Raw genomic sequence first — 144,179 nt, forward strand, 5'->3', positions numbered from 1 at the left:
GGATACAACTCAGGAAGAGCCAAATGAGAGATGCATTGGTAGCACACCCTCTTAGCATCTTGATGTGCTCACCAAGCTGGAAGTTCTCCAAACCCTGTAGTCTAGGGGTTTTATGGAGGTTTTATTATATAGGCATGATTGATTAAATCATTTGCCCTTGGTGATTAACTCAGTCTTCCCAGAGGTCCAACCTTCTAATCACAAGATTTGTTCCTCTGCCATTCGGCTATCTAGGAACGAACAAGAGTTACCTCATTAGCATAAACTCAGATTTGGTTGAAAGAGTCTTGTTATGAATAACAAAAAACACTCCTCTCACACCTACCACTCAGAAAATTTCAAAGAATGTGTTATTTAATTTCTTTCCATTTGTAAATGTTCCAAATTTCCTTCTGTTATTGATTTACAATTTCATTCCATTGTGGTCAGAGAACACAAAGGTATATAGGTATTTTTAATGGTGTTCTTTATTTGTGTAGATTAGAGTTACTGTCCAGAGTCCTTTTATTTCAACTTGAGAACCTCCTTGAGCATTTCTTTTTTTTTATAGTAATCTTTTATTCATTTTTTTTAAATATTTATTTTTGGCTGTGTTGGGTCTTCATTTCTGTGCAAGGGCTTTCTCTAGTTGTGGCAAGCGGGGGCCACTCTTCATCGCGGTGCGCGAGCCTCTTCACTATGGCGGCCTCTCTTGTTGCGGAGCACAGGCTCCAGACGCGCAGGCTCAGTAGCTGTGGCCCATGGGCCCAGCTGCTCTGCGGCATGTGGGATCCTCCCAGACTAGGGCTCGAACCCGCGTCCCCCGCATTAGCAGGCAGATTCTCAACCACTGCGCCACCAGGGAAGCCCCTCCTTGAGCATTTCTTGTAATACAGGTTTGCTAACAATTCTCTTACTTAAAAAAATCTGTGAATGTCCTCGTTTCACCTTCATTTTAAAGTATAGCTTTGCTGAGTATAGAATTCTTGGTCGACAGTCCTTTTTCTCCCCCAGGACTTTGAATATGTCACTCCACTGCCATCTGGTCTCCATGGTTTCTGATGAGAAATTGTCTGTTAATCTTACTGATGATTCTTTGAGATGAGCCACTTCTCTCTTGCTATGTTCAAGATTCTTTCTTTGTCTTTAGCTTTCAATTGTTGGATTGTGTGTCTAGGTGTTGACCTCTTTGAGGTATCCCACTTGGAGTTTGCTTAGGTTCTTGGATGTATAGACACCCAAGGGACAGTTTTTATGAACTGCTTTTCCTCCTGTGTATAGGCCATACTTTTCTGTTTCTTTCAAATCATGTAATTTTTTGTCAAAAACTGGACATTTTAAAGAATATAATTAGCAATGCTGGAAATCAGATTCTCCCCTCCAAGGTTTTTGAATTTGTTTTTTCCTCTCTCTTTCTGTTTTGCTATTTGTTTGCTTAGTGACTTTCCTGAACTAATTATGTAGAGTTTGTATTTTTTGGTCATGTGTGGCCGCTGAATTCTTTGTTCATTTAGCTTAGTGGTCAGCTAGTGATTGCATAGATATTTTCTTAAACTCCCTGAACCAGTACATCTCCCAGCTTTGCTGAGCGTTTCTATGTGCATGTTGGGGTCACAATCAATGCTCCAGCCGTTTACAACTCTGCCTCATTTCCTGCTTGCGCAGAGCCTCAAGTTCAGCCAGAGTGAGAGATTAGGGTCTTTTCCGCTGTCTCCTGGGCATGCGCACAGCCCTGCACATGCCTCTGGACTTTTAGATTTTTATTGGTATGTCAGAGCTTTTAAAATCTTCTTATGGACATCTCATTTTACAGCTTTTCCTTTTAAGATTTTGGTCAGCCTTTTGTTTCTTCCAACTGTTATTGCCACTTCAAGCAGCTGTGATATTAAACAATTGCTGTTGATTGCTTTTTTGTTTTTTGGGGTTTCTTTTGGCTGCATTGGGTCTTCCTTGCTGTGTGCAGGTTTTCTCTAGTTGCGGCGAGCGGGGGCTACTCTTCGTTGCGGTGCACAGGCTTCTCATTGTGGTGGCTGCTCTTGTTGCAGAGCACGGGCTCTAGGTACGCAGGCTTCAGTAGTTGGGGCTCACTGGCTCTAGAGCACAGGCTCAGTAGCTGTGGCGCACAGGCTTAGTTGCTCTGCGGCTTGTGGGATCTTCCCAGACCAGGGCTTGAACCCGTGTCCCCTGCATTGGCAGGCGGATTCTTAACCACTGTGCCACCAGGGATGTCCCCTGCTGATTGTTTTTGACAAATGCCCCTGGAAAAATCTGTTCACATTTAGTGAGCTCTGAATTGGTGAACTAAAGACAAGCCCTGAATTTGGTGGTTTCCAGGGAGCTACCAGAGAAGTCAAATAAAGACAATTCTCTGGGAATGGGGATTTAAGAGACCTCTAAACTCCTTGTGCCCCCTCCACTTGCTGTTATGCTGCTGGTTTTCACAACTACAATAGTTACAAAGTTCTTGGTTTTCAAGACTATTACAAAGCTAGAAATAAGGAATGGAAATTGAGCAAGTTAAAAATGCCATAAAGTTCATTGCTCTTACCAATATTCAGTTGTTTTTCTTGAATAAATGCTCTTAGGATTGTTGCAAGATTTTATTTACTTTCCAAACTTGTGACAAAGTTGATTTTGAAAGAATGTTTTTAGTGTTCTTATTGCCTTTATGGAAGAGTGGATTTTCAAAGTCCTTACTCCACCATCCCAAAAGCTGACTGCCACTCTACCACTTTTTATAACCTAGTGTCATAAATCAAGTAGCATCATTTTGTTGAGGCAGTCACAGAGGTGTGCCCAATTTCCAGTGAGAGGCAATAGATTCTATCACTTGATAGGACAGCGTCAAGTCTCTGGAAGAGCATGTGGGAAAAGAAATGGGCCATTTTTGGAAAATATAATCTGCTACATTCACTATTTTGGAAAAATCAAGCCACCGATGGCAGTTCTGCTTGTACTATCCAAGTTACCAGTTCAACAGACTAGAGTCAGTTTACATTTGTGCTATCACATATATGGAGATGATTTTTCTAAGCAACTAGTCAAGTCTTCTGGATTTGTAATGGCCATGAATTTTTATATTAAACTACTGTTCAGGGCTTCCCTGGTGGCACAGTGGTTGAGAGTCCACCTGCCAATGCAGGGGACACGGGTTCATGCCCCGGTCCAGGAAAATCCCACATGCCGCGGAGTGGCTGGGCCCGTGAGCCATGGCCACTGAGCCTGTGCGTCTGGAGTCTGTGCTCCTCAACGGGAGAGACCACAACAGTGAGAGGCCCGTGTACCAAAAAAAGCAAAAGACAAAAAACAAAAACCTACTGTTCATATTTTTCCTTTTATTTATTTTATGTTATAATTAATACATTCTATTATTATTCTGAATTAAGTTGATTATTAAATTTAAAACTTTGTTATTGCGGTATCACTTATATATGGTAAAGTGCACAAATCATCAGTGTACAGCTCAGTAAATTTTTTTAAGCAATGGTACTCACTTATTATTTCTCACAGTTTCTATTAGTCAAGAATTCAGAAAAGTACCAATGGCATTTTTCACAGAAAGAGAGAAAACAATCCTAAAATTTGAATGGAACAATAAAAAAACCCTGAATAGCCAAAGCAATCTTGAGAAAGAAGAACAAACCTGGAGTCATCATGCTCCATGATTTAAAACTATATTACAAAGCTATAGTAATTAAAACAGTATGGTGGGGCTTCCTTGGTGGTGTGCAGTGGTTGAGAATCCGCCTGCCAATGCAGGGGACATGGGTTTGAGCCCTGGTCCGGGAAGATCCCACATGCCGCAGAGCAACTAAGCCCGTGTGCCACAACTACTGAGCCTGCGCTCTACAGCCTGCGAGCCACAACTACTGAGCCCACATGCTGCAACTACTGAAGCCCACGTGCCTAGAGCCTGTGCTCTGCAACAAGAGAAGCCATCACAATGAAAAGCCCGCACACCACAACAAAGAGTAGCCCCCGCTTGCAGCAATTAGAGAAAGTCCATGTGCAGCAACGAAGACCGAACACAGCCAAAAATAAAATACATAAATTTATATAAAAATAAATAAATAAAACAGTATGGTATTGGCATAAAAACAGACATATAGATCAATGGAACAGAATAGAGAGCCCAGAAATAAATCTACACAGGTATGGTCAATTAATTTATGATAAAAGATACAAGAATAGACAATGAGGAAAGGAAGGTCTCTTTAATAACTGGTGTTGGGAAAATTGGACAGCCACATGCAAAAGAATGAAACTAGAGCATTATCTTATACTATACAAAAAATTAACTCAAAATGAATTAAAGACTTGAACATAAAATTTGAAAAAAATCTTAGAGGAAAACATAGACAGTAAGCTCCTTGACATAGGTCTTGGCAATGATTTTTTTAATCTGATGTCCAAAGCAAAAGAAACAAAAGCAAAAATAAGTGGGACTACACCAAACTAAACATTTTCTGCACAGCAAAGGAAACCATCAACAAAATGAAAAGGCAACATACTGAATGAGAGAAAATGTTTGCAAATCATATATCTGATAAGGGGCTAACGTCCAAAATATATAAAGAATTCATACAACTCAATAGCAAAAAATAAACAGTCTGATTTAAAAATGAGCAGAAGACCTGAAAAGACATTTCTCCAAAAAATACATACAGATGGCCAACAGGAACATGAGAAATGCTCTACATCATTAATCATCAGGGAAACATAAATCAAAACCACAATGAGATATCACCTCACACATTTTAGAATGGCTATTACCTAAAAGACTTGAAATAGCAATTGTTGGCTAGGGCGTGGAGAAAAGGGAACCTTTGTGTACCGTTGGTGAGGATGTAAATTGGTGCAGCCACTATGAAAATAATATGGAGTTTCCTCAAAAAAATTAAAACTAGAACTACCATATAATCCAGCAATTCCACTTCTGAGTATGTATCCAAAGAAAATGAAAACACTAACCCTTTCTTTCTCTTCCTTCCTTCCTTCCTTCCTTCTTTCCTTCCTTATTCAGCTTTGTTGAGGTATAATTGGTATACAAAACACTGAACATAATGTATACAGTTTGGTGAGAGGATTCACTTTCACTGTGGCTCATACATTGAGCTAAGATGTGCTGACTGGCAGCTGGGAGCCCCAATTCCTCTCTCTATGGACCTCTCCATGGGGCTGCTTGAGCATCCTGACAACATGGTGGATGGATCTCCCAGAGATCCAGGAGACCAAAGTGGAATCTGCGATACCATTTATGATCTAGCCTTGAAAGCCACATGATGTCATTTTCACCATATTGCACTGGCCCCACAGGACCAGCTGTGATTCACTGTGGGAGGGGACCACATAAGGGCATGAATACCAGGGGACTAGGATTCCTGGGGGATGGCTACCACATTGCTGCATTGATGGGTTCAATTCCTGGTTCCACAACTGTGCCAGTGCCACATCACCTCTTAACTTCCTGAGTCTTGAGTGTTGCATTGGTATTTTTCAACAGTCACCCCTGGCTCCTCAGGGCTGGGCCTTCCTAAGTGTCTTTAAGAGTTCTGAGAACAGTGTTTATTATTAGCAAAGCACTGACCCCCATCACTGAGCTAACTCCAAGGCTCATCTGCTTGCTTCTCTAGAGGTTTTTTAATAGACAGAAATGTGTTAATGGCCTAGTACATCATCTGTCTGCTACAGTTTTGACAGGCAACATGGAAATGTGATTTTTTTTAAAGAAAAAATAATATTTTGATTTTATTCTTAAATAACCACAATTACTTGCTAATGGTATGTGTGTGTCTGTTGGGCACTGCACAGTCTCTCAAACCACGGAACAAATTCAACACTTCCATCCATGTTTCCTGTTCCATGATGACTTTTGCACAGTATTTTTTATTTTTAAAATTTTAGTTATTTATTCATTCATTTATTTATTTTTGGCCACACTGCGCAGCTTGCAAGATCTTAGTTCCCTGACCACAGATTGAACCTGGGCCCACAGCAGTGAAAACGCCAAATCCTAACCACTGGACTGCCAGGGAATTCCCTTTATTTATTTTTAAAATATTTATTTATTTATTTGGCTGTGCCGAGTCTTAGTTGCGGCATGCGGGATCTTCGTTGCAGCACGTGGGATCTTTAGTTGCGGCATGCAAACTCTTAGTTGTGGCATGTGGGATCTAGTTCCTGGACCAGGGGTCGAACCCAGGCCCCCTGCATTGGGAGCTCAGAGTCTTAGCCACTGGACCACCAGGGAAGTCCCTCCCTTTATTTTTAAATAAAAGAAAAAACAGATGAACACTTTGTTTTCAATATTGTACCAGTACTAACAATATCTCAAAGAATGTCTCGTACATATATTCTTATTCATGTGTGAGAGTAGAACTGCTGGCTCCCAGGGCATCTACATTGCCAATCTTAGCAGGTAACACTGAACTGTCCTCCACAGCCATTGTACTAATTTATGCCCCTAGCAGAACTGAAGAATTTCCCTTTTCTCCACATCCTTGATGAAATGAATATTATTAAACTTCTCCATTTCTGCCAATCTGATGGGTGTGAAATGCACCTCGTTTTTTAAAAATTATGGCAAAATACACATTTAAAACTTTACCTGGATCTCGCTTTTAATTTAAATTTTAATAGAGATAATTATAGATTCATATAAATTTGTAAAAAATAATACAGAGAGATCCCTTGTTCAATGAATGTTTATATATGAATACAGTGATGTAACTACCACCCAAATCAGTATATAGAATATTTCCAACAACCCAGAAGTCTCCCTTGTGTCCTCGCCCATCAATACTCCATCAAAGGCAAGTTATAGTGGTTTACATCTTTATTTCATGATAAGAATATAGTGTATTCATTATAAAAAGGGGGAGTTGTATCCGGTGAGGTTGAGAACCATTGTGTCTAGAAGGACTTCCTATAGCTGGTGGGTTAGAGATAGCGGGAGATGCCCCTCCCATCCTTTACTTATTCCCATTGCCTGTCCTAGACTGTTGTCTCTGGCACTGTGCCCGGTAAGCACCATGTTAAAATGCAACGTTGAAGTGTTTTTTGACAATAATTGATGACGGCCTTGGAACCCCACCCTATCCCCACCACGACCACAATGCTGTTCGGCATTCACGCAGCTTTTGTGTTTCTACTGGGAAAGGAGACAGAAGAGGCGCATGGTGGCCTGCAGAGGCCATCTCTGAGCACCAAACAGCAGGCAGGCACCATGTGATAACACAGGGCGGCACACAGGCCGTCTGCGGCCCAGGACCAGCCACCCTGTGTTCTCTATATTGTGGTGTAGCAGTGGTTGGTCACTCTTGGTTAAAGAGAGAAGAGGTAACTACGGCTACAGAGAGAAGACTTTCTGGGAGTGAAAATGTAGAATTATGCACAGGGAGTTCTGCTGGACACCTTGTGTTGATTTTCTCATGTAATTCTCACAACTATAAAGCAGGTGTTACTATTCCCTTTCTCTGGGTAAAAGAAGAGCAGTTATTCTGAAATCAGGCAGACAGGGATTTGCATCCTAGCTCTGCCAGTTAACCAGCCGTGCCTGTGACCTCAGCTGAGCCAGCCACCTTCCCCGAGACATGGCTCGTTCACAGCTCACCGAGTCGTCTCCCATCTCAAACTGGATAACAAATGTGAGGGGTTTTTACTCCATGAAGTGACTATATGTAATGTTATTAATCATTTATAAATATCTAAAACACAGCTTGCTAGAGGCCTAGCAAGGGCATTTTGGGTTCTGGACTCAATATGTGAGCGGAATCCCTGGATCCAGAAAGGAAAGAAAGCCTCCAGAGTTAGAAGCAACATGGGGCAAACCTGTCCTCACCAACACAACCTAAATGTGAAAAGAAACACTCTGTGCCGAGCAGAGCTGCCCCACCGGCAACCCCACCTTGGTGGCCCATCGCCACTGGCTGATGAGAAAGGCTGCCGCTAATTAGCATACTAACACTCCAGGCTTAGCTACACTTGGGGGGCCTGGTGCCCCCTTCCTCTGTGGATTCACCTGTCCAGCCCTGACTAGGTGTCCCTGATGGGGAGAGAGCATGTATGCAGTAGAAATATCTTCAGAGCCAAACAGGACGAAATGGTGAAATGAGCTTCCTCATCTCTGTCCATGACTCCCCTTCCCTTCCACTCTGCCCTCTTCCCCTGCTTGCTCTCTGGTGGCCCCGGGGCTCTCGAGTCAGAGGGGAATGTCCAAACTCACTTTACATGAGAGGATTTTGGTCTCATCCCCTCAAGGACCTGCTCACTCTCCATTGGTTGGTTCATGTCACTCTTCCCTCTGTACCCTCAGAGCCTTCTCTTAATTACAGTGCATTCTTCTCTCCCATGACCTAAAGCAGCTAGCCCTTAACCAGGGCCTCAAACTTTCACGTTAGCCCTTTGAGTTCACTGATAAAGGCACTCCCTCTGGGCACATGTAGCCCATTTGCTGTGGGACGTGCCTAGCGAAGCATCAACTGGATTTCAGCTTAAGCTCCTTCCCTTACTGGCATGTTTGGGCAGTGCACAACTTGTACAACCGTATGGGTAAGGCCTGTCATCAGCTGCTGTGTTTTACTCATCTCTGCATTTCACACTGCCTACCATTCTGCTTGATCTCAGTGAACATTTGTTGACTGAATACGTGCATAAATTGATGACCTACTGAGTACCACTACTAAGCTTTGCCGGTCCACTCACTCTCTTACCCTCACAAGCATGGTTTTGAACCCTCTCTACTCTCCTCAGATTTCTTCACTCAGGAGGCGATCTTGCTCCTACTATACAGAGAAATAGAAAGGGTTGAGACAGCAATTGCCCCCTCTTCTTCCTAATACCAGATGAAAGCCTGCCTTTTCTTCTCTGTGTTCTCTTGTTATGGCAGGGATGCCGTCCCTCCTACAAAAGCAAAGTCCTTCATTCCTGCCTTGAATCTTGGCCAAGAGTCCTTCGGAGGAACATAAAACTGTCCATTATCCCTTCTCTCTCCTGTTCTCAACCTCTGGCTTCTGGATCCTTCCTATTGATTCCATAACATACACAAGTCTTTTCCAACAAGAACAAAGCAAAATACACACACGCACACACACATACACACACCCTTACCATCTTATCTCCGCTCACTGTCTTGTGAATGAGACAGTGAGGTCAAGTACTGTACACTGGCTGCCTGGAGCCCACCCACATACAGCGACAGAAAGTTTGGGACCTGACCTTGGCTCCTAGACTGGGAAGTACCCCCCAAGCATCTGCTCTGCCAGGTAAAATCCAAGTTCCTTAGTTTGGAGTGAGAAACTTAGCACAATCTTATTCTACTCTATTTTCCCAGTTTCTCTCCTGTCTTCCTTCCCCACACACATACCCGCACCTAATAACCAACGTACCAATAGAGCTGGCCTTGCCATGACTACAGGCCTCTACGATGCTAGTCACATTCTAGAATGTTCTTCCTCCTTTCCCACCTGACCAGCCTCAAGAAGCCGACTCAAATGTCATATTCTCATGAGTAAAAAATAAACTGGATTCTAAGTTGCATTTCACTGAGCTTTATCAACTCAGTTGTCATTGTGATAAGATTTTATCATCTCTGATGGGCAGTAATAGATATGTCTCACAAATATGAAATGTGCATAGTAAATTGCTATTAGTCACCACAAATTTCTATGAACCGGCATCCCTAAGCCCTGACAGTGCAATTACCATTGACAGCAATGTAGAAGACACAAAAATTGTTTCTCGAATCCATTAAAAGTAAAGTTAGGTTGTATGAAAAAAAAGAGATGCTTTCTGACCAGACTGGTAGTTGCAACTCATTGCTAGCTGGGCACGCTGCTGCCTAGATAAAGACTACACTTCCCAGCCTTCCTTGCAGCTAGATGTGGCCACATGACTAGGTCCCTGCCCTGGAATGTGAATCAAAGGGTAGGTGCAGCTTCTGTGTTTCCTGCTTAAAAGGAAATTGCCTGCCCTCCTCTTTTTCTCTTCCCCTTTCCCAGGCTGAAGCTTGGATATGGTCATGACCCAGCTTTGACAGTGCAACTAAGGACAACATCCTACGGATGATGACGCACAACGAGATGGGAAGCGGCCAGATCCCCAGCTGACCAGTCTGGACCACTCTGGTTTCTGGTGTGAGAAATAAATAAATTTAATTTTCTTTAAGCCACTGTGTGTGTGTACGTGAGTGTAGATAGATGTCTCTTTAACATAGCAGCTTAGCCCTAAACTGTTTTCCTAGGTGGGGTAGGCAGTGAGCTTCTCCAGAGCAGAGATGAAATCTCTGTTATCTTTTTATTTCCAGGTCCCAGAAAAGCACCTGATAAAAAAACAAGTGTTCAATAAGCCTTTCCTGATTGATTGAATGGGTGCCTGAATTGGTAAGAACTAAAGCCATAAAAAGTGAATTGGATTAAATCTGAAGGGCCTGGGATGTCCTGGATAGGAATTTGGACTTTACACTGCCCACATTAAGGCTCCATGGAAAGTTTTCAAGTAGAATGAACTTTGCGTTTTCTGGCTGCTCAGAATCGTGTTAGCTGGCGACGCCTGCTGGCCATTTGGAACACTGCAGCCTAGCGCAGGCTGTGACTCCAGGGAAGAGGAGATGAAGCAGTTGTTAAATACTGAAAGTTACAAATTAGAGGGCTAACACCTTGTGATAAATAACCTTTTGGAACTACTCTGGACCATTCAGTGTGATGGGTGCTGTAGTGGGGATGGAGCAAACTTTAGACATGGTTCCTGGTGTGGAAATTTTAGGTTTCTTTTTTTAGCGTTTCTGTCCCTTGCTCTTAAGTTTATAAAAAATGCCTCTTCAACAGCTGGCCCAGCTGACACAACAGCTGGCCCAGACAGAGCAACACCTGAACAGTCTGATGGCCCAGCTGGACCCCCTTTTTGAGCGTGTGACTACCCTGGCTGGAGCCCAGCAGGAGTTTCTGCACATTGAAGCTGCAGAACGTGCACCAGCTGCTACAAGAGAGCAAGACAAAACAAGGGTGTGGAAGTTCTGGAACCAGAGGCCAGCATACTCTTTCCTAAGGTCTTATGTATAGAGGAGGGAGAGGAAGGGGCTGGTGACAGTCAGACCCCAGAGGACCCCCTAACCTGGAGCACAGGGACAAGAAACCTAGCAACACCCAGGGAAATGGTGCGGGGGACTAAGGAGCAAATGCAGGAAGGCAGCAGCAAGGGCCCCGTCACAGCCCCCAACTGGGAAGGAGGGACAACAGCTGACGGTTTAGTAAAACAATCTGTTCTTATGAAAAAAAAAAAAAAGCCTCTTGCACCCTCTGCTTCCTTCTGTAATTCTTTCTTGTCCATTTGCATCGACTTACGCTTTTCTCATTTCTACCAAAGGAGTAAGTTATTTGATTTAAAAAAAAAAAAAAAGAACCACAACCAAACCAAAAACCGCACACTGTGTGCACCACAACGAAGAGCAGCCCCTCTCACCGCAACTAGAGGAAGCCCGCGCGCAGCGGCGGAGACCCAACGCGGCCAAAACAAACAAGCAAGCAAACAAGACCCCCCACTGTCGTAAGAGATGAGCCATTTTCTCGGATGAGACGGTACACCGAGGTCTTTGGCTTGACCCGCTGGGGAGATTTTTCTCCGTTCTCAGTGTTGAGAGAATATGTTCTATTCCTAAAAACCAGTTAGATTGCACCTAAAGACGCTGTGCAGTCCCTGCAATGATCCTTTGCCCTTTAACTTCGGCCTCCGGAAAGAGACTTAGAGAAACTTTCTGGCCCCCTTTTAGCAACTGGATAAGACTGTGCTTTTCTCTGTGCCAATATCATACCTGAGTTTTAAAAATCTTCTTTACGTTTTTGTAAGCCACTACAGATCTCTAACACAACACATGACTAACCATTGGAATGACTGGCCCAGATAAAAAGTGTCTAGGAAACCACAGGACTGGAGAGGTGAAGGAGGAGGGCCTTAGGAGAGGGTCTGTACCTGGAGGGGTGGGGGGAGGAGGGCAAGGTTAAGCCTTGAAGGGAAGATGGTACATGGTAGGCTCTCCCCATTCCTAGCAATTCTCTCACACTTTCCTTATAACTCTTGTCCTGGCTACTGCAGATGACAAAAGAGCCGGTGTCTGAGATGATTTTTAAAATACTTGATGAACTGGTAACTAGCCACTCCCATCCTCCGCCCCGAGTGGGCAGGTCTAACCGGGGCACCTGCGTCCTCCCCAGGTTGCCGTCGGGACGCCCAGCAGTACTGGAGGCAAGAGGGTGGCCTTCCCTGAGCGGACTGTGCAGAGCTGCTTTTTGTGGGTTGGTTGTTGTTTGTTTGCGTCGGGGGAGCTCATGTAGGAGTTAAGTGAATTAAGCTACAAAGAGCTGGCGGTTCCAGCAGAAAGGGGCCTTAGTTTTCTGCCAGCAAAGTGTTGCAATCTGTTTTGACGGCCGTGCATCTCTGTGCACGGAAAAGGTGCTTTTCCTTGCTTCCAGCTGCTAGAAAAAGGAGGGGAAGGAGCTGTCGGCCCTCGTTCCCGAGGCCAGGCTTTCAGACCTGGGCGGGAAGCAAGGCCAGGATAAGTCCTCCAGGTCTATGTCCCGCTCCTTTTGCGTCCTCCCAGACCGTTCCTGGGCCGGGCTCGCTGGGGTCCGAGGCTGCCCCACCGGCTCGGCCAGGCCTTCAGCTCATCACTGGCTCTGTGACCCCAACACCGGGCCACATCCCTCACCTCCCTCCCCACGGCGGCGAGAGGCTCCCCACTTCGGGCTGGCAGACCCCTGATGCAGAAGACTGGCAGAATCGACTCTAAAGATTCAGAGTGACCGGTAATGAGGACGATGGACTTCTGCCTAGAGCAAAGTGTCTATCTCTGCCCTGAGGCCCAGCGAGCAGTGGGGCTGGGGGGACAGCTGGGGGCTTGGGGTCGGGGAGGAGGCCCCTTGAGCCTTCCAAGGGCTCAGCGCAATGAGGCTGCAGAGCTGGGAGGGCTGTGGATTTGCATCTGAAGCTAGCATTGCCCCAGGTGGGCCTCCATAGCCCCTAGCTACCTCACCCCATGGACACTCAGAGGGTCGGGAAGGTGTAGGAGAGAATCAGGCCTGAGAGGGGGCTTCTGGGTCCGGGCCTGGCGAGCAACCACTACTCCTCTCCTGAAGTCCTTACCCACATTAACTCCGAGGTAAGAAACGTGCATCGTTGTGTTAAGACAGTTTCGAAGTGACACAGCAGCTGATGACCAACACGTAAAATGAAGCTGGGACCTTCAGAGGACATGAAGGTGCCTCTCGGCAGGTGTGGCCCGCCTTCCTGCGGCGAACCACAGGAACTTTCTCTCCTGCCCACAAACCTCCCTCTCCCTCCGCGTTTTCATTCACAGCAGCCCAGGGAGAGACTGAGATGTATTTCCTCCTGCCATTCTGACCCCATAGTTGTAGGAAAAGTCATCAAACTCCTTCAAGACTCTGCGCTCCAGCACCACCGCTACCCCAGCCCTTCAGGAGGAACTTATTCCTCACCACACACCCACCTCAGGACCTCCTGGCAGCTCCTAGCCCCATAAAGACAGTCACTCCCTGGACCCCTGAGAGGTCCCCAGGTCTGCACATTGAAAAGTTGGTGACAACATCCCGCTCACATTTTCCCCGCCAACCTTGAGCCTCAGCCTCTTATCTGAGGAGAATCTCTCCATCAGCAATCAGTGTTTTATGGCAGATACAACACCACTCTTTTAAAGGAGGTTTTATAAAAATATTTTCTTTATGAGAGTAATATAAGCTCAATTTCGAAAAAGTGGAGAATCCATAGGGCGATCACGGTTAAGGCGTGCGTGTGCTGTCAAACCAAATTCACTATAAATAACGTATAAGCAACGAAGTGCTGAAGTAATTTATCTTGCTGTGGCCAAAGCTTTGAAATGAAACGGTTTGCACCTGGAGCCCTTGTGTATTGATATTTAAGGCATATTCTGGCAGACAGCTACTTACATCTTCTAGAAAAATAATGGATGCAGATATAAGGGAGGAAAGGGATTTCTGTGGGCCTCTTTCTGTCTGACCAGAAAGAAATGGCCATCAGGTGGGGAGGATGGTGGAGAAAGGAAATGACACAAAACACCTGTGTTTCAATTCGAACTTTGCTCAATGCCTGACACCTGTGATCTCTGTGGATCTCTCTCTCTCTCTCCCCCCGCCACCAAATACCTCACTGCCCCTCACAGCGAGAGCCACTGTCCCTTCCCCCTACTCGAGTGCCAGAGCTCTGCCCATACCCGTGGCCCTCTGAGACCACAGCTTCCTGTAATTAGTTTGCAAGCACTGCCGTAACAAACACCAGCACCTGGGTGGTTAAAACAACAGAAATTTACTCTCTTACCGTTGTGGAGACTAGAAGTCCCAAATGAAGGTGTCAGCAGGGTTCGTTCCTTCATGGGGGCTCCGGGGAGCATCTGTCCAGGCCTCTCTCCCAGCGGCTGCCAGCAGTCCCTGGCGTTCCTTGGCTCGTAGACGCATCCCTCCAATCTGTCTCCGCCCTCTCGTGGCATTCTCCTCTCTGTGTATCTCTTTGTCTTCACGTGGCTTTCTTACAAGGACGACAGTGATTGGATTTAGGGCACACCTGATTCTAGTATGACCTCATCTTACCGAATTGCATCTGCAAAGACCCTGCTTTGAAATGAGGTCTTGTTCTGGGGTTCCAGGTGGGTCTGAATTTGGGAGGGATGCTCTTCAATCCCGTACATTAATGCCCAAACAGTCCACATTATAGTCATCAGCCATGACAGTGCCTGGGTTATCCCCAGTGGATTATAAATTGTGAGAAATAAAGGCAAAAGAAGAGATTGTGAAAAAGAAAGTCTTGAAACCCGAACTCTGCTGAAACATGTTGGACTAAACAAGTTTTCTGAAGGTCCCAGGAGAGTCTGGATGAAGATTTTGCTGTCTTCCTTGTTGCTTGGAGAAAGCAGGGAGCAGTTCTTTGCACGAGGAAACTCTAAAACATGGGTAATGAAAGCAAATCTCCTGGAAACATAAGGGCTGGATCACAGCTACCTTAGGCAAGAAAACAGTGCAATGAATGTCACACAACCTATAAAATTGTCTTTAAGAAGAGTTCTTAAGGACATGGGAAAATGCTCATGCTGTAACGCTAAACAACAAAGCCAGGATCCAGAACTGCACTGCGGCGTGAGCTCGACTGTGCAATAAAGAGGAAGTACTTCCAGAAAATAAGGCTGGTGCCAACCGTGAGGTGAGGAGATGGAAGCAGGGAGCTATTGCCTTTTGTTTTACACACTTCCATGTTGTCTGAATTTTTTTTCCCAAAACATGGATGAAAATGATCAAAAGGCACAGACTTCCAGCTATATGATAAATAAGTACTAGGGATGTAATGTAGTATATGATTAATATAATTAACCCTGCTGTATGTTATATATGGAAGTTGTTCTATACGAACATTGTTAGGAGAGTACATCCTGAGTTCTCATCACAAGGAAAAAACATTTTCTTTTTCTTTTGTATCTATATGAGTTGATGGATGTTCACTAAACTTACTGTGATAATTATTTCATGACATATGTAAGTCAAATCATTATGCTGTACACCTTAAACTTTTATAGTGCTGAATGTCAATTATATCTCAGTAAAACTGGAAGAAAAAAAATAAACTTTAAGTTTGAAAATAGGTTCAGATTTACAGAAAAGCTACAAAGATAATGCAGAGAGTTCCCATATGTCAAGTACCCAGTTTCCTCTATTATTAACTTATTTGTCACAATTAACCATTTTTATTAATGAGCGTCCATTCCTTTATGGGATTTTTAAAGTTTTTAATCTAATGTCATTTTCCTTTTCCAGGAGCCCATCCAGGACACCGCATTACGTTTAATGATCATGTCTCCCTAGGCTCCTCTAGACTGTTAGGCTAGGCTTTCCTTGTTTTTGATGATCTTGACGGTTTTGAGGAGTCCCGGTCAGATATTCTGTAGAGTGTCCCTCAGTTTGGGTTTGTCTGAAGTCTACCCTCATGACTAGACTGAGGTTATGAATTTTGGGGGAAAAGACCACAAAAGTTAAGTGCCATTCTCATCACATCATATCAAGAGATATATTACTTTAAAAAAAAGTATTTTTTTATTTATATAAAAATAAAATATTTATTTATTTATTTTATTTTTATATATTTTTAAATTTATATAAAAATGAAATAAAATATTTTTATTTTATTTTTTAATTTATTATTTGTTGCTTGGTTTTTATTTTGGCTGTCCCACACGGCTTGCAGGATCTTCGTTCCCTGACCAAGGACTGAACCTGGGCCACGGCAGTGAGAGTGCCCAATCCTAACCACTAGACTGCCAGGGAACTCCCTGTATTACTTTCTGAATGAAACATAGAATAAAATATATTTTAAATAAGGATTATGCTAGAAAAATAGCGGTGTCTGACTCTGAGCGTAGATCATGAGGGTTTTCTTAATATCTTTCTTTATAGTTCTCTATAAGAAGCATAAAATATATTTTATAATTAGAAAAAGGACAACAACAACAACAAATCCAACTGTAAATACACAGGAAGGGCGGCAGAGGTGCTTGGCTGTGAGGACAGGGTTAGAGAGCAGGAGTCGGGCCCGGGTCTGGTGCGGGAACAGTGTCAGCGTGATGGGGAACACGCCAGGCCTGGCTGCTGGGAGCAGTCAAGATTACTAATGGCAGGACAGACAGTAACAGCAACAAAAGGAGAGCGAGGTCCAGGGCTGGGAAGACAGCGCTAATGAGAACACTGAGAAACATTCCAGGCAAAAGGGTCACCCAAAAATGTAAGCAAGCCTAGAGCCAAGATTAGTTATAGCCAAATAAGTCTCGCAGGATTCAGGGGGTGCCGGCAGCTGGGTGAACGCTCGGGCACCTCTGCGTCTCTGAATCCGGCAACGCAACACTTTGTGTAAATACTGACTTTTTAGGGAAGACAGAGAGGAGCCTCTTTCTTTTTCCACTGCAGGGATTAAGAAAAGTTTATTGATTTTTAAACAGGCTGTTTCTAATCTGGGCTTATTTTAGATCTAATAAGACTGTTATCATTATTTTTTAATTGGGTACAGGGAAGGGAATTCAACGTCAATCTGTGGGTAAAGTATTTTTAATTGCTTTGGAAGAGTTACATTAAAACTGAGATTGTAGGTCACACGCGAGTCCCAGGGCACTGGTCCCACAAGGATATTCTACTGGAAGCAGTACGTCGCCCCTGCTCTCAGCCCAGCATTAAAATGGCTGGGCAGACGAGCTGGCAACCTTCGAAAGAAGCAACCTTTCAGTTATGCTGGGCAAACTTCTATTCCTCCTTCCAAGACCCAAGTCAAGTGTTGTATGACATCTTCTCAAATTCTCTCAGGCATCAAAATCTCTCTGAGGTGATAAAAATCACCTCCCTTTCTACCTCACAGGTTATTCTAAGGAATGAGTGAGCCCAGTTTTTATGGAAGTGCTTTGGAGTCTGCAAGGCACCATGTAAATGATGGATGATGTTATTATAAAATATCTGCAGGGAATGCCCTGGCGGTCCAGTGGTTAGGACTCTGCGCTCTCACTGCCGAGGGCCCGGGTTCAATCCCTGGTTGGGGAACTAAGATCCCACAAGCTGTGAGGTACAGCCAAACTAAATAAATAAAAATTTTTTTAATTAAAAAAATAAATAAATAAAAATATCTGCAAGTTAATGGTATGTGCCTGTCAGCGGGCTAGGTAACTGTACCTTGGTACAAAGACGCTTCTGGGTGGAAAAAAGTCGACCAACATTGACGATGGATAATTCAACCTATTTGAGTTCGGCAGGACATGTGGCTTGCATCCCATATTCCTGACTCTTTCTCCACCAGCTGCTCAGAGCTGGGACCGCTGGCTTCACTGATGCTCACCCCTCAGTGCAGGTTCCTTTGGCGCTCAGGCAGGAAAGGATTACAGAGTTTAAGCACCACCCCCCATACCTGTGGGTTTAGGGACCCTGGACCCCCAGCTGACCCCTGGGCTCACATCGTGGTCCCAGCTGTGCTTGGCGGCCAATCCCATGGGGTGTCCAGAGCCTCAGAGAAGCCCAGGGCTTCATCACCACTGGACAGGGCATCTGTGTGGCTCCAGTTGTAATTCTGGACAGGGCATCTAAGATCCAGACTCAGGACTGCCTGATCCCTGGATTTCCTGGGCTGCTTCCCCCTCTCCAGGTGGGAACTTGCTGCCACCAGGGACCTAAATGAGGTTTGAGACCCGAGACTCTGTCAGTGGCCGGACATGCCTTCCCTGTCCTTTTCCACGTGGCGGGCCGAGCTGGACCCCCCTCCTCCCCACCTGCCCTGTTTTGCCAAGGAAGCACCCTGCTTAGTGCCGATCTTAGGTTTTAACAAGTTTCTTAACTAATTTGTTGTTTGTCTCTACATATATTCAGGTGTGATCTCTCCCATTATACCTCTCCAAACTGCCAAACCTCTACCAATATTTGAATAGTGTCCTGCTCTAATTTAGAATCCCTGCTCTCATTTCAAATATACTGAGGACCCACATAACAATAACAACCACAACAATCAAATAGCGACTGTTTATAGAGCACATCCTATGTGCCTGGCACCGAGCTGAGTGCTGGACCCTCCCTGTGAGGTGTGTCATCGTCTCTTTACAGGTGAGGACCCTGAGCCCCAGGGTGGAGAGCTGGTGGGTGACAGAACTGGGATTCCGCCCAGAGCTGTGTGGTCCCAAAGCCTGTGCTCGTGGCCGTGATGTGACACAGGTGAGCAGACGACTCAGGTGCATAAACTGCGTGGAATGGATAGAAACACAGCCGAGTTCCTGCAATGGACATAGGTTGTGGTACGTACTTTTGAAGGTTTTATTACATTTCCAAGTTACACGTTATTTTTTTCCTCTGGCAAATCCAAAGGGCCCACGTCCATCCTATCCTGTCTTCTCCTCCAGTGCTTTGCCATTCATATCCAAAGCATCCTGCTAGGAGCTGTGGGAAACAGGAAGAGTAATCAGATGTAGCTTCCGCGTTCAAAAGGTTTTAATGTAGGAGATGAATAGGAAACGACGTGAGAGCTGAATGAAGCTTTAAGTCAGTCTCTTTTCTGTTTCCTTTCGGCTACCTAGAAATGGCTCAATTTCTTCTGTGGAATATCTCAAATTGGGGAAAGGCCTTGAATTCAACAGCGAATGGCTGAGTTTTAGGAGTCCAATTTTTTTTTTTTTTTTTTTTTTTCCGGCACGTGGGCCTCTCACTGCTGCGGCCTCTCCCGTCGCGGAGCACAGGCTCCGGACGCGCAGGCTCAGCGGCCACGGCCCACAGGCCCAGCCGCTCCGCGGCACGCGGGATCTTCCCGGACTGGGGCACGAACCCGTGTCCCCTGCAACGGTAGGCGGACTCTCAACCACTGCGCCACCAGGGAAGCCCAAGGAGTCCAATTTTTATGTGTGCTTTAAGGGGCAAGGATAAGACTTGAAGGGTGAGGGTATGTGATACTGTCCATTGCTGTGAAAGGTTGCAGTCTGCCCAGGGATTCGGAGAGGGGAATCAATTTTACATTCGGTCACCCTGGAAGCCATTCCGTTTCCCAGTCCCTCCAGCCTGCCTTGAATTATGGTTGGGTTCAGTTAGCAAAGCTTTATTGACGGCCCACTCTGAACCAGATAGAGCGTGGGGAAAGCAGGGTGCTAAAGTTGCGAAGGACATGGTCTTTGACCCGGAAGGGTTTATCATCGAGATAGGAGGACAGATTTGTCAGTAAAAGCTGGTCAGTTCAGTGACAGAGGTTGGGTGCTAGGAGAGCCCGGGGAAGGGATTTAGCCCAGTCTTACAGTATGGTGCAGTATGGGCTGTGTGTGTGTGTCTCTGTGTGTGTCTATATGTGTGTCTGAGAGTGTCTATATGTGTGTCTGAGTGTGTCTGTGTGTGTCGATGTTGTAAAAATTAATAAACAGAAACCTCAATTTCTTTTATTTCCTTTTTTTTTGGCGGCACTGTGTGCCATGTGGGATCATAGTTCCCGGACCAGGGAGCTAACCCGTGCCCCCTGCAGTGGAAGCTTGGAGTCTTAACCACTGAACCGCCAGGGAAGTCCCCCTCAATTTATTTTAAATGGAGTTGGGAGACCAGAAAGGGGAGATCTCAGGGCCTGTGATGACAGCAGAGCCCACCAGGAAGAAGAAAGACTCCTTTCCTGGTTAGCACTCAGCCAATGAAAAGCCATAGACTCTTTGTTTACTGTAGCTCCCCAACTTCTCTCCTCCCTGCCCCATAAAAGCAATCTCCTTCCCTTGCCCCTGGCTCACCATGGCTGCAGACCCCAAACTGCAATTGCTGGGGAGTAAGAAATTTTCCTCTGCCCCTCTAGGTTCTTCTGGCTAAGAATTAAATGCACATGAGACAGATTAACAAGAGAAAATCAAACAGAAGTCCAGTAACATGTATACATGGGAGAGACCCAGGAAAACTGAGTAACTCATGAAAATGACCCAAGCCCTCACCTTAAGTACCATCTTCAGCTAAAGCCAAAAAAGGATGTTAGGGGTAGTGGTTTGGGACTTCAAAGGGGAGGAAGGCAATGCACATGGAGATGGAAAAGCAAATGTTTAGTAAATAAATGTTTGCTGGGCCTGCAGAGACAGTGGGACCCAGCGTGGACTCGGGTCTCTAGGCATTTCCCCCACCACTCGAGCCCATACTCTCTGCTGATGTCTCTGGTGACAGCTCTGTTCCCGGAACAGGCCCGCTATGCAAACTCCTTTAGGCAGTTAGGGAGAAGGTCAAAGGTTCTGAGCTTTGGGGCCCTTGACTGTTCTCAGCTTGAAATAATCTGCCTGACAAAGAGGCATTTTGGGGTGGCGTCTTGCTCCCCTCCACAATTCTTTGCTGATCCCAAATAAACCCATCTTTGTTGGAGAAATATCTGGCACTCTATTTGTTTTAGGTCAACAGTGTATATACATCTTCCTTGAAGACAAGACACATGACCTAAATCTTGAAAAGGAGATTCCAAGCAAAGAGAAGGGCAGAGCCAGTCAGTACACAGAGGCAACAGTTGACTTGCCGAGACCCATCAACAGGGTTGGGAGGTGAAGAGGGGCAGGGATTATGGCTGGGAAGCACGTGGGTTAATCCTGTAATAGCAGAGGGCCCTGGGAAGCAAGGGAGAGACAAGGTTACATTAGCCCCTTGGAGACACTGCTCTGGTGGCAGCCTGGCGACCAGAGTGATGGCGAGCACAGGTGGCGGTGGGACACTGAGCTTAGTCACCAGGGAAAGCAGTCCAGGAGAGAGGCGACCAGAGTGATGGCGAGCACAGGTGGCGGTGGGACACTGAGCTTAGTCACCAGGGAAAGCAGTCCAGGAGAGAGGCAACCAGAGCCCAGATTCCAGCAGGGGAGAAAGCGATGGAGAGAAGGTGCCACATTATCCTGCTGTCCCACAAGCCAAATGACATTTCCGTCTCTTCCTCACTGGCCTCTCTGCCCGCTCCAGCCCTTCCCCAGCCTTCCATGGCCTTCCGTGATCCAGCCTCTGCCAGGCTCCCCTTAAACAGTGGGGAAGCCGGCAGTCGGGGAGGCGGAGAGACCGATCAGAGAGGGGGCAGAGCAGAGTCAGCCCAGCCTGCCCACCCCCAGAGTCCTTATCTGATCATCACGTAGTGTCATTTGCTCTTTGCAGTTTATTAAGTCCATTACTTCTCTATCGGTCTAATAGAATTGTACACCTAGACACATATGAGGAGTTCTTATGCTGTTACGGGGATAGGGGTTCTAACCCTGGAGTTTTTACAGCACCGGTACCTTTTAATGGAAACAAATTTTCCTTCTTCCTCCTTTCATTGCCCTCCCCTGCCATGCTCCGGGTTATCCAGGTAAAGACTGACCCCTCCCGGGGGGCGGCTGATGTCTGTTACCACCCGAACAGGCTTCCATGGTGAGAGTTTCCTCATAAGAGCTTGTTCTTTGCTTCTAGAAATCTCTTCAATAAATATCCAGCAGATTAGATTCTCATGTAAAAAGTATCTGTTGTGAGGACAGGAGAGAATGACAATGTAATGAGACTGTTAGGAAACCGATCTGTGACTCCAGCTTTCTTTTTCTGGTGGAATCAAAGGCAGCGGGCATTTTTGAGCACGTGGCCCGTTGAAGCATCGCACTTGGGAGTCGGGTAGGTAGTGAGTGAGGAGGGGAACAGCCCTGAGCTCCAGGAGGTAGGTCCACGGGCCCATGGAGCTGTTGACTCTGCCCAAGGGACTGGGGGTGCTTGTGATGAACTGGGTTTTTCGATGGTGAGTGGGTGTTTGACAGGCAGAGACAAGAGCATTCCGAGCTGAGGAGACAGTGTGACTGACGGCATGCAGGGGGGTGGGGTGCTGGGGCCGGGAGACACGGGGTGTGGCTGGAGACTGGAAGTCATCGAACATGTGGAGGCGTGGTGGATTCTATGTTTTGGGAAGATGACTAGAGACGGGGGAGTGATGAAAAGCAATCTGGAAGCCGTTACAGGATGAAGGTGATGAAGCCTGCTTCAGGCGGTGGGTGGGACGGAGAGAAAGGGACAGTGTCTCGAAATACTTAGGATTGAGCTGGGCTGGCTGGTGACTGTGTAGGAAGGAATAGCGCATGACAGAAAGTTTGCTAGTTTGGGAGAACAGGTCCTTGAAGCCATGCACTTGGATACCTGAGAAGAGGTAATGCTTCATAAGCTGGTATCATCTCAGGTGACTCTAAGGAGGCAGCTGCCTGGGGATTCGGCAGAAGGTACAAGGAGGACCTACAGGAGGCCCATGAAGAGAGGCTTGCTCTTCGCGCCCAGATGGAATCTGCTAGTTTTCCTAACGTCTGCAATAGTGCCACTGGTGGCAGCCACTGTATAAACTGGGACGGAATCAAGCGGGACTCACTCCAGACCTCCCCCGTGAGGCACCTCTGGGAGGCTGGTCAGGTGGAAGCTCACGTTGAATGCAGGGCTAGGAGGCCATCGGGTGGTGCTCTCTAGAAGACGGCCGGAGCTTGGATATCAGGCGATAGCCAGGTTGGAAATCCGGACCACAATTAGCAGACTGGAGGCAGCTGAAGCCAGGGGCATGGGTGAGATGACTCACGGAGGGCCCCGGACAGAGCAGTCGAGGAGGAGGTGCCAGTGGAAACGGGTATGAAGAGGACGAGGAGAGGGCAGAGGCTGGGAGTCTGCTGTGGGACGGACTGGGCTGGCTAAAGGGCAAGTAAAACCAGTGAAGCCAGTGAGGGGAGGCTGGCAGAGCGGGAGCAAGGGGAATGGGGCGGGCGGGGTGGGGAGGAGGGCAGGGGACGGGGTGTCAGCCCTAGCAACCTGGACTGTCGTGCCCTGACCCGTGTACTAACTTCTCTGCATCCAGGCCCAGCTTAGTTTGCTCTGGGCCCATCCTTCACGGCTCTAAGGGAGGCCACCATCTTGACCTTTGGGGGTTCAAGCCTCTGGGATCAGAGGTAAAACAAGGAGGGTCTTAGAACCTCCCTTCACTCATTTCTTGGATAAGAGCTTCTGGACTACTGGGCCAACGCCACTCTTCCTTGCTTTGCACTGGAAAAAAAAAAAAAAATCAGCGTAGATAGCATGTAGCGATATTTCTGAGCGTGGCTTTGATCTTGGGGTAAGAACATTCCAGGAGAAAAGCAAGAAAAAACTTCTTAAGAATCTGTCGATTGTAAGCTGAGAGATTGGGTGTTGGGCTGATTGATGGAGGTCCCGCCGCTCAGCAGTCAGGGGAAAAAGGCTCTCCCCTCGCTCTCTGAAGACCAGCGTGGCGCGTTCTAATCCTGGCCGCCAGCTGCTGCCCTCATGGTTAAGCACCTCTAACATCTACCATGTGTCAGCTGGAAATTTTACTTAAAGAAACAAACAACAATCCTAATAGTGAAATAGGGTTTGTGTATCTAGGCTCACATCACAGGTGGAATCATGTTCTATAAATGCAAACAAACTTTTTAAAATACATGTATGAAGTTTGATAATCACCTCTGAAGATTTTTAGTGTGGGGATGTGATGGGACAGGGTTGGAGAATTTAACAATGATGTAAAGACTCTACAAGTCAAATTGTTCTTTTACTTTCTCCGCTTTGCATAATCACAGTGTAAACAACACATATATTAGTATTAATGCTTATTCCTTTGGTTAAATAAAAATTCCAATAGACAGGAGGTAGCTTTTAGAGGTTCTTAACTGTGAACGAAGCGAGATAGGGTAGTTTTTCGCCTGAGATAAATCCAGGAAAATTACATTCACCTTGGTGGGTTGGGACCAAATGCAGATTTTCTGAGAAAAAGTAAAGAGACATCGAACCCACAAATTTTCTTTTCAGGAAATTAGTATTTTCAATTTGATTAATGATGGAAATTGACCATGTCTACATTGCCTCCTTTCTCTTATCAATTCAGAAAATAGAATATATTCCATCTGCTGTCCCTCCTCTCACCCCCAATCTTCTTAATCTCATTAAGACAGAATTGCTAAATAATAATAGCTGATGACAGTTTCTGATCAGATGAGGAGAGGTGGATGATCATAGAGATGAAGGGGCATCAGGTAGGTCTGACTGAAGCAGGAGGCTGCCTATGTGGTGAAATCTAGGGGGTCTCATTTTGACAATTTTATTTGACAACTCATTCTCTTTAAATGCCGTGGGGTTGTTTTGTTTTGTTTTTCTGGACTGAACTGGAAACTATTAGGGTCATTTTTGTTTGGATGTTGTTTGGTTCTCATTCATTTACTTACTGAGTGTGCACCAGGCACTGTGCTAGGTACCTGGGGAGAGGTGATGCTTTTATAAACCTCCTTCTGGTATCATCTCAGGTGAAACAGGATGGACTCACCTAAGGATTTGGCAGAAGGCAAAAAGGAAGAGCTATAGGAGAGCATATGAAGAGAGACTTGGCCTTTGTGCCCAGGTGGAATCCGCTAGTTTTCCTAATGTCTGCAATGGTGCCACTGGTGCCAGCCACCGTCTGCTGTATAAAGTGCGACACTCACTCCAGACCCCGACATGAGGCATTTCTGGGAGACTCGCAGGGACTGCACTAGGGCCGTTGGCTATACAAGTTGGTTCTTGAGGGCAGCATCTCAGATCCAGATGACAGATAACAGAAAAATCCTGTTTGGTTCGATTCTGTGTCTCTCTGACCTGCACTAGAAATATTTTTTGAGTGTCTTATTATAGTTGAAACCTTCCATTATATGTGATGGGAACAATGGAAGTTACTCTTTTTTCTTATTTGTCATGGCTATCAAGAATCACAGAGATGTCTTGCAGACCAAAATACTGGGGACCTTATTGCCTCCAAATTTTCCAGTCAGAGATGGAAGAGCTAAACGTATGGGAAAAGGACATTGCTAGTTTAATCTTTTTTTTTTTTTTTTGGCCATGCTGCTTGGCTGGTGGAATCTTAGTTCCCCGGCCAAGGATCAAACTCGTGCTCCCTGCAGGGAAGCATGGAGTTCCAACCACTGGACTGCCAGGGAGTTCCCAATCATTCTTTTTTAATGGCTGAAATGCAAGGCTCAGATGATCCTGAGTTAGAAGAGCGAGCTTGGTGCTGCACTGTACCAGAAGATTCCAATCCAATGGCATCTTGTTCCAAAATTATTTTAAAGCCTTAAAAATGAATGTAGCTGCAACTTCATGAGATGAAATAAAATGGGTATTTGAGAAATGTAATACTGGTTATGAATTATAATAATACTGGCTATGACTTATTAGCCCTTATCACGTTCCAGGTTTCCTGCTAACTGCCTTGTATACTTGCTCTTGAAGCCAAGTCTGACCGGCAGTCACAGTGGTTAGCTAGTTCTCGGGGTTAGGATGTCTGCTTCGCCTCATTTTCCCACTTGCTCTGTTCATGTCTACTTTGTTAATCTTTTTTTTTTTTTTTGGCTACATTGGGTCTTCATTGCTGCACACGGGCTTTCTCTAGTTGTGGCAAGTGGGGGCTACTCTTCGTTGTGGCACGTGGGTGTCTTATTGCGGTGGCTTCTCCTGTTGCGGAGCACGGGCTCTAGGCACGCGGGCTTCAGTAGTTGTGGTACACGGGCTCAGTAGTTGTGGCTTGTGGGCTCTAGAGCACAGGCTCAGTAGTTGTGGCGCACGGGCTTAGTTGCTCCGCGGCATGTGGGATCTTCCTGGACCAGGGCTCGAACCCGTGTCCCCTGTATTGGCAGGCGGATTCTTAACCATTGTGCCACCAGGGAAGTCCCTACTTTGCTAATCTTTTTTTTTTTTTTAAAGAGGGTAACTCTGTGGGTCTCTGTGAGGTTTTTCAAGACAGGGTATTAATTAATTAATTTATTTTTGCTGTGTTGGGTCTTCGTTTCTGTGCGAGGGCTTTCCCTAGTTGTGGCAAGCGGGGGCCACTCTTCATCGTGGTGCGCGGGCCTCTCACTATCGCGGCCTCTCTTGTTGTGGAGCACAGGCTCCAGATGCGCAGGCTCAGTAGTTGTGGCTTACGGGCCTAGTTGCTCCGCGGCATGTGGGATCCTCCCAGACCAGGGCTCGAACCCGTGTCCCCTGCATTAGCAGGCAGATTCTCAACCACTGCGCCACCAGGGAAGCCCCCCTACCTTGTTAATCTTAACGTGTACACATTCTTTACCTTAACCCACTTCAAATTTCTTTTGGAAAAAGGCAGCATTCTGATGAATGAAATACATTTTTGGAATGATTTTTTAGAGAGTGATTGATCGTGAAGGCTTTAGTTTGTCTCAACTTCTAAAGAATCTATGGTTTACCTGAAAGACAACAGCCATTCTTGTTAAACTACTCTGCTCACGTTTACTCTGTAAGACAGCGGTATTTTACGCAAAGTTGGAAAGCCTTGATTTGGGCTCTGCAGGGGCAAAGGCCTTTCCTCTGCTACCAAGTACAGAATATGGTCCCCAGCTTAGTTTGACTTACAATTTTTCGACTTTAGGATGGCGTGAAAGCGATAGGCAGTGAGCAGAAACCGTACTTGGATTTTGAAGTTTAATCTTTTCCTGGGCTGGCGGCATGCTCTCCGGTGACACTGGGCAGTGGCAGCGAGTCTCAGCTTCGGGTCAGCCCTGCGATCGTGAGGGTAAACAGTCAATACACTGACAGTCATTCTGGACCCAGACAACCATCCTGTTTTCCACTTTCAGTACAGTATTCAATAAATGACATGAGATATTCAACACTTTATTATAAAGTAGGCTTTGTGTTAGATGATTTTGCCCAACAGTAAGCTAATGTAAGTGTTCTGAGCATGTTGAATGTAGGCTAGGCAAAGCTATGACGTTCTGAGGGTTAGGTGTATTAAATGCATTTTCAACTTATGGTATTTTCAACTTATGATAGGTGTATCAGGAGGTAACCCCACTGTAAGTTGAAAACGATCTGCACTGTCTGGTGGGGCTCCAGAGGGAGGCCCTATCGTTTCCACACCTGCCCATGGATCATAAGGGACAGGTGGGGTGATTGTCATCTAGAATGAAGTCTGGCTCGCTCTCCTTTATAATATGTTTTCACGTACACATAATCTCTACACTTGTACTTTATGGACAGTCTACGTGTGTGCATATAAATATAGTATAGATGTGATCATTTCTCTAAGCTGTTTCATTTCTCCGTGAGTCACCCTCCGTAATTATGCACAGTAACCTAATTGAAATATAAACTATTCAAAGAGAATTTACAGATTTCCAGAGAGGACAGGTGCCCATTGACAAGGACTCCTGGCCTTGGCAAGCAGTTTTTGAGGGAGCTGTCAGAAGTCTGAGGGGGTCAACGAACACCTTCACTCAAGGGCAGGAAAAGCCACCTCCAGCTGGCAGCTCCCTTCTGGCACTTGGGTGGTGGTAAGTCGGGATGGGCGCTCCCTCTGGGGCTGGGATCCCATTATCACCCCAGGCAGACTGCCTTCGGAAGAGGCTTCGGGGAGGCAGGGAGGGGACATCAGGTCTGGTCAAGGCTCAGAAATCTGTATTGTTGACTTAAAGATCGTCTCAGGAATTTCCAGGTGCCTAACAAGCAAGGTTTAAAGGGAACTGCACATCAAAGCAAGTGGCCCATAGACTCTGACGGGGAAGGCAATTCAGTATCCCCAAATGGAAGCTTTGTTATTAAAAGAGCCCTTATCCGGTAGGCTCTGAGGTAAAACCAGTCAAGTCTTGACTACCTGTTTCTGTGTTTTAACTGTGGCGAGTTCTTGTTTTGACCTAGTGAGGCTAAGGTGGGTGGGAGGCATGGACCTTAAAGTGATGGGAGGATTTTTACTTCTAATTTTCTGATAACCATACTGCCTGCCTTGCCCGGAAAATGCTTCCTTACAGTGTCAAGTAGTACAAAATAAAACCAAATAGTCTTTGCGTATTTACACTGGGGCCTTAGTTATATAAAATATATGGATAGGAAACATTAGTAGAAAATACGATTAAATGGTACCAGTGGTTTTCTCCTTATTTTGGGGTTGTATATGGTTTTTTTCTCCCAAAATTTTATGTACTGAATGAGACATATTTATAATGAAACTGAAATATGGGAAAACAAAACAGAAAAAACAACCCTACCCTTGTTTTGCAATTTATGCCACACATTTTGTCTGAAAATTCCATCAAATGTAACAGTCTTCAAACTTGGGGGCTGTGTGTCACCTGGAAAGCTTTTAAATTTTTCAGAGACTATGAGGTCTGGCCTGGGGGGCTGACGAACAGCCAAGGTAGAGGACCTATGAGCTTGTAAGCAGATAGGTTAGGGGACTTTCCTGACATGAGAAGAAGCCATTTTGGGATCTAAGTCTGGCCACAATGCTCGCCCTTGAACATGTCTCAGTAATTAATGATGCTAAGGGAACAAAGGAATATAGGAACAGAGAAAAGGCAGTCAAACAACAGTGAAACGATAAAGCAGAGTCCTAGTTCTTCCTCAAGGGATATACATAATAATGTCTTTGAGTTCTGCAGGAACGAAGGCTCCCCCGCAGGTAGAGGAGGAATGACCTGACACTCCTGACTTGAATCGACCAAAGCTTGGACTCCGTTGACCTCTGCCCCAATTCTGTGCTGAATTCTCCTCTGCTCGAGCCCCTTCATGAATATGCATGTACACTTAGCTTAAAGCTTCCCCAATTTTGTGGTTCAGAGAGACACTGCTTTGGGAAAGATCCCCAGTGTTCCCCTTACTTGCTGCAAGTAATAATAAACCCTTCCTTCTCTGGATCTGTGGCTTGGTTGTGTCTTTTGGCTCGATGCCCAAAAAGAGGCAAACCCAGTTTTCAGGTAACAAGCTGATGGTTTCCAGACTTCCTCACTAATCGGGGGGGATGATGACCCTCCTGTGAAGTCCATGACAGCAAGACTCTGGCTGGAATCAGAAGCTGAAGGGAGTGTCGGCAGCCACCACTACTGTGAATGGTGGGTAACGGGGTGGGTCTCCTGCGTTCGTCCAATTGAACAGATTCCCCATGGGGGCTTCCACGTCCATTATTAGCCTACTGGGTACTGGAAAATGGTCAAACTTAATTCTCAAAGCAATATTCATTTAAATTCATTAAAAAAAACCATACAAATCTCACAGCACTCTTGGAAACAGGAGAGAGTTTGTGAAATAAAATATATATGCAACACTGCAGGTTGGGATTCACCTCTTCAGATGGTTGATATCAATCAACAGGCCAACCGTGACAACTTTTAAGCTAAATATTCAAGGAGGCATCTGTCTTTTTAGCTAGTGAGTATGTGGGTGTGTGTGGCAGTGGTGGTGATGGTGGCCAGGATCTGAAACTGTAACATGGGAAGTGACACAAATCCCTCAAGGCTTGGTTTGCAATAAAGATAACATAATGGAGATTTTGATCTAAAAGATCAATAAGTTTTCTCTCTTAATTATCATGTCCATAGGAAATGAGAGTATTTCATTTCAGATTCTAGCGACTCATACAAATGAAAAGTTCCTGAAGTTCAGGCATACGACAAGCAAGTTCATGTTCAGTTGAGTGGAGCGGGAGACACAGATGGGGTATCTCTCTGCCTCTGCTCCCCTTTCCAGGGGCAGCGTCACACTTGCTCCACAGGATGCTGCCTTCCTGGCTAGAGCTGATGGGATTAGCAGTGGGACTAACAAGAGTCTCAATCCTGAGAGTTTTGAATTGGGGCTGTGAGGCACTATTTAGTCATTCCTGCAGGGCAGTGAACGGAGGACGCGGAAACTAGGGAGTGAGGGCAGGCACGCCGGGTCAGGGGCACGCATGAGCAGTGGTGGTTGCTTCGCTGAGAGATCAGCAGAGCGGATAATTTGAGAGAACTCGAGCGAGGGAAGCTGGCTGCCGGCTTCCTGGGCCAGTCCTCTGTTGGTCCCAGCCAGGCTGGATGCCCTTGGATTCCATTAGCCACATCGAGAGCCTTCCATAAAGTCTTTTTCCCTTAAACTAGTGTGAAGTGATATCTTTATCTTGTGACCCAGAAAGCCTTGACTAGAAAAAAATGGTAACCAAAGCAAAATGCATAACTTAACCAGTAACTAACATTGAGAAAGAAATGTTAATGGAAGCAGACATTAAGAATGCATTAGTCATTTTTTCCCCAATGAAAATTTTAGAGCAGTCATTCTTAGCTTTTGCGGGGGTGGTAGTGGTTAGAATTCTTTAAGAAATTCACAGAAGTTATGGACCGTGACCATCTTTTTAGGAAAAAACCCATAGTTTGCATATAATCCATGGACCACAAGTTAATTAGTGTTTTGATTTGAGGCTTAATAAATGTGCATATATAGGTGTTATTTTCATTATACCTCCCAATTCGAGTATAAGCTTCATTATACCTCCCAATTCGAGTATAAGCTTCTTTCTGAGGGATAAAACCCGTGTTTCTCTGTAAAATTACTTTAATTCATTACCTGATGGCTCAATTAGTACTGTTCAATGCAGTTATTATTATCTGTTAAATTATTGGATGTATATTTTATCAAAATATTTTATAATGGGACTTCCCTGGTGGTCTGGTGGTTAAGACTCCACACTTCCAATGCTAGGGGCTAGGGTTCAATCCCTGTTTGCAGAACTAAGATCCCACATGTCATGTGGCCCGGCCAAAAAAACCAAATAAACCAAAACAAAAACAAACCACTCTATAATATTGAAAATACTTTTTTCAATTACTAAAATACTTTTTGCATGCAAGCCATGATCTGTGCCCCAAACATCATTAGTCATCAAAGAAATGCAAATCAAAACCATAAGATACCACTACTTCACACCCACTAGGATGGCTAAAATAAAACAGACAAATATTAACAAGTGTTGGTGAGGATGAGGAAAAATTGGAATCCTCATTCATTGCTGGTGGGAAGGTAAAATGGTGCAACCACTTTGGAATACAGTTTGGTAGTTCCTCAAAAAGTTAAACATAGAGTTACCAGCAATTCTTCTCCACTCCCAGGTATGTGTAAGAGAAATAAAAACTTGTCACACAAAAAAACTTGTGCATAAATATTCATACCAGCATTATTCATAATAGCAAAAAAAAAAAAAAAAAAAAACTAGAAGCAACCCAAATGTCCATCAACTGATGAACAGATAAACAAAATAAGGTATACCCATATACTGGAATATTATTCAGCCATCAAAAGGAATGAAGTACTGATACGTGCTATTACTTACACGAACCTTGAAAACATTATGCTAAGTGAAAGAAGCCAGTCACAGAAGACCACATATTACGTGATTCCATTTACATAAAATGTCTAGAACAGGCAAATCCACAGAGACTGCAAGTTGATTAGTGGTGGCCAGAGGTGAGAAGGAAGGAGGAAGGACTGCTAATGGGTGTGGGGTTTTCTTTTTGGAGTGATGAAAATGTTAAAAAAAAAAAAATTAGTCATGATGATTGTATTACTCTGTGAATGTATTAAAGACCACAGAATCATACACTTTTCTCATAAATCGCTCTTTAGTTTTTCCACTTGTCCATACCTTTATTGCTACATCCCAAGCTACCATCATCTCTTGTTAACAAAGTTTCTTTTCTGCCCTGTTTATTCATTCTTGCCCCTCTTCAATCTGCCACCCATGCAGCAGCAGGCAGTGCTGGGTTGCTCAACAGATGAACCAGGCTTGTGCTAACTACACGAGCAAAGCAGGCCACCAAAAAATTGAGGCGGGAAGACTGCCACCATGTCCTGCCTGCTGTCCACAGTACACAGGGGGGTGTTGCTTCAGGAACTTACTTCAGACATAAACTAAGAAACCAAGGCCCCCATCCAGTGGAGGATGTTGACTACATGCTGACCACAAGCATGTAGACCCCAGACTGGTTGGAACCAGAAGACTGATGATTAAGATTTCCAAAATATCACCCTGTTACCTCACCACCAACCAACCAGGAGAATGTCCATGAGCTGATGACCTGTGACCCTCGCTCCTAATGCTGCCTTAAACAAACCCTTGCTCCAAAGCATCAGGGAGTTCAGGTCTTTTGAGCATATGTTGCCCATTCTCCTTGCTTTGTGTCCTGCAAATAAACGCTGTACCTTGCTTCACCACAAAAAAAAAAAAGAAAAAAAAAATTGAGGCAAAATTTCTTGAAAAATTTTGTATTTTCTGCAATAGAAACCCCAGCTAAGACAATGAGAAAATGTCTCCCCTAACAAGTTCCGGGTTAGGTAGGCTCTAAGGTTAGGCTCAGCCATGTCTTGGAGCACCTATCTTTCCATTCTGCTGCCTCCCCTCATGGTGGTAAGGTGGCTGCCAGCAGCAAAGAGGCAGCCTATTCCCCTATACACATCCTGTGGCAGAAGGAAAATCTCCTCCCCAACTCTTAAGTCCTTCCCTGGGCTTGAATTAAGCAAATTTAAGTTACATGTGCAACTGTGGACCAGGGAAAGGGCAAACACGCATTGGCACCGACTGACTGAGGTTTACTTGTGGATTGGGTAGACAATTGAACAAAATTTGAGGATCTACTCAGAAGGATGAAGCGGGGATGGATGCTTGCCCCTGATCTAATACGGCTCTTCTTTTATGCAAAGCTTGAAATATAGGGAAGGGGCCCTTGTATACTGCAGAAAGAGGAAGGTGATTTAAGCAAAATGTCATTTACAGCATGACTTTTCCCCTTTCTTATTTCAATATTCAAAACTCAACTGCACTTGATTTTTTGTCGTCCAGCACAAACACACTTTAATAATTTATTTATAATTCAGTAAAGAGCTTTCTAATTTTTCTTACTGCATTATGATAAAGTTAAAATATAAAGGCTGACAGCGTATGGGATCAGGTGTGGGTTATTCTTTCCCCTATTAAAAAATATATTGAGGGGCTTCCCTGGTGGCGCAGTGGTTGAGAGTCTGCCTGCCGATGCAGGGGACGCAGGTTCATGCCCCGGTCCAGGAAGATCGCACATGCCGCAGAGCGGCTGGGCCAGTGAGCCATGGCCGCTGAGCCTGCGCGTCCAGAGCCTGTGCTCCGCAACAGGAGAGGCCACGACAGTGAGAGGCCCGCGTACTGCAAAAAAAAAAAAGTGGGTGGGCCTTGAGCACCAGTCCTATTTTTCACAGAGAACAGAGACTGGTTCAAAGGTCTGAATCACAGGAAAGTGGAGTTGGTTTAAGAAACAGAACATCTAAATTCAGAGACTTAGCCCTCAAACTCACATGAAGTTAGTGTGGAAGCTCTTTTGTGAGGGATGCTAACAAAGATTTGAGAAACCTTTCTTTGCTAGGTCCCTGGTGGGACCAGCAATGCTTCTCTGAGGGAGATGCCGTGCCCAAACCCCCATTTGGATGTGTGTAGCGTCACTGGTTCTACTCCTGGTAAATTCTCTAAAATGTTAAAATATATCTCCCTTTGAAGGGGGCAGGCGAGGAACTGTTTCTAGATTATGTTTAATAAAATATGTTTAAAGTAGCCTTAATATAGGTTGGATTACTAAGGATAATAAAATTCTCTAGGAGAACCCAATTGCTAGCCAAAAGCAGAAAAAATGATACTGTTTCCCTTCTGTGATAAAACAGCAGGCCTGCAGTGGAATTATAAAGTTCTAAGATTAAATTATCTTCATTTACCTTCATTAGCGGTTGGATTGCACACTAAGAAGTAGACACTAAAATGATAAAAGTGGTGGTGCTTTAGGGTGGGCCATGAAATTAGAAGTATTTCCTCTCTATCCTCTTAATGTCTAAAATGAAATTATATTACTTTTGTAAGTAAAAACAACAATAAAAATACCATCACAATTTACCACCACACTTAATTAGTAATAATAAGCAGAAGTAGTTCAAAGTTTTGGACAGAATGACCTGTAGCCTTATCATGAGAATCCCTCTTTGGGTAATTCTTACTGAATTCAGTGGGAAGACCAAACAATTCTTTTGAAATTTTCCTATTGTTTTGTCTCATGCGGTTTAAAAACTTTAAGAGAAACAAAAACTAAGCAAGACAAATCCACAGCTGTTTTCCTAACTAGTATTTAGGAAGCTCACCAAGCTATGGAATCTCTATCTTAAAAGGTTTAACCAGTCTTCCAAATGGCAGCATTGAAAGGGGTTAAGGTTATGAACTCCGGAGCTGAAATGCCACTTACCAGCTGAGTGACCTTGGATGATTACTAAACCTCTCTGTGCCTCAATTTCCACATCTGCAAAATAATGGTAATAAGATTACCTACCTGATTAAGAGTATTAAGTAAGTTAATGTGTAGTTAATAAGTTATGTGTAAACTGCTTTAAACAGTGCCTGGCATGTAATAGGTTCTATACAAGTTTAACAAATACATGAAAATTTTTAAAATGTCAGTGAGTTTACTAAGTACATACTTTAGCATTTCTGTATGATTTTCAACATTCTCTCATTCAACATCCATATCCTTCAAGATTTTTATTAATAATTTCTATTAAGCCTAGACAAGTTAAACTGATGCTTAATGAAATGTATGCTAAATTTAGGACAAGTAATCTAAATGTCTAAGAAGACAGGGTTTGGGCTTCCCTGGTGGCGCAGTGGTTGAGAGTCCGCCTGCCGATGCAGAGGACACGGGTTTGTGCCCCGGTCCGGGAAGATCCCACATGCCATGGAGCGGCTGGGCCCGTGAGCCATGGCCGCTGAGCCTGCGCGTCCGGAGCCTGTGCTCCGCAACGGGAGAGACCACAACAGTGAGAGGCCCGCGTACTGCAAAAAAAAAAAGACAGGGTTTATAGGTTATGAGATGAAGATCTTGAATGATGTCATGTGTGTGCCCATCAATAAACAGCAGTCCTTCTTAAAGCTTCCCCACAGCATGGGGGCCTCTAAGAGATGCTGATGGTGTACTAGGGAGGAACCCAGGTGGGAATGATGCGTGTGTATGCTGGCAGCTTTAGAACATGAACAGAAGTTCTTGGATGCTCCTCCCTTCAAAAGGTAGCACCTAATCACCCCCCCTTGAGTGTGAGATGGACTTAGGGACCTGCTTCTAACAGATAAAATGCAATGGAAGTGGTGGTGTGCAACATTAGAGACTAGGTCTTTCCTTGCTTGGATCTGGGAGAAGCTGAAGGAAGCTGAGGGAAGCCAGCTGCCCCATCACGAGGACACTCGGTAGCCATGTGGAGAGGCTCAACGTGTGCAGAGCTGAGGCCTCCTGCCGATGGCCATGTGAGGCAGCCACCTTGGAAGTGGACCTTCCAGACCCAGTTGAGCCTTCAGATGACTGCAGTCTGGCTTGAGTGAAACCTGAGGGGCACTGAGCCAGGACCACCAGCTGAGCCGCTCCTAGATTTGACCTGAAGAAACCACGCAAGAAGATAATACACATCTGTTGTTCTAAGCTGCTATATTTTAGGGTAATTTTCTACACTGCATAGATAAACCCCTACAGTGTGTGTTAATGGATGAAGAAGACAGCAGGGTAAAAAGTACCCTTTCTAGACCTGACACTTCACCTGGTGAAAACCCATCATCTTGACCCAAGAACTATCACCAAACTGCGATGATAAAATGGTTTCTTTCTTCTCCCTGCTTAGTTGCTACTTTTTATGTCATCAGCATGTCAGGGTTTGTCCTACCACTTAGCATAATTGCCTAGAATATCTGTGCTGAAGTTTGAGTATTGAATGCGGTCTCAGTGAGACAGAGACTGTCACCAGGAGAAGGCTGGGGGCCTGGCTATGGAGAAGTCCCAAAGAGTAAAGACTGCAATAAACTGTCTGGGCTTTGATTCTCTGTCCTGAAGGATCATAAACTATTTTATTAGAATATTCAAAACTCACAGACTAAACTGACGGACATGGAGGCAGAACTACACAAACTAAATTCACATGATACTGATGTATAAATCAGAAAGCTTCTCTAAGTTTACTATGTGCGGAATGGAATTCTGATGCTCTCATACAGAGCTGCCCCTTTTCCTGAATAACAGCTTAGAGTCCATATCGGCAATCAGAAGGTGGCTCAGTTAAGCTTGCAGTTAGAGGACAAAGTGGCAAGTCTTGAGGTATGCTCTTCCCAAGCCACAGCAAGTCTTCATAAACTGATACTATGGGAAGTAGAGAACACCTCTGGTTACTGAATGGCTCACATCTCTTGGATTCAGCACCTCCCCTCCGTGGGTTAACACTATATTCACACTGTCACTTTTGTTTCTCTAAACTCTTGGTAAATTGACATTTTCTTTCCTCAAATGAGTTAATAGTGATTAAAAGCCACAGTGTACCTGGGAAACGTTGAGGCTCTTCTCACATGATGATTAAACTAGTTTGACTCTCTGGGGATATCTTATTACCAAGTCCTCAGGAGGGATCTCACTGCTGTCCTCACATACTACCTGTATAGTTTGGAGCACAGGGCATTTATTAGCATATCAGAGCCTGTCCAGAGATAATATTTCAGAACTGGTACAGCATTTCAAGGGCAGTTTTGTAATTTCTGATCTTTTATCTAGAAATTTTCATGATCAACAAAATCCTAAGTTGATCACCAGGGGTTGAAAAATGAATAAAGAGCAGTTATCAAAAACAGGACATTTATGTGATGTTCTCATTTTTCAAACCACTATATGTAGTAGTACAGTTTTCTAACTTGAGTCATGAATATTCTTACCAAAATCAAGTCGTTCACAACTGGAACAAAGGCTAATTTGTACCAGTCAGTTTCAGAAATTCAAAAATAGTTTTTTACTATCCACAATTAAAAATTCATCTTGTAATAATTTACAATGGAAAAGAATCTGAAAAAGAATACATATATACGTATGACTGAATCACTTTGCTGTATACCTGAAACTAACATAACATTGTAAATCAACTATACTTCAATGAAAAAAAAAGTTTCAAGAGAAAATATTTTAGCATTTAATGTCTTAGTATTAATCAACATCTACTGATTCAAAAGTTAAAAAGTACGTCCCATTAAATGTATGCACTTGAATTATTAAAAAAACTTGGAATTACAATAAAATCCTCAATATTTTGCCCATTATGTAATTAGGTAAATAGAATTATGACAAGGTCGATAATTAGTGATTAGTAATATGCCAAAATAATTTCATACATTTATAAATATATCAAAATCTCTTCTAGTTTCATTGTTCTCAGAAACCTAAGAATACCACTCAATGGTCATTTTACTTGTCATTTTCATCAGACACCATTCTTTTTGATTTTGTATTCTACTGAATACATCTTTCCCTGATTACTTTTGTTTTACTGAAAAAAAAACCCAAATCTTTTTCTTGGAAACAAAATGAAGTCTAAATTAGTTCAATAGCTGCTGAAATTTCACTGAAATTTTAAACAGCTACAAATCCACATTAGCTTTAATATATAGCTAGTACACAATAAAAATTAAAAGGGCTATTTTGGGAGAGTTGATGCAAGTAGAAAAATTGATTAAAGTATATTCACTAAAAGTCCTGTCATCAACATTTTTATTTAGTTTAGTAAATGTTAGAATATAAATACATAACAATATGTTCTTTCTTATCATGGGTAGTCTTTTATATAACTAAAATTCATGGCCAACATTTTACATAACAAAACAACACAAAATAAGAAATCTGTAAATTATCAGAAATGGGACAAGGACATCAGAAAATAATACATTTTATATAAATTATAGAGGACAGTTACAATGAAAACCCATTTCTTTCCTCTCTAACTCAATTTTACAAGATAAAGTCAACACATATTATTCTGCGGACTGCTAAGAGTGCATAAACACTGTGGCTCTTTCAAAAGACAGTGGTCAAAGACAAATGTTATCTTGATGTCATATATTGTTCTTAGTTCTTAACTGGAGTTGAGCTTCCTTTCATAGTCTTCTTTAGGTGATGGTAGTTTGGCAAGATTTTCATCAGGAAATCCAGCTGTAGTGTCTGGGGCTAAAAAGATAAGAGAATTAAGACCTGACCAGCAGAAAGCAAAGAGTATCAGGTAGAGATGATTATCACCATGTCACGGGATTACAGGTGATTTTCAGACTTTTTTTTTTTTGGCCCTGCCATGCAGCATGCAGGATCTTAGTTCCCCGACCAGGAATCCAGGGATCGAACCTGTGCCCCTGCAGTGGATCCCATTCACTGACTTATTTTTGCTTCTGTTTTTTCAATTTACAATGAACATACGTTAAGTTTGGTAATAAGAAAAAGCCAAAAAATTTTACATATAAAAATGTATGTTAATCAGTTTTCAACCTTGCTTTTGTAGATTTCACCTTGGCCTCTAAGAATTGAAAAAGTTCCAATTATAGTGGACAACACAAGTAAAATACCCCGAGTACACTGCTTTCTACACGACCTTCAGAGCACACAGCTGTGATACTCACCTGATCTTCACTCTTCATATACCAGCTTTGCTCAAACTTCCCTCACTGTAAATCTCACTGGGAGTACTTGTGAAAATTACGGACTTTTAGGCCCTTGCCCTAAGAACTTTGTTTCCAAAAGTCTGGGTAAATCCTCTATAATAAGGACCTCTACATGATCCTTACGATCAGCAAGATAATGGAAAACAGAGCTGCATACACACCATTATGTATTAAACTTCAGATATTCCTGCTCACTTAATTCTAATCTCCCTTAACCCAACTCCAGCTTCATTTCTCCCTCTTCAATTGTTTTGCTGTTATGCAGAAAGATAGTGAAAAAATACTGGAGTTGTTCTTATTTCCTTTTTGGTCTATAGAGGTAATACCTGCTTATAATAATAGTAATAATAATAAAAGCCAAACATTACAGCATTACAATAACCCAGAAAGAACTGGAATTTTAATTTCTGATAAAATATGGCTAAGAAGCAAAAGTGCTAAATGTCTTGAAAAATACTTTCTTTGGGGAAAGGGAAGGAGGGTGGGTAATATACTGAGTGTGCCAAACAGTGAGGCTCCAAACTTCAATCAGAATATCTTCTGTCCAAAGGAAGTCCCAAATGCCCTATCTTACTTATCTCCTACTCTAATGTGAAACTCCCAATACACACTTCCCATTATTCTTGGTTATTAGGAGGGGACAATTTCTCGTAAGACAGGAAAATATCTAAATATACCTGCATGTTCACAAGCTGTGCTTATTTTCAAGGCATCTATGTTAGTAAACTAATAGATGAACCCAAGTTGGCTATTCAGTATAAATTTGGTAGGTTCATTCCTTACCCTCGAAGGTTGGTATTTTTAGGAGCAAATCCATATAGTTTGTAAGGCTTGGTGATGCACCTCCAGTGAAAATACATAAGACTAGGAATAATATCCCTGGATTTTCTTTTCCCATAATCAATGTGTCATTGTCATCTTTGGACATATTTCTGATATTAAGGACTCAATAATTACAAAGAAATTATAGTTTTAGGAACGTTTCTCTCATGTTTTATTTTAATTATTTGCTTTTTAAACAGCTGACTTGCTGCCCCATTAATACAATTATGTGGTATTTTGGGAAAATTAGCAGCCCTGGAAAAGACTCTTTTTAAAAGAGAGGTTCTAGTACCTGTGGTCGCTCAGTCTGCACCCGACGAAGGCAGTCTGCGCCATAAATCACTGTGTTCTCAGGGATGACTTCAAACGTGTTCAGGTTGCAGCAGGCCCCGATGATGCAACCACTTGTCAATATTACGTTTCTGCCTACATACGCTGCAGGAAAGACACAGAGAGAACTACCATGTAAGACATTCAATGACTAGAACACTATTTTTTTTCCTAAGATGATGCAAGTCTAAAAATACAAACTGCCCTTAAAAAAATATTAAGAAATCACTTTAGTCCAGAGTTTGTACAGCGCAGAGGCAGGCACTAGACTAGTATCAAGAGCATTCAAAACAGAGCTCTGCTGCTATCTGTGCAATCTTGGGCAAGTCACTGTAAATTCTCTGAGCAAGTTCATCTATAAAATGGAGACCATCCCACTTCATAGTTTGCTGTAAGGAATAAATGAGATAGTAAACGTAAAGTGTCAAGCACAGGTTTGACACATAGTAAGCATACAATAAATAGAAAATGACAGTGGGAATCATCATCATCATAACTGGTAATCCAAATTAAATAAAAACCATTATGCAGATTAACAAAAAGCCTAATTTTTTTTTTTATAAAGAAAACATTTTCTTTCATGCCAGTCAAGACCAAGAAAGGAAAGGCACTATTCTAAAAAAGTCTTATCACTCCAGTTCTTTCTGGACAAGCTCTTGGAGCTGCTTCCCAGCAGTGATGGTGACTTACACGCCCCATTGCCCCACCTATGATAAAGTAGCTTATGTTTGTTTCTGATGGGCTAGGGGAAAGCAGTCCTGAAATTCAAGAAAGCAAACTGCTAGAGAAACTAATTTTTTTTTAAAGGAAGGAAGGAAGTTTTTTTTGGTTCTAAAAAATCATTTATTTATTTATTTATTTTTGGCTGCGGTCGGTTTTCGTTGCTGCGCGTGGGCTTTCTCTAGTTGTGGCAAGCAGGGGCTACTCTTTGCTGTGTTGCATGGCCTTCTCATTGCAGTGGCTTCTCTTGTTGTGGAGCATGGGCTCTAGGCACGCATGCTTTAGTAGTTGCGGCATGTGGGCTCAGTAGTTGTGGCTCACGGGCTCTAGAGCACAGGCTCAGTAGTTGTGGCGCATGGGCTTAGGTGCTCAGTGGCATGTGGGATCTTCCCGGACCAGGGCTAGAACCTGTGTCCCCTGCACTGGCAGGCAATTCTTAACCATTGAGCCACCAGGGAAGTCAGACACTAGTTTTTAGGAGAAATTTTTTTCAAATCTTTCACCTGAAGTTTATGGTTTAACTCAATCCTGATTTAAATGTACATAGCTAGAATTTTAAATTAATGTATGAAACACATTACTAGATTAGGTTCCTTAAAGGCAAAGAATTCATCTCATAGCTGTGTTAGCCTACTTCCAACCACGCCTTCCTTCCAAGCACACCGCTTTGCCGTGGTCTGTACTTAGGTTGTTTTCTGGAACACCACAAAGAGAAAGGAGGTAATCAGTTTTCACAATAAAGTTCCAAATATAACTTACCTTTTGATTCAATAACATTATTATCTCCTATTTTCATGGCTTGGGAATCTGTAAGCCAGAGTTAAGTAGACATTGTGAATATGTTCATCTTTCTTCCCTACTAATTCATTCTGTCCTTATCCTGCACTGGGGCAGAGACAGAGGCATGGGAGGGGCCACGCAGGCTGGCCTGGCCAGAACTCCTTGCCCAGGGCAGTCTGCAAGTAAAGTTTTAATCTTTATATAGAAATATCTCAAGTATAAATAAATGTCTTCTATATTTTTAAAGGAATGAGCACCTTATACCCCGATTTTATGAGTAACATATTTTCACAATTGTTTTAAGGAAATGAAAACTAACACCCAATCACTTAAGGGTAGCACTGTTAATGGCTTGATATATCTTTATGTAAATATGTATAATTCCCTTTATATAACTGGAAATCAAACTGTACAAAATCAAACCGTATAAACGTCTGTAGCTCGCTTTATTCGGTTCACTTCCATTTGCAAGCCTTATCCCATACCATCAAAAATCTTTAAAAACATAATTATAAATGACTGCTTAATGGTTCTAGTGGTCCATTTTATGCTTGCAGTTTAATTTATTTAAATATTTTGCTATTGTTAAACCTTTAGATTTTCTCCTTCAAGTAGTTTCTATTATAAAATAAGGTTTCGCTGACATCTTGAAAAGATTTTACTATCTTTTTAGAGTATGAAATCAGCAAAGACACTGGTGACACTTGGGGGGAAAAATGCAAAGAATGAAATATTTTCATCTCCATCCACCATTTCCTTGTATCAGACAACATACTGTCAACCTAAAACTATATAGGAATCAAACGGACAGAGTGTGGTTCTTAAACCAGGACCGAAGCCAACATTACTCTATTTCATGTCTGCTGCCGCTCAGTCACTGTACCTACCAACAAGATGTAGCAACAGGAGCAAGATGGCTCCTAAAGGTGTGAGTTTGTGTGTGCATGCATGCACACCTGAAAACAGCATACTTCTTTTACTCGGGTTATTCAATGGAACAGAGAGGATTATACTGTAAATAAGTCCTTTCAAAGAGCTGGATGGCCTAGTCCTAAAAACATAGTTTATATATGTTTATATATATACATAATATAAATTACATAATATATAACATATATTACATACAATTATATTATGTGTTAAAAATAATTATATATATATAATGTAAGTATTTGATAGATAAATTACAACAATTTCTACAGAGGAGATTTAGGTACCAAAAGACAGCTGGAAATGATTTATCTTAAATTATGGCAAAGGATACAACAGCCAACTTCAAACACATTATTGGTGCCAATGACCATAGGTTTGGGCTCTGGATCTTCAGCATCAGGAGTGATATTTTCAGGGTGACTATAAAAAGGAGAGACAAATTATCAACAAGTTAACAGTGCAGTAAGCAATTCTGCTGTTTTGGAATTTGGGTTCATTCTCTCAATTTACCTCCATCAAGCTTAATACATGTAACGATGTAAGTAATTTCTTAATCCAAGTGAATTATTTATCCTCTATGCTGCAGAAGACTTTATTCTGAGTTGAAAAAGAACTACTGAAATGTAAAGAAGTCATAGGTGTGTACAGAAGGTCAGCCTTTCTTTGTTTATTTTTTAAACTCAAAGCCCAGTGTGCCTTTCCCAGGACAAGGTAGAAAAGATGCTGGCTAGGACTTTCGGCTTGTTGAAATGGAATCAAAATCATGCCTAACTTGAAAAATTCCCTTTCTTAATAATCATTCAAGATTGTGAAATGTAAACAGATATTCACATAAAATAATCATTTTATGCTGTTAGGTGGATAGCTGAAACATTTAGAACATAAGATGTTTGTGGTCTAAGAGGAAAAAGCCATTTAAAAACAGTGCTTTATCTCTGACAGCTGAGTTACTGCAGAATATAACTTGTTAATTGACTTACACTAAAAGTGCCAAAATATATTTTAAAAAGAAACTGCTTAATATAGTAAGAAACTCCCAAATCCTAAGTAAGCATTAAGAGAAATCAATCTCTTTATCACAGTTAAGTATTTTCCCAAGGTCTTTATTAAAAATTCCATACAGTGTTGCTATAAATTAGGTATAAGCTTGAATTTCCTGCCAAAATTTTACCTAGAAAGCTTTACAAATGCTTATAAAAATTTCACAGGTATTATAGTCTAGTTCACTAAGATCATGTACATGTTCTAATATTTTATAAAGTTTAAAAATTGCCTCTAGAACCCCCAATTTTTCAAATATAATTCTGAGTGTTATCCCTCAAAGCATATGAAAATATATATCAGATTTAAGTTCACATGTCTGGGTATGAGAAATAACATTGTAGCCAGAACCAAGACATCCAACTGAAAGACTATCTGAGGCAGTGAGCACAGCACTGGGCCACTGGGGGTGTCCTCAGGAAACGTTCGCTTCAGGAACAGAAGAGGCTGTCATACGTAAGGGGAAGATTATCAGACCGAGACTCGGAGATTCTAGTCATCCACCTACGAGCTATCTCACCTTGGACAAGTCTCTTTACCCCTCTGGTCTTTGCTTTCCTCATTTACTAATTACTTGTGTTGAAAAAGATGCTGAAGATGAATGGATAAAGAAGATGTGGCACATATATACAATGGAATATTACTCAGCCATAAAAAGAAACAAAATTGAGTTATTTGTAGTGAGGTGGATGGACATAGTCTGCCATACAGAGTGAAGTAAGTCAGAAAGAGAAAAACAAATACCGTGTGCTAACACATATATATGGAATCTAAAAAAACAAAACAAAAAAGGTTCTGAAGAACCTAGGGGCAAGACAAGAATAAAGACGCAGATGTAGAGAATGGACTTGAGGACACGGGGAGGGGGAAGGGGAAGCTGGGATGAAGTGAGAGAGTGGCATGGACATATATACACTACCAAATGTAAAATAGCTAGCTAGTGGGAAGCAGCTGTATAGCACAGGGAGATCAGGTCGGTGCTTTGCAACGACCTAGAGGGGTAAGATAGGGAGGGTGGGAGGGAGGGAAACGCAAGAGGGAGGAGATATGGGGATATATGTATATGTATAGCTGATTCACTTTGTTATAAAGCAGAAACTAACACACCATTGTAAAGCAATTATACTCCAATAAAGATGCTAAAAATTAATTAATTAATTATTTTAAAAAAGAAAAAGATGCTTAGTGTTTCCCTAGTTCTCAAATAGTGGGCTTTGCAGATGTCAGTTGTAAAAGGTCCCTAGAGATGGGGCTGAAATGAATGGAAACGCTCTCCGTGGCGCCTGATTCGAGCACCTGTAAGAGTCTCACTCACGCATTTATGATGAGCGCCTGTTCTTCTATTAGGTTCCCTTCGCCGATCACTATGGGCCCGGCTTCCGCGATGATGCGTGCTTTAGGGTGGATCACTGTCCTGGGTCCTGTTAAAAGTATGGTGAAAAGAAATTACTTTTGAAGGCTGCGCTTCCAAGGAGGCTGTTGGGAGGAACGTTTCCTAAAGTAGGTGCCAGGCACCACACTAGGCACATTACAAATGTTATCACTGCCGTTCGTGCCAAATCTCAAGCCGAGGTGAGTGGAGACAGCACACGCTTTGGAGCCGGACAGCCCTGGCTCACCCTCTGTTCTGAAGCCTCTGTTATCTCAGCGGTGAAATGGGGGTGGTGATAATAACAGTCTTGCAGGGCTCTTTTAAGAATTAGATGAAATAATGTTTGTAGACATAGTATTCTGACACGTAGCCAGCAATAAAAATTAATTCCTTTCCTTCCTTTCCCTCATAAAGGTAAGGCTCTCTTTGCTTATGGTGGTGCTTTCTTATGCTAGTGCATTACAGAATTAGTCCTTTTAATTAGCTAATTAATTAATTTATTTTAATTAATTAATTTATTTTTGGCTGTGTTGGGTCTTCGTTGCTGCATGCGGGCTTTCTCTAGTTGCAGCGAGCGGGGATTACTCCCTGTTGCGGTGCGCGGGCTTCTCATTGCGGTGGCTTCTCTTGTTGTGCAGCACGGGCTCCAGGCGCACGGGCTTCAGTAGTTGTGGCACGCGGGCTCTAGAGCATAGGCACAGTAGTTGTGGCGCACGGGCTTAGTTGCTCCGCGGCATGTGGCATCTTCCTGGACCAGGGCTCGAACCCGTGTCCCCTTCATTGGCAGGCGGATTCTTAACCACTGCGCCACCACAGAAGCCCAAAATTAGTCCTTTTATTAAGGGATTAAGAGGAAATATGGGCGAGATGAGAGTTAGAAAATATGGAGACTACCTTTGTTAGTCTTTGTTACTTTGTTAACGTTGTTAACTAGCTTTGTTACTCTGTCACCATCCCTACTGGTCTAGGATGTGATTTTAACCAGGTGAAAGGGGTAACGGCAGGCAGAGGAAGGAGCCAAGCATGGTTACTGGAGTCCTACGACTCTGATAAAAGGAGACCTGAGGCAGTGACTCCAACCTCAAGTCGAGGGGCAGGAAGGGCTCTCATCAAGCCCATTGGCGGGTCAGGGTGAAGGAGGCACTGCACTGCCTAAATCCGGTAACATCCCCTCCCTATAGGCCTAGCATTTGGGTGATAATGAAACCACTAGTGAGAAAACAGAATCTCTTGCGGCAGCCGCTCTCTCCAACACCCGCCCACCCATCCATACCAAGGCCATTTTTATCTGTAAAGAAGCGGACAGGAAGTAACTGACTCTGAAAGTAAGAGAGGGTGGGCAGAAGTGCTGACAGTAAGAGGGGAGTCAGATAGATGGCACTGTCCATGAAATTCAGTATTCTATTGTTTTAATAAAGTATATTAATAACTTGTTAATTTATTCAGTAATCATTATCTGCTTGTGACAAGCAGGGCTGTATGTTACAGGGAAACAAAAAGGAATGTGTGCTATATTTGCCCTTTTGAGCTTGTTTATCTTAAAAATTGGGAATACTTAACATGTTTGCTCAAAAATGTATTAAAATAAAGAGGCGTTCCAGGTGCCCAGAAACTGGAAGGAATCTCGGTGCAGTTTATTTTTTTCCCTAACAATGAAGAGCTCAGGATTGATAAAGAGGGTGGGGCCCAAGTCAAAGGATGCACAGAGAGTGGCTTTGTTATTTCTGTCACCTCTGGCTCCCCAAATTCTCAGTTACTAAAGTACAATTTCCCTGGCGAATTCTCCTGTTCAGGATAGGAGGTTTCAGAATAGAAGACGGGATCACTGAGATCCCCGGGAAGCTTCTCAAGGCGACTGTGACTGTGACCACGTGTGCTTTTTTCCTTTGCTAAACACACACACACACACACACACACACACACACACACACACACACACTTATAAAAGGAATACATACTCATTAGAAAAACCTCAATCAAAGCCAAAAGTGAAAGATCCTCTCTCCTCTTGCTAATCCCATTCCCTAGAGATAACTATTCTTAAAAATTTGGAGTATATTATTCCAGACTTAAGTACTACTATATACTTAAAATCTGTAAATATCACTGTATATAAAATATATTTCATTAGAAAGTTAAAAAATAAAGGAGAAAAAATACGAATTACAAGCACATACTTTTTCAAAAAAACAAGGAATAGCACTTACTCTGCAATTTGCTTTTTCACCTAATAAGTCATGGTGATTTTTCCATATAAGTATCTAACTGGCTATTCTTTTTAATGGCTGATTATTATTTCACATCATATGAATATACCATAATTTATTTAACCAATCCCTTAATAAGGGGCATTTAGAAGTTAACACTTTTGGGGAGAGGTGCTAAAACATTTCTGAAACAAACACTGGATTCCTTTGAAATGAGAAATTTCTTACAGGTCTTCCAGCCATGTGAACCAATTTAAATCTGTAGTTTGCACAATACCAGATTTACATTTTACGTCAAAATATTCCATGATAAAGGGACACGATCTTTCTATTTTAGGTTCTTTATAATTAAAGCCCCAGCTAGCACCCCGCCCCTTGTCTAGAAAGTCCAGGCTCTGGCCTTTATCACTTAAAGGCTATGTGCTTAATCTCTCAAATGCCTCAGTTTTCTCATCTATAAAAAGATGAGTATGATAACCTACCTCACTGGGCTGAAGTGTGGATTATATAAAATAATGTTTGAAAAGGAGATCATAGTTCTTCAAAATGGGAAGTTCATCATAACCTGACACTAAGAGCTAAGAACTTTATCACAGTAAACAAAATAACTCCTTCTGGTCTGAGAAACAGAAGAAAAGGGAGTGCTTTACTTCCCTGATACTCAGGTACTGGGGTAAAACCTCTTTTTAACCAGGGAGGAAAATTCTTCACCATACTGTAAGATAGTGAAAAAGATTAATAATTAATAAAATGAATAATTTTCCATTGCTAGCATTAAAAATCTGACAGGAGGAAGAGATCATCATGGCTGTGACAGAAAGCAGATCCTTTGCCACAGCTGGATAAGTAGCCAGAGGCACTAGATATTCTGCTGGTACTCAGGCTGCAGCTTTTGACAACAAGCAGCCTTGCAAGAAGCTACCTGAGAAAGGGCTAATAAGACAAAAGTACCACTGGGACCTGTGCTCCTTTAAAAGTTCCTCTAAAGTCCAGCTTTGAAAACAATTGGTATTTTCATCTTTCCCTTTCAAAAATAATATAATACATGTTAATTATACAAAAGAAACCCAAAGAGATGAGCACAAATTTTTAAAAATTAAATAATCCCAAATCCCATGTCTTCTTACACAATATTTAAAAATAATGCTGGGGCTATTTTAGCCAGGTGTTTATTATTGTTATTGTTTTTATCATTATTAATAAGTTTGTTAGTAAGTAACTGGAAAACTGGTTATAAATCTGATGGCCTTTCCCTGGGATATATATAAAGCATTATATGAGACCTGTGAGCAGCTGCTGTGAGACCTGTGTTTAGGACAACACCTCCACCTGGTGGCCGCACTGCCAAACTACAAGTCTTGGAGTTCAGGGCTGAAATGACTTGAAACGTGAAAACTATCTACTTCAAGTTGTGATGTTAACAACAAGGTCATGGGTGACAATAAACTGAATAGCTTCCCTTAACCTCTTGTAGGTCTTTTTTGGGCAGAGACTAGAGAGGTTAGTATGTGTATATGAACCGCAGACATGTGACTGCTAAGACTTAAACTTGGTGAACTCCTTAAAGGAACCTTCTGACTTAGGTGAGTGAGGCTTTGTCTCTGCGCAGCGCTGGAGGTCGTCACCAGACAGCCCGGCAACCTGAGCACTAGTCCAAGACACTGGAATGTGAGCACAGTCTGCTCCATACTTTTCTGCACGCAAGAAGCATTTTTACCTAGAATGGGTCTGAATTCAAACCAAGCTGAAGGGTCTTGAGGTTAAAATGCTTTAACAATAGAAATCTGTCACCATGGAAAGTTTTTTTTTAAAAGGCTGCTGTGAACTTTCTTGGCGCTCTTTCTGGCGGGGCAGTTTGTATATTTTCTTACCAAATGTGCTGAAACCCTATTTGGCTTATCTCCTTGTTTGGATAAGTGTGTCTAGAGTCGGAGCTGCCTCACTGGCTGATGAATTATTTTTCTAAATGGTTGGCCGGGCTTGACGCAACCCAGCCAGAAAGACATTCCTTGCATCAAATTTCCATTCCCCTCATTTAGTAAAGGGCATTTTTCTTGTCTATCTTTGCCACAGAAAGCAATCTTTGTGGACATTTTCATATGTCAATAAATAGTTCCAAAAGCCACAAGGTCTCTTTTGAAAATGAAAACAATTCCTTTGACCTGTAAGCTGAAGTATCTTTAAGAACTGCTTTATATTCAATGAATTTCTCAAGTCAAAGCCACTGTTCTGCTTTAGTGAAAAAGATTTCCATATAATGTACATATGAAACTTACATAATGTTATAAACCAATGTTACCTCAATTAAAAAAAGATTTCCACAATAAAAGGGAAGCTTATATTAAAAACTCTAATGGAAAGAACGACAGAATAAGTGGGACAAAGTGCTTCCATCACAAAGCTTTGCCACTATACTCAGTTCTGCCTTCACATTACGATGTCCCACCAAGCCCTGTCCTAACCCCAGGAGTCTGCCTTCACCCTGTAACAGGACTACAGGACTGTGCTCAGAGCTACCTTTCTGACATGTTTTTCAGCTTTCAAAAAAAATTTTCAGGAAATAATGCATGGCCCATGAATCAAGGCAAACTAATTAAAAACAGGCTTCATACTATGAAACCTTATTTACCCAAATTATAATTAACGAGAGTGCTGTTATTTTTCCCAAGGTCTGTTTCCTAGCTGCCTCTAACGAAAGGGTCAGGTTCCTGCAGAGCCACAGCCATAGGGGTTTCTGGTTAAGGACAATACTTCAAAGCTTCGGACTAGTTACTTTGATAAACCAAATACCTGATTTTCTAGGAAAACAGAAGATCAGGTTTAAAATTCTACTAACTGAAATATAGCAAAGGAAAAAAATTACTTTCCTCCTCAAATATTTCAGAATGGAATAATTTAGTAAGAGTAAAACTGATAAGGGAATAAGTTATGTAAAACATCCTGAAAAATCTATTAATTAAACTACACTTAAATTCATTGCCACTTAAGCCAGAAAACAGAGCTTATTAAGTGCTCAAATCTCATACTGTAACAGAAGACTTACATTAGTTGTTCTGATAAATTAAGCAAAAACAAAAACAGCCGTAAGTTGAAAAATAGTCCATTGACAGAGGAATGGATAAAGAAGATGTGGTATATATATATACAATGGAATATTACTCAGCCATAAGAAAGAATGAGATAATGCCATTTGCAGCAACATGGAAGGACCTAGAGATTATCATACTAAGTGAAGTAATTCAGACAAAAACAAATATCATATATTGCTTATATGTGGAATCTAAAAAAATGGTACAAATGAACTTACTTACAAAACAGAAATAGAATCACAGATGTAGAAAACAAACAGTTACCAGGGGGAAAAGGGAGGGGGAGGGATAAACTGGGAGATCAGAACTGACATATACATACCACTATATATAAAATAGACAACTAATAAGGACCTACTGTATAGCACAGGGAGCTCTACTCAGTACTCTGTAATGACCTATATGGGAAAGAATCTAAAACAGAGTGGATAGATGTATGTGTATAACTGATTCACTTTGCTGTACAGCAGAAACTAACACAACATTGTAAATCAACTACACTCCAATAAAAATTATTAAAAATAAATAAGAAAATAAAAGTTTCCCTAAGAAGAAAATTCCACCCCCCCAAAAAAAAACACAACACTAAAAATAAAAAAACACAACATGGTAGGGAGAGTGAGGTTTAATCAGATAACTTATCTCTACTCTCAGCTTTGATTTAACTTTATATCTCCCAGGAGCTTTTTTAATCTGATGTATTACATCAGAAAAATGAATTAATAGTATCAAAAGATAAGAGATAATTTTATACCAAATATAACATGATAGAAATGACTAAATACCAATACTGGAAAATTTCGATATTTATATATAAAATTAGAGATAAGAAACAGGCACAATGAAAATGAGATAAGAATTGTGTAACATAGAACACTGGGTAACTATATCACTTCTGAATTTTTTCCTTAATTTTCTTTTTAAATATTTATTTATTTATATTTTTGGGCTGCATCAGGCCTTAGCTGCAGCACATGGGCTTCTCTCTAGTTTGGGCACGGGCTCAAGAGTTGTGGCGCGTGGGCCTAATTGCCGCGAGGCCTGTGGGATCCTAGTTCCCCAACCAGGGATCGAACCCGTGTCCCCAGCTCTGGAAGGCAAACTCCCAACCACTGGAAGCCCCTTTCCTTAATTTCAAAAATTGAGATGTTTCTGTAACGTGAGCAAATTTTCTTGTTCTAAAAAACTGGGTCAAAAATAAACCCAACAAATATTAACTTAGATCCATTCTATGATAAACTTCAAATCCCTAGTTTTAAAAAAATTACCATTTCTTATGCTACAATCCGTCACTGAAAATCTGTGTTGAACAATCATTTTATATTTTAACCATCAAAGTTGTGCATGATCAGATGGTAATGAGCTTACATGGAAAGTAGATTTAAGTACTGTATTTCTTTACATAATTTCAACATTTACAGAAGGCAGGAGGATAAAAGGGATAAACAAAGGGGAGAAGCACAAAGGAACAAAAGACAGAGGGGGAACAGAAAAGCGAGCGCTGATTCCTGAAACCCCCAGGCCCCAGTCCTATGTAGTGGTCTAGCTCTCCTTTTCACAGGATAAAGCCTTTACTGCTATTCTAGGGATGCTTTGCAAGGACAGGACCTGTTATTTCAAATCTGAAACACACACACAAACACACACAAACATATATGTATACCTGTGCGTACATTTATGCCTGTAGAGACACTTACACCATCTATATATCTACTATACAGTAGATACTGAACATTTATTGTTTAAAGTGAGGAAGAAGTAGAAATGAGAGGGAAAGTAAGTATTATAATCTTATTTTCCTTCTAATTACAGAACACCTTGTGGGCTACTATTAGATGTTATTCCTCGAATCATGAAGAAAACCATAAAAATACTAGAATAAAAATGCAGAGGAGGGACTTCCCTGGCGGTCCAGTGGTTAAGACTCCGTGCTCCCAATGCAGGGGGCTCGGGTTCAATCCCTGGCTGGGGAACTAAGAGCCCACATGAGGCCAAAAAAAAAAAGGCAAAATGCAGAGGAACATTTTGATAAACATGTGACCATCATAATTTCTCCTCATAAAAAGTTTGCAAGTGGTTTAAGAGTTAACAGAGTTAATACAGCACTGGAAAGAAAGAGCCATCACCTAAACTTTGAAATTCTGTCAATTTAAAATATTATAATTAAATAAATCCAACCTGGCAAATTCCTAATGATGTTCCATAATACTGGCATGATCTTTTTAGTAATTTAATGCTGTATTTCCTTTATCTATTTATTTGGTTACGCTGGGTCTTAGTTGTGGCAGGTGGGCTCCTTAGTTGTGGTTCACAGGCTCCTTAGTTGCGGCTTGCCGGCTCCTTAGTTGTGGCATGCGAACTCTTAGTTGTGGTATGCATGTGGGGTCTAATTCCCTGACCAGGGATTGAACCCAGGCCTTCTGCATTGGGAGTGCAGAGTCTTAACCACTGGGCCACCAGGGAAGTCCCCAATACAGCCACAATCTTAACTGGTTTTATAAGACATGATGCCTGAAGTGGCTGGAGGCTTAGACTTACTGAAATTAAAAAAAAATTGTTTTTCTTTTACAGATACTGTTAGTATAAGGGACCAAGGCATATCTTCTCTCTGCAAGTGTACTTAATTCCCTGAAAGCTCCACTCCAGCAACACACAGTGGCTAGTAAAGATGGGCTCACGTTAATAAAGCTACCAGGGCACCATGTCCAGTGAAAACAAAAGTAAAAGAACTAGAATGTGCTAAAATGTGCATTTGGGGGAATTTAATCATGTTCATATAAGCAAGTTGCCTCATGTTAAATTGTTCATTTGATTTAAATGTTGGACTTCACCTCTAACAAGGCTACACTGATTTTACACTGTGATTAGCCAACGTTTATTGAGTGCTTACTATCTGTTAGGTATTGGGCAATGACTTTCACAAATATTTATTTATTTATTTGTTTGTTTGTTTGTTTGTTTGCGGTACGTGAGGCCTCTCACTGTTGTGGCCTCTCCCGTTGCGGAGCACAGGCTCCGGACGCACAGGCTCAGCGGCCATGGCTCACGGGCCCAGCCGTTCTGCGACATGTGGGATCTTCCCGGACCGGGGCACGAACCCACGTCCCCTGCATCGACAGGCAGACTCTCAACCACTGTGCCACCAGGGAAGCCCCACAAATATTCTTTTATTTTTAATTATTCAAAAACCTATAAAGTAAAAAGAACAAACCAAAAAAAAACCTCTGAGGGAGGCACTCCTATTTTGCCTGTGACAAAAGCTGCTAACTACCACTGAACATCCATTCTTTCCTTTTGCCTTGTAACAGAACCCAATAAGGGGGCAGCAACGTGTCCAGTTCAGACTACATCTCCCAGCCTTCTCTGTAGCTAAGTGTGTCCATGAGACCGAGACCAAGGCAAAAGACCGTGTGGAACTTTCAGGAAGACTATTTAAGGGGAGCTGATGCACTGGGAGGTACACCCTTTGTCTCCGCTCCTCCCCTTTCTTATCCGAGATCACTCTTCGTGCTCTAGCCATCACATCCTGGCCTGCAAGGCTGGAGTTCCCAGACAATCAACTGACAGGCCCTGAATTGCCTACCCCTGGGCTTTTTACATAAGGGAGTAAACCTTTGAGCGTGTAAGCCACCACTACAAGCAGTTGAACCTAATTCTGATACACACAATTACACAGATGGGGAAAATGAGACAGGTTAAGTGACATGCCAGAGGTAACTCAGTAGGTTAAGAGCGAGGATGCTACCCCAAGTCTGTCAGACTCTGTGGTTTATACTCTTAATAGAATGTAAGCTCTGTGAAGGCAGTACCTTTGTCTGCTGTGTTCACTGCTGGGTCCCTAGTGCTAGCACAGTGCCTGGCACATAGTAGGTACACAGTAGCTGTCTCTCAAATAAATGACTTTATTATATTGCCTTGTTAGTTTATCAGACATGAGTTTAAATATAGACTCCATCACACTAAATTCTTTTAGAAATATTAAACACTTAGAGAAATACACTGTTTCTCAATAAAATTAGGGCATCAGTCAAACATAGAAAATAATACCTAATGAATTGTAAAGCACTGAAATAAATCACAGTTCTTGAGAAACAACACTAATAGGCTATTTTCTTACCTATAGTTACATCACCCTTGATTTCACTCTCTACACACACAACTGCTCCAGGTGCAATCTTCACACTGCAGGAAAAAAAGGTAACATTCATCACGTGTAAAGTTTAAAAATACTGTTATAGAAGCTATCTTGACACTGCAATGAGAAAAAGGTTAAAACAAATTGAGGGAAAAATGAAAAATAAACTGTAAGATTTAACATATTGTAAACTTCTCAGGTGGCACACCATCCTGAGCTAAAATTATTTATCATGCGTTCTTAAAATGCTTGAGAGGAAAAGAGGCTTTGGACTCTTTTAACACCAACATTGTTTCTAAATAGCAAAAAGCTCAAAACAATCTAGATATTCATTAGTAGGGAACTGTTAATAAATTATGGTATACTATGAATATACAGCATAATAAAGAATGAATCATCCTGTATGTAAAGAGTTGGAATGATCTCCAAGCTACATTGTTAAGTCAACAAAATCAAAGCCAGAGATGGACAGTAACATGCTAGTATTTTGGTTAAGAAGAGGAAAAAGAGGGCTTCCCTGGTGGCGCAGAGGTTGAGAGTCCGCCTGCTGATGCAGGGGACACGGGTTCGTGCCCCAGTCCGGGAAGATCCCACATGCCGCGGAGCGGCTGGGCCCGTGAGCCATGGCCGCTGAGCCTGTGCGTCCGGAGCCTGTGCTCCGCGACGGGAGAGGCCACAACAGTGAGAGGCCTGCGTACCGCAAAAAAAAAAAAAAAAAAAGAAGAGGAAAAAGAATGTTCATTCAAAATATTTAACAATGCAGCAATGTAATATTAATATAGAAATCAATGTAGAAATTTAAAATTTATAAATATTCCTATTTATTCTCTATGTATATGATAAAACTGCTGATCAAGTGATATAAATTGTAGTGCAAATTATTCAAAAAATTAATTATTAATGTTTTTGATATTCTGCTGTGATCTTTTGTTGGACACAGCTGAATCTAGCTAAATGCTACCATAGCCGAGCCATGAGCTGACATGAAGAACTGTACCAAATGACTTCCCCATTAAACTGATAATCATTAAGTAACTCATAGTCATTAATAATTTTTCTTAGTAGTAATGATATTATTCATGGTGTTAAATCTGCTCTCAGTTTCTACGAAATAACAATACCATTTTAGATATTTCTATTTTATATCTGTGTGGATTTTTCAAAATTTTGATTTCTAGCTGTTCATTGCAAGTTTATAGGAATACAATAATTTTGTTTATTGACCTTGTATCTCGCAACCTTGCTAAACCCACTTAGTTCAAGTAGTTTTATAGATTCTCTGGGATTTTCCATGTAAACCAGTTTCATGTAAACAATTTTGTTATCTGTGGATAGGGACAGTTTTATTTCTTCTTTTCCAATTTGTATTCATATTATTTCTTTTTCTTCCCTTATTGTCCTGGCTAAGACTTCCAGTATGATATTAAGTAGAAGAGTGTTGAAACCAGACATCCTTGCCATGTTCTAGCTCTACAAGATAAACAAAACCTATCAAAGTTTCTTCTAAGACATGAACTTTGCATTTCAAGTAAATTACTAAAACCTGGTATACAACAGTTGAAGTTTTCTTGACTTGCATGTTACAGCCTTGATTTATAAATTTTTCAAAAAATTGTTTTCTCATTTCAGTAAATATCATATTTATATTTAAATATTTGTATCACCACCAGCAAGGACTAGAAATCTAGAGTGCAATGATTCACTCATATCAATATCATTAAGTTCTATAAATATTCATGTATGAAAATACTTGCTTATTTATTGATTTATTTTTAATTAATTATGTATCTATCTTTGGCTGCGTTGGGTCTCCGCCGCTGAGCGCGGGTTTTCTCTAGTTGCTGTGAGCGGGGGCTACTCTTCACTGCGGTGTGCAGGCTTCTCATAGCAGTGGATTCTCTTGTTGCGGGGCATGGGCTCTCTCTAGGCGTGCGGGCTTCAGTAGTTGTGGCACTCGGGCTCAGTAGTTGTGGCTCGCGGGTTCTAGAGCGCAGGCTCAGTAGTTGTGGCACACGGGCTTAGTTGCTCTGTGGCATGTGGGATCTTCCCGGACCAGGGCTCAAACCCGTGTCCCCTGCATTGGCAGGCGGGTTCTTAACCACTGTGCCACCAGGGAAGTCCCTACTTGCTTATTTTTAACATACAGTAGATACTATAAACAAATTTAATGGTACTTTCTGTTTGTGCTTCATGTCTTTTTTGGATACTTCTTTGATTTTAAAAAATATTATTGCAAAGTTTTATTTTTTCAAATGTTTTACTCTGAAACAGATTCATATGTTTTTAAAATTTGTCCTTGATGACTGAAAATTTTCATTATATGTAACATGAACTTAAACAAGACAACCTTACCATTCTAATAAAATACTTAAGTGTTTAGCACATTCAGCTTTTCTGAACTTTTTTTTTTTTTTTTTTTTTTTTGCGGTACGTGGGCCTCTCACTGTTGTGGCCTTTCCCATTGCAGAGCACAGGCTCCGGGCGCACAGGCTCAGCGGCCATGGCTCACGGGCCCAGCCGCTCCGCGGCATGTGGGATCTTCCCGGACCGGGGCACGAACCCGTGTCCCCTGCATCGGCAGGCGGACTCTCAACCACTGCGCCACCAGGGAAGCCCTGAAATGACTTTTGAGCATCATTTACAACTGGTGCAATGTGTACAGTAGTACTAGTGTGTAACTGCTTAATATTTGTATTTTCTTGAATATTTCCAAACTATCTCTGGAAGAACAGGTAAGAAACAATCAATACTCACTGCCTTCAGAGAGAGGAGCTAGATAGCAGGGACACAAAGGTAGATGGAAGATTTTTTTCATTATATATCATTTTTTAAATTGTTTGCATTTTGAATCACACAAATGCATTACCTATCCAATCAATCAATCAATAGCTGATCAAATTTTCTTAAGGGCAGGTACTAAAGAAGTCCTGGATATGTTTCCATAATCAGGGTGAAACTTTATCCACTTTCCTGAAAAAGTCCCCCTCAAATCATAATCCCTGAAAGTGTCTCCCCCTTTATCTAAAAATACTTTCATGTAACTTGTAAGTATCATTTAATGAATTTTAGACTCCTTAGTTTCCCTTTAAGACCAGTTTTTCTGTTCTTCAAATCATTTCTCACACTGCTTCAGCAACAATCCTCTTTAACCAAGGAAAAAATGATTATTTTTCATTAGCATTACTTCTCATTACTTTCAGTCTCCAAATAAATAAACTGCTATCACAAATATAACCTGATTACACCATATTCACAATGGCATGGGTTAGAATATTTCTAGACCACTGTTCATAACTGTTCTGTGTCATATTACACCCAGGATGCTTGATATCGTACTAGCAGAAACATGACACAAGTCAATGGAGGGAAGAAATGAAAGGCTGTGTTATGAGATAAATGTGAATACTTGGAATATTCAATATGGTTATATTCTGGTCCATTTCTTATCTCATATTAGTTTGTTCAGGGTGATGAGGTGTTTTGTTTTTCCTTTAATGACAGCTACCCAATAATGATGCAGCTGTAATTTAACTGAGACACTAGGACATTTCTGGTGGCAGTATCAGGACACCTCTTTGAAATTACTGTACCAATATACATGAGGAATCATAAAAATATTCATAATGTGTGATCTAGGAAATCTATTTCTGGAGTTCTATCATCAAGAATTCAATAGGAGGAAAATATATGCACAAATTGGTCATTATAATATTATTCAGAACAGTGAAACATTGTTAATAACCTTGATAGCCATAAAAAGGGAGAGGTAATGAAACAGAATATTGCCACCAGCTTACTGGAACACCATGTACTCCTTAACAATAAAAACAAGGTAATACTAGCTTTTTACAGAAAAATTTAGCCCACCCCTGGTCTACATGGATAACTTATCTCTCCTTTCAAAATACCACTAAAACAACAGTAAAGGAATAAAAGAAGTACTATTCCCAAAGAGCAAGGGAGAGGAGGTAACAGCAGATGAAAGATGTCAAGATTTTCAGAAGCCTGTAAGCAGTAGGAAGAGAGTCACTGAGAGGCTTAGCTTGGGGGCACCAGGTACTAGGGAAGGGGAGAAAAGTGAGGCAACCAAGCTGTCAGATGTCTGCCCCCGTCCCCATCCTCAGGGGCACAGCCGGGTGATGACTGGCCCCTCCATGAGGCGCTGCACTTAAGATATCAAGCCAAAGCCAGGTGACAATGACGGGCAGAGCAACAGTGAGACCACCAGCACCCCTTCCCCATGTCCCTTCCTGGCCTCATACAGAATTTCAGGCAGCAAGGAGATAAGAAGATGATTCTTTTCTACAGAAACTACCAGACATCCTGAGTTCTTCAATGAAAAGCTCAGCTTCCTGCCTGACTTGCTCTACCCTGAAACACATCAGAGGACAAGCCTAATGCATATACCTGGAGCTCCCAGCTGTGCTGTTCTCATGCTTAACAATGGACAGAATGGACAGAAGGCCATTATCAGATACATCCAGGAAGCCTCCAACTAGGAAGGAAAAAACCCAAAACAAACAGGAAAAAAAAATAGTTTGAGGAAACACAGTTAATTCAGATAGTAGAAGAAAACATGAAAAACACACAACACTTATAATTGAGAGAAATGAGACACTACTGCATAAATCAAGACAGAAGCCTATGAAAAAGGAACAGAGTCTAAGAAAGAGGTCCTAGAAATAAAAAACATGACTAATATTCAAAATTCACTAGAAGGATGGAGGTTAAAAAAAAGAGCTCTCCCGGAAAGTAGAACAAAATGTAAAAAAAAAAAGGGAAAAGGCAAGACGGTTAGAGGACCAATACATGAAGTATAAAAGTAATCCCAATAAAAGTAATATTGAAAGGAGAAAAGAGAGATATTGGTGGAGAATAAACTATGAAAGAATAACACAAGAAAATTCCCCAGGACAAAGGCTATCAATCTCCACTCAGGAAGGACTCAGTGAATGCAAAACACCCATGGGCAAGTACCATTATCATAAAAATTTTGAACACTATAGAGAAGATCCTCAAAAGTTTCCAGGGGTGGGGGGGTGGGACAGTCACACACGGAGGGGAAGAAATAATCGGAATGGCATCAGATTTCTTAAGAGCAATACTGGATACTACAACACCAGCAAACAAAGCCTACAGAAATCTCAGTGAAAACTACTTTTAACCTAGAGCTGTTTATCCAGCCAAACTAGCAAACAACTAAGGAAGGAAAATAAAGACATTTTTAGACTTGCAAGGACTGAAAAAAAATATCTCCTATGCACTCTTTATTATGAAGCTAATGAAGGATGTACTTAGCTAAATAAAAGTAAACCAGCAGACAAGACAGATTCTAGAAACAGAGGCTCCAGCGTGCAAGGACAGAGGGAAACATCAGGATAACAGCTGTGCATCAGTCTTAGAGAGCAAAGTTGACAGAGGACTTCAAAGGGAAGATTTCTAGGAAAAAAGAAAAAAACCAGAAAGATTATGTGATGAGCATTTGTAAAAAACTTGTAAAAATTTTTAAAAATTAAAAAAAATTTAAATATTTTAAAAAATTTTAAATATTTTTATTATATAGGAACAGCACAGCTGGGAGCTCCAGGTATATGCATAATATTTTTAAATATCACCACTTCCTTACTGATGTGAAAAACTAAAAAAAGACGTGCAAGAATTTTTCTTCTATAAATTTCTGTGAACAAACCTTCCTACCACAAAGTATTTTTAAAGCTCTAAGTAAAAAGAATATCAAACCAAAAACTAATAATCCCTGGGTCTATCTTCAAGAAATGTTGTTGAGATTAGACACAGCTATGTCTGCTCCCATCATTTTAACAGGCACTGACTTTCTACAAGGAACAAGTTAATAAAATTTTAAAATGATCCATCTGGGTTACTACTTGTCTGCTGAAACCACAGAAAATATAAAACCTTTCTACTGAATAGAAGAAAGAAAAAACTTCAGTAACATGAAGTAGAAAACAGAAAATGGTCCAAACCTCTCATTTTCTAGATGAGGAAACTGAAACCCAGAGACTTTAAATGTCTTGAAGCAAAGTTCATTTCCGGGACATCATTATCCTAACACCAGTCATCTCTTTTCTGTTAGCTGAAAGTTTCCCGGAAACATCCTGTCATTTTGGATATTCTTTCTGTGACAGCTGAATGATGCTGCCCTTGAATGTATCAACATTTGTAAATGTTTTTTCAAGTTGGTTTGTGTGTTCAAAAAAGCAATTTTATTAAGCCCTGGACAAATAAATTAACCTCTATAAAACATCTCATTTTAGACATGATTTCCCATCCCAGTTTTCCATTCCCTCACCCTCCCTCTCGCTATGATTTTTTAATGAAAAAAGTATTATCTAACGTTTAACTTATCCTGGGCAAGCGAGAACAGGTGAAACTCAAAAATGCCCTGTCTTCAGTTTTATGCAGAAGGAAGAGGCTCCAGGCAGTGTGTGTTACAATCAGCACACTTTGTGAGGCAGGAATAATTAAACTCACCGCTAGATCAATTAAAACGTGGTCCGAATATCTCCACGTAGACCTCACTGTACCTGGGAGTGATGGGGCGGACGGGGAAACAGGCAGCTGGCAGAAGGCTTAGCCAAAGACCTACCTATTAAAACAACAATCAACACCACCTTCATCTCCACTGCACACTACTATACACTGTGCATAATATTCCTTTCCTCTTTATCTTATGAAAAAGATTACAATTACCTGCCTAAAGAGAAGAAAAACCTAAATGTTAATTTATGGCACCCAAAACAAGGTTTGTCGGTTTTCTTTTTCAGAGAGAATCACCAGAGAGTGTTCAACACTGCTGCTGTGGGCAACAGTTTAACTTAAGCGTGTCCCCATCCCAGCCGCTCCTTTCCACCCAGAGTGCCCAGCCAGTAAGACCACTGGAGAAGCAACCCCAGGGCCTGTCCCCACGCGTCTACAAAGCAGCTAGTTCTGGTCCAGGCGCGGCCCCCCTGGAGCCCGTCTACACAAACACAGCGCCCACGACAGGCACGAAGGGATTGGGGAGGGGCCGGCACTCCCACGTGTGTCGAGGACACAGGGCAGCTACAGGAGCCCCGAAGGCAGCGGAAAGAAAGGGGACAGTTCCTCCGTGTCCGGGGCGGGGGACAACACCCTCCTCCCCTCGCAGCCCCGCCCGAGACCGCTTCCGCGCAGGCGCGTGGCGGCGGACAGCCGGAGACATCGCGGAGGGACCGAGAACCCAGCCCCATTCCATATACCTTCCCGGGCCGCTCTACCGCTACTCCGTCGTCCCCTCCCTCCGCGGACGCCCAGGTCTGGGCCTTAGGAACCGTCTAAGCCGGGCGCCCGGGATCTAAGACACTATCTAAGTCCCCACCACAGGCGACCAGGAACAGGTTCCACCCCTGCGGAGAGGACAGAACAGGCTTTTCTCAGGCAGCGACCCACCTTTTTTGAGTCTTTTCCGCCATGGTTTGGGCCTGACCTCCAGTTGGATCTACACAACCGCCTGGGCAAAGCGACGATCTCTACGAACGATTGCAGAGCCTGGCAGGATCGGGAAGGGGCGGAGCCTGGGGGCTGCTCGCGGGGGCGGAGCGAGGGCGGGGCCGGCTCTGGTGTAAGGTTCCACTTCGCTGGGGTAAGCGGGTTTGTGCCAGGGGGCGGTGCATGGCCACCATCTGGTTTTAGCGCAATCCGGGGATCGATGGACTCGGATTTAAAACAGCCGTTTAGTTTGATCCAACGCACGTCATTGTGACCTCATTATACCCACTGTTCATTCTCAGTCTCCTTTCCTTAAGCATCTTACTGCTAAACGCTGGGCCCTTTTCCCTTTCAGTGTGAGCTCGTTATTCCCGTAAATTAAGTACCCTCTACCTGCTGTCGGTCTCAGGTTAATAGCTCTAATTCTGTCCTCCTTGGCTGATTATTCGATTGCCTACTTCACCTGTCCACTTGGGTGCCTCAAGGTCTTATGAAACCTAAAATGTCCAGAACAGAGCTTTTGATTTACGCCCTTGCCCTCTCTCCAGAGGATCCAAGTTGGTCATTTGATCTCTGTCTAGTAAAGGAGTCCGCCGTTCACCCAGCTGCTCAAGTAAGAGACTCAACAGTCATCCTTGGCAGTCCTCACCTCTCCATACATAATTCACCGGCAAGTTCTGTAGCTCCTATATCTCATTCTTACACTTTGCATCATTTACTCTGCCACCTCTCTAATCTAACCTCCCCCTGTAGCCTGCCCCTCCACCCGTGACCTCTGAAATCACACCCCCATCCAAGCCACTCTCCTGTAGCTAAAATCATCCTTTAAAAACCAAATTCAGTTATTTTACTTCCCATTCCTTTCAAAATCCAGCCCCTGCCCAGTTCTCTCTTCTTTAATTTCATGTTCTCTTTCTCTTTCTCTAATCACACTTTCATTCTCCAGGAAGCCAGGCTGAATCTCAGACCCAAAGAGCTTCCACCTGCCCTCACCACCACCACCCCCGCCCCCGCTTCTGACTCTAGTCTCAGATAGATGTCATATACTGGGCGTATCAGCCAGGGTTCCACCACAGAAGCAGAACCACTAGGAGATAATATATTAAGAGATTTATTGCAGGGAATTGGTCAGCGTGATTGTGGGGCTGGCTAGGCAGGTGAGAAATCTTCAGGGCAGCCTGGAACTCCGACACATGGAGTGAAGCCCTGTCTACAGGTGGACTTTCTTCAGGAAGCTCCAGCTCTGCCCCAAGGCCTTTTAACTGATTGAATCAAGCCCACCCAGATTATCTAGGATAATCTCTATTCCTTAAAATCAGCTGGTTATGGCATTTAATCACATCAACAAAATACTTTCACTACATCACCTAGACTGGCGTTTGATTGAATAACTGAGAACTGTAGCCCAGCTCAGTTGATACAAGAAACTGACCTTCATTCTCAGAGAAGCCTCTCTGACCACTGAGTCAGAAATAGGTCACTCTTATATGTATATATATAACTGAATCACTTTGCTATACACCTGAAACTAGTAAAATATTGTAAATCAACTATAGTCCAATATAAAATAAAATTTTTTAAAAAAATAGGTCACTCTTGCTATACTGTTGGTTATCTCCAAGGGATAAGGATAGCATCCATCACCAGCTGTATTTCTTTTCCCACCTCCCCCAAAGACTAAGTTCCATGAAAGTAAGGCCATATGAGTTTGTCCCTACTCTTTACTCACTGACCACAGTACCTGACACATAGATGATACTCAAAAAAAAATTGTTGACTAAATATATGGATGAATTTAAAACATCCTGTTGTCTCCAAGCATGTAAACACCTATTCATTTTTAAGCAATGTCTGTCTAAATTAATTTGAAAGACTTCCATGGCCCAGTCAGAATGGCCATCATCAAAAAATCTACAAACAGTAAATGCTGGAGAGGGTGTGGAGAAAAGGGAACCCTCTTGCACTGTTGGTGGGAATGTAAATTGATACAGCCACTATACAGAACAGTATGGTGGTTCCTTAAAACACTAAAAATAGAACTACCATATGACCCAGCAATCCCACTACTGGGCATATACCCTGAGAAAAGCATAATTCAAACAGAGTCATGTACCACAATGTTCATTGCAGCTCTACTTACAATAGCCAGGACACGGAAGCAACCTAAGTGTCCATCGACAGATGAATGGATAAAGAAGATGTGGCACATATATACCACGGAATATTACTCAGCCATAAAAAGAAATGGAGTTATTTGTAGTGAGGTGGATGGACCTCGAGTCTGTCATACAGAGTGAAGTAAGTCAGAAAGAGAAAAATAAATACCATATGCTCACACATATATATGGAATCTAAAAAAAAAAAAGTTTCTGAAGAACCTAGGGGCAGGACAGGAATAAGGACACAGACGTAGAGAATGGACTTGAGGACATGGGGAGTGGGAAGGGTAAGCTGGGACGAAGTGAGAGAGTGGCATGGACATATATACACTAAGAAACATAGAGTAGATAACAAGTGGGAAGCAGCTGCATGGCACAGGGAGATCAGCTCCGTGCTTTGTGACCCCCTAGGGGGGTGGGATAGGGAGGGTGGGAGGGAGACGCAAGAGGGAGGGGATATGGGGATATATGTATATGTATAGCTGATTCACTTTGTTATACAGCAGAAACTAACACACCACTGTAAAGCAATTATACTCCAATAAAGATGTTAAAAAAAAAAAAGACCTCCATGGCATGGGTGCTAGTGTTCTCCAGAGAAGCAGAAGCCGTGGGAGACACACATTTATTTTAAGGAACTGGCTCACGTAGTTACGCAGAACCCCAGGCTGGAAGAAGTTGATCTTGCAGTCTCAAATCCAAAATCTACAAGTGGGAAATTCAGGCAGGGTTTCTATGAGGCAGAATTGCTTTCTGCGGGGGGGAAACCTCAGTCTTTGCTCTTAAGGCCTTCAGCTGATTGGATGAGGCCCACCCACATTTTGTTTATTTTATTTATTTATTTTTGGCTGTGTTGGGTCTTCATTGCTGCGCGCGGGCTTTCTCTAGTTGCGGGGAGCGGGGGCTACTCTTCGTTGTGGTGCGCGGGTTTCTCATTGCGGTGTCTTCTCTTGTTGCGGAGCACGGGCTCTAGGCGTGGGGGCTTCAGTAGTGGCAGCATGTGGGCTCAGTTGTTGTGGCTCGCGGGCTCCAGTAGTTGTGGCTCGCGGGCTCTAGAGTGCAGGCTCAGTAGTTGTGGCGCACGGGCTTACTTGCTCCTCGGCACGTGGGATCTTCCCAAACCAGGGCTTGAACCCGTGTCCCCTGCATTGACAGGCAGATTCTTAACCACTGCACCACCAGGGAAGTCACCCCCCATATTTTGGAAGTCACCCCCCACATTTTGGATGGTAATATGTTTTACTAAAAGTCTACTGATTTAAATCTCATTTTAATCTCATCTTAAAAATACCTTCGCTCAGTAGTTAGACTGGTGATGACCAAACAGCTGGGCAGCATAGCCTGAGTTGACACAGAATTAACCCTCATGGCATGCTTGTAAAAAGGACCATTTTATCAATATTAGCTACAGTGTCTAGGGCCTATAAGCCTTTCGGGGAACCTATAAAATGTTTGAGACCTGCAAATAAAATATGCTGATTCCAAAATGCAGAAAGTACATTAATTAATGCAGAAAGTACATTAAATTAATAAATATTTAATTCAATGACAAAAAGCATAACCTTTTCCCTAACAAACTAAGTGCAACTCAATTCTTCTGAACCTAGCAAGTATATTTAATGGGGCTTGTGGTTGCATTTTAATATGTTTACTACGATGTGAGCTTATTCATTGCTTAGGGAGCCCTTTTCTCCCATTAATTGCTCTACTGTTTGTCTAGGTCTTTGTGCCATCTGTGGCCTGGAATAAATTATCCATCTGTTTGGAAACATCCTTCCAGAGCCAATGTAAGCATTCCCCCTTCCCCACTTCCCCTGCATTTTAAAAATTCCTTATCTCTGCTGATGATTGCTTCTTTGTTTGTCCAGTACAGTGTGCCAGTGGTATACTGCACCTATAGTTCTTTAATGCAAGTATTTGTTGCCATTTCCTTCTCCCTAGTAGATTCAGAGCTACTTGAGGGCAGGAACCGTATCTTAGTCATCCTTCTATTCCAAGTGCTTAGCACAGGTCTGTCATAAAATGGTAGCCCAGGGACTTCCCTGGTGGTGCAGTGGTTAAGAATCTGCCTGCCAATGCAGGGGACACGGTTTCGAGCCCTGGTTTGGGACGATCCCACGTGCCGCAGAGCAACTAAGCCCATGCACCACAACTACCGAGCCTGTGCTCTAGAGCCCGCGAGCCACAACTACTGAAGCCCGCACACCTAGAACACGTGCGCCACAACAAGAGAAACCACTGCAATGAGAAGCCTGCGCACCACAAAGAAGAGTAGCCCCCGCTCGCTGCAACTAGAGAAAGCCCGCGAGCAGCAACAACAAAAAAAACCCCAACACAGCCAAAAATAAATAAATTTATTTTAAAAAATAGTAAATAAAATGGTAGCCCAATAATGCTCATCATTTTTATTATTCAATTGTGTTACCTTCAACTACATTCAACCAACCAGCTTTATCCTCCATGCTTTTACATATGTTATCTAATCTTCATAACAGTTCTGTTGAAGACAACACAATTCTGCTGAATGACAGTCATTATTATATAGAATTTTAAGATGAAGATGTTCAGTCTCAGAGAAGTGACTGATTTGCTCAGAGTTCCCTAGCTAATTGGAGGCTCTCTTTCATGTTTTCTCTTCTGTGCAGAGCTGTCTCCCACTAACAGGGGTCCTTGCCCTTAAGATGCTTTTGAATCAGGCTATACTCTCCTGTTCCTTATTTAAGGCTGCTTGCTCTTGCATGTGCCTTCAGAGATGAAAAGTGGTTGGTCTGGGATGGCGTTGTAATGCTCTGGGCTCAGTAGATAGACCTCTACCCGCCAAGAAATGGCCTCTTGTTCTTTTCTTTTTTGCGGTACGCGGGCCCCTCACTGCTGTGGCCTCTCCCGTTGCGGAGCACAGGCTCCGGACGCGCAGGCTCAGCGGCCATACCCGTGTCCCCTGCATTGGCAGGCGGACTCTCAACCACTGCGCCACCAGGGAAGCCCTGGCCTCTTGTTCTTGTCTTGCTTGTAGGCAGTGTCTCTTGGATTTCTTGTCCACACCCTAAAGAAGAGCTTCTCTTTAAATGTTCCTCTCCACACTTTAGCTTCCTTAAAACCTTTCAAATGTTAACAGGTACTTACTGAGTACATCGTACGCATCCAGCACTGTTCTATAGGTAGTGGGGTACAGCAATAAACAAAACAAATTCCTCCCTTGCAGAGCTCAGGGAGCAGGGAGACGGGCAACAAACTAATCGAGAAATAGGTATATAAAGGGTGGTGACTAGGTACCATAAAAAAAAAGAAGAAATAGCATAAGGGAATAGTATAAAGAGCCTAAGGAGGAAAGGGCTGGGAGGGGGAACCGGCCTCCCTTCCTCACAGTTTGTTCCCCCTCCCCAGTCGGGTGAGTTGCCTGTCCACAACTGGAAAATGAGATTTTCCATTTACTTAGTGAGAAGAATATGAAAGTCAGATGACTGGAAAGGCAAATACTGCAGTGTATAAACAAAACCAGAACTTCTGAAAGCAATGCTTTTCATACATATCCTTACTAGGTAATCTAACACCAGATGCGTTTTGGTTTCTATAGTGAGTTCCCTTTATCAGAAAGCCAACTTTTATACTGCTTATCTCCAGTGCTTTTGTTTGCCTTTTGCTCAGCCAGGCCTTCCTAAACCGTATAAAAAGATCAAAGAGAACCTGGTTGAGATTTCCAGGAAAGCATCCGTTAAGGATTCTGGAAAGGACAGTATCTTTTGTTCCAGTTCATGATGGATTGGCTTCAGCTGTTCTTCCTCCATCCTGTATCACTTTATCAAGGGGCTGCTTTTCCTTTTGCGCTTCTCTTTAATTATCTCTGCATTATGGATTCATTTTCCACTCATGCCAGGTAGGTTTGATGGCTAATTTTGCTCTTACGTCTATGAATACTACAGTAGATCAAAAAGCCCAGGTTGGAGTGCAGATGTGAATATTAAATACTAATTACACTGGTTGTTTTTAAGTTATCATCACTGCCACCAATTATTGATTGCTTGATCATGATTATGTCTAATAGAGTGAATCGGAACTGGAAATTGACATCATGTCTGCATTGACTCAGCCAAAGTTTGATAGGGTCACATTAAGTAGGAAAAGGATGAAAATAAATGGGGGACAGAGGGATGTTGGGGTGATATAGGAATTCCCCAAATAGATGCATCTATAAATCAACCATATGCCCCAGATGTTCTTGAACAGTCTTAATTTCATGGTATTCTATCATTTTCAATAAAATTAAATTTTATTAAATATACAACTATGTGATTTTTTTAATGCCTTTGTATGATTTCTCAGAGAAATGAAAAAAGTCAAAATAAATTTTGTTCGATTAGTTTTATCTCTACGTGGGATCCAAAATTATTGTCACTAGAGATTTGATAACTTGATCGAAATGATTTTTTTATTCCTGGTAAATTCAATACATTAGAGACAGCCCCTATTTTTAAAAAAAGGTTCTATGGAATATCCTTTTGTAAAGTGAAAATCCATTGCCGAAGTTCTACCTCTTAATAATTCACTTATTTTGGAAACTAGGATTTTTATATATTGGGGATTAATAAGTAAAATCCAGCTGTTTCTAGCAACCAGGATGGCTGAGCTCGATTAAACTATGGCAGGTTATTACATCGTCACAACTGGTTAATGGCACTTTACCTCTGTTTAGGAGACGAGGGAAGCAGTTGTTAAAAAAAAAAGTTTCCTATTGAGAAAGAATCACAAACAATAAAGCAAAACAAGTGCAAAAATAGGGGCTAATTCCCATAGGTTAAGATTGTTGGCTTTGGGAGTTAGCCTGGTGAGTCCTGGTCCCTCACTTCCTGAGTGTCCTTGTGTATGTGGATAAACTCTCTGAGTTCATCTGTAAAATGGAAATAATAATGCCTACCTCATGGGATTGTTTTAAGGGTTAAATGAAGATATTTCATATAAAAGAATTATTGGGCCAATGCCCAGAATAAAATAAGCACTCCAGAAAATCATGCATCCTGCATTGTACATGTGTAGACATAATAATGTTTACAAATCCCCAGGGCAGTTGCTTTGGGAAAGGGCACTGTTTCATGTTTCACCTCTGCTGTGTAAGGAATAAGTGTTCTCCCCTATTTTCCGATGGCAGGGAGGCGAAGGCTTGGGCGGGTAGAGGAGGAGTCATCCCAAGCATAGTGTGAAGCTCAGGAATGGCCAGGGCCTGTGGAATAGAGCCTCGCACACTGAAGCACCTGCCGTCTCCCTCAAGAAAGAAAGAAATTCTTGCAAAGGCGTGTGCGTCACAGGCCAAGGAGCCATGATCTATACCCTGTGACATAGAGATTCATTCACTTTTCCTGTCCCTGACCACTCAGTCCCTGTTTCAGATTTTTTTTCTGGCCTGTTTGTTCAGATTTCTTAACCACGCACCAGTTAAAAGGAAAAAACAAACAAATCTCCATATACTGTGGAAAGAAGAGCTGAGTCCTCATAATATGGAAACTCTGGTGCCTCTGCAGATCCAGAGGGCATCCGCTGGCTTCCAAAGGAGGCATGCTCCACAAACCACTTCACTGATGTATTTACAACATCATTTACAACATGTATTTACAACATTGCAAAAAGCACCAAGTCATGAGAACTTAAAGTACAGTAGAGAGGATTAAGGGTAGATATAAAGACAAATCTCGTGGTATCACTTACAGGTAGAATCTAAAAAATGATACAAATGAACTTATTTACAAAACAGAGATAGACAATAGACTCACAGACATAGAAAACAAACTATGGTTACCAAAGGGATAGCTGGGGAGGGGGTAGAGATAAATTTGGAGTTCGGGATTAACATATACACACTACTATATATAAAACAGACAACAAGAACCTACTGTATAGCACAGGGAACTACACTCAATATCTTATCATAAACTATGCTAGAAAATAATCTGAAAAGGAGTATACATATGTATAACTGAATCGCTTTGCTGTACACCTGAAACATTGTAAATCAACTATACTTCAATAAATTAAAAAAACAAAATATTATACTAATGATAGGAGCTTTACTCAAATAAGCAAATACTGTATGGTTTTATTCGTATGAATTTGGAGAATAGGCTAAACTATGTATGCAGACGACAAAAAATATTAAATGATACACTTAAAGACTTTGTAATCGAGTTCTCAAACACTTATCAAAGGGAGGCATTGAGGGCCAGGGTGTGCAGCTCTGTGGAAAGGGAAGAGACTCATCTGTATGAGATGATGTCTAGAGTCCTCCTAGATCCTGGATCCTAGATTCCCATCACTTTGGTCGGGCAGCAAGCGCAGGGCTGGGTGTGACCCCACTGGGAAACATTCCAGACCGGTCCCCACAGGATTGTTGGGGGCAGGTGTCTCCCCACTGGTCTGGCAGACATCAAAGAGGGGTGCCCAGGGTCCCAGAGGCAGAAGTCAAGATTTGTCTCCTGCAGAAGTGGTTTACAAATGGACTCTGCCTCTACCCTCCATGTTTCTCTCCTTCAGAACAGGAGGAATACTGCAGAGTGACAACAGTGTGACTTCTGTAGGGGTGAGGGGGCGCCCACCTCCACTGGGTTCCACAGATGGGCTGCCATGGGAAGTGACTCATCTGTCGCACTGCTCCAAGGCGTTCTGTGTTCCAGGTACCTGTTCCTCCTGGTGGTAGGAGGAGCCCTGGCAGTAGCCGCCATGGGTTCCTTCGCTGTGCTGGTCTTCATCCCCGCTCTGTGCACCGTGGTCCTGATCTACTCGCTGGGCCCCCAGGACGTCCACAGGCTGACTTTCCTCTTTCAGATGAGCTGGCAGACGCTGTGCCACCTGGGTCTGCACTATACGGAGTATTATCTGCAAGAAGCTCCTTCCACGAGGTAAAGCAGCCCGTTCCTGTGTTCCTACGGAGCCCACCAGGGTTTGCGTGCACCGGGGTGCTGGTGGGGAGGACCTGGGCGTGGACTTTGAATCCAGTTCTTCCGCATCCCATCAGTGTGATCTTGAGTGAGTCAGTCAACCTCTCTCAGCCTCAATGTCTTTTCCTGAAATAAAGGGTGTGTGTAAGTGTGTGTTGGGGGGATAGCAATACCTATCTCGCAAGCCTCTTAGGTTAGAGTTAATGAATGAATGTAAGTGTCATTGTATGACTAATCTCCTAGTAACTACCATGTGCTGCCTGCATGGCACAGTGCCTGACACTAGCTGTAATTCACATTGTGCCCGAGAAAGGGGGTGAGCCAGGAGTCCCAGGGCCCACAGATGAGGCCGGCCTGCAGGTGACTAAGCAGAGTACACACGCCTCAGTGTAGGTAGTTTAGACACATAGCCGGCAGCTTCCCCGCTGTTTCAGTAGGACAGGAAAGGTATAAATCTACCATAAACCTTTGCTGCCTTCCCACACACCTGCTCTGCAAGAGTTTTACTTTCACTGACACTCAGCTCTTCCATCCCCCAGAAAAAGGGAAGTCACTCAATCCAGGAAGAAAAAAATAGGGCGCTAATTACAGTCTAGGGACATTGTTTTCCTGAGCCAGTGAGATCACCAGGATTAGAGGGAAACAGGCGTCTCTGCCATCCTGAAGCCTGCTGTTCCTGGCTCTCGCCATGATCACCACTGGACTGGCTTCATGGTCGCACGGTGAACTGGAGTGGTGACCTGTCGAGGGGGTCACCCCTCTGATTCTAGTTGCCATGGGTTGCCTTACTCTGCCATCCCTCCCACACCCAGAATCCTAATCTTTATTCTGACTGTTTTCACCAAAGGCTCCAGGGCCTGCTTCTCTGAAGAAGAGGCAAGATGGTGGGTGGATAGGGAGTGGGGAGTACTGACCGCGATGTGGTGACTTAGGATTTCAGGAAGAAGCCCGGACCTGATAGGGGCTGGAGGAGCAAGTTGAAGAATCTGGCTGCACAGGAGGGAGGCTGAACCTGAGCTGAAGCGGGAAGATGTGTTAGTTTGCTCTGGCTCTCATACAAAGTACTGCAGACAGGGTGGCTTCAACAGCAAACATTTACTTCCTCTGGAGGCTGGAAGTCCAAGGTCAAAGTGTTGGCAGGTTCAGCTTCTCCTGAGGCCTCTCTCCTTGGCTTGTAGATACCGTCTTCTCCCTCTGCTTTCACATGGTCTTCCCTCTATGTGTGTCTGTGTCCTTCTCTCTTCTTATATGGAAACCAGTCATCTTGGGTTAGGGCCCACCCTCATGACCTCGTTTTACCTTAATTACCTCTTAAAGATCCATCCCCAAATATACATATTCTGAGGTGCTGGAGGTTAGGACCCCGACATATGAATTTGGGGTGGGGGAGGACACATTCAGCCCTTAACAGAAGAGGACTGACTGAACAGGGGTTAGTGGCATTTGGTGGCTACTTCGCTTACTGTTTGATAGGTCAAGTAAGGAGGTCAGTTGTCCTTAAGTTCTCAGACACAGAAGCAGCAACGGTTGGGAAACAGAGCCATTTTCTCCCCACAGGACAGTGTTCCTGACTGTAGAGTGTGTCACTGTAATTTTCATTGATTTTCTCCATGGTCAGCAGGATCTTCTCTACTGTGTGATGGTGACGCAGGAACAGGTCAGGTGATTGGTTAAGAACACAGCTCAAATTGCTAATGACTCAGGATACACCCTGAACCTCTAGCTTGACTCACCCTTCCTCAGCCCAAATCCCAAAGCCTTCAGAATCTTGCAGTCAGGGACTGGTTCACAGTCCAAATCTCCAACTTCCTATAGTGTCTATAGGAAGAACTAAGACTAAACAGAACTAAGGTCTTGTTTCTTCTGTGACAAATTTCTCCCTGATTCTCGATCCTAATCTTTATAAGGTATTCTTAGAAATACGATAATCAACGTTTCACCATAATATTCCTCATCATTCATTTATTTGCCTCTCTAATGATTCATTTCTCCATTTACCTTTCCATCCTGCTCGGAGGAGCCTGTGGTTCTGGATTAATCCAAGAGTCTTTGTGGGGGAACTGCAGGCCATGAGATTGGTCTTAATTGTTCAGAGCCACCCATTTGCCACTGGGTCTTTTTTTTTTTTTTTTTTTAAATATTTATTTGGCTGGGCTAGGTCTTAGTTGTGGAACGTGCGATCTTTAGTTGCGGCCTGCAGACTCTTAGTGGCAGCATGCATGCAGGATCTAGTTTCCTGACCAGGGATCAAACCCGGGCCCCCTGCATTGGGAGCATGGAGTCTTAGCCACTGGACCGCTAGGGAAGTCCCTGCCATTGGGTCTTGGGTGAGGCACTGCAAGGGGATAAAGTGAACGTGGAGTGTTTTTACATTAAAAAAAAATCTCTTTCAGGTTCTGCGTCACTCTTTCTTCCCTCATGCTCTTGACCCAGAGGGTCACATCCCTGTCTCTGGACATTCGTGAGGGGAAAGTGGCAGCAGCAGCAGCAGGAGGAGGCATCAGGAACAGGAGCTCTTTGTCTGAGCGTCTGTGGGGAGCTCTGCCCTATTTCAGCTACTTGCTTTTTTTCCCTGCTCTCCTAGGAGGCCCCCTGTGTTCCTTCCAGAGATTTCAGGCTCGTGTTCAAGGGCCCAGCAGTTTGTATCCCAGGCACTCTTTCTGGGCTCTGACCCGGAGGGGTCTGCAGATTCTGGGACTAGAGTGTCTGAAGGTCGTGGTGAGGCGGGCGGTGAGCGCAGGGGCAGGACTGACGGACTGCCGGCAACTGCAGTGCGTCTATGTCACGTGGTCCACTGCCGGGCTCCTCAAACTCACCTACTACTCCCACTGGCTCCTGGATGACTCCCTCCTCTACGCAGCGGGCTTTGGATCTGAGTTTGGTCAGAGCCCCGGTGAGGAGGGATACATCCCTGATGCGGACATTTGGACGCTGGAAACAACCCACAGGATAGCTCTGTTCACCAGAAAGTGGAACCAGAGCACAGCTCGGTGGCTCCGACGCCTCGTTTTCCAGCAGGGCAGGACCTGGCCCTTGTTGCAGACGTTCGTCTTCTCGGCTTGGTGGCACGGACTCCACCCGGGACAGGTGTTTGGTTTCCTCTGCTGGGCTGTGATGGTGGAAGCCGACTACCTGATTCACACCTTTGCCAATGTGTTCATCAGATCCGGGCCGATGCGGGTGCTCTACAGAACTCTCACCTGGGCCCACACCCAGCTCATCCTTGCCTACATAATGCTGGCCGTGGAGGTCCGGAGCCTCTCCTCTCTCTGGCTGCTGTGGAATTCTTACAACAGCGTCTTTCCCACGGTGTATTGTATTTTGCTTTTTGTTTTAGCGAAGAGAAAGCATAAATTTAACTGACATCTTTCCTCAACTTTCATCTTATACACCCGTGAAACAGACTTTAGAAAGTATCAGATGGCGCCTTGAAGATGCAGGTGTTTGCACTTTTCCGTGATAAAAGTTATTTTTTTAAGTATTGGATGTATGTACCTGGAGTAGTGTTGACTTACAATGTTGTATTAGTTTCAGGTATACAGCAAAGTGATTCAGTTATACATATATATATTCTTTTTCAGATTCTTTTCCCATATAGGTTATTACAAAATATTGAGTAGACTTCCCAATGCTAGGCAGTAGGTCCTTGTTGTTTATTTTACATGTAATAGTGTGTATATATTACTCCCAAATTCCTATTCACCTTCCTTTTCAATTACTTTGTAGTCTTGGTATCTGGTTCCAAAAGTCTGTGGAATGAATAAATGCTGATGGTGGGCCATGTAACGTTTCAGGTGGGAATGCAAAACATCATATGAGATGTAGAGTATTCGGTATACTTTTCCCTTTCTTCCCATCCATGCAGATAGCAGGTTCTAGGTTCACTGTCTCAGGACAGTATGCCACAGGGAGAGAACACATTGTGGAGAAAGGTTTATCAGTAATAAGATTATTCTACGTGTCTTTGAATCAAATCTATTGTTATAGGAAGAAGAGCCTTGAGGAAAAATAAAGTAGTGTTTTCTCCAAGGTTCGGTCCTGGGGAATCGTAATTGGGTTTGGGTGCAAAAAAAGTAAAATGTTCTGTGACTTGACTCCATCAGCCAGGTTGTGTACAGCACTCGGTGTGACCTTCTAGGCCAGTGGATAGCTCCAGTACTCAAAACTGTAAGCGTGGAGCATCTTTTTTTCTGTCAACTGTTTCCTTGGTGGTAAATTCTGTGAACTTGTTTTCTTCCATTGGGCTCTCCTGAACTGTTCGGTTATTCCTGCCTGGGAGCTCCTCCCCTTTGCTGAGATCCCCTGGGTAGACCACCTGCTGCCCCTGCCTGTGCAGCCCGCCTAAAGGGAGAGGCAGTGCTTTCACTGGCAAAAAAGATGTGCCACTAAGCAGGGTACCTTGATGGCTGGTCTTCTGGACTGGGTATTCTCATTCTTGCTACTGGAGGATACGGGTTTTCCCCACCCTAGAGGGCGTGAGATGGGGATGTGTGTGTATGTGATGCAGGTGGACCTGCTGGCTTGGCTGTTCCCACTACAGCGCCCCATGTAATCCCCCTGTGAGTTGCCCAAGCCCGTCCTGGCCCCAGGTTCCACCACTTGCAGTGGTACGGGGCCTCCCCGGCACGGTGCCTCCCCGGCACGGCTCCCACCTTTTAGGGTAGTGTTCGCTCACGCACCTGCCACCAGTGTTTCAGGCTGCAGCTTCTCTCTTCAATTTGATCCCTGATGTTTTCATTTTCTCAAGGATTTCTTAGTTTCAGATTCACCGTGACTTCCCCTTCTTGTTTTAAGTCTGGCAATATATTGATATTTCTCTGTTCTAGAAAAAAATGTGTACATCTCAGTTCTGAGGCAGAAGTAGGGGGTGGGAGGATCATGTGTCCTTAGTGCACTGGAAGCACGTGTCACAGCACCAGGCAGTGTCTATTGGATAGTCAACAGACCCTCTTGATTACCCTGAAGTACTCAACAGACAGGGAACAAGGTGGTTACAGCATTTCCAAGAGATACTATGAGGCTGACAGTGACTCGTGTCTGTAATATATTCTCTAGAGAGACTGGATTGTTAAAATGTATTTTTAAAAACAGTTTGTCGGGCTTCCCTGGTGGCGCAGTGGTTGAGAGTCCGCCTGCCGATGCGGGGGACACGGGTTCGTGCCCTGGTCCGGGAGGATCCCACATGCCGCGGAGCGGCTGGGCCCGTGAGCCATGGCCGCTGAGCCTGTGCGTCCGGAGCCTGTGCTCCGCAACGGGAGAGGCCACAACAGTGAGAGGCCCGCGTACCGCAAAAAAAAAAAAAAAAAAAAAAAAGAGTTTGTCTACTTGTGTGAGAAGAGGGAACTGCTTAGCAGTACAGAGAACTGGCAAGAGAAACAGTAATAATGGCTAACACTGAACAAGACCATCACTGTGAGCTCTCTCTACGTCACACTTGAACCCCACCACCACCCTGAGGTAGGTACTACTATCATCCTCATTTTACAGGTGTGGAAATGGGACCCAGAAAGGAGAAAGGACTGGCTTGAGGTGACACATCTAGTGTAAGGAAGAGCCTGGAGACCAGGCAGTGTGACTCGAGCCCACAGTGTAACTGCGAGGACGAGATGGTGTGCTACCACGTCGCCCCTCAAGCAGTTTATAAAGCAGATACAGGGCAACAGGTCAGCAGTATTCTCTTGTCTGGTAAAGATTTTAAACATGGCGAATGATATTTCTAGGTAACAAATACATATGACAAACCAGTAGTTTGGAAGTGGTGTCCACCTCAGTTGTCTTTTTCCAACTCTCCCTCGTTACATCTTCTCCCCACGGCCCTGACAGGGACAACTGAAAACTTGCTTGTCACGCTTGACTTCTCCCTTTCTCCCACACAATTCATCAGCGAATCTGCTTGATCAGTTCCTTTTTAAAAATTTTTAATTAATTAATTTGTTGGCTGAGTTGGGTCTTCGTTGCTGCACGCGGGCTTTCTCCAGTTGCAGCGGGGGCTACTCTTTGCTGCAGTGCGTGGGCCTCCCAGCGCAGTGGCTTCTCCCGTTGTGGAGCACGGGCTCCAGGCATGCGGGCTTCAGCAGTTGTGGCTCGTGGGTTCTAGAGTGCAGGCTCAGTAGTTGTGGCACATGGGCCTAATTGCTCCGCGGCATGTGGGATCTTCCCGGACCAGGGGTCGAACCCATGTCCCCTGCATTGGCAGGCGGACTCCCAACCACTGCGCCACCAGGGAAGCCCTGATCAGTTCCTTTGAAATATACCCTAAGTCTCACCACCTCTCCCATCTCCATTGTATCTGGGACCCAGAGATGAGGGTGTCAGAATCAAGAAGCTCCCACGACCACTGCTGGTGCGCTCACCACCTCCCGAGCCCCAGGGAGCTGAAGAACCGCCACCAGGACGTTGCTCTGGACACACCCTCGTGTCCATGACCCTGCCTGCCAGCAGAAGACCGGCCAGAGCAGAACGGGAAACTCCCTCCACCTCACTTTTGCTTCCCAAATCGTTTCCTCCTGTGAACCCACAAACTTCTCCTTTGGCATGTATAGTAATCAGCTTCCTTTGGTCCGTTCTTGTGTCTCGCCTTAGCTCACTAGACTGACAGCTCAGAGAGGGACCACGTGTCCCCATCTTTTTCTGTTCCCCAACAGTACCTAGAATCGGTCCCGCAGTGTATAACTGCGGCTGGGAACAAAGAACTTTTCTAGGTACGGAGTATGGCTCAAACCCAGCTTTTCTTTTCTTTTCTTTTGGCTGTGCCATGTGGCTGTGGGGTCTTAGCTCCCCGACCAGGGACTGAACTTGAACCTGGGCCCTCGGCAGTGAAACCACTGGACCGCCGGGGAATTCCCAAACCCAGCTTTCCTTAATCCTTGGGAGACTAACACCCTCTTCTTCACTACTATACTCATAACTAGGTTTTAGAGCTGATTCTCACCTATGTTTTGGAGCATGACGAAAATAAATAAAAATCCATCCATCTTAGTCCTATCCTAAGAAATTGTTCAATTGTGAACACTTTTAGAAACAATTTTCAAATGTTCTATGTTAAGTATACCTAGCTTTCAGGAAAACATCTGTCCTGTTTTGGAGAGGTTCACAAATCTACACAAGTTCACTGACACTTATTTCACACTATATTTACATAATATTAAACAATAACTGATCTGATAAGAGAAAAAGACACTTCTGATATGAAACGCCAAACTATAAATCAGGAAAACTAAATTATAAAGTAGTAATGCTCTTAATGCTCTTATTATAACACATATGGAAATACTCATGTTTGTTCTATTTTATTCTATTTGATGGTTCCTATGGTTGTAAACTGCAACAAAGTTTCTCTTTCATAGTATTAGCCGTTCTACTGGCTCCTGAAATAAGATTCCTGACTCCCCCTTTTAGTGCTGCCTCTAAATACACAAAAGAAAGCAACTATAATTGAAAAAGGAATGTTTTATGGTCTTAATTTCTCAGCTGTGGAAACACTTTTTGACTCTCTCTGTTTTATTCCTTCCAGCTGGAATTTACAAGATTAAGAGTTAATATCTGAATTGCTGTGACTACAGCATATAGTCCTACAGTCCTAAACCCAGGGGTGAATTCAAATTATCTTCAAGAGATTGGAAGCAAAATATACAGTATGAAGTTTCCTATAAAAATAAACAGCAAAATTGTCTCTATCTAGACTTTCTGCAACTGAAAACAGACGGTGAAGAGAGATGTAAGATCTCAGAAGTCAGACAAAGGTCTGTGAGGAACTTAAGCTCGGAATAACTCCTACATGAAAGCGTGGAAAACTGAACTCTAACACTTCTGCTCAGCACTGTGCCATCTCCCTATCTGGCGCTCCTCCCACCCCCCTTATCTGTATACAGTTAACAGTGACAGTTTTTTAAAGAGCCATTTCCGTCACAAAGCATTTCATTTGTGTAAGAGGTGGGAGACACCCTAGTTAACTCCAGTGATGCTGTATTGTGTACAGAAATGTTATATACTTGATTCAATCAGCTTGGTTACCTCATTTTTTCCCCCGACCACATTCCATTCTTACTAACATATTACTGACTAGAAAATTAGAAATAAAAGAAGTTAAGGAGTGTTAGAACACTCAGTTGTAAGAAAAGCTGGCAAAGACACAATTCCAGAAAAATACAGGTCAGGGGCCATTTAAAATAGGGGAAAATAGCACAGGGAATTCTGCTCAATATTATATAACAACCTAAATGGGAAAAGAACTTGAAAAAGAATAGATACATGTATACGTATAACTAAAATCACTTTGCTGTACACCTAAAACTATCACAACATTGTTAATCAAGTATAATCCAATATAAAATAAAAGTTTAGGGCTTCCCTGGTGGCGCAGTGGTTGAGAGTCCGCCTGCCGATGCAGGGGACACGGGTTCGTGCCCCAGTCCGGGAAGATCCCACATGCCGCGGAGCAGCTGGACCCGTGAGCCACGGCCGCTGAGCCTGTGCGTCCGGAGCCTGTGCTCCGCAACGGGAGAGGCCACAGCAGTGAGAGGCCCACATACCGCCAAAACAAATAAATAAATAAATAAAATAAAATAAATAAAAAGTTAAAAAAAAAAAGCTACAAGGATATACTGTACAAACAGGGAGTACAGCCGATATTTTATAATAACTATAAATGTATAACCTTTAAAAATTGTGAATCACTATATTGTACGCCTGAAACTTATATGATATTGTACATCAACTATCAATAAACAATTATAAAAATAAAAAACGGGAAAAATAATTTATGATAACTCTAAATTACCAAGGAAAAATCAAAATGTTTTAATATATCCTAAGAAAGTATAAAAGTATATGATCCATTTAATACTTAGGTCAAAATAGTTAAAACAAACATAGTTCTTTTTGAGTTAAGCTTTAGTTGTCTGGAATATTTATTTTACAGGATATGTTCTCTTCCCTGGGACTGCATGAAAATTAGGAGTCCTGCAATAAAACAAGAGCTCCCTAATCTTTTCTGACAGAAAAGATAATACAGGCTTATACAGAAGAAATATGAATTTGAAATTCCCACCAATTTATGCATCAAAAAGCCTCCTGAGATCTAAAATGTACATACCACTTAATAGTAATGTTGCATGGCTGCTTGTTAAATTTGATGTGATTTAGTTACCTGACACTTATAAAACTAGTCACATTCAATATAAACATTCTAGAGTTTACTTTTAAAAGTCTGGATTATTTTCACAATGCCCCCAAAATCATATTAAAGCAGACACTAAGAACCTATGATTTGAATTTTTTTTTAAGTATACAATGAGATTATAATTAGGACAACTTGGGACAAGATTCATGTTTGATAAGAGAACAGTACTTTTCTCTGTTCACATTGTACCACACAGATGAATTTTTTTTTTTGCTGTACGTGAGCCTCTCACTGTTGTGGCCTCTCCTGTTTCGGAGCACAGGCTCCGGACGCGCAGGCTCAGCGGCCATGGCTCACGGGCCCAGCCGCTCTGCGGCATGTGGGATCTTCCCGGACCGGGGCACGAACCCGTGTCCCCTGCATCGGCAGGCGGACTCTCAACCACTGCGCCACCAGGGAAGCCCCAGATGATTTTTTTTTACCTTTAACTGTTTGAAATGTCTGCAAAAAGCAAAATGCTCTAATGATGAATAATAATAAATATATAATAAAACGTGCAGTCATAAAAAAAAAGTTCTGAAAATTTAAGAACAAGTACAACCTTGACTTTTGACAGTCAGTAGTCTTTTTATGTCAACAAAACCTTCTATGGCTATTTTTCTAAAAGGTCAGTAAAAATTCTGCTCCCCCAGATTACCAATCCTTTTACTACAGCTCAAAATCATACAGCTTCAGTGTAGTATTTATTACTATGTTTTCACTTTTATTTTGGAAGTGAAACTTCTGCAAGACTAACCTTATAACTAACGTCATCCTTGCTTTATATCACATCGTTAAAATGGATAATGCACTTCAGCAACTGAAGTGTGTTGTATATTTTCATTTCAAAAACACCCACAAACTAAAATAGATATTTAAAATCTTTATTGTTTCATCATCAAAAGTTCTCTTTCCATAGAAGAATGGCAATGCAGGATCAGTGCACATTCTATGGAAAATTCAGACCTCAAGTAACTAGCCTGGAAATCAGAGACAGCACTATGTCAAGCTAGTGTGCAAGGTCAAAGACACAATGCTGCCAGTGCGATCAGTATACAGAAGAAATACGCAGCTCTCAGAAAAAGAGTCTATGGCCAAGTAAATGAAACAGTAGCAGTGCACTGCACTGACATTCTAGAACAGAAAATGGATGGGGGAAGACCAGAGAATGTACTTTTGGCAAAAAAAAAAAAAAAAGAAAAAGAAAAAAAATTGAGTAGATCACAGGCACTGAGTTCCCAACTGTATCACCAGCTGCCTAATCCACGTGTGGCTGCCCCTCCTCCGTCTTTACACCTACCACATCCTAACACTGCAAGTTGCTTTCAGCCTGTGTGTAAATGCGACAGCCACACGCGCGCATTTTTATTCTGCTTCCCATCTCATGGCTCAAAGTAACAACTTGAGTTGGGCGATAAAGCCCGTGGCCTTGAGGCATCTTTAGTAAAAAGCTGAACAAACCCACAATTTGTTCCCATTTTTTGGAGAAATCAACTTTATAAAACAAGACAGTTGTCATGATTACTCCATTTTTGTCTGAAGGCAGAACAGGTTTTATGTAAGTATAGTGAATAAACATATAAACAAATGTCCTTAACAAAATACTGTCAGACCAACTTGAACATTTTCAAAACTAGCTCCTGAAAAAAAGTACTGATAATCGTGAGATGGAATGACCACTACAGTTTGATCACGCCTGGTTACTGGGAACGTTTTGGTCAGCTTTGTGTCTGAAGCTGCGATACAGCTGGATTTGGCTACTTCGCATTAATTCACACAATCAAGGCCATTTTTAAAAGGTAACAGCAAATCTATTACGGTGAAATAAAAATCAAAACAGTTGAGAGGTATACAGGAAACTTGCCTTAAATATTTAAAAATTACATATGATATAACCTTAGGGGATAAGAACTACAATTACCGTGGTCTAAATCTTGAGTTGTTAATACATGAATTACCAGCATAACTAACAAGTCACTTGTTAATCACGTCAAGGCCTTGCGGGGCTGGGGCACTCTGAATGTATGGTGGAGCAATCACTCTCCAGGTGTGTTAAAACCTCTAGTTTAACGTGTTATTAAACCATATTGGAAAAGTGATTTTACTTAATATATACAATGTATAAAATAAGTTATAAGGAGGAGGCAGGAAAACGTTTTCTAGTATGTAGGATGCAAACATACACTTTCCCGTATCAGTAGTAGTTCTGTGTGTGTCCCTTTACCCATGTAAAACATGAAAGTCTGAAAGAAGATTAAAAATTTCACTTATAAATAGAAACAGGATTCAAAAAAATGGAATTTCAATATCGTTTCTTCCCACAATGCAACTCACTCTAATTGTAACATAAATAAAAACCATATCTCAAAAATCTGCTTTTACACTCTTACCTTTAACAATAAGTTCTTCTAACAATTGAGAATAAAAGCACTCCTTTGTAGCAATTCCATAAAATAATTTGCAGTTCACAAAACACCTGCTTTCCAGCAAAACCAGCAATCCTTATGGAGGGCGTGGCATTAATACTTGGCCCCTCTGAGGTATAAATGCAGCTATATTTGCACTGAGTATATCGTCTATAAGGTATGCTAATAGTCTGCATGTTTGCATAAAATTGGGAGTGATGTCATCCTGACTGATTGAAAAACTTATCTTTATAACTTTGTGTAGTAATGGAGGTTAAATAATTTTTAGGAAAAAAAAGTACTTTAGCCCAGTAATAGCCAGCAGAACTCTAGTTCCTAACCAATGCAAATGGTTATTAGATTTAAAAAATATTTAACATTGCATACTGGTTAAAAAAAAAAACTGAACAGGGAAAACACATAAATATTTAAATTCAGCAGGACACCACAAAAAGCATACTAGAGATAAGTGTGAAATCAGTCAAGCTTTTCCAAAGGAGAAAATCCTTTTAATCCTTCAGCAAGTCTCTGTGAAAATAGTATGCTTACAATACAAGAGAGAAGGAGCGCCTAGAACACCCCCAAGAGGCTCGCTCCACTGCTCGGCATCACTGCCCCACCTTCTGTGTGCACGGACAGCTGAGAAATGACAAGAAGTCCATCTGACAAGAGTTCAGTAATCCCTTTCACCACTGCTGCCAGCTGAAGTCATCATTGCTGCCAAAGACCAAGAAAAAGCCCAGGATAGTTGCAAAGATGACAGTGTTTCCGGTGAGGACAAGTGCACAAGCTCCCCACTCGATCTACAGAAGAAGACAGAAACGCTCAGTTAACAGACATGAAAAACAATAATGAAACGAAAAGTGAATCAAGGCTCTAGCTGTAGCCAATCACGATCCAAAACAAATACAACTTGTAATAATAACTTTGACGCTGCTGAACATGTAATGCTGTTCTTATGTATCGCTGGTTCCTTTAAAGAGACAGAAAGTCATGTAAGATGATAATTATTCAAAAGCAAGCCTAACTTCCAGGCTATGAGGAGGCAGCACAGAATTCTACAATTTTCTGTTTACAAAGAAGTTTGCTCCAACTCTTCATTTGTGAACCCAAAAATTTTATCTAGAGAGCAGATTAAATTTAAAATATCAGAGATGCAAACACACTCGTGCACATTCTTTTCAAGAGGTGGGGAGTCATCGCCCTCTCCATGTGGAAGGGCGGCCAGTCCGTCTTCTCTGCCATCTCCACCTGCCCAGAGATGCAGGAGTGAATCTGACTGGTGAGTCTGGGAAGCCTCTTCTACTCTTTGGTACTTTCCCACCTGCAGAGAACACGGATCTCCCCGGGTCTTCCATGTTTAAGCTATACAGGGCAGGCCTGTGGTTGTTCAGCACTGGCCGAGTCCATGTGCCCAATTCTGACAGTGAAGTACTGGCAAGCCAACTATCGCCGCCAATGCTCTCCAGTATTTCCACCAGTTAACAACGACAAAAGTAAGATTTTTATCTCTTATCCTCTAGGCTCCTATGTCTCTCATCTCTTTTTCATGTCATTTAACAAAAACTTTTTTCCTGAGAAAAACTGAACACAATCTAATGTAAAACCATTAGTAGAAGAATGCTTTCACTTACCAGGTGTGCTCTGGCAAATACAATAGGGAGTCCAAAAGCTGAGACCACGATGCCTGTTGTAAGAAATATGGCCAGTTCCTTACAGGCGTTACTCATAGCATCCGTATCATCCACTAATCTTCTTGCTATGCAGTATGGAATAGGTGAAAGGATGTAAAAAAACAGAACAAAGAGAGGCCAGTATTGGCTAGAAAAAGAAAAATAAGTTAATGTAGTTTTTGCTATTTTTGTCATTTTCCTCACACAAGATCCACTCTTTTTAAAAATAAGGACCAAAGCATATTGGAAGGTACAAAATATGACACAGTTTAAAAATAAGCTATAACCTGAACACTGAAAAGAGGGACATTTAGAATCACAGTATTCCTAAAGTTATGATACAATGATTAAATATTTCTCAAATTAAAAGAAAACACTTTATGAATTTTAACAGTTGGAATCAAAGCCCAAAATTAAAAATATATATTTTTTCATTTTAGGTTATAAATAAAAAGGGATTATTGAAAAATGGAATTATTAACAGTAATTTTAAAAATTCAAGATTCATGCCCTTGACTTCTAACATCCTGCCTTAGCATGAAGCTGGAACACTCCCAAACTTTCCACAGGTCACTAGGAACTCCCAAAATACTGAAATCAAAATACAGAAAATGAACTGACAGTAATATTGAAGACTTTCAGTCAGAATATGAACTTTATCACAATGAAAATAGATGGCTTTTAGTCTACAGTCTAGCTATTGTATTGTGCCAATGTCATTTCCTGTTTGTGATCATATAAAACAGTTGTGTAAGATATTAACACTGGGAGAAGATGTGTGAAGGGTATAAGGGACTTCTCTGTACTACTTTTGCAACTTCTTGAGAGCCCATCGTCATTTCAAAATAAAAAGTTAAAAAGAAATAGATGGCTTTTAAAACTGCCATAAAATAAAACACACATCATAATGGAGATTTGCTTGTACTTAGACACTCATGATAAGCAAAGATTTATCTATATGTTTTTCCTAAAAGATCTTTTCCTAAATATTTTGAGAAAAAAAAATTACAAATGGACATAAGTTTAAGGGAAAAAACGTGCAAAAATTATAAAAGCACAAAAAGTGAAAAACCAAGGCTGTCTGTGTCTCCCCACTCCTACTGATCTGGGTCCTTCCATATTCCCATATAGATAAACTTTAAAGATATGAATGAATCACTGCACTTTTAAATTTAACAATATATCTTTTTTGTTTCTTTGCTTTTTTTTTTTTTGCGGTACACGGGCCTCTCACTGCTGTGGCCTCTCCCGTTGCGGAGCACAGGCTCCGGACGCGCAGGCTCAGCGGCCATGGCTCATGGGCCCAGCTGCTCCGCGGCATGTGGGATCCTCCCGGACCGGGGCACGAACCCGTGTCCCCCGCATTGGCAGGCGGACTCTCAACCACTGCGCCACCAGGGAAGCCCTTAACAATATATGTTATTTTACATATTAGCAATCCAGCTCTTATTCTTTTTAAGACTGCCTAGTATTTTCATTGATGGATGTACTATAATTTATCATTTTTCTTTTGACAGACCTTTAGGATGCTTCCAGTTTTTTTTGTGTTGCTGTTGTTATTATAAACAAGTCTGCCATGAACATCCATACTCTCCCCCGACTACACATATCTTTGCAAACATCTGTAAGTGGATTTCTATGAGTAATTCTAAGAAGTGGAAGGCTAGTTCAGAGAATATATACATTTTGAGAGCTACTGGCAAGCTGGCCTCCCAGAGGACTTGCACCTATTTAAACTTCCACCCAGAGTACATAACAATGCTTGTTTGCCATATCTTTTATCTTTGCCAATGGATTTCATTTAATTTTGAGTGAGGTTGAGTATATTTTCATGTTCTTAGTAGCAATCTGCAGTTCTTTTTTCATATTTGTAGTTCATTTTTCTATTGCATTGTCTGTATTTTTTTTTGATTAAAAAAATTTTATTTATTTTGTTTATTTATTTTTTTCCCTTTTTTTTTTTTGGCGGTACACGAGCCTCTCACTGCTGTGGCCTCTCCCGTTGTGGAGCACAGGCTCCGGACGCGCAGGCTCAGCGGCCATGGCTCATGGGCCCAGCCGCTCCGCGGCATGTGGGATCTTCCCGGACCGGGGCACAAACCCGTGTCCCCTGCATCGGCAGGCGGACTCTCAACTACTGCGCCACCAGGGAAGCCCTTGTTTGTTTATTTTTGGCTGTGTTGGGTCTTCGTTGCTGCGTGCGGGCTTTCTGTAGTTATGGTGAGCGGGGGCTACTCTTCATTGAGGTGCGCAGGCTTCTCACTGCGGTGCCTTCTCATGTTGCGGAGCACGGGCTCTAGGTGTGCAGGCTTCAGTAGTTGTGGTACGCAGGTACAGCATTTGTGGCTCGCAGGCTCTAGAGCGCAGGCTCAGTAGTTGTGGTGCATGGGCTTAGTTGCCCGCGGCACGTGGGATCTTCCCGAACCAGGGCTCGAATCTGTGGCCCCGGCATTGGCAGGCGGATTCTTAACCACTGCACCACCAGGGAAGCCCTGTATTTTTCTTACTAATTTATCCTATTAATTAAAAAAAATTCTCTCTGTCCTAAGGAAAGTAATTGTCAAAAGTCATTTACATGACTTCTTTTGTCAGTTGCTCTTGACTCTGCTTACAGGTTTTTGTTTGTTTTTGCTCAAAAGACATTTTACATTTTCTTGCATTTAATTTAATCAATTGGTTCTCAAAATTAAGCAGTAGTGCTGGGCTACTGTGTTGCTATCCTGCCATTAAAGACTTAGCAGTAGTCAAGGACAGCCAAAGTCTTTTTTGCACGCTGCTGTCCTAAAATCTTTTCAAACACATTTTAAGTGAAGATTTAAAGTTTGTCCTTGGTAAACGACCATTTCTCAGGATTACTTCTATTGTAGTAAAAAAAATTTTTTTAAATTTTAAAAGTAGAAAAATTTTACACTTAAACACTCAAAAAGACAAAAATTTTACATACTTGTATATTGGAAGGGCACATCCAAGCATCAAAAACATCAGCCCAATTGCTCCTCCAAAGGACAAACTAATCAAAGCTGCAAAGTAAATAATAAAAAAAAAATAGAAATAGTAATTAAATTAAATTAACACTATTTGTATTAATATTACTATTAGCAGTCTGAACATTACCTGTGATCCCAGAGGCAAAAAGCAAACAAAACACACCAAAAAAAGCAAATGTATTAGTGAATCATCTTCAAAAGCTGAAGTTACCTGGTTTCAGAATAAGTCTTTTGTGGCATCTTCAAAGCAAAATACAGTGATACTGATATTCAAAGCCCTGACCTATCGCCAGCACGTCACCACATTCCCAAATTACTGGTTCCATGTCAAATGAGCATCCCAGTCTGCGAGATCAATGCTCCTCCAGGCATTAGTATGATACTCACTCCTCAGATCATTACCGTTTTGAAAAGTAGTATGTGGAGAAACTCCGCAGTAACTTTACTGGACTTCAGAAGCCTCATCTATGGGAAACCCTCTCCTGAGCAGTTCCTACTTCCTGCACACACACCCCCAACAGGCACAGGTGAAAAGTGTCCCTGGATATCTGTAGTCAGTAATCTCAGTCAGTTAATTCTGCTACAGATATTTAAATCGTTTGCAAAACAATAGCTGGGTTTCTTTCCCTAAGTTCCTACACATTAGAAAATCTGCAGGATAACAGGTACAATCCTTCGGTGGTATCACTGTTTTAAGACATTATCACAAGCAATAGATGCATTCTATAGCTGAAATATAGTTTCTGAAGTCACACACACACACTTATACAAAGCATTATGTTTTATAAAGTGTTTTCACATAGATAAGTGAGTAGAAACAACTTCCTTGAATATACATAGTTAACCAATGGCCTAGAATTAAGCAAAGAAACAAATGAGCAATTTATTTTGAATTCTATACAACCTATATTTCTGCAACTACAGTGGCTAAGAGAATAACTTACTTTTTTTTTTAATGATGCAGTCCACTAACCTTAACAAAAACATTAAAATTCAAAAGAGCTGTCGAAGGTCTACAAATTACCAAGACAAAATCCAACATGTACAAACCAAAATTAACACAAGGGGTTAAATGCTGCTAAGAACTACTGATATACTACTCTGAATTAAGATGGTCATAATCAAGGACACCCAATGACATGGGAGCCGGGCAGATTTAGTTTTCATTCAGATCAGTGATGTAGGTCATGTCAACCGTGAACACATTTACTTAGTCCTTAATGCCATTAGATTTTCAGTTGCACAAAGAAAAAGACACATTTGCACTTTAATCTGCAGCAAAAGAGGAACTTCACATTTATAAGGGAATGCCATGTAAGCAGTGAGGAAAATACCAAGTTCACCGTTTGTTTTGTTCAGTTCAAGACAGGTCCTCATAAGCTGACCCCATTTCCTTGCTCGGACACACATCACCCCAGGCTAGCACCCCTTGGTCTTGGCACTGCAGCTGTACCAGCCCCCTTTCCTCTCCTGGAAATCAGCCGGCTCCCTCACCCACAGGGCCTTTGCACATGCTATCCCTTCTACCTCAGATGCTTTTTCATTCACTTATTTCATTCAAGAAATGTCTACATAGAACCAAATACCTAACGGGTGCTGGGGACATGTTAATGAACAGGCAAGGCCATGTCACTCACGGAGCTTGAATTCTTGTCCCAGTCCTTGCCTCTTTCTGCCAAGCGAACTCCTACTTTTCCTTCAGGTCACAGGCCAGTTCTCTCTTCCTCAGTGAAGTTTTTGCAAAGCCCCTGACTAGACCGATTCCCATTATGTTTATTTATTCACTTATTCCACAAATATCTACTGAGGGCCTACTGTGTGTCACACACTGTTCTTGACACTGGAGACAGCACAATGTAAAGAAATCGAAGCTCTTGCTTTCATGCTTACATTCTGGTGGGAGAATAAAGCAATTTTTTTAAAAAGTAAGCAAATAAATGTCAAATGCTATGGAAAAAAAATCAAGTAAGGGGGTGGGAGCGCTATTCTAGATGCATCAGCTGGGAAAGCGTCTCTGATGAGGAGACATCTAAGCAGAGATCTATATGAAATGAAGAAGTGAATCAATCTCGTGGCTATCTGGGGGGAACATTCCAGGCTGAGGGACGTGCACGTGCAGAGGTCCTCTTTGCTCTGGATGCCTCCCCTGTGCTCATTTATCACAGCTGCAATGTTATACTGATTTGTATTTGTCTTCCCTTGTAAGCTGTTCACACCACAAGAGCAGGGAAAGAGTTCTTCTGTTGCTGATGCTCAGGCCTCAGCTCTTAACACTCAATAATAAACATGTGTAGAATGAACGAAAGGGAGCAAAGGGGAGAGAGGGAGATGAAAAAAGAGAAGAGAGCCCAATGCAGCAGAGCAGAAACAGCCGTAACTGAGAGTCAGGAGGCACTGGGTCCCAGCTCCTACCAGCCACTTACTAGCTGACTAAGTCATCTAAATATCAGTTCTTTCTTCTATAAAATAAGGGTTGGACTAGATCTAAAATGCAAATACTTCTCTGAACACTAAAGATACTTGTTATAAGACATGCTGAAGAAGTAAAACACCATCTCTGCTTTGTGAAATATAACTGCCAAACAGCTAAGTTCATCACTATAATAACACCTTATTTATTCAAAAGCCATTTATGCAGCATAGACCTTAGACTCCTAAAGGAAACAGAGACATAACATAGATACCACAAAGCCCATACACTAAAGCTAACATTCTTTTTTTTTTTTTTTTTTTTTGCGGTATGCGGGCCTCTCACTGCTGTGGCCTCTCCCGTTGCGGAGCACAGGCTCTGGACGCGCAGGCTCAGCAGCCATGGCTCACGGGCCCAGCCGCTCCACAGCATGTGGGATCTTCCCGGACCGGGGCACAAACCCGTGTCCCCTGCATTGGCAGGCGGACTCTCAACCACTGCGCCACCAGGGAAGCCCAAAGCTAACATTCTTTATAAGCAGACACTTAGGCACTTATTCAGAAGTTATTTGTTCATTTTTTGTGACAACTGTGTGTGAATTCCAGCGGAATAAAACCTTTTTATTTTAAAGGATCACCTATGCTCACTTATACATATATATTTCAATAGGCAACTCAGGTACCCAGAAAAAAGTTAAGTGAAAAGTAACTTTTCTTTCCTGGATTACTGTTATCTGTATCTTGTGAAGACAAAATTTTGTAAGCTTATTTTGCTTCCTATATTTAAAGAGATGAGAAATAGGAGGGAGAGCTGCATACAAGCAAGAACTGCCCTCTGATTGGGGGGAAGAGACTAAAAAAAAAAAGGTTAAATCAGGCATAAAAATCTCAAAGAGCATACCAGATTTGCGATAGATAATCTTGGCCAAGAGATAAGTAGCCTTAGGACTTGGTTGCTGAAGTTAACTCTGTTCTATGACAGAGAAAAATTACTTATGTTCCTTTTTTTTTTTTTTAAATTTTATTTATTTTTTGCTGCGTTGGGTCTTTGTTGCTGCGCAGGCTTTCTCTAGTTGCGGCGAGTGGGGGCTACTCTTCATTGCAGTGTGCGGGCTTCTCTTGTTGCGGAGCACAGGCTCTAGGCGTGTGGGCTTCAGCAGTTGTGGCACGTGGGCTCAGTAGTTGTGGCTCGTGGGCTCATGCCGCAGGCTCAGTAGTTGTGGCGCACGGGCTTAGTTGCTCCGCGGCATGTGGGATCTTCCCAGACCAGGGCTCAAAGCCGTGTTCCGTGCATTGGCAGGCAGATTCTTAACCACTGTGCCACCAGGGAAGTCCCTACTTATGTTCTTATCCTCAAAAAAGAGTCTAAAGTCTTTGGGTACACTCTTAAAAAGTTAATGAAGATGATTTCTTAAAAAAAAAAAACAACCCAAGGAACTGAAATAAGATTCAGGTATCAAAAAATAATTTTATGTGACATCTCACCTCCCAGTCACGATGGATAAGATAAATGCCAATGGGGTTAAATAAACTGCTCAAAAGTGTTCTCAAAAGTTGTAAAGTATACAAAACTCCTCATTTGTGTATAAATGGTTGTCCTAGATGACACATCAATGAGGCAAAATTTTATGCTGTAATTGAGTGATTTGACATCCAGAAGGCAAAACTTAGATGAGTCTGGTTTCTACTCCCAAAGCCTCCAGGCTGGGGATGGAACAGCCCGATTTATCTAAACTCTCAAAAGACTGGGTGCTAGTTCGTGATTACGAAGAGACTGCAGTAGGAGAAGGGACCAGTTCCCTAACCTGGGAGTTACCAGAAAAATCCAGTATATAACAAAGTAATAGGCAAATGGCTTAAGAAATAAGTCGTGGATTAAATCATAGCAACATAAAGATAGGCCAACAGGAAGAAAACATCCTGAAACAATCATAGCAATCAGAAAATCTTACTGAAACCAAAAGTGTAAGTACAATCCCATCTGAGACACTTTCTGCTGATTAATATTCACCTAAGTCCACAATCACAAAGTTATTTTCTTGAGAGAGAGACTCCTGCATTTATTGACAGTAAAGAAATGGAGAAGAACTGAGAAACTGGCAAAGAACTGAGAAACTGGCAACATCCTAAAAAAACCAGCATTCTACCATAACTGCCTTTCACACAGGGATTTTAAAAGGTCTGTTAGAGTTCAAAAGGAGACTGGAAAGTAACTCAGCTGGTCAATTGACAAAGTTTTCTATAGGAAATGAAATGTCTTCAGACGTTACAAACAAATAAGAAACAGTAAAAATGTGACTCTGGGGAAGCAGCTCAGCAAAAGCTGTCCTTAAAGCAAATAAAAAACACTGTTATTGAAGTTCTTCACTTCCTGCTTGCCTGCCCCTTCTACAAAGCCTCAGGTCAGGAAATCAATGTAATTCGTTGTCAAGAATTAAGTTGAAAACGTTCGTAATGGTATTTGCTTCTAACCACGTTAACAAAACTACCAAACAGTTGGAAAGCATGCGACATCCCTTATTTCTAAAGGAAACTGACTAATAAACGAGTACTTTTCCACTGAGTTTTAATGAAAAACTCTTTTGCCTTAAAAAAAAAAACCCAACTAAATAAAAACTTTGAAATGTGAAAAAGCCTCAACGTGCAACTGTGGAGAGGGCAGGGGGAAGGAGCCCTTTGGGGTCGCTCACAGGGTCTATCCTGTCAGACCAACACCGCAAATCAAAATGCATCCGTTTTAGGAGCGTAAAGCTCTGAGTACGGGTTCTGAGCGTGGATGTGATCGCCGAGGTTTGGGAAAGAACCATCCCTAAGGCCTTCCAGGGCGTTCCTGGGGGACTCGGTTGGGCTCAGCGCCCGAAGACCGCACTCTTGCCTTTAAATGGGAAATGACACTGATTTACCGTAACTGGCATCTCTAGCGACCCCCTCAAAACCACCCTCTGCCCGCCTCGCTCTCGGACGCAAACTCCTGCAAAACATGTGTGATGGCCCGAGCGGCTGCGGGACTCCGAACACCCCGCGGGCCACTTCGTTCTCCGTACGGGGCGCGACGAGTGGGAGCGAGGCTGCCGAGCTCAGCAGAAAGTGGGGGCTGGCGGACAAGCCGCCGACCCCGCTGTCCTTTCCCCGAGGCCGCCGCGCCCACCTCAGCTCCGAGGACGCAGGCCGGGGGTTGGGGTCGGGGGTCAGGGCTCTGCCGCCAGGCAGCGGCCCCGCGGCGCGCGCCCGGCCCCGGGAGGCGGCGTGCGGGGCCTGCGTGGAACCCCTCCCCCTCTCTCGGGGCGGCCGCGCAGCCCTCTGGTCGCCCAGCGCCCCAAGCCCACCTTTGATGCCGGCCATGGCGGTGACGTCGCTCCTGCCTCTGGGACCCGAGGCGACGGCAGCAGCGGCCGGGAGACCGGAGACGCGCGTCGGCGGCGGCCAGACAACACCCGGAAGTGCGCGACGCAGCACTTCCGCCGGCGGCTCGCGCTCGCGCTGGGGCGCTGGGAGCGCGCCGGGCTGGGGGCCTTCGGGCTGACCGCTTCCTCCCCGGCTCTGCTCCCGTGGCATCGCCGACCTGCGAGGCTTCCCGGCCCCGCCCCGGTTCCCGGGGCGTGGAGACTCCAGCTCCCGTGTTCCCTGCAGTGTCCGGGAAACTCCATCCCGCAGACCCCAACGCGCATCCTGCAACCTCCCCATCCTTCGGGAAGGGAGCGCGAGTCGACGCGGTCCTTTGGGAGGACTGGTGTGAAGCCTTTAGGGGATCCTTTTGCGTCCTTCAAAGCGCACCCATTTCTTTCTCCTCCCTATCTTGTAATAAAGGAGCAGTAAGGCCAGTTGGGTGGTCTGCACTAGGCTTCTCGCTTTCCGACACAGAACTAGGGTCTGGTGAGACCCACCTTCAGAGGGAGGAGCGGCGGGACTCAGTAACAAGTGGATTTAATACAAATCCGAGCTCTTGGGAGTCTGTGAGGTTTTTTTTTAGTAACAGGGCTAGGAAAAAAGTAAGCAGAGGTACAAATACATTTAGTTAAGTAATCCTACAAATTGATTGAACATTTACTGATATTATGTGTGGGGAACACTGAGGTGAGCAAAACCAGGTACGGTTTCTGTCCTCAAGGAACTTACTGTTTAGTGAGAGAGACAGACACGAAAAAGCGTAACATTGCAACAATGATAATTGCAAAGAAAGTGGATAGATACTCCTGTGACAGTCTTTGATTTAGATCAGTCAGGTGAGATTTCCTCGAGGGAGGGACAACAGCAGGATGAACAGGTGTGTAACTAGGAGAGAAAAGGGAAAATCCATTATGGGGAAGGGACAGTGTTTACAGGGGTGGGGGAGGTGAAGATCACACTTAGGAAGCCTTTTGGGGCACAAGCCCTGGTGGCTGAGGGAAGTGCTAGTCCCCTAATTTCCTTTCTTTTTTTAAATTAATTTATTTTTGGCTGTGTTGCATCTTCGTTGAAGGCACTTATTATTTATCTGAACTATATTATTTGTTGGCTGTCTCTCCCACTAGAGTGTAAGTTTGTACAACGTTTTATGTTTGTTCACCACTGTCTAGAACTGTACTGATGGCAACTGATGGGATCTCAAATAACAGAAATTCTCTTTTTAAGGTAATTAGTGAACTCTACCTTTCAAAATCCAAAGGTCACTTTCAGGCTCAGCAGCCATGGCCCACGGGCCCAGCCGCTCTGCAGCATGTGGGATCCTCCCGGACCGGGGCACGAAACCGCATCCCGTACATCGGCAGGCGGACTCTCAACCACTGCGCCACCAGGGAAGCCCCCCAAAGGTCACTTTTTGATCCAAACTTTCAACAACAATGGACACTGGTGACCATTCTTTCAACTACACTGTTCTCCTGTTTGTTTCTTATACCTCATCAGAGATTTCTTTTCAGACTCTTTCTAGGAACTTCTGCTCAAAGTTCAAATGTTAGTGTTCTCTTAATTTGGTCCTGGGCCTCCGTCTTTGCTATATCTAAATTCTCTCCCTATGAATTGTATCTCTTCCTGTGGCATTAAATACTGTCTTCTTTTTGATAGCATAACTACCAAGTTTACCTTGGCTTTGAAATTCAGACTTGTATATCCAAGTGTCTATTTGACATGTCTACCTGGATTCCTAAAAGTCACCTCAAACCTAATATGTGGAGACCAGAATTCTCTATTATCTTTATTCCAGTCCCACTTGGTCCCACTCCAAGCCACCACTGTTATGCCTCCTCTTGTTCCACTCTTCCCCAAACTTACTTTGCTTCAGTTGCCCTGGCTTTGTTTGCCTCTCCCAACCCCTAAGTTTTGTTTTATTCATTGCTGTATCCCCAGTGCCTAGAACAGTGCCTGGCAGGTACTGTTAGGTGCTAAATAGATAAAGGTGTTAATCAAATTAGTGAATGATGTTCCTCAAAACAGAAACTTAGGGCTTTTGCATCCACTGTTCCCCAGGCGGTGAAGGCTCTCCCCCGATCTTTGTATTTTCTCATCATTCAGGTCTCAAAGCTTCAAAATCACTTCCTCAGCAAGGCCTTCCCTGAAGTTGGCTCCTAGTCTCTACTGTATCACCCTGTTTTATTTTCATCAATGCACTTATCACTATTATCTTTGTTTATTAATTTATTATTTAATTTTGTTTATCTTAGTTCTCATCAGTGTAAGCTCCATGAGTACAGGGACCTTGTCTGCATACTCCAAGCTGAAAACAGCGCCAGACACATACTAGGCGTTCAACCTATATTTGTTGAATGAATGAATGAAGGAGAGAAATCCAGAACTGTCAGACCTCAAAGATAATGCCTATGCACTCTTAACTGTTTTCCCTGGCTGGTTCTTTATTTAGGTGGTAGTTTCTCCTCCGGATATCTTGTAAATTCCCACGGTCTCCACGTGGAAGGAAATATGTGAATGTTCTGAGCTTCTGAAACCAGACAATATATTTCCGTGCTGCCTCTCTCAAATCCACTCTGTATTTAGCAAACTAATGGAACACAAATCATGCGCCAGACGCTATGCTAGTTGCTGAAGACGTGAAGTTGAGTAAGGCACAGTAGCGTCCCTCGGGAAGGTTATTAAGGTTTTGTAAATAACGTGACTACACTTAGATTTTGCGTTGTGATGGTTTCAGTCTTCGCGCTGAATCTTTAGGAGGGTGGCCCTAGGCCCCGCCCACAGCCTCTGCGTCCCGCCCTTGGCTCCGCCCTCAACGGCGGCACCCCGCCCTCGACTCCGCCCGCAGCCGCGCTGGGCTCCAGAGGCGGGGACAGCAGCGACCACTCCAGTTCCCCCACGGGCCGCCGCTGTAGTGACGTCAGACTGGCGCACGGACCTTCCCTGCAGCAGGGGTCCTGCGGTAGACCTTCCTTTTTCCGCGGCGGAAGCTGCCGGCGTCGGTGCTTAACGGTGCGCGGCCTTCCGCAGCCAGGGTTCCGACCTGCGAGCTCCCGGCAGCCGCGCGCCATCTTCACCGAGCGCCATGGTTTCGGCCGGCGGGCCGGAAGCGGCTGGACGCTGCGCTCTGTTCAGCCTCCTTTTGCTTCTGTTGATCGCGGGCTCTGCCCGGGGCTGGAACGACCCTGGTGAGTGCTGCCTTCACTCCCCCCTTCCTGCTGCCTTCAAGCAGCGCTAAGAGGCTCCACCATTTCTGTTCGCCGCCCCTTGAGCCCTTCTACCCTAATTCCTCATTTCCATCCTCCTCGCTGTTCATCTGTGCCCTGCCTGGCCTCTTTGCTCTTCCCAGACGTCCTCCTGGATGAGTGTGGACTGTTGGGGAGTGGGCGGGGCGGGACTACTCTAGTGTTGTTAATGTTCCCTTCTCCCTTGCTTGGACTCCCAGAATTTGCCCACCTTCTTCTTTCTCGGGCTACAGCCCTCATCCCCTGGGTCTGGCTGGAAAGCTCGACCCTCACCTGCGCATTTTGCTTTGTTGTCAAGACTGTCTGATGTCATCGTCGCTGACTCTTGTCATGGCTGCCTGTTGCTGTACCCGGCAGTTGCCATGGCACCGGCAGTCCTTGAGTCACACTTCGTGGACAGGGCTGCAAACCTTGGAGGTAGGTTAGTAGAATCATGGACTGTACTATTTATGTGATCACAACTCACGCTGCTTATTCTGACCATTACAGTGACGTTCATTGCGTTACACCAGCTTTTCCTGTTGAATTAAAAAAAATTTTTTTTTGTGATGGTACACGATAAGTGATTTCTAGGAAAAATAGTTCTTTCATATCACTATGTTATTAGAATTGTCTAACGAATTTTTATGGGATCGAGAATATTCCATGTAATACATATGTGTGTGTATATATATGTATACATACATACATACAGTTTTCCATTTAATAAATGATGCATGCTGTTAAGTTGGAGTGATGTAAAAAATGACTTTCAAACAATGAAAACATCATTTTTGTTTTGGGGAGTAAAGATGTTAAAAGCATGGAAAGTGTACCCATATTGCAGTCGTGATTTGGTGATAGGAAATGCCTGTGTTTTTGAACTTAAGCAACAGATTTATTTCTGTAGCTTCTTATTTTTTATTCTTAAATGCTAAAATGAGAGAGAAGGTGCTATTTGTAAGTACTTGATTTTGAGTACTCCTTTGATGTGGATGTTTTATTACTAATTAATAAAAAGCCAAGTTGGATTTAAATGTCTGTACATTTTCCTTATGTATTTCTAGAAAGTTTTTATAGATAGAAGACTTTGATCAGAATTACAATTTAAAAACTGGATTAAAACATTAGTTGAACCCTCAATCAATTCTTGAATAAAAAGAGGAGGTTTTAAAAAAAAATGGTTTACTGATGAAGAGTCGGGAATAAAAAAACGGAGCCAAATTTAAACTAATGATGAACCTTTTCCTGGTAGCTCTTTGTCTACCTACTCTATAAAACTATTGTTCTGGAACAAAAGGCACAAAAATATTTTGCAGAGTAAACACAAACTACTTGAACTTAAATTTCTTTTGAGGAACTATTTTATGAAGGCATTTTATTGAGTTAGTTTTTTCAAGTAGTTTTATCAAGCAGTAGTCAGTCCCTCGTTTGTCTTTTGTTTGACTTTGGTTGTACTCACTTTGTCTTTAGCTAACATAAAGCAAAAATTTGTCCAGAAAAAAAAAATTGTACCAGTTCTAAAGAGATTACCTAAAAATTTTCACAATTCTTTATTGAGCTACTTTGTATTTGTCACTCTTCTGGGTGTTGGGAATATTGCAGTGAACAAAACAGCGTTTTGCCCTGGAGTTTACACCTATTGAGGAGAAATAGAAAATGAACAAATCAGGTAAATAGCATGTCATATTGTGAATAGTGGTTTGGACATTGATAAAAACAGGGTAAGGAGGACAGGGTGTGCAGGCAGAAGCAGGGATTTTCAAAATATATGTTAGTCAGGGAAGAAGTCACTGTTAAGGTGACATTTGATGAGAACCCTGAAGGGATGGGTCTGCTATGACCTGTATTCTATCCCATTCTATTCTGTTCTATATTTTTTTAATATGATCTGTTTTTTTTTTTCCTTTTTCTTTTTTTTTGTGGTACATGGGCCCCTCACTGTTGTGGCCTCTCCGGTTGCGGAGCACAGGCTCCGGACGCGCAGGCTAAGCGGCCATGGCTCACGGGCTTAGCCGCTCCGCATCATGTGGGATCTTCCCTGACCGGGGCCGAACCCGTGTCCCCTGCATCGGCAGGCGGACTCTCAACCACTGCGCCACCAGGGAAGCCCTAATATGATCTGTATTTTAAAGGCACATTCTGTCTGCTCTGTGGAAAACAGACTGTGGGAGTGAGAGTGGGTGGGGGGAAGCTGGGAGGCCAGTGAAGGGACTGCTTGTACAGTAAGTCCCGAGAGTGGTGATGGTTGGCGGCGGCGGGGGTGGGGGGGAAGCAGTGCAGTTGGTGAGAGTGGTGGGCTTCTCAGCGGTTCTGAAGGTGGAGATGACATGATACTCTGAGGGATTAGATATAAGGGTTAGAGGAGGAGAGAAGACAAAGATAACTCCAAGGTTTTGGATCTTGAGTGACTAGAAGGATGGAATTACCCTTTCCTGAGATGTGGGATTGTGGGAGAATCAGGCTTGGGGGAGTTTGGTTTTGTTCATCTTAAGTTTGAGACCTGCAAGTGGGTTTTGATTTGTGAGTCTGGACTTCAGGGAACTGTGTGTCACCCTTGACTGATGTACTAGTGGAGTAAGGTTGTGAGCATTTTGTTCTTAGACCTTGTCTTAGTTCGAGCTGCTATCACAAAATACCACAGACTGGGTGGTAAGCAGCATTTATTCCTTGCATTCTGAGGCTGGGAAGTCTGAGATCAAGGTGCGAGCATGTTTGGTGTCTGGAGAGGGCCCTCTTCCTGCTCTGCAGATGACTGTCTTCTTGTTATGTTCTCACATAACAAGAGTTGGGGTGGGGCGGGGTGGGGGTAGCTGGGAGTGAGTGGGTGGATGGGGGCCCTGGTCTCTTCCTCTTCCTACATGGGCACTAATCCCGTCACTGGCGCTCCATCCTCATGAGCTCATCTAAAATTAATCACCTCCTGAAGGCCCTGCCTCCAAATGCCACCACATTGGGGATTAAGGCTTCAACATATGTATTCTGGTTACAAAACATAGTAACCTTTAGGATCTCTAGGGAGGAAAGATGCTGTAGAGTCATGGTAATGATAACACATAGGTATATGGCTCCTTAAACATTCTCAATAATATTTATCATACTTGATCACCTATTATGTGTCGAGTACTCTGCCAGATAATTTTAGTAAATCATATCTAAACTTCACAGTCAATTTTAAGGTTGATATCGTTTTAACTTTACAGGTCATTTCTATACAGATAAATTGACTTGGCCAAAGTCATATACCAAGTTGGTGGTGGGAATTTAGTTCAGTGTTCTTTGCATTATCTCAGCCCTGCTACAACAAATTCAAGTTGTTATTATTCCCATTATTTAGTTTAATAATATTTTGATTTTTTAAACCATTGAACATTTTCATTGTTATAATTTTTTATTTATTAGGAGGTAGTTTGAGTTTAATATAGCATATTTTATTTTAGTATAGTTCTTGGAAATTTAGATATTTGGATCATGTGGAATTAAATTTTTATATAGCTTTAGGTGGATTTTATTCTAGCTGTGTAGTCAGTTATGACAAAACCATTTATTAAAGAAGACATCCTTTTTCCACTAAATTGAAAAGCCTGCTTTTGCTGGTTGGAGAAGAGTTTCCTTTCATTTAAGGAGTAGTCTCAGAATCACTATTCTGTACAGTATTACCGAGATCCCACTTGAGGCTACTGCAACTCATTGTAACTCAGACCCAATTTACTCTACTTCTTAAATTACTTGTGGGTTTGAGATGCATCATTTGTCTTTCCTCACACAGGCTAAGCAGGGCAGAAAGAGTTGTGCAGGATATTGAGTTTTGTCAACGGTAAAGGATGCCATTGTGCTTTGTTTTATAAATAAAATATGGTGATGCTTGATAAAAAAAATACACCTAGAACACAAAAAACCCACTTTATCTTGTATTGAATTTCCACATATATCTGGATTTATTTCTAGACTTTCTTTTGTTTCACAGTTCACTTGTCTGTTTCTGTTACTATCCCATACTATTTTGATTATTTTAATTTTATTGTAAGCTTTATTATTTGGTAAAACAATGCATTTTTTTTTTTTTTTTTGCGTTACACGGGCCTCTCACTGCCGCGGCCTCTCCCGTTGCAGAGCACAGGCCCCGGACGCGCAGGCCCAGTGGCCATGGCCCACGGGCCCAGCTGCTCCGTGGCACGCGGGATCCTCCCAGACCGGGGCACGAACCCGCGCCCCCTGCATCGGCAGGTGGACTCTCAACCACTGCGCCACCAGGGAAGCCCTTAAATGTTGATATATTTTAATGTAAGTTACAGGCATCATGATAGGCCATAACTAAATCCTTCAGTATAAGCCTTTTTTTAATGAACTTTTCCCCACCTAGTAAAAATAACATTACATCTAACAAAATTGACCCTAATTTCTTAATATCAACTAATTACTCATTCCATAGCCAGATATCACAGTTGTCCCTAAAATGTCTAAACTAGTTTGTTCAAACCAGGGCCCAGTCCAGGACCAGTCATTGCATCTGACTGAATTATCCCTTAAGTCTTTTGAAAATGTAGAATGGTCTCTTTTTTCATGCTCCTGCTTTGCTGAAGGGATTGGGCCAGTTATCCTTTAGAATATCCTACGTTCTGGATTCTGTTTTCTCATGACATTGTTTTAGCATTTTTTTTTCTTCCTTGTATTTCTAGTAAGCTGAATGCTAGGTCCAAAGGATTGATTAGATTCATATTAAATACTTCTGAGGATTACATCATAGGAGATGGTGTAATATCGATCTTTATACCGTTAGCAGTGCTAAGTTTGACTAGTGGATTACAGTGGCTTATTTCTCCCCCGTGAAGTTACATTTTTCCCCTTTTGTGACTAGAGAGCACTCCGTGTAATGTTACTTGGCAGCATACCAATATCCATTCACTTAATGATTTTAAAACTAATTAATCCTTTTCTGAATCTGTTTATTTAGGGGTTGTAAGATGGTGATTTTTCTAATTCTATCACTTCTTCTGCATTTATTGATTGATATTCTTCAGTAAAGTTGAGATTTTCCTTATCAACTGAGGCTATTTCAGATTATGGTTCTGGCTGGAAAGTCAGGATAAACATTTAATTTAAAATCTTTAATTGCTAGTTTTCAAAGTGAGGTAATTGGTAGCCACTTTAAGTATAGACAAGTGAGTTTTTGGCTTTCCCTTTAAGTATTATTATGGATTCTTGGGTTTTCATAGATTGAACATGATTTGCCAAGTATAGTCACTATCTTGCTGGTCAGTCTTGCTTTTGGTGTCTTAAGATCTTTCCCATCCCAGGATCATAAACATATTCTTTCTTTTTGTGTTTTCTTCTAGTACTTTTAATTTGTTGTTTATTTTGTGGTAAGTGTTTAACCATCAGGGATTAAGTTTTATACATTGTGCACATGATCAGTTTTCCTAATCCTGGGTTACTGTTTACATTATTATAGATTTAATTACAGATATGTTTTGATTGCTGTAACCCAGTTTTCCTTTCTTTGTTGTTACTGGTTTTCAGCTGTCTTTTTACCATTTTATATGTTATTATATTACTTTATATTATTATATTTCTAGTTTTATTGTATTTTGGTGAGAGAAGGGTGACCAGTAAGTCTCAGCTTAGTCAAATTTATTAAGCTCTTTTTTTGGTAAATAAATATAAATAAGATCTGTATTTGCTGACGTGAGGGAATATCCTTGATGTCTGATTAAGTGCAAAAGCATGTGAAGAGTAGTGTGTACTGTATGATTCAATTTTATAAAAATAAACTAATAAAAATCAAAACAACCCCTGTATATGTATCTGTGTGAGCAAGAAGAAGGTCCTGACCAGGCTGCTAGTTTTGGTTATCACAGAAATGTGAAATTGGAGGAGGAATGGATTTCTCTTTTTAAAAGGAAAAAGTGTTACTTTTAGATTTTAAAAAATTGTGAAATATGTATATGTATGTATGTGTGTATGTATATATGTGTGTGTATGTGTGTGTATATATATGTATATGAATGAAAAGAGCTTGGGAGACCATCTAGGGATGTAGCTTCTTCTCAAGCAGCTTTCACCTTGTAGTGCTTACTTCAGTCAGCTCCAATTCAAGAGCTGCCACTTCCTGTTGCTTTTAGGGATTCTATTATGTGTGTCAGGTTGGTTCTCAGTTTTCCTACTTGCTGGTCTGGCACTTCACTTATATTTAGGACTAGTCACCTAACTATTGGTCCATCGGCTTTCACCTTCCAAAATTCTGTTACCATCTCCTTTTCTGTTTTGCCTGACCTTGTTTGTTCACATCGGCAAAACAGTTCATTTATTGTACTTTCAGTGCAATTTGAGAGGCAGCAAATTTTGCTAATTTAATAGGGAATTGGGTGCTAACAAAATGGTGGAAAGTGATGTCTGCTACATCTGCAGCAGTGAACACTGGATGGCTCACATCAAGCCTTTTTGCATCCACGACGCTAATTACGGAGCACTGGACAGTGTCAGGAAAACCCTGAGCCCCCATGACTGCCTGCTAGCCTGGGCACAGTCTGAGTTTAAGCTCTGATCTCCGGATCTCGCTTAAGTCCCTCCGGTTGACAGAACCGAAATCACTTTTGGGATTTGTAGCTGCAAGAGGTTTTAGGAGTCTTTTAGCTTTGCAAGAAGTCATACCAGTTTGAGGGCAAAATGTGTGTTGAGTGAACCAATCCGCAGTATCTTCCATCATAATCTGAGGATGATAAGTAGGAAGACTATTCATTTTCCAATAACACTTCAAAATTCACTTATGTATTGATACATCAGTGCCGGCCATAATTTCCTTGTTTTGACTTCTTCTTTTTAAACTGCTTTGTCAATATGATTTTTAATTTGTGAAATAGTTTAACTTTTTAATTTTTAAAATTGTGAAATATTTAAAATATTTAAACCCACAGAAGTACACAATGAAAATCCACGTACTCACCACCCAGTTTTATTGAATCTTTACATTGTACTATAGTTGCAAGCAAACCTCCCCCCTGCAAAGTAATAAAACATTAGGGATAGAGAGCGAAAGTCTCTGCTCTCCCTCTGTCCTCAGTGGTGCTCTGAATTTGATGCTTAGTTATTCCTATGCATGTTTTCATACTACTGGTATATACACGTATAGACCTTAACAATATGTAGTACTGTTTTGCCAGTTTTCGTGGTTTATGTAAAGCCATCCTACTAAACATTCTACAACTTGCATTTTGCTTAAAATGTTTTTACTATTTCTATTCTGATACATGAATTCTAGTTCACTCATTTTAACTGCTGTAGAATATTCCACTTTGTGAATAGGCCAAAATTTTATTAAACCGTTCATCTGTTGACAGACGTTTAAGTCATTAAGTGTGCTTCAGGAACATTCATGTATATGTTTTGCTATTTTAATTAACCATTGATATTATTGTCAATTGTCATACAGTAGTACAACGTTTCAGGTTAATGAACTTTTGGTTCTGATTTTGCAAAAATTATGTGGAACTCACAATATAGAAGCAGTTTAGGGGACATCAATCCTGAAATGAAGGGAGACCTTAAAGGAGTGACTTTCTGACTTTTGTGCAAAAGGCGTGAAGGTTGTTGCGATGGCTTTGGGATTTGGGAAACTGTTCCATCTTCTCTTCCTTAGTCATCCTCAAAAGGCAAGAAAGAGCCTTACTTTTGAAAGTGTTTTCGATGACAAGAGTTTTACTAGAATGAATCTTTCTGTATGACAAGATATTTACCATCTGTTTATCTGTGTTCTTACTGTTTCAGACAGAGTATTGTTGCGGGATATAAAAGCTCTTACCCTCCACTATGACCGCTATACTACTTCCCGTAGGTTGGATCCGATCCCACAGTTGAAATGTGTTGGAGGCACAGCTGGATGTGATTCTTATACCCCCAAAGTCATACAGTGTCAGAACAAAGGCTGGGATGGTTATGATGTACAGGTAATACTCTTTATGTTGATGGAAGTCTAAATGGAATCCTTTTCAGTGAAGTGTTTATTAAGACATTATTCAGTATTTTGGGGAAGTACATATAGAAAATCTCCGGTTACCTAAAATATATAAATATAAATCAGTGATTTGGTCTCTGAAAGGAACATCCTCTGAAAGAAATGAACTGATTTTAAAGCCTGGAAATATTCATTGTAATCTTTATACCAAAACTTTCTCATAAAACATTAGTAAATTTTCAAAACTTTTCATATACTTGGGGGTGGGGGGTAGAGGATTTCTTTTGATTGTCATTTCTCTGTCATTCCTCAAAGAATACCAACCTATCCTTAAAAAATAAAGTTAAGATGATAAGGAATTGTAGATTGTAAGTGGGGGTGGGGTTCCTGTGTCCCTATTGTGCTTCAAATGCTTGATTTTAAAAAGTTGTTTTAGAGCTGAGGGTGGTTACTTACGAGTGAAAGCATTTCAGTGGGCTTTATTGTCTTCAGGTCTTTGGCATTTTGTACTTAGGGTAGACCACCTCCTTGAAGTTCCAAAATTTGTTATCCTTTAGAAATGGAATAGATTTTAAGGGAATTCAGTTTAAATCAATACGAATAGATTTCGACTTCGTATTCTGCCTGCTTTCAGAAGGGATTTAAGATGGTTGGTCATTCGGCCAGAAACTGGCTTTGACAGTTTTCCCTTCCATCAGAGTGATATTCTTGTTTGATACAACCTTTGTGCCTGGTGTATGCAGTTCAGGGAGAGAGTTCATATTTGCTTGGTGATATGTATTTCACAACATTTTTTCCTAGTCTTGCTAACCAAATCACAGAATCTTCAGGTTAAAGCTGAAATTACTTTTACTTTTATATTACTTTTCAGTCTTGATGGAAAAAAGATACTGACGGCAAAGTCATTCATTAAACATACATTAAACAGTATTATACAAAAATGAATGATGGAGTCACAACCCTCAAGAAACTCTCTTCCTAGGAGAATAGATAAGACAAGCACTCACATTACATCTAGGTGCCAACAAAGTATTGTAAAGTCACGTCCAGCTGGGGGGATTGGGAAAGACTTGAAGAAGAAAGTATTATATGTACTGTGTTAGTAAGGAAGGATAACATTTTTAGAGCTGAAGAGATAGAGAAGGGAGTGAATGGCATGAGCAAAGAAGTATAGAGGATGTCATACATTGACTTATGTTTAGTAGCAGGAGAGAGCCTCTTCTAATTCCAAGAGTATAAATATAATAATTAGAAGCCACTTTTAGTATATGCTGTTAAGGAAATGACAATTAATGAGAAATACCAATAGACATTGAGTTTATTTACCTAAATCAACAAGCTTATAAATCTTCCTCCAAATAAAATTATTTAAAAAATGGAATAGTGTAGAACAACAACAACAAAATAGAAAAATTGTATATTATCCAAATTAAAAACTTTTAGGCTTCAACAGACACCATCAAGAAAGCGAAAAGGACACACAATAGGAGAAAGCTTTTGCAGTCATATATCTGATTGGGGACTTGTGTCCAGAGTGTATGAAGAACTATTACAACTCAGTAAGAAAACATATAACCAAATTTAACAGTGGGTAAGGCATCTGACTAGACATTTCTCCAAAGAAGATATGCAGATGGCCAATAAACAGGTGAAAAAATGTTCAGCATCATTAGCTGAAAAAGTGTGCAGCATCAGGGAAATACAAATCAAAACCACAGTAAGACACCAGTTCCTACAACAGGATGCCTGTGATCAGAAAGGCTAGTAGCAGGTGTTGGTGCGGATGTGGAGAGACCCTCATACACTGCCATTAGGGATGTGAAACGGCGCAGCCACCTTGGAAAACGCGCAGTTTCTCAAAGGTTTAAACATAGAGTTACTGAATGCCTAGTCATTCGACTCCTAGGTGTGTACCCAAGAGACTTGAAAATGTGTGTCCACACAGAAACATACTAAACGTTGTAGCAGCGTTATTCATAAAAGGCAAAAAGTAGAAACAACCCAAGCGTCCATCGTTGATGAATGAAGAAACAAAATGTGGTATATCCATACGATGGAATGTTATTTAGCCATAAAAAGGAATGAAGTGCTGATTTATGCTACAACATGTGTGAACCTTGAAAACATTCCGCCAGGTGAAAGAAGCCAGTCACGTAGGACCACGTATTGTATGATTCCGTTTACATGAAATGTCCAGAATAGGGGAATCCTTGCAGACAGATTGGTGGTTGCTTAGAGCTAAGAGACTTGGGGGGAAACAGGAAGTGACTGCTAAAGGAGATGAGATTTCTTTTGGGGGCGATGAAAATATTCTAAAATTGATTGTGATGATGGTTGCACAGCTCTGTGAATACACTAAAAACCATTGAAATGGGTGAGTGTCTAGTATGTGAATTATATCTGAATAAAGCTGATATAGTGTACCTGAAGTTTGAAAGAGGAAGATAATTTGTCCAAAAAAGAGAAAAGCAATAGAACCAATCAGATCTCTTTTGGCTTATATCTTTTTTAATGTTGATAGAGAAGCATATTACCTACTCAGCTCAAAATAGTTATAAAATTCAAACTAGACCTGGGCTTTTTTTTTTATGCTGGAAAATTTTGAGGCTAGCATAGATTCTTTTTGCAGTTTTTCTAAATGTCTTTTTAAAAAAACTTAAGAAAATTACTTAATGGATTGGACCTTGGGGAAGGTAGTCCATGGTTTTTATAGAATTTGTGTAGGAAGTTTTTCTCAGAAGGTTGTATCAACAGCTACCAGATATTCATATATGATGCTGATATTTGAGCCTTAATGTTGAAAATTTTTAAAGAAAGCATTTTTAAAGAAAGCATCTTCAACAGTGGTTAAAAAGTTGACATTTAAAAAATTTGCTTAAAATTAATAAATTAGGGAATGCTTAATATGTACAAAAGAATTCTTTACATCTATATGTAAGGAATAAGGAATAGTAATAAAATGAGCACTCATGTACCCACCACCTAGCTTAAGTAGAATGTTAATATCACCAGTATCTTGGAAGCCCCTGGTTTGCCCTCCCCCAGCACAGAAATACTCGTCCTGAATTATCATTCCCTCGCTTCATTTTGCTGTTTTATGACAGCAGTTTAGCCCAAATAATATATATTAAATGAAAAAAAAATCTTTTGGTTCTAATAACCTGTTTCTACTTTTCTTCACAGTGGGAATGTAAGACCGATTTAGATATCGCGTACAAATTTGGAAAAACTGTGGTGAGCTGTGAAGGCTATGAATCCTCTGAAGACCAGTATGTACTGAGAGGTTCCTGTGGCTTGGAGTATCACTTAGATTACACGGAACTTGGCCTGAAGAAATCGAGAGAGTCTGGAAAAAACCATGGCTTTAACTCTTTCTCTGATTATTATAATAAGTTGTACTCCCGAGAATCTTGTAGCATCAGTGGAGTGCTTACCATCGTGGTACTACTTGCTATTGCCTTTGGAGTTTATAAATTCTTCCTTAGTAATGGTCATGATTCTCCTCCACCATATTCTGAGTATCCTCCATATTCCCATCGTTATCAGAGATTCACCAATCCTGAAGGACCCTCTCCTGCAGGCTTTAAGTCTGAGTTCACAGGTATGTTTTCCTAGGCAATGGCAGTAAGTAGGATAGAAGTCAGGTAGTGAATCCTGTGCTGGTTTCTGATATAGAAAATGGTTGCATTGGGAAACCACAGCAGATTTGTCTTATTTTTTTACTTTCAACTTCTTTTACCTCTTCTGTTCTGTTTCTCTATAAGGTTAATTGTGATTACTATTTTAAGAATGCATGATTAAATTGCAAATCATCTCAGTCAAACTTGATCAGATTTGGTAATAAGCATTTACCTTGAACTCTGTCTCTCAACACACATAAAATTTTATTCACTGAGTATTACAGAGGTCAACATAAAAGTAAAACAATTAAATTTCCAGAAGAAAACATAGGAAAATATTTGTCAGGGCAGGCAAAACTTTCTTAGAATGCAAAAAATACCAGCCAAAAAGAAAAGAGGGATAAATTAGACTTTATTTAAATTAAGAATGTCTAGTCATCAAAGACGACATTAAGAGAGTGAATAGGCGAGCCACAGACTGGGAGAAGGTATTTGTAAAACATATTTTCAACAAAGCACGTGTATCTACAGTAGATAAAGAACTCCCACAAATCTGAGAAAAGACAGACAACCTAATTAAAAAAATGGACAGAGGATTTGAACAGCCATTTTGTAGTAAAAGAAGATATCCAGATGTCCAATAAAAGTTTGAAAAGGTGTTCAGCATCATTAGTCTTCAGGAAAATGCAGATTAAAACCTGAGTTCTTAATTAACCACCATTTAATCATCTTAATGGCTAACATTAAAAAGACAGAGTACCAAGTAATGGCAAGGATGTAGTTAACTGGAACTTGCTGGAAGGAGTTAAAAGGATAAAACACTTTGGAAAACTGTCAGTATCTACTGAAACTAGACATACGCCATCCAATGACCCAGCAATTTCATTCCTAGATGCATACCTAAGAGAAATGCATGCATGTGTGTGCAAAAAGATCTGCACAAGAATGTTCACAGCAGCTGTATTCACAGCAGCCAAAAACTGGATATAGAATGTCTGTAAACATTAGAATGAGACAAATTGTTTTTTTTCACACATTGGACTACTTACTATACATAAATTTAGAAAAAAACAAAAACAAAACTGATATATGCAGTGGTGGAGGTCGACTCTCATGGACATAATGATACACCAGAAGAGTACCTCCATATGATTCTATTTATAAAAAGTTCAAGAATGGGTAAAACCAAAGTGTGGTGAGAAAAGTCAGAGTCGGCTTCTCTCTGACATGGGTGGGTATCTATTGGGAGTTGTCGTGAGGGAGTCTCTGCGTGCTAGAAAGGTTTTACTGATGTGGGTAGTGATTACATGCATGGGTACATACATACAGATTTATTATGCTGTACATGTGGGATTAGCACAGTTCCCTTTATGTATATGATACAGCAATTTAAGAAAAACTTCCTCTGAGCAGAAGGTATTTTTTTTTTTGGTCCCTTGTAAGACCCGACTTCCCAACCAACAAATATCCTCCACCTGGATTCCTCCATTAGACACTCAGGTACAGCTCTCAACCTGGAGCTTCTAGACGTGTCCACACAGTAGAAAGGAAGTAGCTCTGACACGTGGGGTCATCTTCTAGTAGCTGATCTGGAGCAGGGCAGATGTGACCTTACAGGAAGAAACCACCCTCCTCTGCCTTAAAAACATATCCCTCCTTTTCCTTGTGTTTGGGAAAGGCAGGTGCTCCTTAGTTACAAACCAGTATTTTATTTTATTTAATTAATTAATTAATTTATTTATTGCGGTGCACGGGCCTCTCACTGTTGTGGCCTCTCCTGTTGCGAAGCACAGGCTCCGGACACGTAGGCTCAGCAGCCATGGCTCACGGGCCTAGCCGCTCCGTGGTATTTGGGATCTTCCCGGACCGGGGCATGAACCCATGTCTGCTGCATCGGCAGGCAGACTCTCAACCACTGCGCCACCAGGGAAGCCCTAAACCAGTATTTTATAAATACACTTTTTGAATACACTTGTTTATAAGTTGAAGTATTATTATTTTTTATTTTTATTCTTTTTAAAAATTTATTTTTTTATTTTTGGCTGCGTTGGGTCTTTGTTGCAGTGCGCAGGCTTTCTAGTTGCAGGCAGCGGGGGCTACTCTTCGTTGCAGTACGCAGGCTTCTCTTTGTGGTGGCTTCTCTTGTTGCGGAGCACAGGCTCTAGGCGTGTGGGCTTCAGTAGTTGCAGCATGCAGGCTCAGTAGCTGTGGCTCGCGGGCTCAGTAGTTGTGGCTCATGGGCTCAGTATTTGTGGCTTGCGGGCTCTAGAGCATAGGCTCAGCAGTTGTGGTGCACAGGCTTAGTTGCTCCTTGGCACGTGGGATCTTCCTGGACCAGGGCTCGAACCCTGGTCCCCTGCATTGGCAGGCAGATTCTTAACCACTGTGCCACCAGGAAAGTCCCCTGAGTATTATTATTAAAGCATACAGATGAAACAATTGAAATGTCATATTATCTTTAGTTCTGTAGACTATGGTTTAAGAGAGGATACATAATCATTTTTATTTTTAGGACCGCATGGTGCAACTTCTGGTTTTGGCAGTGCTTTCACTGGACAAAAAGGACATGAAAATTCAGGACCAGGGTTCTGGACTGGCTTGGGAACTGGAGGAATATTAGGATATTTGTTTGGCAGCAATAGGTAAGCTTTGCATTTATCTCACCTGCTCTCTAATTCAGCCTTTCTTTAGAGGCTTCTTTGTTTTACTTACAATTTGACTGGATTTGTTTTGTTAAGGAAAATAAATTATGGTGACATTACCCTATTAAATCAGATTCTCTGGGGATGGGAAAGAATGACATCTGTGCTTTGATCAATATTATATGTGTTGTTTTCTTTCACATGTCATGCTTATAGATCTGAGTTAGAAGCAAGACTGTTGACTCGACATCTGAGAAGGCAGGAAAGAACACAACATTTGGGGCACAGTTGGCATTCTGGTTTGGTTGGAGAATGATAGAAGCAAGGGTGGAAAGAGCTTGTGACCAGATTTTGGAATGTCTTCAGTTTAAATAGTAGTTTAAGTTTAGATTGTATTTGAATGTGAATTCAGAAAGAAAGAACCTTTATTCCCTGTCATTTTCTTTCCTCATAGCAATGACCATAAGAATGGCAGAAATATAAAACAGTGTTTATTTTATGTTAATCCTAATATACCAGAACACTGAGGAAAAAACACTTGATAAAAATTGTTTTCTGATGGTTTAGGAATAGGAGGGTATTTAAAAATCATAGTCACAAGAAAAATGCCTGACACACTTTTGTCTTTATAGAGCAGCAACACCCTTTTCTGACTCGTGGTACTACCCATCCTCATACTCCAGCTCGTGGAATAGGCGTGCTTATTCACCACTTCGTGGAGACCCAGGAAGCTATTCAGCATGTTCAAGCTCAGAGCCAAAAACCAGAACAGCGTCAGGTGAGAGCAAAAAATCAAGAAGTTCCTATTCAGTAAAGTACAGAAACAATTTGGAACTTAGATGATTAACTATACATTTAGCAGTCAGGGTTTTATGTGGTATACTCACCAGAAATATTAGTTGCACAATTAACTGAGATTAAAATATAATTCAGATCTATTCTTTCCTCCCACTTCTGTTCTTTAAAACTCAAACAGAAATTTGGTTTAGACTCATGTCTGTCACTAACCAAGGTTTTAACTTAAACCTTCCTGGACGTTGGTTTCCATGTATGTTTAATTCTGGTTAATCTCTAGGAGTCCTTTAAGCTCTAAAATGGGAATTTTCTAGGTAGAAGGTTGAACTTTTCAGTTTGGTAAAACTCAATAAAAATGTATTGAGCCATTATTTAAATCATTGTCAAAAATATGTTTATTGCAATGACTAAGAGGAAATTTTGTAAAGAAGCAGAGATAAAATTGAGTTAATATTCATACAGTGGAATACTGTGCAGCAGTAAGAATAAGTAAATAGTTGTATGCGATAATGTGGATAAATTTATCAGATGTAAAGAAAGAAGCCAGACACACAAGAATATGTACAATATGATTGCAGCATTCATGTTTTATAAATATACATGTTTAAAAACAAGCAAAACTAATCTGTGGTGTTACATGTTAAGATAGTGGTTGCTTTGGGGGAGAAAAAGAGGTGGTAATAATTGAGAAGATATATAAAGATGTAACTACGTAGGACATAATGTGACAAAAGGAACCACATTCTCAGTGGAAACAAGAATTGTAAGAAACTGTATATATCAACTAGAAATGTATGGGACTTAGGTGAAGAAAATCATAAGACATTACCAAATAACCTACAGGAAGATCTGAGAAAAATTGAGTTTCCAGATGGGAACACTGTGGTCTTGTAACCTGTCTGTTAGCATGTTTGCATCTTGGGGGAGCTGGGGGTGCCTAGGTAACCTTTACCATCAAAAGTCCGTGACCCTCCCCCATGTTACTTCTATTTACCGCTGGAGTCGTGAGAGGTAGCAGGGCCTGGCTTAGGCTCCACTGGCCTCTCTGCTGTTTGGCTCAGACTTTGGGTCTTGCCTGTACCACGCTGGCCCCAGCACAGAACACATCTTTGGTTTCCTGACTAAAAGTTATTGCCAGCAAGTGTGTGTGTGTTTAGCAGACTTGATGCTGATTGGATGGCTGGAAGGGCTCTTGTGGGGAGTTGATGCACTGAGTCCTGCAGCCCTGGTCCACAAGCTCATTCTCTCCTTCTTCCCTCGTGTCTCGTATCATTTGCTAACAATAAACGTGTATTACTGTTGTAATTTTATAAGCAATTCTAATGCATTTTAAAAAACTAATATAAAATTTACTCTTCTCATTCTAGGATATGGTGGTACCAGAAGACGATAAGAAAGTAAAAAGTTGGGATCAAACACTGGATGCAAAACTTCTGATTTTTCATCACTTTCTCTTATAAAACGTGCCCCTTGCTAACAACTGGGGAAAGGGAATATGCAAAAGTTCTGTGGTGTTTTGTCCTGTATAGCTTTTTGTGTTCTGTTATTTGAGGCTAGGGGTTGACATATGACAAAATGCTTATCTAGAGAATCATGTTTGTGTAACATGCAGATGTATATTATAGTTTTTGAAAGTGATGACTACTGTAGAATGCTGAGAATGTATTGTGTGATTTCTGACACCTGTGATGCCATAAGAAGCATTAAGAATGAAGGCTTTATACCAATAGACACTGAGTACAGAAATTTTCAGTCTTAGGTGGTTTTAGTTGTTGATTCATTACATCATAGAAGCGATAATAATCTATTTGGTATGTGTTATTGGGTGTTTGCTGTTCTTCAAACATTTAAACCAAACTTTGGACTACTAATTATACTTCCTTGTGTGTTTTGATCACTTCTGAGCTCAGGAGCTTTGAACCTGTCAGTGGTGTGTGGGGTTCTGGTAAGTGAGAACTACCTTTTTAGGAAAAGGTAGAAAATAAGTATCTAGAAGGTTATTGTGAATGGCAGTGTGCTGACAAAAATGCTTGAAGCCTCCGTATTCAGTTTTTTAAGAAGTAAAGTTCAAGTGCTTCAGCAAAGGTTTTCTAGTAACAGAAGCATGTAGTTCTCTGTGGAATCTCAGATGTTGTAGCAGTCTGTGTCAATCTTACATTAAAATGACAGAAAAAATAAAAACAAACAAAGGGTTTTATTCTTTCTTTCTACCAGCCTTGACACAAATTGGTGTTACTTTTTTACCTTTTTTTTTCCCAAAGGAAAGGGGGTTCATGCAGAAGTTCTCTCTCCCTAAACAGTAATTTCCTGTGGTAGTCTTGCCTTAGCTACTGGTCACACAAAAATCCTAAATTCAGGAATTCCCAGTTATACTCATTAAACTTCATTATTTTGCTAGGAAAGACAAGAACAGATTTGTGTTGTTATTATCACTACATATACTACTAATTCTTTTTATTTATTTATTTATTTTCTTTTACTGAAGTATAGTTGCTGTAAATATATGTTACAGATGTACAATATAGTGATTCACAATTTTTTTTTTTTTTTTTTGTGGTACACGGGCCTCTCACAGCTGCGGCCTCTCCCGTTGCGGAGCACAGGCTCCGGATGCGCAGGCCCAGCGGCCACGGCCCACTGGCCCAGCCGCTCCACGGCATGTGGGATCCTCCCGGACCGGGGCACGAACCCGCATCCCCTGCATCGGCAGGCGGACTCTCAACCACTGTGCCACCAGGGAAGCCCAATGATTCGCAATTTTTAAAGGTTATAGTCCACTTATAGGTATTATAAAATATTGGTTTTATTCCCTGTGTTGTACAGTACATCCTTGTAGCTTATTTTGTACCTAATAGTTTGTACCTCTTAATTCTCTACCCCTATATTACCCCTCTATCTCCCCTCTCTCCACTAGTAACCACTATTTTGTTCTCTATATCTGTGTAGATACTAATTCTTACACCTGCAGTAGTCATTGTACCTTAACCAATGGGTTTCAGGATTCTTGCTTGCTTTTCTTTTTGTTTTGGCTGCACTGCCCACTGGACTGCCAGGGAATTCCCCCAGGATTCTTGCTTTCTTGAAAATTAAGGGTAATTTTGGAGAGCAATGCCAGCTTGTATTTTCCCTGACATAGAATTGCTCATGGTGGCATGCGCAAGTATCTGGCTTGGTGACCTTTTGACATCAGAGGGCTGAAAACTCCACCTTCAGATCCTGTTAAGTGCCTGCATTTTTGAAACTAGAGGCCTGCAGCTTAGTTACACCTATGCAGAATGGGATAAATTGCCCAGCAAAGAAAAACCCAAGATACCAGGCAGATTTTTACCACAGTTATCTATGCTGTGTGGCTGACAGAGTCTTGGTGCTCTGGCCGGGTGTCAGGCCTGAGCCTCTGAGGTGTGAGAGCCGGGTTCAGGATATTGGACCACCAGAGACCTCCTGGCCCCATTAATATTGGTGAGAGCTCTCCCAGAGATCTCTGTCTCAATGCTAAGACCCAGCTCCACTCAATGACCAGCAAGCTCCAGTGCTGGACACCCCATGCCAAACAACTGGCAAGACAGGAACACAACCCCACCCATTAGCAGAGAGGCTGCCTAAAATGATAATGAGTTCACAGACACCCCAGAACACACCACCGGACACGGTCCTGCCCACCAGAAAGACAAGATCCAGCCTTACCCACCAGAACACAGGCACCAGTCCCATCCACCAGGAAGCCTACACAACCCACTGAACCAACCTTACCCACTGGGGGCAGACACCAAAAACGATGGGAACTACAAACCTGCAGCCAGAGAAAAGGAGACCCCAAACACAGTAAGTGAAGCAAAATGGGAAGACAGAAATATGCAGCAGATGAAGGAACAAGGTAAAAACCCACCAGACCAAACAAATGAAGAGGAAATAGGCAGTCTACCTGAAAAAAAATTCAGAGTAATGATAATAAAGATGATCCAAAGTCTTGGAAACAGAATGGAGAAAATACAAGAGAATGGAGAAAATACAAGAAATGTTTAACAAAGACCTAGAAGAACTAAAGGGCAAACAAATGATGAACAACACAATAAATGAAATTAAAAATTCTCTAGAAGGAATCAATAGCAGAATAACTGAGGCAGAAAGACAGATAAGTGACCTGGAAGATAAAACAGTGGAAATAACTACCGCAGAGCAGAATAAAGAAAAAAGAATGAAAAGAATTGAGGACACTCTGAGAGACCTCTGGAACAACATTAAACACACCAACATTCAAATTATAGGGGTCCCAGAAGAAGAGAAAAAGAAAGGGACTGAGAAAATATTTGAAGAGATTATAGTTGAAAACTTCCCTAATATGGGAAAGGAAATAATCAAGTCCAGGAAGCACATAGAGTCCCATACAGGATAAATCCAAGGAGAAGCACACCAACACATATTAATCAAACTATCAAAAATTAAATACAAAGAAAAAAATATTAAAAGCAAGGGAAAACCAACAAATAACGTACAAGGGAATCCCCATAAGGTTAACAGCTGATCTTTCAGCAGGAACTCTGCAAGCCAAGGGTTTGGCAGGACATATTTAAAGTGATGAAAGGGAAAACCCAAGATGATCAGCAAGGATCTCATTCAGATTCGACAGAGAAATTAAAACCTTTACAGACAAGCAAAAGCTAAGAGAATTCAGCGCCACCAAACCAGCTCTACAAAAAATGCTAAAGGAACTTCTCTACGCAGGAAACACAAGAGAAGGAAAGACCTACAATAATAAACCCAAAACAATTAAGAAAATGGTAATAGGAACATATCGATAATTACCTTAAATGTAAATGGGTTAAATGCTCCCACCAAAAGACATAAACGGGCTGAAAGGATACAAAACAAGACCCGTATATATATTGCCTACAAGAGACCCACTTCAGACCTAGGGACACATACAGACTGAAAGTGAGGGGATGGAAAAAGATATTCGATGCAAATGGAAATCAAAAGAAAGCTGGAGTGACAATTCTTGTATCAGATGAAATAGACTGTAAAATAAAGGCTATTACAAGAGACAAGGACACTACATATTGATCAAGGCATCAATCCAAGACGAAGATATAACAATTGTAAATATTTATGCACGCAACATAGGAGCACCTCAATACATAAGGCAAATGCTAACAGCCATAAAAGGGGAAATCGACAGTAACACAATCATAGTAGGGAACGTTAACACCCCAGTTTCACCAATGGACAGCTCATCCAAAATGAAAATAAGTAAGGAAACACAAGCTTTTAAAGGATACATTAAACAAGATGGACTTAATTGATATTTATAGGATGTTCCATCCCCAAACAACAATACACTTTCTTCTCAAGTGCTCATGGAACATTCTCCAGGATAGATCATACCTTGGGTCACAAATCAAGCCTTGGTAAATTTAAGAAAATTGAAATTGTATCAAGTATCTTTTCCAACCGCAATGCTATGAGACTAGATATCATTACAGGAAAAAAATCTGTAAAAAATACAAACACATGGAGGCTAAACAATACACTACTTAGTAACCAAGAGATCACTGAAGAAATCTAAAAATACCTAGAAACAAATGACAATGAAAACACGACGACCCAAAACCTATGGGATGCCTCAAAAGCAGTTCTAAGAGGGAAGCTTATAGCAATGCAATCTTACCTGAAGAAACAAGAAACATCTCAAATAAACAACCTAACCTTACACCTAAAGCAATTAGAGAAAGAAGAACAAAAAAACCCCCAAAGTTAGCAGAAGGAAAGAAATCATAAAGATCAGATCAGAAATAAATGAAAAAGAAATGAAGGAAATGATAGCAAAGATCAATAAAATTAAAGCTGGTTCTTTGAGAAGATAAACAAAATTGATAAACCATTAGCCAGACTCATCAAGAAAAAAAGGGAGAAGACTCAAATCAATAGAATTAGAAAGGAAAAAGGAGAAGTAACAACTGACACTGCAGAAATACAGAGGATCATGAGAGATTACTACAAGCAACTCTATGCCAATAAAATGGACAACCTGGAAGAAATGGACAAATTCTTAGAAAAGCACAACCTTCCAAGACTGAACCAGGAAGAAATAGAAAATATAAATAGACCAATCACAAGCACTGACATTGAAACTGTGATTAAAAATCTTCCAACAAACAAAAGCCCAGGACCAGATGGATTCACAGGCGAATTGTATCAAAAATTTGGAGAAGAGCTAACACCTATCCTTCTCAAACTCTTCCAAACTATAGCAGAGGGAGGAACACTCCTAAACTCATTCTATGAGGCCACCATCACCCTGATACCAAAACCAGACAAAGATGTTACAAAAAAGGAAAACTACAGGCCAATATCACTGATGAACGTAGATGTAAAAATCCTCAACAGAATACTAGCAAACAGAATCCAGCAGCACATTAAAAGAATCATACACCATGATCAAGTGGGGTTTATCCCAGGAATGCAAGTTATCTTCAATATATGTAAATCAATCAATGTGATACACCATATTAACAAATTGAAGGATAATAACCATATGATCATCTCAACAGATGAAGAAAAAGCTTTCGACAGAAATCAACACCCATTTATGATAAAAACTCTACAGAAAGTGGGCATAGAGGGAACATACCTCAACATAATAAAGGCCATATATGACAAACCCACAGCCAATATCATTCTCAATGGTGAAAAATTGAAACCATTTCCACTAAGATCAGGAACAAGGCAAGGTTGCCCACTCTCACCACTATTATTCAACATAGTTTTGGAAGTTTTAGCCACAGCAGTCAGAGAAGAAAAAGAAATAAAAGGAATCTAAATCGGAAAAGAAGAAGTAAAACTGACACTTTGCAGATGACATGACACTATACATAGAGAATCCTAAAGATGCTACCAGAAAACTGCTAGAGCTAATCAATGAATTTGGTAAAGTAGCAGGATACAAAATTAATGCACAGAAATCTCTTGCATTCCTATACACTAATGACGAAAAATCTGAAAGAGAAATTAAGGAAACACTCCCATTTACCATTGCAACAAAAAGAATAAAATACCAAGGAATAAACCTAACTAAGGAGATGAAATACCTGTATGGCAGAAAACTATAAGACACTGCTGAAAGAAATTAAAGATGATACAAACAGATAGAGAGATATACCATGTTCTTGGATTGGAAGAATCAACATTGTGAAAAATGACTGTACTACCCAAAGCAATCTACAGGTTCAGTGCAATCCCTATCAAACTACCAATGGCAGTTTTCACAGAACTAGAACAAAAAATTTCACAATTTGTATGGAAACACAAAAGACCCCGAGTAGCCAAAGCAATCTTAAGAAAGAAAAACGGAGCTGGAGGAATCAGGCTCCCTGACTTCAGACCATACTATAAAGCTACAGTAATCAAGACAGTATGGTACTGGCACAAAAACAGAAATATAGATCAATGGAACAGGATAGAAGGCCCAGAGATAAACCCATGCACATATGGTCACCTTATCTTTGATAAAGGAGGCAAGAACATACAATGGAGAAAAGACAGCCTCTTCAATAAGTGGTGCTGAGAAAACTGGACAGCTGCATGTAAAAGAATGATATTAGAACACTCCTAACACCATACACAAAAATAAACTCAAAATGGATTAAAGGCCTAAATGTAAGGCCAGACACTATAAAACTCTTAGAGGAAGACATAGGCAGAACACTCTATGGCATAAATGACAGCAAGATCCCTTTTGACCCACCTCCTAGAGAAATGGAAATAAAAACAAAAATAAACAAATGGGAGCTAATGAAACTTAAAACCTTTTGCACAGCAAAGGAAACCATAAAGAAGACAAAAAGACAACACTCAGAATGGGAGAAAATATTTGCAAATAAAGCAACTGACAAAGGATTAATATCCAAAATATACAAGCAGCTCATGCAGCTCAATACCAAAAAAACAAACAACTGAATCCAAAAATGGGCAGAAGACCTAAACAGACATTTCTCCCAAGAATATATACAGATTGCCAACAAACACATGAAAGGATGCTCAACATCACTATTTATTAGAGAAATGCAAATCAAAACTACAATGAGGTATCACCTCACACCAGTCAGAATGGCCATCATCAAAAAATCTACAAACAATAAATGCTGGAGAGGGTGTGGAGAAAGGGAACACTCTTGCACTGCTGGTGGGAAGGTAAATTGATACAGCCACTATGGAGAACAGTATGGAGGTTCCTTAAAAAACTAAAAACAGGAGTGTCATGCGATGCAGCCAGCAATCCCACTACTGGGCATATACCATGAGAAAACCATAATTGAAAAAGAGTCATGTACCACAATGTTTATTTCAACTCTATTTACAATAGCCAGGACACGGAAGCAACCTAAGTGTCCATCGACAGATGAATGGATAAAGAAGATGTGGCACATATATACAATGGAATATTGCTCAGCCATAGAAACAGACGAGATTGAGTTATTTGTAATGAGGTGGATGGACTTAGAGACTGTCATACAGAGTGAAGTAAGTCAGAAAGAGAAAAACAAATACCGTATGCTAACACATATATATGGAATCTAAAAAAAAAAAAAAAAAAAGTCTCTGAAGAACCTAGGGGCAGCACAGGAATAAAGATGCAGATATAGAGAATGGACTTGAGGATGCGGGGAGGGGGAAGGGTAACCTGAGATGAAGTGAGAGAGTGGCATGGACATATATACACTACCAAATATAAAATCGATAGCTAGTGGGAAGCAGCCACAGAGCACAGGGAGATCAGCTCGGTGCTTTGTGACCACCTAGAGGAGTGGGATAGGGAGGGTGGGAGGGAGGGAGACGCAAGAGGGAGGGAAATGGTGATATATGTATACGTGCAGCTGATTCACTTTGTTACATAGCAGCAACTAACACAACAATGTAAAGCAATTATACTCCAATAAGGATGTTAAGAAAAAAAAAAAGAATTGCTCATGGTACCTCCTAATCAAAAATTCTTATGAAGTAACCTGTCATGGCACAAGGAGAACCGAAAATTTCAAAATGTATGTTTCTTAGCAACATTGGTGGCCACTGTCTAGCTTTTTCTAAACCTTTTTTTCTTTCATCACTAGAGGGCAGTAACGCTCCAGTATACAAAGTGGGCAGTGAAGTCTCTACTTTGAATATTTTGTGGTTTGTTGATGCTGTTGTAGACCTACTAGATAATCTTCCCCCCAGACTGCTACTGGAAGATGAGGGTTGCTTATATTACAGTTGTTTTTCACATGAGATGTTTCCGACATACTAGTAGAACCAGTGTCACTGGTTCCCCATTTTCTGTCACATAGGACTTAATTCTTTTCTATACATAAAAACCAACCCAGATTCTGATGACACCTCATCTTTTTCACTGTTGCCATCATCTGTCACGTCACCATCATCTGTCACCATCATCTGTCACTCAGTGAGGTCTACTCCTACTACTTGCATCCATTAGGATAGACCAGTAACAAATAATCCCCTATTCCCACTGGGTTAAATCAAATGAGTAGGGCCTTCTGCTCATCAGAGTTACTCGGGGATTCTGGTGCACAGGAGCTTCCTTTCAGCATGTTCTTCTGCTGTGGCTGCAGCAGAGGGAAGGGCATGTGGAGAATCACGCGCTATTCTTAAAGCTTCTGTCCAGAAATGACATGTCATTTCTGCTCTTCGTTGGCCTAACCAGGTCACATGGCCATGCCTAACTTTAATACGGTAGGGAAGTACAATCCTAACATGGGCCTGGAAATGGAAAACCAAATATGTTTACTAATCAACAGTAACGAAACCAAACTACTCTGTTTTACAATTTTAAATAATTTCCAACTCCCCATTTCTGCCCTAGGACTTTGCACCTTCCTTACTCTCTTGCATGTTTTCCCCATAGCACTTATTATCTTCTAACTTATTATATGCTTTATTATTATTTTTTCTACCTCTTCTCACTAGAGTAGAAGTCCCAAGGGCAGGGATTCTGTCTATATTGTTCTACACTATATTTGCATTGCTCAGCACAGTGTCTATCTTATAGCAGGCCTTCAAAGAGCACATACTGGATGAATGAATAAGCAATTGATCATATACAAGTTTTGTTCTCATACAATAGCCCACTATATACGCTCTGGCTAGCAAGAGAGGGACAGTGGCATGAGTTAGAGAAATTACTTCCTACAGTTACTCGAAACCGTATTCATCAGGAAAGTCTTTGCAAGTAGGAAATCTTACTGGGAGAATGAATTCTTTTGAACTTGGGAGCTCCAAAAGCATCATGACAATAAACAGATTGATAATATTATTTGCTGTAGTATGCTGACAGCTGGATTCACATATAGTGGCAAACACATAATCAATCATTTTAAATACATGCTGTTATGGTCCCTGCAGAGGCACATGGACGTCCACCCAAAGTGTGGATTGGATTTTGAGACTGATGATGTCTCACATACACAAGAGGGTATAAAAAAGTTTATTACTGACATAATTGAGGTGTCATGGGAGAATAGGGTCGGCCTCTCAAGCAGGTTTGAAATGAGTTTGAATCATGATTAGGGTGTGAAGCTGGGGTGAGAGCTCCGATGCAGGGCCAGGGACAAAAGGGGGAGAGGGAGGGGTGAGACTTAAAAGCTGTTAGCAGTCAGACATCAAAAATGGAGTCAGGGCTTCCCTGGTGGCGCAGTGGTTGAAAGTCCGCCTGCCGATGCAGGGGACATGGGTTCGTGCCCTGGTCCGGGAAGATCCCACATGCTGTGGAGCGGCTGGGCCCGTGAGCCATGGCCGCTGAGCCTGCGCGTCCGGAGCCTGTGCTCCGCAGCAGGAGAGGCCACGGCAGTGAGAGGCCCGCGTACCGCAAAAAAAAAAAAAAAAAAAAAAAATGGAGTCAGAATCTTCATTACATAGACCTTCTTAGTATTAGTTCAGTATTGCTTAACTTCATATTTGTAAAGTGATTCACAATTTGTTAGTTAATGGATTTCATGGAAATGAAAGGATCTACTGTCATTTTCTGTAGGGCAAATGCAGCACTGGTGGGAAATACACGAAGACACACTCTTGGCTGGCTTCCACCTTTAAGTGTTCTGATGGTTAGATTTATGTCTCAACTGGGCCGTGGGTACCCAGATATTGGACGAACATTATTCTGTGAGGGTGTTTTGGGGTGAGATTAACATTTAAATCAGTAGGCTTAGTAAAGCAGATTGCGCTCCCTAGCGCAGGTGGGCCTCACTCACATAATCAGTTGAAGGTCTGACTAGAACAAGAGGGCTGACCTTTCCCCAAATAAGAGAGAATTCCTTCTCCCTGACTGCCTTTGAACCAAAACATCAGCTTCTTCCTGGGTCTCGAGCCCGCCAGTCTTTGGATTGGAACCATACCATTGGTTCTCATGGGTGTCCAGCTTGCCAACCCACCCTGTAGATCTTGGGACTTGTCAGCCTCCATTCCAATACTACCTTCTAGAAATAGTAAAGTGAAACTTGAAATTGTTTTGTCTCCTTGCTTTCCTCTCCTGCTTCACCCTGGAAGCTTGGACATAGGAGGGAAAAATAGTGAAGGAATGGAGAGGTTTCATGGTTACCTTGATTTCAAAGAAGTCACAGAAAACATTTTTTTAAAAAATTTTTTAGGCAGACAGAATATGGGGTATGTGTGGGATCGAATTAAGACCAGGGCCCACTGGAACAAGTGTTAGGATCTTTTTTTTTTTTTTGTCCGCACCACGCAGCATGTGGGATATTAGTTCCCTGACCGGGGATCGAACCTGCTCCCCCTGCATTGGAAGCACGGAGTCTTAGCCACTGGACCACCAGGGAAGTCCCATAGTATTAGGATCTTAAACGGCCAGATTTCCTCAAATTACTGACCGCCTGTTCAAGAACAGCAGAAACACCTACTAACTAAAATTTTGAGTTCCAATAAGACAAACTTTAAAAAAATAAGACTCTTTTGCCTTCACTTAAAAATATGTGAGCATATAACGCATACAGATGGAATCTCAAAAAATGGTACTGAGGAACCTATTGGCAGGTCAGGAATAAATATGCAGACGTAGAGAACAGACTTGAGGACATGGGGTTGGGGGAAGGGTAAGCTGGGACGAAGTGAGAGAGTGGCATGGACATATATACACTACCAAATGTAAAATAGATAGCTAGTGGGAAGCAGCTGTATAGCACAGGGAGATCAGGTCGGTGCTTTGCAACGACCTAGAGGGGTGAGATAGGGAGGGTGGGAGGGAGGGAGACGCAAGAGGGAGGAGATATGGGGATATACGTATACTATAGCTGATTCACTTTGTTATAAAGCAGAAACTAACACACCATTGTAAAGCAATTATACTCCAATAAAGATGTTAAAAAAAGAAAAAAAATATAAGCATCATGTAAAGTATGAATTCCAAACTCCACTTTTTTTTTTTTGGCTGCATCACAGGGCATGCAGGATCCTAGTTCCCCGACCAGGGATTGAGCCCGTGCCCCCTGCAGTGGAAGCAGGGAGTGTCCTAACCACTGGACCACCAGGGAATTCCTCCCAATCTCCATTTTTAAAAATTGAAGTATAGTTGGTTTATAATGTTGTGTTAGTTTCAGGTGTACAGCAAACTGATTCAGTTATATATATACATATATAGATATATGTTCTTTTTCAGATTATTTTCCACTGTAGGTTATTACAAGATATTTAATATGGTTCCCTGGGCTATACAGTAAATCCTTGTTGCTTATCTAATCCCTTTTTTAAAAGTAGCTTTCATTAGTGTTTTGGAAAAATTGCCCTGTATATTCCCTATCCTCTACTAGTTTTGGCCCATCTGATAAGCCCCTACCTACACCGACCCAGCTCACTGGGTCAACGGTCCAGTCATGGGACCTCCTCTCCTGTCTCTACTGCCTTCCATTCTGTCCCCTCACTTCTCTTCTTTCTGCCTGCGGCCACTCCTCTTTTCTTTTCTTTTCACACTATTAGAGGATAGGCTCTGGGGGAGTGTAGATGACTAGGGTTGGTAGAATAGCACAAGAGGTAGTGAGAGGGAGAGGAAAGATGGAAACATCAGCTCTCCTGGCTGCACCTCTCCCTACCCCACTTCCAACCACCATTGTCAACCACTGGCTCCAGCACTGGGAATGGCATCCTCTTTCAATCCCTCAGTCTTTTCTCAGTGTCCCTAATATGCCCCACTCCCAGGCCTCCCTTTGGGGTGATGACTGGCTCTCAGAGCAGCTGTGGGAGGGAAAGAGAGAGGAAACAGTCAGGAAGCTGCAGAGGCTGTCCAGAAGGCGTCACCAGCCCTCCCAAACCACGCCCCAGGTCAGGTATAGGACTGGTTCTCTGTCTAGTCTGGTTAGGAGGTCAGATGCCTAAAGTCAATGCCCTATTTTTTTCAAACCTTAGGTCAAGGTTTTGTTCCCTCTGATATGAGGAAGAGAAACACGTAGACTTCTGGCTGACAAATCAACAGATTATGATGCTGCTTACAACCCACAGCTAATCTTAGCTATCTAAGAATATCTGGGTTACTCTCTTGGAAGTGCTTCTTCCTCAGATATGGTGTAGAGGAAACAGTATTGAGAATCTCTGCCCTAATATATACTATATCCATCTTCCTTAGGTACATCTTAAGTCTGATTTCCTCCCCATCCCAGGTGCTAGGCTGTTTTCTTACTAGTGACATCACTTATGATAGGAATTTTGTGAGGAGAACAGGTGGGGAACATCTGGACACCTAGTTTTCTCTCCTGTGTCAGAGACCAAACCAGTGAATTCATCCTCAGTGATCAGTTTTACATTTTCTTGTGAATAGTTATTAATTTAAAAATATATTACAAAACTATCAAATATGAGAAAAGTATGGAGAAAAGTATATCAAATATTCTTGTATCTACTACCCAGGTTTATCAGATCTTAAAATTATATCTATTTCAGATCTATCAATCTATCCACCTAATAAATATTATAATCCATTATATATGTATACAATCTATATGTACATAATATCTATTATATATACAAACTATTATATAAGATATTATGTTGTTGATGGTTTTCTTTGCTGTGTGAAAGCTTTTAAGTTTGATTAGGTCCAATGATTTATTTTTGTTTTTGTTTCCCTTACCTGAGGAGACAGATCTAAAAAAATATTGCTAAGACCAATGTCAAAGAGACTTACTGCCTATGTCTTCTTCTAGGAGTTTTATGGTTTCCCAGGTCTTACATTAAGATCTTTAATTTATTTTGAGTTTCCTTTGTATCAATATATGGTGTGAGAAAATGTGCTAATTTCATTCTTTTACATGTAGTTGTCCAGTTTTCCCATTACTACTTATTGAAGAGACGGTCTTTTCCTCATTGTATATTCTTGCTTCCTTTGTTGTAGATCAATTGACCATATATGCATGGGTTTATTTATGGGCTCTCTACTTTGTTCCTATGATTATTTTATTTATTTATTTATTTTTATTTTTTGATTATTTATTTTTATACCTGAAAAACTCAGTCCCCTTCAAAAACCCTCCAAAGGCCTGTGCGTTAGGTTGAACTGTATGAAATTGCCACGATCGTAAGTCAAAAGACATCAAAAATTGGCAGTTTCATAAGGTTCGATCTAATACTTGCTTCAGAGTATAAATTCTATTTTTGAAGTTATGAGAGGAAGAAACATCAGAAGGATGAAATTTTGATAACAGAATACAGATGAAGGCTCCCTCTCTGGGGACAGACAGTAAAGTCCCCAGGTGTTGAATTTGTGCCCATTTGAATCCTTCAATTCTGGGCATTTCTTCAATTTTATTGTAATTTAGTGACTCAATTTTAACTTGGCCTAGTTTAGATAAAGTTTTATCAGGAAGTTGCTGAAAAGTTATACATTTCCGTGTGTTGGATTGGCCTATGTATTTGAAATGTAAAAAATCCCATTTTGGAAGTCATCATTGGGAACAGGAGCTGCCCAGCTTGCTAGTTAGTTGGCCAGCACCTCGTTAGTGAGCTGGTAAGGTGGCCTGCTGAGTGACTTGGACAAAGAATCGAGAGTGAATTTACGTACTTCTAGATCTGATCTTCTTGTTAACACCGGAGAGCTGATTAATAACTGTGGAGAAAATAAAGGTCCTGCCGGGTGGCCCACGGGGAGCAGTACTAATTAGAAGCAACATCCTTGCCAAACAGACAGCTCCTGCTGTAGGGTTGATGAATAACCTTCCGACACCGGGAGCTGGAATCTAGCCGAATTCTTGTCACTTGCTCCTATAATTTGACTGTGTGATTCACTGACAAGAAGAGTGGCTCCCCGGAGGTAAACCCTCCCACACCCAAGCCCCTCAAATGCTGTCAGATGCCTTTTGAATTCACTCCTCTTTCAGAGACTGGCGATTAGGTAACCTCTCTGACTCAGTTTTTATGAGTAAGGTAAATTAGAAAATTAGTGCCAATTATATCTGCTATGGAAGAGGCTTGAGCCTGTCAAGATGTAGTTACTATATTCAGTAGCACTTAATATGATCTCCTCAAGACTTGGGCCCATCTAGTTCCGTGGCTGGTGGAATTTAGTATCTATTCCTGCCCCCAAAGGGAATGGGGGCTGAATGTTGACTCAAATGACAGTGGTCGGGGCAGGGTGGGGGGGGGGGAGGTATTACCATATCACCAAGCCTGTCAGAACTTTTAGAAGACAATGGATCATACCTTTCTCTTAAATTCTTCTGTTAAAAAAGTATATAAGTAATCAGTGATAACTTCCATAATAAAGATAAACAAAAGGAAAAACCAGAGTCAGTTGTCCCATGATCACTCAGACCTGGCTTATAAACACCTTGGGTGGACAGTCAGACCCTGAGTGGAGAGAAAATTCAGTCCAGAGCAGATATGGAGAAAAATGAGTTTCATGAAGGGAAAGGCACTTCCTCTGCATAACAGAAAGAGAAAGAACATAGTAGTTGCAAATGGAGGTTTGGTGGCTGAAATACGAGGGACTTGGCTTGGAGGGCTCTGTACTCTTCATGAAGTGTGAAGAATGAGTATCAGCTGAGTGTATAAGGGAAGGAGGAAGTCGGAATTTTAGTGGAGGGGAGGGGTATGAAATCATGAAAAATGGGAGAGGTCCTCAGCAGAGAAAGGAAGATTTGCAGCATGGTTGAGTGTAAGTTGGAGGTTGCTCACTATGATTTGACCTTTTACCATTCTGCTTAGTTGGGTTTTTTTCTCCAGCAATAACTAGTGTTTCAGGTTGAGGCACAGAGGAGTTAGGTGGTATTGGATCCATGCATAGTTAGGGTTTTGGTTTGGAAGCAGGAGATCAAGGAGTTGCAGGTATTTGCAAATGCAGTGTTAGATCCTGGAATTGCAGCTGGATGAGGAAGGACAATGCTGGATAAAATGTTTGGAAGTGTCGCGGTGTGTTGGGGACGTTGATGAGGTCAAAGAACTCTTGTCTTGGGATTGGAAGAACTTGAGAAAGTGATGTGAAAGCAAAGGTTATGGTAGGAGATTGGGATTTTTGAATTAGTGCCTTTTCTTTATTTTTCCTCCCTCCCTCCTTCTGTCCCTCTTTCCCTCCCTTCCTTCCTTCTTTCCTTCCTTTTTCTGAGAAGCTCAATGGAAGATGAAGTATCTTCTGCTGGGGTGATTAGAAAGGCTCAATCGAGGTGAGATTCAAGCCGGCCTTGGAAAGATTTGTATGGGCAAAGAGGCTGCAAGTTATGTGGAGCTGTAATTTTGGTGAATGCATTGCACAAAGTGGAAATTCACAACATTTGCTTTCCCTTGCAACGAACAGCTTTCCTCAGTCGTTGCTGATGCTGTTTTAGAAAGGAACTAATATGCTATGTCAGACAGGCTCTCAGGGGTGTGTGTGTGCGCGCGCACGTGTGCGTGCGTATGAACAGGATCTTGACATTTTAATTCAATGACTTCAGTTTGTCATTTTATCAAGTACTTTGCCTTAAGGGGGCTGAGTCATTCTAGGCAAATCTAAAAGAGAATGATAAATTACAAAATTCCTACCAGAAAAGTTTCAAGACAAGAAAGTTCCTGTGGGCTGATTAGCACATTCTTCGCAGTAGGAGTCTGTTTCTTTCTTCTCTCTTTCTCTCTCTCTCTCTCTCTGTATAGGTATCTATTTTCTGTGCATTCAGTTATGTTTTGCACTATTTACTGAGTGCTTACTATGTTCTAGTCCCATCGTATGTTCTTTACTTTCATTAGCTCATTTAATCCTCATAACAACGCTATGAGCAAGGTATGATTATTATCCCCATTTTTTACACAGGAAACTGAGACTTAGAGAGGTTAAGTGTTTTGCTTTCATTCACCTACCTGGTAGAGCTGGGTGTCAAATACAGCCTATGGACTTACCACAGTTTGAATAACTTAATCCTATGCTATGTGTGTGCACGTGCACACACACACATTTAAAAAATTGAGATGAAATTCACATAACATAAATTCATTTTAATGTGTACTATTCAGTGGCTTTTAGTACATCACAAGGCTTTGTGACCATCACCACCATCTAACTCTGACCATTTTCATCCCTCCAAAAACACACTCCATGCCCATTAGAGTCACTTCCTGTCTTCCCTTCCCACCAGCTTCCTGCATCCACTCGGCTTTCTGTCTCTGTGGATTTCCCTATTCTGGACGTTTTACATAAATGCCAATATGTGGCCTTTTGTGTCTGGCTTCTTTCATTAGTTTTCAAAGCTCATCACGTAGCACAGCTCAGCACTTCATGCCTTTTAATGGCAGAATAATATTCTGTTATATGGATATGCAACGTTTTGTTTATTCATTCTTTAGTTAATGATATTTGAGTTGTTTCCACCTTTTGGTGGAAACTTTTGGTTATTACGAATAGTGCTGCTCTAAACACTTGTGTACAGTTTTTATTTCAACATACATTTTTCAGTTCTCTTAGGTAATACCTAGGAGTAGAATTGCTGGGTTGTATGGTAGCTCTGTTCAACTTTCTGAAGAGCCACCAAACTGTTTTCCACAGTGGCTGCACCATCTTACATTTCCACTGACAATGTATAAGGGTTCCAATTACTTTATTTTATTTTATTCTATCCTATTGTATTCTGCACTGCGTGGCTTGTGGGATCTTAGTTCCCCGACCATGGACTGAACCCAGGCTCTCAACAGTGAGAGCGCAGAGTCCTAACCACTGGACCACCAGGGAATTCCCCAGTTTCAAAAAATTACAGCCATCCTAGTGGGTGTGAAGTGGCATCTCATTGTGGTTTTTTTTTTCTCACTGTGGTTTTGAGTTGCAGTTCCTTAATGATTGATAATACTGAATTTTTAATTTCATTATTGTACTTTATTTTTACCTCCAGAACATCTGTTTGGTTCCTTTCTATAATTTTTAGGCATTTACTGATATTCTCTGTCTGGCGAGATATCATTGTTTCCTTTATTTCTTTGTGTATAATTTCTTTTGCCGCTTGAGCGTATCTAAAATAGTTAATATAATGTTTTTGTCTAGTAAGTCCAGAACTCGGGCTTCCTCAGGGGAAATTTCTATTAATTTCCTTATTTCCTGTTTATTGGCTTTCTTCTCTCTTTTCACACCTTGTAAGTTTTAATTGAAAACTGAACATTTTGGATATTAGCACATGGTAACTCTGCTAATCTGATTCTCCCCCACTACCTAGGGTATTTTGTTACTGCTTGTTGGAGCTGTTGCTTGTTTAGTGACTTTTATGGACTAATTTTATAAAGTCTATATTCTTCGTCATTGTAGCCAATGAAATCTCTGCTCTGTTAGTTTAATGATCAACCAGTGATTCTACAGAGATGTCTTTCACGTCTGGAACCATAACAAACATCTATTCTTTGGAGATGGTCTGGGTATGTTGGGTAATGTCTTCAGCGCTCCGCCAGGGCATTTACAGCCCTGCTTTATCCTTCAGTTCCTGCTTGTGCAGAGCCCGAACACCGGCCAGAAGTGAGAGATCAGAGCTTTCTCAGGTTTTTTCCGAATGCATGTCCAGCCCTGGACATGTGTGTAGCCTCCTAGGTTCCTAGGAATACGTGGGAGCTTTTCAAAGCCCTTATTCTACAAAGCATTTCATACCCCAGCCTTTCCTCCTAAGCTTTTCAGTTTGTCTATTGTTTATTCCAGCGTTTATTCCTTGCCCCAGGTGGCATCAGCTAATATATTTTCTTTTAAATGTTTTTAACAAATGAGTCCCTCACCCACTCTCCCGGCTCCAGGTAGCAGTCTCAGCCTTGGGAAAGTTGTGAATTTCTTGAAATAAAGGCAAGTCCTTTGAGCTAGTCTTTCAGGGAACTACCCGACAGTTCGAAACAAACAACCACAATCTTTAAGAATAAAGCTGCTCTTCCCCCCCTCCAGTACTAGGTACCTGTACTGGGAATGTGGACTGTTGCCTTCAAGGCCACTGCCAAGCTGGGCCACTCAAGGATGGGGCCAGGGTAAGTTAAAAGTGCCACAGAGCTCTTTTTCCCAAGGGTCAGCTGTTCTTTTCTTGATTAATGGTTACTGTAAGCTGATTAGATTGCGGCATTCTGAAAAACTTGATACTGACAAATTTTGCCAGTTTATTCATTGCTTTTATGGAGAGATGGACTTTTAGATTTCTCTACTCTACCATTTACACTGATGTTACTCAGTAATGGAATCCTATGGTATATTGCCTCTTTCAGGAAACTAAATTAATACCAGATGTTTACTTGATCTGCAGAGTCAGAAGGTGGATTTGGATAATCTGGGGGATTCTGCCATGGAACCGTGAAGGCTTGGTCATTCCTATTTTATACAGACCCACAGACTAGGAAGGAAGTTCTGTTCCTTGTAAGTAAGATGAAGTTCTGTTCCTTGTAAGTAAGATGGACCCATTCGTCTTCCACCCTTTTTCTAGATGTTTTGTAGACTACAACTCAACCAATGATAAATGCACATCATTAGTATGTGATGATTACTTCAGTTATCTTTATATGATGACCTTCCATGGGCTGAGATAGAAATAGAATTGCAATCTATAAGACTGGGGTATTTCAGTTAATAACTAATATCACCCATCTTATGTTAACATTTGTTAGCTTAATTTTCAGAATATGATATTTTCTGATTTAAAAGAAACTGTGTGCTGGTAGCTTTCAAAGCAGCTATAAAAATCCATCTTCTATTGTTATAGGAAAGAAGGGAGTAGGCAAGATAACTTTTTGGTTGATTTTTTTTTTTTTTTTTGTGGTTAATTCCTTTGATTTAGGGAAATATTTTTACCAACCAGTGCATTCCAGAGAATTTCACCCAAGGAACACATGACTGGCTGAAAGGTGAGACTTGTTTCCCATTAGGGTACAGTTAGAGGTGAATGGTTGGTTCACTGGTGGCTAGTTGGATTTTTCTCATGTCATAAAGGTCTTAGCCTGAAAGTCCAACTTTTATCTACTCTGAAAGTCAAACAGATGTGCACATGGTGGAGGACAGTGAATGAGCCCATTGAGAGTTCATTTTGTGAGGGCAGACATACGTCTTGGCAAAGAACTCATCCTTAGGGATGAAAAAGTCATGTGTACATGCTTCCTTTAAAAACAATGGGCAAAGTGACAGAGAAGAAGGGATTCTGAGCACAATTTGAGGTCTGTTCTTGGGTTTGCTCCCGCCCCCCACCAGCCTCATAGTCTCATGACTGAATTCTGTGGAGAAAGAGCTGCAATGGAAGAGCAAAAACGAACAAAAGAGTGATTGTTTCCATCAGTGATCTCGGCAACCTTGGGTCTCATTTGTTAAATGAAGGTGTGAAATTAAAGCCCCTTCTAAGTCTAGGGGTCAGTCTGTGATTCTATAATATTATCTGTGAATATGTGATTCTATAATGCTATCCATGAATATGTACATTCTGTGATTCTATAATGCTATCCATGAATACACTCCCCTCCGTTTCTTGGGTTTCTCTGTTAAGTTTCAGAGAGATCACCTGCTCCCTCTGCTCCTGGACTCTCCACACACACCCTTACTGGGTGGAGAGTCTTCTGTTCCAGCGGAAGCAGGAGGCAGGAAGAGTGGTCAACTACGGGTTCTGTTTCAGAGTCTCGAGGGCTAACCATTCCTCTATGGAACCCCACTACGGGTTCTGTTTCAGAGTCTCGAGGGCTAACCATTCTTCTATGGAACCCCACTATGGGTTCTGTTTCAATCAAAAGTTCTTGCAGTCCTTCAGTGACAACAAGTCTCTGCTTTGTGAGAAGCTCTTGCAGTCAGGCTATTGTTACTGATTCATGCAACAAAGGCTTCAACATTGACATTCTTTGAAAAGTGTGGCAGAGATTTCTAGTGCTAAGTGATCTCCAGTTTTCTTCCCCCTTCTGGACACTTGGGAGGAATACTCTCCCTTTTCCCTTGCATCTGACTAGTTCTGGCTAATGGTATGTGAATAAAAGCAATACTTGTCACTTCTGGGCTGCAGCATTTATCTGTTGGTGTGAGGCACTCCATTGCTAAGATATATGTCTAGAAGCAGACTTGCTGGGTTGTGTTGTCATGTGCAACTTCAACATTATTATATAATGTCCAGTTTTGCTCTCCATAATGGTTGTAATAATTTACATTTTGGCCAAGGTGATGAGAAATGTGATTCTCCACATCAGCACCCAACTTGTGAAAAATTTAGAACATTTTGCAATCTATTGGCTATGCAATACTCTACTTTTGATATAAATCTGTATTTCCATGATTAGTAGTAAAATTGACAATCCTTTCACATATTTACTGGCCATTGAGGTTTCATTTTCTGTGAACCATTTGTTCCTTTCTGTAGGGATCATGCTTCATTTATCACTGCTCTAAGTATTTTCTCTACATCTTGATAACTGTCCACATGCAGAATCCTGCTTTCACAAGAATGATGTCAGAAAACCTGCATCCCCAGGCTTTCTTGCAGTGAGGGTGCAGTTTAACCTAGGTTTTCCCCATAGAAGACAATTTAGAAGTGAGCAATGTGAGTGGTATCCTTAGGGTCACGGTAGCTGCTGTATCAGATAAATCTCTTCCTCAGGACTGAAACACAATATACACGTGCTTCTCACTCATAACAAAGTCTGATATCGGAGGTCTTGGCGCAGCAGACTTCCACGTGGGCTCTCAGAAACTCTGGCAGTTGAAGAAGCCAGAGAGAACCATTTGTTGGAGGTTTTTACAGGCTCTTCCCAGAAGTGGTATGCTTCTTTTCTTCCTACATACTATTGGCCAGAACTCAGGTATATACCACACCTAACAGCAACAGAAATATAATCTAGTCATGGGTTTGGTGAGTGCATAGGGGTTCTGCGACATGGTGGAATTGCTCTTTTGACTAGCGTGGTGAGAGATGGCTGGTTTCTTGGGAAAGTGATAGTGAGCTTTTGAACGTTCAGCCTTGAGAGCCATAGGAATGAGCCGTGTGGCAAAGGTGGTTCACCAGAAGTCTCTGCAATGTGGTTGGGTGTTGTTCCTGCCCGCATAGTTTCAGTGCCTGGCCTTCTACCCCTCCCAGGAATTCTCTTGGCTGTCTAATATACTTCAGCAAGTTCCTTTTCTGCTTACGTAGCCTGAGTGGACTTCACAGGTTGTAGCTAAAAATTCTGAGTGTTATAGCTTTCCTTTTTCTTTTGGTTACTTGTATCTTTCCTTAAGATAGGGCCTCAGAGACTATCTCTACTGAAATAAGTAATGGTGTTTTATTCCTGTCTGCATAGTAGCTTCCATGCTCTACTTGTGTTAAAACAAGCCTCTGCTCACATGTGTACAGAAGCATGTCTCCAGTGGATCCATTCTGCAAGTTTCAGGCCCAAAGGCAGCTCTGTAAATCCGAACAAGGTACATTTTCATAATTCTTCTGCAGTTGAGGTAGGATAGGCTCATCTAATCATCGAGAGAAGTTTATTTGGAATCTTATTATTGCCACAAATGATAAGAGGTGGTGTGGAGAAAGCAATCTTCATTCCAGCAAGGAAGCTGCTGCCTCTGCTTCCCTCCCTGTTGGGAGTCCTTCAGGCTGGGCAGTGAAGTTGTGACAAATAGCCGTGAATCCGGCGTGTGATCTCGGAGATCAACCAGGTAAAGAATCAAGACTGACTAAGAGATCATGATTGATCTTTTATAGATTCCTGGGTTTAAGGGAGAGACAAGAGTTGAAAAGTATTAGGGTGGATTACAAAACCCCCCCGATAACTGAGGTTCTTCAAAACCAGTGTCTCGGGCTTCCCTGGTGGCGCAGTGGTTAAGAATCCACCTGCCAACGCAGGGGACATGGGTTCGAGCCCTGGTTCGGGAAGATCCCACATGCCACAGAGCAACAAAGCCCGTGTGCCACAACTACTAAGCCTGCGCTCTAGAGTCCGCGAGCCACAACTATTGAGCCCACGTGTCACAACTACTGAAGCCCACGTGCTCTAGGGCCTGCATGCCGCAACTCCTGAGCCCGCGTGCTGCAACTACTGAAGCCCATGCACCTGGAGCCCGTGCTCCGCAACAAGAGAAGCCACTGCAATGAGAAGCCCGCGCACCGCAACAAAGAGTAGCTCCCGCTTGCTGTAACTAGAGAAAGCCTGCACGCAGCAAGGAAGACCCAATGTAGCCAAAAATAAATAAATAAAATAAATAAATTTATAAAAAACAAAACAGTATCTCCACTTTTTGGTTCATATTGGATTTAAATCATATCAAAGTGTGACCCATTTAATAATGCCATTACTTGATTATTTCAGCTTAGGCAAAGCACTTAAATTCCCTGGGTCTCAATTTCATCACATATGAAAATAAATGGTCTCTTATAGTCACCACTTCTGGGATTTGATTTCACTAGCAGATTTTCCACTGATTCTTATTATTCTTGGTTGTTTTCAATATTCTCCACCAGGTGGCTCTATTCTCTCAATGTAAACCCCTGCCCACAGCCGGCTTTTGAGCCAGGCTTACTTTTGTGGGTTATTCCCCTCTGCACAATTTCTACTCTTCTCCAAGTCTTTAAACAAAACCACTTCATAGGTTAGGTTTGAAGGCATCTTCTTCTTCCTGTCTTCCATAGCACACTACTCTCCTTGCTTAAACCATACATCAACTCAAATAATAATCCAATAATTTATTATTATTATTTTGATGATACCAAGCTATTTTCTACCATAATTTCTATGGTGGGTTATGACCAAGTCTAGTCTGCCACACCTGAAGCTGGCCCACTGGTGCTATTAGAAATAGAGGACAGACATATATCCCTCTGTGCGGCAGGAATTTCCCATATGGCTTAGGAAGTTCCTATGAAAGTCAACAAACTGAGATTCTGGGCTCTTCCATCTTGGTGGATTCCTTACTCTACTTGACCTGATGAAACCACTCAGTTCTGGGGGCTCCCTGTGAGGAATTAGGAGGCAACAGGAGTATTCTACTCAACCGTAGCTTATTTTCATGCATATTCACTTCACTGCTCATTGGGTAGCTAGGTAGCAAACAAAAGCAAAAATAACCTTAAACTAAGTCCAAATCACCATTCTGAAAATCAGATCAGTTTTGTGATGTGGTCCAGCTCAGACCCTAATCCACTATTCCCTTAAAATAATCCTGACATGAAAGATGTATCTGTATATATATGTGTGTGTGATAAGCAATTGAAAAATTAACTTTTCTTCTGCTGTGGACTCAGCTTGAAAGCATGAAAAACACTTTCCCATTTTCCACCCCTGAGTTATGCTGTTTTTGAAGACGTAGGTCCATTAGGGGTGGGGGTCTGTTGGCAGAAGAACGGTGGATAGTATAAGGAAAGGAGGAGATTGGAGACCTGGCATACTCAGTTATTCATTCAACAGATATTTATCACTGGCGTGTGCCAGGCACTTTTCTAGGCATTGGATATATATCAGCAAATAGGATTGGCAAAAATTGGGCTGTCATGGAATTTATGTTCTTCTGAAGAACCCAGAAAACCATAACAAAGTGGTTATGGAAAAAAAGTCCATAAATCAGATGGTTTCTGATACTGATCTGTGCTATGAAGAAGCTATGACAGGGCTGCAGGATACAGAGTGCCAGGAGGAGCTGTTTGAGCTGAGGGCTAGAAGGACGGGGAGGCAGTGGCTACGTCCCCCAGGGCTGGAAAGAGGCTTGTGAGTTTCATAAACAGGGAAGAGCTGAGCTCACTTGAATTCAACATCTCAGAGGTGGAAAGATCTACAAAGGCAGCGGCTGTGTGCGGACTCTCCCTCATGGTTGAACTTGGCATAAAGGAGGGATTAAAACTGCCTGTCACTGAATATACCTAGCATACAGCCTGGACGAGGAGCAAGGCTGTATATATCATCCTGGGGTGATGGTCAGGATCCTCTTTTTTTTTAAATCATATAAGCTCCATGGTTTCTTATGCTCAAGGGAGGGAAAAGAACCTTCTGAAATGACGGACGCTAGACTTTCCATCACTTTTGGAAAGGAGGGTCTTATTAGATTTAATTTGACTAAAAGATAAATAGGCATTTTTTATGCCTCTTGTGTCATGGAGCTGTGTGAACCAGCTACACATATATTACCTATAGTTGCCCACCTGAGTTTTCTTATGAGAACATAGGCGCCTTGAGGTCAGGTACTGGATTTCATGCACAGAAATTTCCAGTGATTTGAAGATTTGAAATTTAAAAGCTAAAACTCAATAGCCATTTCAATAGAAAACAAAAATCTTTTTTTTTTTTTTTTTTTTTTAAATCCAAACCGTTGCGAGTGTGGGGAGAGCTCTGTGAAAATTGAGCGTCATTTGGCTGGTCCAGGGTGGGACAAGTAAGTGGTTCGATTTGGAGACCTGTATTCCAGAGGGTCCCAGAATTCTCCTTTTGCTATTGCCGTTGCCCTGCCCAGGGACGATGATTTTCCTCCTCGAGGCCTCCATGATCTGGGTCTCTCCTGTACCTGGCTGTCTCTGTGACCCGTCAGGAGCTGCAGGCAATGAGGTGTAGGCAGAGGTTTCCATGACCTAGAAAACGCAGTGCCCAGTTCCTGTGGGGTGAGTGCCAGACCCTGGACAGTTACGCTGAAGGGGCTGGATCTCGCCCCAGGAAGCAAGCTCCTGTGAGCCGCTGGCTCAGAAAGGGCCGGAATATGCCAAGAAACCTGCAAGGAGAGTGACGCTGCATCTGCCGTGGCCGCTCAGCGCATCCGCCAGGGGCCGCGCTTGCCACCTGTTTCTGTGCGCCCCACTGACGGGGCCCGAGGGGAGGGGGGCCGAGGCAGCCGATGCAAATGTGAGCGCCCGAGGCGGCCACGTGGCCGGGGGCCAGTCCACTGGGCTGTACTCTTTCTCTCCAGCATCTTGGCATCGCGGGAAGGTGCGGTGTCAAAATAGTAGATTCTGTGCCGGTCCCTTGACGGCGTGCCAGGTTTTTGAGTAAGCAGGTGTTGTTAGCTGCCGGAGCTAGTTGCTAAGGTTTGAACCCAGACCGGGAAAAGGGTGGGAGTGGAGGAGGGCAGGGTGGGGAGGGAGAGCAGCTGCAGGGGGGGAGGTGAGTCAGCCGGAAAGAGCCTCCCCCTTCCTCGCCTGCCCACCCCGCTGGCACTGGAACCCGGAGGCCAGCCCAGCCTCCCTTCCTGGCCTTGCCAGCCCTCGACCGCCCAGACCCCCAGACCGGCTCTAGGCTACACTGGACGCTGAGACTCTTCTGTGCGCTTAGGCGAACCCAGCCCTGCTAGTCCTTTGGGGTGTAGATGGAGCTCTCCCCAACCCCCCTCTTTCTTTTTCCCCCCTCTTTCTTGCAGGCTCCGAACACCCGGAGAGAGGAAGCCTGCAACCAAAGCTTAACCTGATCCCTTGCTTGTGCGGGTGCTTTCCCTGTTTCCTTTAGCTCCGGGCTCTGTGTAGGGAGATGGTGGCCCCACGAATGCACGTTTCCTTCCTGGCGTCCTGTCTCCCTGGGGAGTCATTTCACTCACTGTAAGTCATTTAGCCCTATCCCCACTAGTGAGCAAGTTTTACTGGGCCCCCGGAAGGGTTAAATATATTGTCATCACAAGGCTGCCAAGTGGATTAATGGATGATTTCAAAACACACAAGGCTAAGTGGCAAGAGAAACCCACTCCCATCTCTGTAACCCTCTTTCCAAAAGAGAGAAAGTTGGAGTCACCGAGTTTGGGCTGCAGGGGGCATGAGGGCCCTTCCCACTTCCAGGAGAGGTGGCTTTAGCTCTGTGACCTTGAATCTCCAGGCATCTGTTTCTTTACATGTAAAATAAAGAGGTTGGTAAAAGGTGAAACGATGGATGACCACAATGTCTTCCATCTTTGAATTGCAAGGTTCTGTCCTAGCAGTTGGCATTGTTAAGAGCTCGCAGGAGAGTCTGCTGGGTGGGTATGGGGCAGCATGGGTGGCCTCGTTTCTGGCTCTAAGGTTGATGGCCCCGAGGGCTGAGCAGATTGATCAAGACCACAGAAGCCAGAAGTCTCCTCTACCTCTGGGTCAACCGAAAAAATTAATCTGACCCTCCCTAAAAAATTAATCTGAACTCACTTTTTCTTCTCTTTTCAGATGTCTTTCAGTTAGAGAAAAATAATTTGGGCAACTTAGAGTAAAATTTTCTCATTCCTATAGTAAAGAACATTTATTAAGAACTTGTTTGAGCTGGAAATACAGATGGAACCAAATTATGGTTTTCTTTTATTGGAATGTTTCTCCCTCTAGTGATGCTGAGCTGGGTCCTGCTGATAAAGTGTTGAAGTCGCAGGAAGACTTGGTGGAGGTGGGGTGGCTACCGATGCTCTCGGGTTCTAAGGCCTGAATAAATTCAAAATATTCGAGTTTCATAGTACCAGCTAAAGCAGCTGCGCCAGATACCTAAGTCAACCCACAGCAACAAAATTTAGTAATTTCTCCAAAGAAAACGTGAATATATTTTTTTGCCTGATGCTCAGAGGTACAAAATGGGCTTTTTGTTTCTTTTCATGTGCTTTGTAGGTCAAGGAATGCGTTTGAGATTTTCCAGACAGAGCGGCATTTCTCCTGTAGTCTCTGATTCTACTTTTTGAAATAGAGTAATTGGTTTTACTAAGAGTGATGACTGGTACAGTAACAGAACCGGGTGGTAGAGAAAACATAGTTTTAATAGCTTTAGTTGTTATTTGGTTGTTGCAACAGAACTGCTAACTAATGACTGATGCTTATTGTGCCACATCTCTGTGCTGTATCCTTGGCCCTCAAGCATCAAAATCACCCAGGGGTTTTCTTAGAAAGATCACAAGCCTACCCTGGACCTCCTATAAAAATTTTTGTGTGTGTGTGATGGTTTGTATTTGTTTTTTATTTTATTTTTTTATAAATAGAAGTTTTAATCTGTTTTTAGTAAGTTTTTCAGGTGGTCTGACGGGTGCTAAAGAAACACTGATTGGAATAAAGACACACACTTACTAGAGAATGGACTTGAGGATATGGGGAGGGGGAAGGGTAAACTGACAAAGCGAGAGAGAGGCATGCACATATATACACTACCCAACGTAAGGTAGATAGCTAGTGGGAAGCAGCCGCATAGCACAGGGAGATCAGCTCCGTGCTTTGTGACCGCCTGGAGGGGTGGGATAGAGAGGGTGGGAGGGAGGGAGATGCAAGCGGGAAGAGATATGGGAACACATGTATATGTATAACTGATTCACTTTGTTATAAAGCAGAAACTAACACACCATTGTAAAGCAATTATACTCCAATAAAGATGTTAAAAAAAAAAAGAAACACTGATTTACATGCAATTCTTAACTGTTATATGCCCTTATGCTATTTATTCTGGCTCTATTTTATGTGGGCCACTCTTGCTTCTCCAACTGGATTGTAAGCTTTTGGAGAGAAACACACAACCAACTTCTGTAGTGTTCGGGATGTACTTGTGCTATTCACCTATGAGGTTTAAGTAAGGATCTGTAATTTGTAATCCAAAGGTTTGGCGCACTTGGGGATTTTGAGGAGTGGCTGCTGGTCCTAGGAAGGAAGATGTGGGGAGGGAAGGAGAGGTCAGGCTTGATGGTTCCAGATGCAACTGCAGGTTTCCCCTCCCTTCTCGGAAAGCATCTGGTGTACGGATTCTTCCTCTCTCTGGAAGTGTGGGTCTCAGGTGTTCTGGCACCAGAGGCAGGGTCTGTTAGGACCAAGTTTGGGGAGTATGTGAGGGTGGAGGAGGGCAGGGGTGGAAATAGTGAGTACAGGGCCTTGTGGTCCTGTTGGCTCAAAGCCTCGGGAGCTTCCGGGGTGGAATCTGAAACTGGACCTGAATACGGAGGGCAAGGAGAGACCAAGAAAGAGGCAGATTGCTAGGTGGCAGGTTCAATAAACAAGGGAACTTACAGGTTTGCCTTGGGCTGCTGCGAGACGAGTAGATCTCGGCATCTCCCGGTAGAATCTCAGAAGTTCTGGACAGGGGAGGGCGTGAGAAGCCTCCCATTGCGCTCGGGCTCACAGGTCAACCGGCAGTCACGTCCTCTGCATGACCTCCTCCACCAAGTCCCTGGGACGGTGACCTCTGTGCAATGGCCTTGGCTCTTACTGTGAGGTGCTCTGGTGAAAGGCGAGCTGGAGACCCCGAGGAGGTCCCGAGGTGAGGGAGGCAGGAAATGCGGAGGCGCGAAACCCTCAGCCCTTGGGAAAATGAGCTGAGCGGCTCCGGGCCGCAGCGTCTCGCTTTAAGAACGTCACGCGATAGCGTGGTTTCTCCGCTCCGCACGCAAGCTGCGTGAACTTCTCCGCGACAGGCGCGAGCCCAGCTGCACCAGGTAAGAGAAGTCGGGGGCAGTGATGGAAGGGGGTCGGCGGCAGGCGCAGGGTGGGCGCAGCGGCCTTTGCCGGCGGGGGCGAGCGGGGAGGCAGCGGGAAGGGGGTCTTCGGAGGCCCATGGCCGTGGCCGTGGCGGGATGAGAGCTGGCTGCGGGGACTGGGTCGCTCAGCACCGTCGCGGACCCAGAGACCGGGTGAGAGGAACCAGAAGGGGAGACGCGCCGGCTGGCCCCTGGGGCAACGGGCAGAGGCTCTTCCGCCAGAGTGGAACCTGCCCCCGTGGAGTGGAACCTGCCCCCGTGGCTTCTTCCGGGTTGGGTGCCCTCCATAGAACGCACCGTCTGGGCCATAAACGTTTGCAGGGCAACTTAGGTCAGTGGCTTAGGACTTCTTTCGAAAAGAATGCGCGTGAGGGGGTTCCTGGGTGGCCCAGCCTGAGCTAAGGAAAGCCCGCCTTGCAGCCCGAGCGCCTGGGCCGTGATGGCGGCTGAGAAGGCGGCGCCCTGCGTCTGGCGGGGTGGGGCGGGCGGAGGTCGGCGCCTGGCGCCTGCCCGTTTTCTCTTACACTTTCAGGTTTTCTCTCAAACCTCTGGTTAGTGGAAACCATGTAAATTGTGTGAGACTATTTTATATTATATATAAATATGTATTATAAATAATAATATGTATTTTCTAAACTTTCCTATTTTTAAGTAGAAATACTATATAATATAGTGTATGTAATATAGTTATATAGTAATAAAGTATATCATGTAATTTTATTATATAATCACACAATAAATTATGTGATGATATTATGTAGTTATAATAACATATTATGTGATTATATAATATAATTAACATACTATATTATATATTATGTGATATGATTAATAATAGACACATATTTATATAATATGTGGTATATGATATAATTAATATAGATATAAATCTTTATATTATGTAATTATAGATATTATAGATTATCTATTATATATGATTATAACTATATAATAAATTATCTTATCTCCAAGGCGCTTCAAGTTCTGTACTATCTGTTTTACCCTTCCTGTGAATCTAAGAGATGGCCAGGGGGCAGAAATATCGTTTCTACTTATATAAATACGAAAAAGTAGGATAGAGAATCCAGGAGACTTCTTGGAAGATGACAACACATTATTGGTAGAAAAAGGAACAAGAGATTGTGTGTGGTCCATGGCTGTTTGATGCCACAGGGCCACTCCCTCAGACTCCTGCCACGGCAGCCTCCGTCAAGCTGGGCTTGCTCTTCTGTTTTCAGAGTGATAATCCTTGTTGGTGTTTCTCAAAGATGAGGCCTGGCTTCTGGGAGGTAAGGATGCCTGAAGTGAAGTTTAAAATTAACTGGGTATCCGCAACCCAAGACCCTCAGAGAAGTGTGGTGCGTACATGGAGATGATGGTTGCTTTTGACATCTGGGTGCCTTTTCTCCTCCATCTCTGTTCCTCTTCTTCTCCTGGAAGCCCAAGACCTATCTTCTTAGGTTCCCAGCACCCTCCTGCTGTCCTCTTGTTTTTTAAGCTCCTCTAACTCCTCTCCAGCTGCTATGGCAGTAACCAGGCAAGAGACACCTTTCTTCTAAAAGGTCAGTTCTTGGTCTACATTAGCCATTAAAATTAAAATAGACATTGGACCAAACCTCTCACTGTCTGGGCACTCATGTTTCTAAAATCAATACACCTGCTGCTGTATGTTTATTCCCTGTTCTCCCTTCCCCATTCCATCTGGATAATGGTAAGGTCAAGGAGAGGAAGGCACCGACTGCTAATTTTCTCCCAATATCTGTTCTCCCCATCTTCTGTGGTAACAGAACTCCCAATTTTTAGCTCAGCATATAGCTGTCTGGAATAAACACTGCATTTCCCAACTTCCTTCACAGCTGGGTATGACGTTGTGACTAAATTGTAGCCCAGGAGATGCAAGTGGAAATATTGTTTAGCAGGTTTTGAGAACCTTTGTTCATCTTGCTGCCTGGAAGGAAGGTGCTGTCATCTTGGACCGCCAGGTCAAGGCTCCACGTGGTAGAGCAACAAGATAGAAGGAACCTGGGTTCCTGTCACAGTGGAGCAAACTTTGAAATTTGGATTATTTACCTGGATTTGTTGAAGCCACTGTTAACATTTTTTGATTGTTTATTTCTTTGTTGATTGCTCCAAGCTAACTTCTAACAAATAGAGTACAATCTAACAGCAGCCTGTATAGATTGCTTCTAACCCAGACCAATTACCCAGGACCCTGGGAGAATGATTGTTCACCATTTCCCAGACAGTGGTGCCTTCCAGGCTGATGCTCATGTGTAGAACTAGGAGAGGTTATGGATGTGTAATCACACAGCTTATTCCCTGGTTGACCAGTGGGAGGAGCAACAAGTCAGTAGCCCTCAGAAGTCCAACTTCTCCCTTGAGTACACACATCAGAGCCTTCTGTTCATGCTTTGCCCAAAGCACAGACTCTTCCAGACTCCTCTCTGGAACAACTCCCTCTCCATCCAAGATGGAGCCAAGTAGTCTGCCCAGAACCTAGACTTACATTACTGTTTTCTTCTTTGGAATGTGTTTTATTCTGACCAGAAAGCCACTGCCAAAAGAAGGGGGATGGGCACCAGGTCCATTAACAGTGGGCAAATGCGGTTCAGCCGTGGTTGGATATTCCTCTGACTTTTGAAGTCACAGATGCAAAGCATTCCATAGTTCTGCTTTTTATCTTTTCCTTTTCCCCACCTCCTGTCTCTTGCTACATGGTCTGGCTCAGTTCTGCTCAGTTTCTTCTACATTTAGTAATTTAACCCAGTTTATTTCTGCTGGCTACCTTGAGGCCTTTTTCTCTTACTACATAAAAGATCCCCTTCTAAACTTCCCCTCTGTCTTGGGGCCACCCACTTGGCACTGGGTCCCTCACCCTCACCCATTGCTGTCCGCTTTCCAGGTAAGCCATTTAAAGTGAGCTTGCAGTGGTGTATTTAAGGACAATGAAAACAGCTTTGAAAAGATCCAGGCCCTTGCATAAGACTGGAGTCTGTCCCAAACACTCCCGCCTGGGATTCCCTACTTTTATAGGTTTGGATGTCACAAGAAGGAAAGAGGAGAGGAGTTTGGAACTGGAAGGAAAGAGAAGCAGCCTAGAACTCTGAACACTGGTTCTGAAGTAGAAGAGTGGAATTTATTTCAGCAAAAGAAAAGAAAGCCCTATTTTCCCCTGGGTATAACCCTCATGGAATTTTACACCATGAAGCTAAAGGGAACTCCCGCTCAGATACTCAACCCACTTGGCAGGGATAGTCACATATTACATTTGCCACGACTGTAATCTTTTCACTGGCAAGTGGAATGCATATTCTTACATGCTGAACTAGTCCTATTTCCCCAGGGGTTTATTTCTAATTATATTGTGTTCATCTTTGTGAAGGCTTTTTATTCACTT

The 144,179-nt window shown here is 42.3% G+C and overlaps 4 protein-coding genes and 1 long non-coding RNA gene across 6 annotated transcripts; 2 read left to right on the forward strand and 3 right to left on the reverse strand.

Moving 5' to 3' along the window:
* Positions 1–17,851: 17,851 nt before the first annotated feature.
* Positions 17,852–28,698, reverse strand: LOC117195633 (uncharacterized). Its single transcript, XR_007474591.1, has 4 exons — positions 26,889–28,698; positions 23,324–23,522; positions 21,761–21,982; positions 17,852–20,335 (listed from the first exon to the last, which is right to left on the reverse strand). It is a non-coding gene; the product is annotated as an uncharacterized LOC117195633 (long non-coding RNA).
* A 9,128-nt stretch (positions 28,699–37,826) lies between these two features.
* Positions 37,827–61,776, reverse strand: DCTN6 (dynactin subunit 6). The gene is made up of 7 exons (XM_004277147.4): positions 61,639–61,776; positions 54,193–54,257; positions 44,723–44,828; positions 42,698–42,786; positions 41,413–41,460; positions 39,896–40,038; positions 37,827–38,296 (listed from the first exon to the last, which is right to left on the reverse strand). Exons 1-7 carry the CDS (start codon positions 61,659–61,661, stop codon positions 38,198–38,200), a joined length of 573 nt encoding a protein of 190 aa, XP_004277195.1. The 5' UTR covers positions 61,662–61,776; the 3' UTR covers positions 37,827–38,197.
* Positions 61,777–67,511: 5,735 nt separating this feature from the next.
* MBOAT4 (membrane bound O-acyltransferase domain containing 4) lies at positions 67,512–74,749 on the forward strand. Its single transcript, XM_004277148.2, has 3 exons — positions 67,512–67,710; positions 70,496–70,720; positions 73,153–74,749. Exons 1-3 carry the CDS (start codon positions 67,589–67,591, stop codon positions 74,120–74,122), a joined length of 1,317 nt encoding a protein of 438 aa, XP_004277196.2. The 5' UTR covers positions 67,512–67,588; the 3' UTR covers positions 74,123–74,749.
* An 8,062-nt stretch (positions 74,750–82,811) lies between these two features.
* LEPROTL1 (leptin receptor overlapping transcript like 1) lies at positions 82,812–92,905 on the reverse strand. The gene is made up of 4 exons (XM_004277149.2): positions 92,720–92,905; positions 86,942–87,017; positions 83,959–84,145; positions 82,812–83,127 (listed from the first exon to the last, which is right to left on the reverse strand). Exons 1-4 carry the CDS (start codon positions 92,733–92,735, stop codon positions 83,011–83,013), a joined length of 396 nt encoding a protein of 131 aa, XP_004277197.1. The 5' UTR covers positions 92,736–92,905; the 3' UTR covers positions 82,812–83,010.
* Positions 92,906–95,629: 2,724 nt separating this feature from the next.
* On the forward strand, positions 95,630–113,198 carry SARAF (store-operated calcium entry associated regulatory factor). 2 transcript variants are annotated; one of them, XM_049704242.1, is made up of 7 exons: positions 95,630–95,965; positions 96,321–96,439; positions 103,766–103,944; positions 107,136–107,553; positions 110,085–110,214; positions 110,847–110,992; positions 112,377–113,198. In XM_049704242.1, the coding sequence occupies exons 2-7, from the start codon at positions 96,385–96,387 to the stop codon at positions 112,400–112,402; spliced, it is 954 nt and encodes a 317-aa protein (XP_049560199.1). In that variant the 5' UTR covers positions 95,630–95,965; positions 96,321–96,384; the 3' UTR covers positions 112,403–113,198. The 2 variants fall into 2 exon arrangements, with proteins under 2 accessions (XP_049560199.1, XP_004277198.1); XM_004277150.3 differs by lacking the exon at positions 96,321–96,439 and having other exon boundaries at positions 95,632–95,965.
* Positions 113,199–144,179: the final 30,981 nt, after the last annotated feature.

Source organism: Orcinus orca, chromosome 21 (assembly GCF_937001465.1).
Source record: "Orcinus orca chromosome 21, mOrcOrc1.1, whole genome shotgun sequence".
Taxonomy (NCBI): domain Eukaryota; kingdom Metazoa; phylum Chordata; class Mammalia; order Artiodactyla; family Delphinidae; genus Orcinus; species Orcinus orca.

What these genes read in the sequence shown, in the direction of transcription:
- DCTN6 (XM_004277147.4), bottom strand. Translation starts at nt 61,661, where the DNA reads ATGGCGGAAAAGACTCAAAAAAG. An exon ending in GCGGAAAAGACTCAAAAAAG is followed by an intron (nt 54,258 to 61,638) that starts GTGGGTCGCTGC and finishes TTTTTCCTGCAG; the next exon opens with TGTGAAGATTGCACCTGGAG. An exon ending in CAGGCGCTCATCATAAATGC is followed by an intron (nt 42,787 to 44,722) that starts GTGAGTGAGACT and finishes TCCTTTTTATAG; the next exon opens with TCACCCTGAAAATATCACTC.
- MBOAT4 (XM_004277148.2), top strand. Translation starts at nt 67,589, where the DNA reads ATGATGGATTGGCTTCAGCTGTTCTTCCTCCATCCTGTATCACTTTAT. An exon ending in TCATTTTCCACTCATGCCAG is followed by an intron (nt 67,711 to 70,495) that starts GTAGGTTTGATG and finishes TCTGTGTTCCAG; the next exon opens with GTACCTGTTCCTCCTGGTGG. An exon ending in CAAGAAGCTCCTTCCACGAG is followed by an intron (nt 70,721 to 73,152) that starts GTAAAGCAGCCC and finishes AATCTCTTTCAG; the next exon opens with GTTCTGCGTCACTCTTTCTT.
- LEPROTL1 (XM_004277149.2), bottom strand. An exon ending in TGTGCCCTTCCAATATACAA is followed by an intron (nt 84,146 to 86,941) that starts GTATGTAAAATT and finishes TTCTTTTTCTAG; the next exon opens with CCAATACTGGCCTCTCTTTG. An exon ending in TATTTGCCAGAGCACACCTG is followed by an intron (nt 83,128 to 83,958) that starts GTAAGTGAAAGC and finishes CTTCTTCTGTAG; the next exon opens with ATCGAGTGGGGAGCTTGTGC.
- SARAF (XM_004277150.3), top strand. Translation starts at nt 95,863, where the DNA reads ATGGTTTCGGCCGGCGGGCCGGAAGCGGCTGGACGCTGCGCTCTGTTC. An exon ending in CCGGGGCTGGAACGACCCTG is followed by an intron (nt 95,966 to 103,765) that starts GTGAGTGCTGCC and finishes TTACTGTTTCAG; the next exon opens with ACAGAGTATTGTTGCGGGAT. An exon ending in AAAAACCAGAACAGCGTCAG is followed by an intron (nt 110,993 to 112,376) that starts GTGAGAGCAAAA and finishes TTCTCATTCTAG; the next exon opens with GATATGGTGGTACCAGAAGA.